The sequence below is a fragment of the Scleropages formosus genome, chromosome 16 (genome assembly GCF_900964775.1).
Source record: "Scleropages formosus chromosome 16, fSclFor1.1, whole genome shotgun sequence".
In the NCBI taxonomy this organism is placed as follows: Eukaryota; Metazoa; Chordata; class Actinopteri; order Osteoglossiformes; family Osteoglossidae; genus Scleropages; species Scleropages formosus.
The window spans coordinates 15,854,399-15,986,445 of record NC_041821.1 but is presented as its reverse complement, the minus strand read 5'-3'; the positions used below and the strand labels follow the sequence as shown (position 1 = coordinate 15,986,445).

Below are 132,047 nucleotides of genomic sequence, written 5' to 3'. Positions count from 1 at the left end.
TGGCCTGCAGTCTGGGTTGGCCTTAGGTTGAGCTTAGGGGGGAATAGAAGGGTGAAGAAAATAGGTTTTATGGCTGGTCCACAAACATCATTTGTAGGACTCTGGTTTATTGTATGAAGACATGGATGTGACTGCTCGTCTGGTTGGACGAACAATTGCTCAACATCTTCTCTGAATCAGCTGGTCCCCAACTTTTCTGGCTGTGAGTAAGTAACTCTGTCCTGATGGAAGCTCCCTATGAAGGAGAAACTGTTTCTGGGACCATCCTTATCCTGATTCCCTTAACATCTCTCCTGGAAGTACAAAACACAATCTAGTCAACAGAGACTGCAAGGGCCAAGCTATGATCCATTTCAGAAATGACTCACGGAGTACAAAGACCCATCTGCAAGAAGTAAATATTGGTGGTAACCATGGTAACCAGTCTCAAGCTTAGACAACCTTATCTCATTGTCCTATATGATTTTTACACTTTCTCCGTCTTCAAACAAATGGCAGATTTAGGAGATGGCGCTCACCTGAACTTAATAAAAGAGTTATCCCTTTAAAAATTAACAACACATTCAAGGCAGTATTTCTTCTCATAACTTATACAGTGATCATCATATTTCTTTAATAAATATGCTGTAACACATTTTGTTGTGTCAGCTGTAACACAGCATAATAATTTCTTTAATAAATATGCTGTAACACAGCATAATTCAGCAAATATGCTGAAACACAATTTAAAATATGAAAATGCACTTCGAGCTCTGACATGTACTGACATGGCTTTTTGATTCTGATTGATTTGAAGACATTTCTGCCTTCTGTTTTTGCTGAATTGATCCCTTAGTTGTGTATCTGCCCAGGAAATGTATATTATTTATAAAGCATATACTATTGTTAGAAAAAGGGTGTTTTTGATAATTAATAAACTGTATTTGAAGGGCTCACAACAGAAAAGGTTTATGTGTATTATCGTATGTGTTTTTGAAATAAAAAATTAAATGTTTCAGAAAATACCCTGGCACACATTGTATTTAATTTCGTACACCTGACGATATATTTATTTTCTCCCGGAATGTGAATCGTTGTCTCTAAATGTTTTGTCTTTCTGGCCTATTGTTTTGTCACTCTGACTCTGACAAGTTGTCAGTGTTAAGCGATACCATTTGGAGGTGTTTCTGAGCTCTGCAATCCATCACGCTCCAGCAGATATGGGACGACATTCTGCAGCCATGTAGAAAAGACAGATGAAGCAATTCGTAGGAAATCCATCCAACGGTATCACGGTTCTCAAAGGTTCTTAAAGTTCTCTTCCAAGATCGGGGCTATAGTCCGCTGCTTCTGCTTGGTCACAGACTGACATGCCCTCCTGCTTGTATAAAGCAAGCCCATCAGTTTTAATTAAACATATTTATGTCAGTCAGCACAGCAGGTTGCACTCATGGCTTTGAGGTGTTTCAACCTGGGTTTCACTCCTGCCTGGGGTGCCTTCTCTGTCGGAATTGCTTGACCTTTTTGTGCTCTTTTATGATTCCTCCTGGTTTGGAAGATTGGTCATGCTAAAGTGCCCATGACACAAATGCCTTGTATGTTCTGGTGTCCCATCCGGCGTTGGTTCCTGTTCTGTCCCCAGTGCTGCTACGAACAGTTTGCTGCCCTCCCAGCACCCCTGTACTAAGCAAGCAGGTTCTAAAGATGAATACATGAATGAACATTTATGCCAATCACTGCCCGATCATAAAAGTAGAACATGGAAACCCACACATATACAAATGAGGACATTACTCTAATTTATGCTCACAGTAAAGCTTGCCATAATAAAAAAGCTCTGCCTCAATAAAGCTGCAAAATTCGAGGAAACTGGCTTTTCAAAAGTACGAATGGAATTAGCAGGGTGCCCCATGTATGTATTTTCACGAAAATTCGTTTGTACTGTTTGTTAGCGTGCCAGCGAGAGAGAGGCTGAAGGAGAACAGATGTGCTGTGATTCATCTGTCGAAACAGCCAAATGTCACTCCCACAAGTCACAGTCTCGGACAAGGGCATGCGAATGCAATGGGCGGCTGTTTTATTGTGCTTAACTAACAACTGACAAGAAGCTGTGTGCTATTAAAGCAGAAAGCAGTTGTTCAAATTTCCTTCTTTCCCATAGTAGTATTAAATTCTAGCACTATACAATGAGAGAACTGCATTTTTTTCATGCTCTGCTTCTCCAGCGCTGTGCAGAAGAAGCATGCCGTCAATTTCTTTGTGTGACACAATGCATTACAGCAGACAATAGCTCAGTTTCACTTAGATGAGACTTTGCAACAATACGACTTGTACGGGATTTTATTATTTTTTTGCCGTCTTATTAGAGTCTCGAAGTTCATGCCAGTTATTACATCCATATTTTGTACAGCTGCTTTCTCTCATCTTTAATGCTATTTGCAGCTCCACTTGTTTTTATCCGTTTTAATCAACCTAGAATTTTTTTCAGCATATGTCTGATGATTAATGACATCAATCATTAAGCTACAGATCATGAACTCCTTTAAAATTGTCTGCAGTTCCCTAAACAGATGGCCTTTTTAGTTTAATAAAACACGCTGAGTTAATTGACCTGAAACTAGTATTCTCAGGGAGTGTATTAACAGTATATTAACAAGCTGGCAACATGTAATCTTACAGCCATCATACATAACGCTTTAGAATTAATATGTCTGTTGAAAAATGCTGGTTTTTGAATGGGCTCCACATTTGGTTTACTCATTGTTCTTATCCACCGTGGATTTCTGGTCCAAAAGAGTTTGCATTAATGAAACATGGATTTGCACTGCTGCACTTTCAATCAGGCATGTTCGCAAAACACAAGTATGCAGATTTGTTCCTCCTCTTCCGGTCCAAGAGGAACAGAAATCAATTTGCATCCTTGCTGCATGCAGTTACCAAAGGGATCTTTGAAAATTAAAATTCAATGAAAACTAATATAACATCCCCAATGTATTTGAGCAGATCGATGTGCCATTTACACCAACAGTCAGCTATTTATTTAGCAAGGTTATTGTGTTATTTGTTGGGGTAAAAAAAAAAAAAACAAGCTTTCAAACTTTTCACATTCTCTTCTCCTGGAGTGTAAGATGGAGGTGACAATATCGATTGCCTTTGTGGCCACCTCAAAGGTTGGCCTGTGTTATTGTTACCAGTAAGGCTCGCAGGACTAGATTTTAATGGATGTAAAATTTAAAACGGCATCACATGTCCCAGATGAATCAAGAGTTAAAATAAAAGGGCAGATCAAAGTTAGAGACCTCGTGATCTTCTTTTGCCTGCAGCTTGAAGTAGAAAATGGATCTCTTTCGTGAAGTCTCAACAAACCACGAGTATCTGTGATAAGCAGGAGAAGAGGAAGAAAAGTGGCACAAAGATTTTTGTCATTCCTACGTAGCACCTCGGGGAAATAACTATCCAGGGTTAAAAAGCGAATTACCTTATTCCTGTCCTTCAACCATCTTAATCACGCACAGGTGGGAAGCCGACTATGGCAGATCTTCCAATACCCAAAATAAAAGGTTGGGAGATCAGGACTGCCAATGGAAAATACCAAGTGTGAGACCGAATCAGTTTGTCCCCTCATCGTTGTCCATGTTTGGTCAATGAGACAGAGAATCCACGTCAGCATCACGGAAACCTGCGGAAGCTGCATTTTGCTTGAGGGGACATTGAGTCAGTGGACACCCTCATGTTTATGCGTCTGCTTGTTTGGCTGGCGCAAAACAGGAGAAAACGTCCCTCAAGGGTAGGGCATTTGGTGGGCTGCCTGGAGTTTGACCTCTTGACTCTGCCTGTGGAAATGTTATTTTCACTAATGCGCGCTTGTCCCTGAAAGGGTAATTGTCCACCGAGGTGACTTGGATGACGATTACAACGACTGCACTATGACAATAACACTAAGTGTTTATTTGGCAGAGATCATCCCCCAGATCCTAACTAAGTTACAGCAGTAATAAAACAAGACAGTTAAAGTTCAAACATTAATGCAAATATATCTACTAATGCAGAAAATTAATGCAAATATTAATCCAAAATGTTAATGTTGTTATGTAACATATATATATAAGTATATATATAAATATATAATATATATATATATATACTAATATGTATATATATATATATATATATATATATATAAGTTATAACTTGCATTTTATTGCAACATTCTTATCATTCTAATCACTCTTATTACAGCACTGGTTCAACTTTTACTGTATAAATTGTAATCACAACTAATCCAAGATAGTCACTGTTGCTTACAACAGTCCTGTCCAAATGTCTCACAGAATAGAATTTATTCAGACATACAGCCTCAGAGTTCCGGGCAAAATTCTGAAGTCAGTGTCTGACAAAAGCATGCAGGCTGTTTGACAACAAAGAGGAGGAGGATATGGGCCCCGGCTAAAGGGTAGGGAAAAAAGGATGCACAGCAGTATGATAAGGCTTCTGGGATCCATAAAATAGGGTATGGAGAAATCAGGGGACTGTGGAGCAATGTAGGGCGAGATCAGAGATCTGTCAACCAATACAGAAAGATCAGGGGACCCTAGAGCCAAAAATTAATATTTTGACCATGACCATCTTGTTTTGTCAGGGATTCTTTTGTCAGGCATATAAACTTTTCCTCATTTTCTCAAAACATTATGTATACAGTGCTTCATGACAACTTATTCTACTAAATAGCATTTGACTGATGGATTCCAAGGGTGGAATGGTGGTGCAATGGGTTTGGCCAGGTCCTGCTCTATGGTGGCTCTGGAGTTCGAGTCCCGCTTGGGGTGCCTTGCGATGGACTGGTGTCCTGTCCTGGGTGTGTTCCCTCCCCCTCCAGCCTTGTGCCATGTGTTGCTGGGTTAGGCTCCAGTTTGCCATGACCTCACTTAGGACGAGTGAGTGATGGATGGATGGATTCCTTTGAGGGCATATCACACAAGGTTTAAAGTCAAAGTCAACTTAATTATCATTCCACCTATAGGTGAGTTACACATACAAGGGAATGAAACTTTATCCCTCTTTGAACCTTTGTGCACATAGAACTGCTCTACAAATGAGACGAGTGAAAATACAGGACAGCGCCGTACACATCATATTCACAGAGCATGAACACTTAAGACAGTAAAACACTACACACTAGAGACAGCAGTGTCAGCTATAAGAGCAGCAGTAAAATAAAATAGAGGAACAGTGCGTGCCATGACAATGTGAATAGTGTTTCTGGGGGGATGGTGCCCCCAAGGAGCAGAGCACACACGGTCTACAGCTGCTTGTCCCAAGCGGGGTTGTGAGAAGCCGGAGCCTAACCTGGCAGGGCCGGGGAGGGGACACACCCCAGACGGGGCGCCAACCACCCCGAGGCACTCCAGACAGGACTCGAACCTCAGACCCACCACAGAGTGGGCCCCAGCCAAACCCACTGCGCTACTGTGCCCCCCCCAGGAGCAGATGATTTGGTTATTTGCATAACATGTGCTGTTTTACTTAAAGTGATATGTGCTTGGTTCAAAGGGACTTGTGCAGTCTTTTCCGTTTGCCTTCTTCAGTCACAGCAAGAAGTGGAGGCGCTGCTGGGCACTTTGGGTGAGGGGTGAGGGGTGCGAGGACCAGGTGAGGTCCTCAACAATGTGCACTCCCAGGGACGTCGAGCTGCTCACTCTCTCCACGGTGGTGTCGTCGATGGTAGGTGGGGGGTGGGAAACGTGAGCCTTTCTGAAGTTGACAATGATCTGCTTTGTTTTTCCTGTGTTTAGAGAAAGGTTATGGATTTTGCACCCGTTTACCAGTTGATTCACTTCCGCTCTGAAAGCTGTTTCATCATTGTTGCTGATGAGAACCACCACTGTCGTGTCATCAGCCAACTTGATGATGCAGGTGGAGGCATGTGTTGCAGTGCAGTCATAGATCAGCAGTGTAGACTGGAGTGGGCTGAGCACACAGCCCTCTGGGGTGCCTGTGTTCAGTATGGCGGTGCTAGAGGTGTGTCTGCCGGTCTGGACCAACTACGGCCTTTCGGTCAGGAAGTCAAGCACCCGGTTACACGGGGAGGTGTTGAGGCCCAGCTGGCTCAGCTTTATTAATAGGTGGTGTAGGATGATTGTGTTAAATGCTGAGCTGAATTCAATGAATAACATTCTCACATAGGTGTGACAATGCAGGGTGGAGGGCTGATGTTATTGTGTCCTCAATGGAGCGATTAGAGCCGTCCGCAAACTGAGCGGGCTCAGCTGTTCAGGGGAGGTTAGACTTGATATGCCGCTAGACTAACCTTTCAAAGCACTTCATGATGATGGGTGTCAGTGCAACAGGTCAGTAGCGATTCAGACAGGACGCATGAGACTGCTTTGGCACTGGGATGATGGTGGTGGTCTTAAAGGGACAAGTGCTTGCGCCAGGGAGATGTTAAAGGTGTCTGAGACGACATCCTCCAGCTGCTCAGCACAGTCTCTAACTGCCCGTCCCGGTGTTCTATTAGGACCCACAGCTTTTCGGCGGTTGACTTGGAATAGGGTCTTCCTCACACTGGCTACTGTCACATGCACAGCCAGGTCATGCAAAGGCCATGAGCAGTGAGACACTTGGATGGAATGGGATAGCAGAGAGCAGCCAAATGCACCTTGACTTCAGGAGTCTGGATAACTTCAAGTTACCGTGGCAGAAGTGAAACGGCAAAATAGGGAAAAGCCGGCTTCCAAATCGAGAGGCTGATTATTTTACCCAGAGCGTAACCTCAGTATTTTTTTTCCAAGGACATGTCACGGTGGTGCTAATTCGCTTTTGGGGAATTGAATCATCACTGGGTTCAATCTGCAAAAGAATAACATCTTGAAAGTGGGGCAGCAAACAGACATTCAACGCCTTTTCTAAATTGTTATTTCATTTAGCCCCCCAGGTGCAACTAAATTAGTCAGATAAAAAATAAAGGGTTCTAAATGTTTTTCAACCTTACCCTCTACCACTACTTCCTCTGTAAAGAAAAAAACTTTGGGAGGTTACCCCCAGCACAGTTTTGTCTAAAGTGACTTACAATGGTAAGCTACTTAGAATGATTTTACTATTTATACAGCCGGGTAATTTTTACTGGAGCAATTCAGTGCGAGTACCTCGTTCGAGAGGATTTCAAACCTGTTCCTTCAAGTGCAAAGCCCAGCACTACGCCACCTGTTCCTGTTGATCCCACTCTCAGATGGAATGGGAAGAACATCACCTTGCCATCATCTTGCCTGTCTGGCATAAGAGGACCATAGCAGTAGCACCAAGAAATTTGCAGTTTATTCAGACTTCGCTAGTATGAATTCTGGGTATTCAGAATGCTTTTTATGCCCCAGCAGAAGTGTTGTTGTTTAACTCTTTAGAAAACTGCTTAACCTAGATTGTTTCAGTAAAATATCCAGATGTATAAAAGTCTAAAAATATTGGTCATTTTGGAGGATGACATCATCATCTCTCTCCTGTCTGGTCTTCTGGCTTCTGCCATCAAGACTCTCCAGCTGATACAGAATGCTGCTGCACAAGTTGTATTTGATTTATCAAAGTGTTGCCATCTATTCCCCCTCTTTGTCTGTGTCCACTAGATTCCTATAGGTGCACACGGTAAATTCTAGATTCCGGTTACAGCCTGTAAAACCATCGACAGTTCTTCTCCCCAATATCTACAAGATCTGATTGCGTGCTACTCCCCAACCAAATTGCTATGCTCACCATCTCTATCCACCTGGTGGTCCCACACACAAGAGGTCACAAAGTACACAACCACAAAGGTTTTTCGTTCTGATTCTGATGTGGTGGAATGGTCTCCCTCTCTCACTCAGAACTGCTGAATTTCTCTCTGTATTTAAGAAAGGTCTTAAAGCTCACTTATTTCAGACTCACTTCTCCCCTGATCTTTAAGTGCTCGATAAACATGTGCTACTATATTAAAAAATGAAAAACTACATGCAGCTACTTGTGTAATGTATACTGGATTATATGGTGGAATTTTACAAATTGGCTGTATTTGAGAATCGCATGATTGGCTCTAGATCTCTCATGTTGATGTAATACACTTTTATATTGTTTTCTGAGATGCACATAACTCTGGGGAGAGGCGTCTCTTAAATGAATAAATGTAAAAGTCTGTGTCTCTGAACCAAAGCTTTTTAACCTTTTCTAGACCTGTTTAAGAAGATGACAAAAGCTAAGGATACATTCTAGAAAAAATATCTATAAATAAATCTGGAGAAAATTCTGCACTGAATTTCTTTCACTAAAACATGATTACTTTCACACAGAATTTTGTCATAGACGGTAATAGGATAGCAATATTTTTATCTCGTTTTCATCTTTTATCTCGTTAGACAACGTTATTTTTAAAGCATGCCTGTGGCTCGAGGACCCCCTGAAGCCCATTCACAGACCTCTTGGGGGCCCATGTATCCCAAATTAACAACCCTCTGATCTAAACTATGAATCAACATTAATAACTCATACCATACCTGTATGTGATAGTAGGCTCTTTTTCAATGGTCATATCCTATGGCACCATCTCAAAGTGACAAGTAACCCATCTCAGTAGTTCATATTCCATAAATATCTTTTGATTTTCCACCCCACCCCACTGGAGCTTTACTGCACCCTCCAGACTCATGGTGAAATACTGCAGCCTAAGATTCATCTAAGCACTTACTGAAAGTTTCATTTTTTCCTTTAATGCACCACCAGCGCAATTTCTGATGACATATGGCACTATTTGTGGAGGATTTGAGCTGAAACAGTTCATGCACTTGTGTTCAGTTGGGCACAGAACCCTCTGGGGCGGAGTATGTCTGGGAACAAGAGGGAGGGGGCTGCGAATGTCAAAAATCTCGACAAAGATCCCTTTCATGTCACATCTTCAGATGGTCCCCAGCATGAAAACACAGGTTCAGTAACAACTTACTTGACAGCTATGCGACTCTCTGGGTCATAACATTAAATATACATAAAAGTATACTAACGAAAAAACAGCTGGCAGATGACAATGTCAGCTGTTGAGGTTTTGGTAAAAAATAAATCACAGATTTAAGACTTTTCAGTGTCAAGCAACATAACTGTCTGCTTTAATAAAGACGTTTCCCTCAGCAGGAAGCCTAATTTCATGTTAAACGTTAGATTTAAATTTGGAATCTACCATGTGTTAACACTCCATGTGTAGTAGTTGGCAGCTATCTAAAGGAAATCAATACGGCCTGTCATATTAAATATTTAAATACTTTATCGTGTCATCACATCACCACTAATAAGCAAAGGCAATCTTGTCCTTGCTTTGTTGGTGAGGTGTGCAGCTTTGGGCTGATGGTTATTTAAGCAGTCGGTTTACGTCAAAAGCACAGTGTAGACAAGGAAAATGAGGAACCCATCCTCTCATCTTTATCCCATCAGCTGCTGCAAGACCGCCGGGTTCAGAAATTATAACCCGTGAAATGTTGCATTTAGTAATTAATTCCAAGCACCTCAATTTCCGCTTGTGAAATTGAAAACGTCCCCTTTTGACACAAATCAAATTTAAATCAGACTTGGTAGCTGGTGCCATCAAGCAGGATCTCTCCCTGGAGGCGATGCATCACCTGTCGCTGGCCAGATGTGCTTTCCTAAAATGCCCTTCTCATTTTTCGCAACTGGTCAAGCAGCTACAGGAGTTTGTCCCTTTCACAGTGCAGAACACCACTTAGCAAGCTCTGTCTTTGTCCATGACAGTTAGAATAGCACAAATGGTCAGGTCGGAGGTTTTGTCTTCCCCTGCCGTGGGTAATGTGCTCCTGAAAAACCCTTTGTGAGGTTAATTCTCATAAACTGAGGATGTAATTACTGTTTGCTTCTAAGGTGAAAAAATGCATGCGTTGCTGAGCCTCAAAGCTGACACCTACGTACACTAAAATGTCACTAAAACCCATTAAAATGAACACAATAACTTCAGTAGCTAACATTATTTGTCACAACGCAACATAACAAGGCAGTTTCCCTTCATTAATTACTCAGTAATACTCCGTGGCTGTCTACCTCCACTTTTTCAGCACTTTTTCAAACGAAACGTGGCACTCACTGTTTACGCATTAATTCAACATTTAATGTCGGAAACAAAATAGAACAGCAACGACTGATGAAATCAATAAAATCAACGCAAATAAATTCACGCAAACCAAAGCAGCTGATTTGACTTGGGGGGGGGGGGTCCGGTCGGGAGTCGTGATTACTGAGGTTATAAAGGGTAGAACTAGCCAAACAAGAGCTAACGGAGGTTGAGAACTTAACACAGCACAAACCGTAGTATGACGGTGAAGAAGACCACCTGATAGCTCTGGTCTCACGCTGCTCAGCTGTTGGAAGGTGCGAAAATCCAATCTGGTCACTCTGTTGTGAGTCCTGTGTCATCAGCCACTCCACAGGAGCATGGCGTCACAGTTGGTCAAGGGGATTTCTCATCACAAACCGAGTCATGGGTCCAGCTGTGGTTCCACCGTTACCTGACCAGTCTTACCACCCACTGGAAGGAGGTTTAAAACATACAGGATAGTGTTAGAGCTCATAGTTAATTCATACATTCATAGATAGTTCATGTGATGGTTATGGTTGCTTGTGCCGGGCGTTGGTATTTTTTGACTGTTAAAGATAAAACGAATCTGAATAGTTCACTAAACAGTTACCTCCTCGCCTGTTCGTTTTCTTGTACTAGCTAACTAGTCAACTGTTTGCGTTTACAATAATTAGGGATTACCAAGGAAAAATCTCTTATATTTGTTGCATTTTGTTGCAAAATTTTTCTCCAACATTTCCTTCTTCTTCACCACACAGCACCTATGCTGTCCACATAAACGCATACAGTTCATACATGTGTAGATAGCCCTGCTTGTAAAGAGAATTTTGCCCCCTAAGAAAAAGTGGGCTGTGTCAGCTTTATTCACAAATTCTCACTTAATTAACAGAATTCCAGGAACAAACTAGATTTGTAAACCGAGGAACCGGTCCATCCATTCAGTCGGTAGCTCTTTTGGCAATTCATGGTCACGGTGGCCCAGAGTCGATCCTAGAAACACAGGACAAAAGAAAGAAGAGACCCGGGAATGGACCCCAGTGCGCATTTATTCGCTCCTACATACACACTACGGGCAATTTAGAGTCACAAATTCACCTGAAACACGTATTTCTGGACTGTAGAAGGAAAGTGGAGCAAATGAGCGAAACCAAAATAAACACGTGGAGAACATCCAGAACTCCACACAGACTGAGCCATATTCAAATCCGCATCTGATAGATCAGCTCAGGAGCTGTGAAGCATCAGCGCTACCTGCTGTGCCACCATGAAATGAAACCAATGAATAGACTCTGCTTTAGTGAAGAGTATCTTTAAGTTGTGGCCATCGTGACTGAGTGGTGGTAATGATCGAACTTATAATGATCAAACCAAGGTGAAATATGGTTACCTTCCAAGGTATCTTACATCTTCCTCATAGTTAGAAAGCGAGGGGAACCTGTGAAATCACCCTGACGACACCTGAAAACACTGCGAAGGGTACCAGGCATGCCCATGTCTCATCGACGCCTTGGCACGCACTGCAGGTGTGAGGCGGCAGAGAAGGCCAAGAGACGGCTCGACTCCATTCCCTCCTGGGAATCCGACCCCCTTTAAACTCCAGCTGGCAGGATGCGCCAGGGCACGGCAGCCGGGCTCCAGATCAATGGCAGGAAATGTGGCGAACAATTTAGAGCCGCTCATTTCTCAACTGTCACATTTCCCACTAATCCCATTGACAGCAGGGGCACAGGAATCCCAGGCAAGGCAGCGAGGAAGAGAGCATACAGCTGTGGAGACAAACGTTTCTGTTTTATTTCACCCCAGGCACGTCCGCTGGAGACTGAGATTTAGACAGAATACTGTCACTCAGCTATGAAATTCAGCAGCACATGGGCGATAATGCATTTTTCATTCTTCTGATGGAAAAGAATTGGCTTGCATATACAGTATGGCTATATCTGGTTGTCCTCTGCCGACGGTAATTTCAGCAGGAATACACAGTTTTGACGATGAATCGTGGAAAAACAAACAATTTCATTTGTCTGGTGGTCAACAAGAAATAACACAAAGTCGCTCCTTGAGTCACTTTCTGTGAATTTTCAAGCTCCGGCACTGTAGCATTTCTATAAGGTGGTGGCACATTTAATTGTGGGGATGCAATTGATGGTTTAAATGTACAAGAAAAGACGAAGAGCCCTTGACACAGATGCAAGATTATGAAAGCTCAATTGTTTGTTTGGTTCCACTATGCTGCCTGTTCGCATCACTCAAGTGGCTGCCTGTCGAAATGACACTAAAACAGCAAATACACAGATAATCATAACAGGTGATGTTGCACTCATTTATATAGCTGTTAGTAGATCAGGAGAGAAATCGGTCTGAAATAAATCGGTTTGAGATCCTTGTTAAATGTTGGGAGGGATTCAGCAGCTCCGAGGAGCAGATCTTCCTTCAGATTGACAACTCAGTCCTAATTTAGTACAGCATAATTGAGTATCTCATTCATTCTTCAGGATGCAGTGGATATGTGCACTTTCATCACCTTACCGTTTAATTTAACTTATTTGGTGTCTCATTGAAATTTCTCCACGCTTCTTTCCCTGTTGAAGGCCAAACAACAGTCACGCTGACGCTGCAGTGCATCACAAGGGGAACCTACCGGGAACACTGGCTTCCATTCCAGCAAGTGTGTGCACCAAACACCCAGGCTGCAGCCGTGGGTCACAACCAGACCGTGTGTCTTACTGCGAGACTATTGGACTCATGCAGTCTCAACCACAAGGTTTTAGTTTCAGTTGAGGAGAGAATCACCTGATTTAATCCGAATGAAATGTTTTAATTTCTTTTCTGAGGTCTTAAACACAGATGGAGCACAGGTTGAAGGTCCTTAAGAAAGCCCTGAATAAACTGTAGCCCACAGAACACATACTGAGAGATTGTGAATAACCGACAGAAATTCAGAAAGTCACTGCTCAAAAATGATATTTCTTCACACTGGGTTTCTATTTAACATATACTTTGTTTAAATAATCCATCCATTGATTAATTTTCAGTACCACTTAGCTTGTGCAGGGTCATGGTGGCCAAGTCCATGTCAGAAAAAGGGTACACCCTGGAGGGGATACCAGTCCATCACAGGGGAGTCGAGTACGTTTCTGAAATAATTGTCACATATATTTCAGACCTTTGATTAATAAGACCCATACTGAAGTTAAAGCAGAGCTCAGGCTGTGCATGTTATGAAGCCGGTCTTCACTCCTGCAGTTGGGGAGTTCAGAAACGATCACAGGACTCGGCAGTTTAATTAGAAAAGAGACTCCATTGTCACGTGACTGAAATGCTCTTGCTGGGGACCAAGCATTTAGATGCTACATTTCCATGCTTTTAGAAGTAGTTCTATCAAGAAAATTATTTTCCCGACGGAAGTGGAGCTTCAAAGCCTTGGTTTCAGGCGAATCGTTGCATTCGTGATGAGCGAAGATCACAGAGCTGACCGAAATAGGTTATGATACAGCACATTACAGAGGCCTTTAGGTAGATCATAGTACGGTCCACTGTTTCATGCAGTGGGATTTTGTTTCGCTGAAGTAATTCAAATCAGTTTGGTAAAGTGCACTGTGTCGTCACCTCTGCCGCAATCGAGCCGGCAAACACCTCAATACGAGTGCAGTTTCTTAATCACACAGCACGTCCCGGGTTCGTAGACCACGGTAACCAGTCACTAGCCACTTCTTTTTGATCTGATAATTATCAGGATGGAGACAAGCTGAACATTTGCATTTATTCCTTTATCTGACACTTTGTGCCAAGGTGACTTAGGGTATGAGGTTTGCACACTAAGGTACTTGCGCCAATGTACCGTTTATACAGCTGGATCATTTTTATTGTATCAGCTCAGTGTAAGTACCATGTTCAAGGCTACTACAGCAGGAGTGGCTATTCAAATCCAGGTCTTTCATTTGCAAAGGAACAGCTCTTATCACTACGCCACCTGCTGGCCCCTTAAATAGTCCTTTAAATTTCCTGAATTGACCAGAGAAAGAGACCTTCAAATTGCAGAAACACCTGACATCCTGATATATCAATGAGGCTACAGATCTAAGTAAACCCCCTGTTCCCGCCCCAGCCTGCAGAAAACACACGTTCCCCGAGCGGCCTTGGACACGTCTTTAATTACACAAATCACATGTCTCACAGCGGCTCTGTTGTCCAACACAAGAGCGCACAATTAGGGGATGTCGGTGCTTGGGAAACGGCTGCCGCAGTGGAGAGCCTCCACGCTATTTGGTAATTACCTGCCCTAAATAAGAGCTGTCCGACACATACTTTCAAAATTGTATTTAACAATCAATACACAGCCACTGCACAAACTCCACAGCTCTGTATTTCTTTTATTATTTTTATGTTTTGTATATTTTTATTTGCCGGCTGCATTCATCCGTGGCAGCTTGCAATGGGCTAAAGGCACAAGGGAGGGAGAAGCACTTATTGAAGCCAGACAGGTGGGTCGGAAACACGAGGCACCGAGGGAGCGTATGACATTAAAGGAGTCAAATTGGTACAAATGGTGTCGGACGTGGGATACAATGGCCAGCAAAGAGCAGCACTCCGCTCCCCACATCCCCAGCCATAAGTATCTGTAACGAACTGTGCCCCCAAGCGATGAGGCTTTCATCGGCACAAATAGTCTCTGTTCCTCTGCTCTCCCTCCACCCAACTTTTCACTGCTCCAAAGCTACGAGGACCCGATGGCCATAAAGAGTGTCGATTCCATTCAACATGCGTATATGGCAGTCCATCAGCCTCATGTTTGTAGTGCTGAGAGCTGTTGCCTCACACTCAACCGACCCGGGTTTGAATCACGGCTCTTGCCGTAGTGCCCTTGAGCAAGGTACTTACCTTGGAGTGGCGCAGTAAAAACTACTCTGTTGCATAAATTTCTGATTTCTGTTACTTGAAAGCTACACAAACTTGACGGTTTTAAATGGACGGAGCATGTTTGCCGACCCACCGGCCTCATATTTGTACGTGATGGCTAGAGCAGTTGTCCTGGACCCGAAGGAGCCGGGTTCAAATCCCGCTTGTGCTGCAGTACTTATGAAGAAGTACTTACCTTGAAACGAGTTACTTAGAGTACAAATTACCCAGCCGCATCACTGGGTAAATCACCTTAATGCACGAACCTGATGTATAAGTCACCTTGGAGAAAAAAGTCACGGAAAAGAACGAATGTAAAAAATGAACCCGGAGCCAGCACGAACCCAGACCTCACAGCCGCAACACAGGAATGCCCAGCGCAACGAAACGAAAGCGCCGCCGCCTTCGTGTCAGAACACCGGAAAGTGCGACGTGATCCGAACTGGTTGATTTCACCGACTGTAATCTGAAGCTCCGAGGGAGCATGAGATGCTGCGGTTTGTTTTAAGTATTAATGGCTGACAGAGAACGCAGAGAGGCGCCAGGGGACGGAGACGCTGTCTGTGGGTGCACTTTGATGTTCCACATTGACACTGAGCTGCGTTCCTTTGAGCATCCGACTGTTTGTTTGCTTTTTTGTGCTAATGTTTGACTTGTTGTTCCAGGGGATTATGGGGAGGTCTGTTTCTCTTCTGTGTCACGCTTCGGTGATCGCCGAGGGGGGAGATTTAAGACCATCTATGCACCGTTGGCTCTGCTGATCGTTGGCATTTCGGAATCCAGTCACCGGTTCCCCTGCAACCACCTGAACGGCCTCGGCAACCGGCGCTCCCTAGGGGACCCGTGTGCGAGTACGGAATGGACCCGTGTCGTGCCTGAGAGGCTTCAGGCAGCAGCAGCTACGCTGACACCCATTATGAATTATGAACGCAATCTAATGTGATTTAAACTCATTTATTAAACATCAGAAACACATTTCTCATAGACTGGGAACAATGTTTATCGCTAATTACGTTCTGCTCCTTTCAAGCCATGCAGCAGTTTTAGGAAAGAGTCACCACGTTTCAAAACAAGGCTTACTGGCTCATTAACTGGTGTTTACAAGAAAAAAAAGCCATACGCTGTAAGTCAGTTTTTCGCGGTTTTGAGGGCAGTGTCTCCATTCTTGCCGATTTTTGTCCGGACAATTTCATGGAGAACAAGGCTGCTTTCAGAGCCCCGACTGCTGCTCAGCTGGTCTAAAGAGCAAAGGGAAATAGGAAATAGAGGAGGTTAAATGGTCCTGCCAGCACTGAATATTTAGTGGCGCTGTGCAGATGGCAACTATTGCTCATTTCAACGTTGTGGATCGCCTGGAGCAAAGAGAGCGAGAGGAGAGTTCATTTCTGACTCTGAATTCATTCTCTGTTACGGAGATGACTCTCCACTGTCTCCTGTCTGCTCTGTTGCTGTCCATCTCTAAGCCCCACTGTCTGACATGCCCCTGGGTCTCCTGACACATTCCCATTGTTCTTCCCTCCTGATTCCAGGAGTTTTCCCAGCATCCCTCCATTAGCCTTCTTCTTTGTTACTGGAGTGACCTCAGAAGGAACTGGACATGTTTTTCCATCAGTAAATAAACAAATGAATAAATAGAAAAATCTATAGATGGTAGCATTATACAACACAAACATGCATATGAAAAAAAGATAATGCAATTATGCACATAAACAAATAAGTAAATAAAAATAAACTGATGAAACAGAGACTTGAAAGCACCATGTACTCTCCATTCTATTCAGTCATTAGGAGATCATTACCCTAACAGTATAAGATTTTCTCTTGGGTGCTCTCGTTTCCTCACACTGTCCGAAGACACATATTTTTAGGTGGATTGACAACTGTAAATTGCCTATAGTGTGCATATGTGGAACAGGGGGTGCGGTGGTGCAGTGGGTTGGACCAGGTCCTGCTCTCCAGTGGGTCTGGGGTTCGAGCCCTGCTTGGGGTGCCTTGAGGCGGACTGGCGTCCTGTCCTGGGTGTGTCCCCTCCAGCCTTACTCCCTGTGTTGCTGGGTAGGCTCTGGTTCCCCGTGACCCCGTATGGGACAAGCGGTTCAGAAAGTGTGCGTGTGTGTGTGTGTGTGTTTCAGTAACTGGCCTATGATGGATTGCCATCTCATACCCTGATAGGCTGTGGACCACTGTGGTTACTGATGACAGAGATTGCATTTGCACCAATGTAAATGGTATACTTTAGGCAACAGAAGGGAAATGTTTCCTGACTGCTCTACATTTAACACAAATTTGCAAAAGGAAAAAAAAAAAAAACAGAAAATTCTGCATTTTTTTCATAATCATTTTCAGATTCAAAACAATTTGTCAATAACCAAACAGAACCTAATACCCGCTGATTTCTCTTTAATGGCTTACCATCTTGCTACTCTAACTGCAGAAAATAAATGACCATAAATATGTTAATTTATTGCAATGCCCTCATTTTTGTTTTCATCTCATGTAACTAAGAACATCAACATCTTTTTCTGGCCCGCATTAAATTATGTATTCTATTTCAGGCAGTTCATTTCCCCTATTAATGGCCCACTGCTTGCAAATGTTTATAAATTCAAACAAATAAATTATTTAGTTAGCAAATACTCTCCTCCAGACTGCCTTACATAGCTAACCAATGTGTGTTTTTTTATTTTTGCTGTTCTGCCCTGTTGCATGTTCATTGAAGCAATTAAATTTGGGTTGCCGTGTACCCCAATGCACCAATGCGTGACGTGTGGAAGCCTTCAAGTGCCATGAATCCCTGATCGATGAACATTACATTTACGTTTACATTTATCCATCTGGCAGATGCTTTTCTCCAAAGTGATGTAGAATTTAGAGTAAACAAAAATGCATTTTACAATAGAAAGCGATGCAGGCATGATTCCAAAGCTATAATCACTTAGTCTGATACCACTGTTTCTGTATGTATATAACCTATAACAAATATAGAGGTGATCGTGACAGATGGTGAGATGTAGATGTATGGAGCAGCTAGATCTGGAAAGACATCGGTTCTGAAGATATGCTTTGAGGCCATTCTTGAATGTTGAAAGGGATTCAGCAGTTCTGGGGTGAAAAGGGGGTCATTCCACCACAAAGGAGCCAAAACCAAGAACCAGCAAGCTTTTTCAAACTGAACCTCTACTCACCTGAGAACAGGGCCTCAGCAGCCAGGACAGAAGCCCGGTCGCCTGAGTCACGACAGCGGTCGGATTAGTTCCCCCAGCTCAGGAGTCCGGCCTTTACGTAAGAAAGCCTGCTGTGTGCTTTGCTCTAAAGCTGTGCAGCCTGTGGGGTTGGAATGCGGGTTCAATATCCGGTCAGGCTAAAGTCCTTATGCCACCTGAGTAATTGCGATTATGGCTCTTTTCTTCTCTCTGGATATAGCAAAGCCTCCCCTTGGATTAAGACCTTCTAAATGTAACGTGATGACATTTCTTTTGTGTGCAGACAAGTGCCACATTTTTTTTTTTTTTTTGTCTTTGGTCCCTGTCATTTCATTGCCACTCACGTCAAATGCCACAGGGACCTCAACTAAATTAGCCCTAATCTAATTGTTTGTTCCCTCACATTGTGCATGCATTAAACATGAATGATGAAATTAGCCAGGAATTTTTTATTAATTATGCTCCAGCGGTCTGCTGAGCTGCTCAACATGGACCGCGCAAGGCTTCAGCACTGTGTTTACTGTCTGTAATTATGTTCTCACAAATGGGACAGAAATTACTTCCCCGACCTGGGTAGTGGGATTTCTTATTCTGCTGCGGGCAAGGGGGTCGTGACCCCTTTCTGATTGGCCGAGACCCCAAGACAGCCTGGTGAATACCCCAAGCGTAGTGTTTAATGGGATTGGTTCAACTCCCAGGGATGACCCTGTTGTAATAATGTTTAACTACATGCTTAACCTGAATTCCTCCCATAAGACACCCAGCTATACAAATGCAAATAATTGTAGGACCTTTGGGATAATAGCATTAACTAAGCCATGAAATAATCATAATAATTAGTATTATCATAATTGTGTGCAATTCAGGATGAGGTCTAACAATGTCACAAATGAAAACAACTAAAGGGAAGCTTTTAAATGCCACAGCTGTCAGTCACTGATGCTGCTGCGATGCTGTCCTAACTCTGCCCATCCCACACTGAGACAGCTATGCCAAAATGTGCTGGAACAGGTGGGACCCTGGACCCTGACTGTCCCTCTCTCACTCCCCAGAGTACTGGATAACCTTTCGAATTTTAGGACGATAATAAATCATATAAGTTAGCTAGTACATCTCTAATTACAACAGATACATCTGCACAGCAGGAACTCTGGAGATGGAAGAAAAGGGTATAATGTACATTTGTTCCCTTAGAAGATGCTGTTCTTCAAAAGAATGTATATTGTTCTTCAGTGTTTAGTTCACATCATTATGCAGGGTAACTTACAATAGTAGGTACAGTGCACTAAACTCCTTCCAATCATTCACCCATCTATGCAGCACTGCAGTATAGCACAGAACCACACACTATGGGCAATTTAAAGTCACCATTATTCAGATGCAGACATTACCATTAAAATCAATCAATACAGCTCAGTTTGCATACTGTATAATAACATTATTAAGGTAACAGAAGACGAACGCAGTCTCAGCAGGCTAAGGTTACAGACCAATGACCTCCCATGACTTGAACATGGCACCAGAGGGGTCCAGTGAGGTGGTGATTCCTCTGAATGACATCCCTGTCACCCACACCTCCTATGTGTCTGAAAAATCCAAAGATGGCAGGGATAAAAGAGTTTAGCACTCCAAGCGTTTAGCAACACACTCCCCTATTCCACTTTTGGTGGACTCCCTCATCGAACACTCAGGGTCAAGTCAGGTCCAGGGTCCAAGCTGTAGTGACCAGCCTGGGCTTTTCCAGGGAGCACTGCACCCTCCTGGTGCAGAGTTGGGTGCAACAAGGCCCTTTCTGAAAGGTCAGGGACGTAGTTGCTTCTGAGGGAAGCCCAGAGGAACACAGGACTGTGGCATTTTGATGGTCATGGGGGAGGAGCATAAACAAATTAGTACTGTTCTTAAGGACACAAAACACAGTGATCCATGTAGCAGGGCCCGTAACGCCACAGTGTACCGCCTACGGTGGCCCTCGAGCACACATAGGCAACCTGCTCTGTTTCCACAGGCTCCGCTGAGTCTAACAAGGCAAAAATCCACAGCGTCTCATAGAAAACTCAGGGGGACCAGGAGCTGCATGTATCTGAAGGGGACTAATGAAAGAAAACAAATACCCAAGTACCAGATTTTAATTTGGCTTCCATTCATAGACATTCACATAATGTGGTGAAAACATGTCAGCTGGAGTATTCCCAAGTTGTCTATGAACCCAGGAACAGCAGATGGTGTCGTGGTTTGAGCTGCTGTCTTTGGACTCAGGTTTGAATCCAACCTCCTGCTGTAGAACTATTAAGCAAGGTACTTACCCTAAACTGACAAAGTAAAAGGTACCGACTTGTACAAATGCGTAAAAAGTTGTAAGTAGCTTAACGTGGTCAGTCAGAAAGGTATCAGCTAAATGAATAAGTGTTATTAACATTCTCTGACTTCAGCCCATTTGATGGAACGTCAGGGCAAAAGTAACACTGTCTTTTGTTGCTCTTCATCAGGGAAGTTTCAATTGCGTACACTTCCAAATTTTTTGTACTGTTGTCAACATGTGAAGGAGCTTACACCGTAGTTAAAGCAACCAAAGTTTTCTTTCTTAACCTGATTTTCATTTCCTAGTGTCATTTAGTTTCAGGATCTGTCTTCAGCAAAAACTCCCGGGCTGCCAGGAAGCAGATGAAAGTAGACCCAGCTTTCTCTGATTCATGTCTCTCCTCATCACATCCTCTTTCATACTGCAGTTCAACCTTGGCACCGTTCACCATCGACCGGCGGAGGGAACCCAAACTTTACTTCTGGCAGCCAGCACCTGAAAGGCATCTGCCAGATTATGGAGTTGCTTTATATGGATGCCTGTCATGGTAGCCTGATCTATGAATCTCCTCACATCATTCCTTACGAGTAGCATGCTACTGTCCTGGGTCTCCTGGTCAGCAAAACAAACCAAATTTGAAAGTGATCAGCGATATAGTGTCTGGATGGGACGTCCTGTGAGCTGTTAGCTAGTGTCAACTTGGAGAAGGGACACCATGAATTATTGACTTTGCTGAGAGACTCGTGAGGAGAGTCTTCGAGGTGGTTATTCTACAGAAAATAAAAAAGAGAGATTTCTTCTGAGCGCCGGCCATCTGTGTAACTCCTACCAGTTGGATATGAGGTCAGTGAGCTGTGAAAGGGTCTGGAGTGTTCAACAAGAAGGGGGTAGCTGTTAGTGGAGTGGTTAGAGCTCAAAGGCCAACCAATGTCAACAACTGCTTGTCCTTATCAGGGTCGTGGTGAGCTGGAGCCTATCCCGGAAACACAAGGAGCAAGGCTGAAGGGGGGGACACCCTGGATGGGATGCCAGTCCATCGCAAGGCATCCCAAGCAGGATTAAAACCCCGGACCTGCCACACAGCAGCCAAACTCGCTGCACCACCACACCCCTTGAGCTCAAAGGCTCCAGGATCAAATCCTAGCTGTAGTTGAGCAATGTACTTACCTTAAATTGCTCCAGTAGAATTACGCAGCTGTATAAATGGATAAATAATCATAAGTTGCTTCAGACAAAAGCATCAGCTAAATGGTAAATGTAAACTGGACAAGCAGATAAGAACACCGGAAATTAGATTCTGTATAGTGTTGCTAATTTTTAAATGGGTATGGGGGTCTGTATCAAACACTAGAAAATTTTTATAGCATAGGTAAATGGCAGAGGCAAAATATGTACGCTTGTCCTCCAGAAATCCAGCCAAAACAGGTTTTGAAAATATATCTATTTTCTGGAATGTTTTCCAAGCCCCACCACCAAACATCCAAACATGTGGTATTTAAAAGCATAGAAAGTCCTCTAGAATATTTGCATCATAACTCAGCATTGTAGCATGTGCAGTTTGGAAAACACTTAAAATACATGTGTCTTCTACAGTGGACAAAAATGAATGGATGAGAAAATATATATATCACGCAGAATCACAAAGCATCAGGACCTGGGAAAAGAGGAACGTCAAGCTAGTCCTTGCCAGCGGTGAACACGACATGCTCCTCAAACCATGGTAGCAGGAGGTTAAGTGGGGCATAACGGAAATAAATAAAACATGAGTCCATCATCAGATTGTGTCCCGCAGCCAGTCTCTGAGAGCTTTCCCACTTTGCCATCAGCCCATAATGCGACGCTGTGTCTCCAGAGCTAAGATTTTCTTTTCAGGAAGACTGAAACGTCAGCGTCAGTCTTTACGGCGCTAACTGTGCATACATAAAAGCATAAATGTGTTTAATCTGAAGAACATGTACGCAGAATGGAAAGCACACGCACATAGCACTGTAATTATTCTCACATTGTAACAATCTAATATTCATAACTCATCATAATGCATCAAACAGTCCCGGAACTGTAAGAAGAGGCAACTTCAGTGAAAGCGGCGCTCTGCTTGTTCAGCTGTGACAGAAAGCATCATGTGCTGAAAGGCTCCAGTTGGAACGGAACTGAAGGCTCTGTTTTCTTCAGGGATTCTTGGATTTTACCTTCCCTGGGTGATAACGTTCAAGTCCCGACCCAGAGGATGTGCTTGGGGGTTACCTGTTCATACCAAACACATTTTTTTTTTTTCTTATGAGAGGAAAGCAGTGAATTGTTCCTTCACTATGCCATCCTCCCAGCAGGGACCCCCAGCTATTTTTTAACCCAAAGAACCTGTATCACGAATATTTGTTTCACACACTACTCTATTGTCTTGTGTTTTAGCGGTTTTAGTAAACTGCTGTATTCTGACGGCATATTGAATGATCACCATTCTAAAATGGCACGAGGACACAGTGGGTAGCGCCTCTGTGTGTCTATGAGTAAGTGAAGGTGTGTGGGTGACCTGTTACACACTAGCCTCCCATCTAGGGTGTATTCTACCTCACACAGTATGCTTCTGAGATCGGCTCCAGCCACTACGATTTTCCATCGGCCAAGCGGTTACTGCGGATGAATCGATGGATTGGATTATCTTAGCTGATGACTTTGTGGGTTTAAAGGATAGCAGGTAAATGTGCGATAAAGGTAGACAGACTGCTGGCAGCCTGACAGAGAGAACAGTAACAACTTCTAGAACATCAAAGAAAATAGGTGGAATAGGTAATAATTTTGCTCTTGGCAAAGAATTAAATTAATGAGGAAAAGAGCAGACAGATAATATAAAGGCATTTGTCAACCATACCTACTAAGTACAATAAGGAGCCAGACATAAGATTCAAACCTATGACCTTTGGGTCAAAAGACAGCAACTTGAACCACTATACTACCAGATGGGTCCAACCCTTTTTCCGTCACCCTGGGATAATCCACCCAACTCAACTTGTACACTGCTATGCAGTCTAAGGAATAACCATGTCTCCAGCTCCTCTTGCACAAACATATACACACATTTCCACATCAGCCAATGGAACAAATTGAATTCAGTATGGACTGGATTCCTGTCCAACTGCCAAGCATCGCCTTCAGCTTTGCTTGATGCACAATTTAATGCCATTTACTTTATGCTATTATTAGTTTAACGCCAGTATTTATTTATTTATCTTTACTGTCTTTACATTAATATTTCCTGCACTTTATTTGGGATTGGATGGAAGTCAGCTCCCCTAATCATGCTTGCTCAAAGTTTGCTTTATGTTTCCGGGATATGGTTATGTAGTAGTTAGGAATAAGGCCAAGCATACGTGTCAAAATTCAAGCAGCTAACAGATTTTGGCCCTGCACAGTGAAATTGCTTTGCACATTCATAAATATGAGAAGGTTGTGAGTTGGGATGAACCAACACCTGAATGCACCAACATCAAGCCCTTCATATTTACAGACCCTGAGCAGATTCCATGAGGTCTTGAACATCCTTCAGAACTCCACAAATCTGAGAATATAATTGATGTTTTCAGAGAAAAAAAATTTTTTTGGTCCACACAACCTGTCTTTTTACATTTAGAAAAACAGGTATTTCCTATGATTTTTCTTGTGACACTTTGCCAGAAAGAGCAAGTCTACGTTCTCAGCCTTCTTATCAGCACCAGAGATTTCAGTCCTAATGGACCTTTTGCTTTTGAAGTTAATTACTGCTTATTTCTAGGAAAGTGGATTTATCTGAGTCATGATTCCCCAGCAGCCATGACAAGCTAAGCAGAAACAGATACCATAATCAGGAGGAAGTAAATCACTTTTTGAGCAAGGTAAACACTTCTCTGCAGCCCAGTCACACCCTCCCCAACTGCAGCCCACCTGGACATCCCTTCACCTTGTAGGTTTAACCTCAGGAAACTGCTTCTTTATTAGAAAGTAAGAAAAGAGAAATGCAGTTCCCCACTTTTTTGACAGGGCGAACTGATCCTGGGGAAGCACTGATATGGGACAGGGACCTGAGCTAACTATTGGACCTGGACGTTTGCTAGAACAGCAAGATCATGTGACAATACACCTGAGGTCATGTAAAAACACACCTGTAGTAATTTGACAGTACACAGGGGTCATGTGACTGTACATCTGGGGTCATGTGACCACTAACACCCCACTTAGATTCTGAGACTTTATTTCAGACAGATGCTATGGAATTAGCCTATAAACTCGTTAGCCTTTAGGAAGGAAGCATGCAGAGAGACGACAGCACGATGTTCATTTCGGTGCCGCAGGCTGGCCAAGCAGGTGTTCATACTGGCATAAAGGAGTGGGAAGATGATGTCATACAAGCTAATGCGGCTCTATGATCAATGTCTTTCGTTAACTCTATTATGCAAATGATACGCAATTCAGTCGGCTGCTCAGTCAAAACAAAAAGCAGACGGTGGCTGGGCTGCGCGAAGCTTGGAGGGAGCGTTAATTACACAGGGAGACGCATCACCTGGCCAAGCGAACGGAGCGCGGGACATCGAGACACCTGCGTGTTCTCACTCCTACGCCGGCTCCCAGCCTTCCTCCGGCAGAGAGCACGAAGTTAAGGCCAAACTGGAACGAGCCCCTGCTGTCGGGACGCAGCTCCCGTGTTCCCAGGACTGCAGCACACGTTTCACGCCTGTGCGGGGCAAGCGAATGACGCAAGGCGCGCGCAACCATCTGCACAGACAGCCTTCTATGGCACGTGCCAACATGAGCCTGGAGTCGATGCTTTTGTTGCGCTCAAACATTAATTTGCCTGTTACGAAGAGATGGCCGTACTGCCAGGCCACATAGAGTACCCCCCAAAAAAACTGTTAATATCGTCTCTGCAGATTGGTTGTCATCGCATCCATCTCGCGTTTTATAAAACATCCAGAAACATCTGTGCTGAACATCCCCTCCCACCCCAGAATCTCGCAGTCGTTCAAGATAATTAATCTAATGTAACACCCCTGAGGGCAACACTTCACTCTGCAAAATCCCATAATTGTTAAAATAAACTAACTGCTTTTAAATGAAGTCCATTTATTCATTATCGATAACAATGCAGAGTCACGGTGGTCCAGAATCTACCCCAGAGGCACACGGCATGAGGCAAAGTACACGCTGGATGGGACACCTGTCCATTAAAGGGCAATCACGGAGTCATTCATTCAGAGAGACACACACTAAGGACAATTTAGTGACACCAGTTCATCTGAACCATATCTTTGGATTGTGGGAGGAAGCCAGAGATCCTAGAGGAAACCCACGTGAACAGAGAGGATATGCAAATTCCACACAGACCGAGCAAGTTTAGAGCTCATACACAAATGTATAGCCCATGCCAAGCCACCACGTGCCCTTGAAATAAAGTGTTACTGTCTATTCTTGCTGCAAGTCAAGGCAAAAGAACGCCGGACACCGCAAGTGCGTGAGCCAAACCAGCAGAGGAACGAGCAGGCAAATCAACTGGCCGTCATTGCTCTGAAGCGATGGGGCTTTGGCCGCCTTCAGCAGGGATCCTGTTGCTTTAACCAGAATTCTCCCACATCCAAGAGGACTGTTATCAGGTTCTGACCAGGCTTTGTCTCTCTTCTGAGGTGGAAATAACTGCTGTCGTCATTCACAAACACTTTACACAGGCACCAGGGGAGTCGGCACCACCTCGGCACAGTCGTAGGCACCAGAACCATTGCCGCTTGCAATGTCAGGTGCGATCTGCGCAGGTCCTGGGCGTCGGCTGATGCTGTGCTATTTATAACCACTTTTTCAGCGAAACCCGCACGTTCAGGTGGATTAGGGAGGATCTGCCGAGTCCTTGGCTGCCGCGCTCATGACGAATCAGTGTAACGGCGCGCCAGAAACTCCCCACCAGTCTGCCATTTATATCTACCGGCTCTGTCAAAGGGCTTTATAGCAGATCTGTACAACTGAAGCAACAAATTCAATCCAATTATATGAATACTTTGACCATTTGCTTCACCGTTACCTGTGGTTAAGATGGCGAAGGCCATAAAGACATGGGAAATAAGAAGAATTAACCACTGCTACCAGCTGTATAATGGATGCACAATCTGATGACATAAGATTCAAGATTCAAGAGTTTATTGTCATGTGTACAGTAAACAGTTTGTTACACCGTACAATGAGATTCTTACTCTATGAATCCTCTCAGCAGCCTACGACATAAATTATAAGGACATAAGGAAAGAAAAACACAAAAAAAACACAAGGAGAACAAAGGGTGTAAAAATGGACTTTTTAACAAGGTAAAGTGATTAACAGTGTGAGGTATGTACATAACACATACCTTGTTAAAAAGTCATCTCAATTTTGCAGTTACTGCCACGGCTGTAAATAGAATGTATTTTTATGATTTTTTTTTTTTGGAATATGAAGGAGGCCAGGGAGCACGGTACTGGACCTGACAATGATAGAGGATGGAGCATGGATGATGGGTGGGTGTCCCTGAGATGTTCACACTGGAGAGCAGCAGCTGGTACAGAGTCCCTTCCTGTTCCCAATGTTTCTTTGTTTTTTTTTCAAGGGATTATATAAACAGCTGACGGGATGATTGATGCATTCCCCTAGCTCCGCCGTCTCGTCGGCCAGGGTACTGCGAGGATGACGATAAGAGCTGCTGACACTCACAGTGGCCCAGAGGCCTTTGGGCATGTCAGCTAGTACCCGCCAAGTGTCCGCACCCCCGCATGACCTGGCATGACTTGGGCGTGTACTCTCTCGCCACTTACGAGACAAATGCTGTGATTTGAGAAGAAAAGCAAACTTATTTTTATTCTTCATTTAGCTGTCACCTTTACACCAGATGACTTAAATGGTCAGGATATTACAATAGCTTAGTGCTATTGATACTAAACACACAATGCTAATTATATTTAACTTTATTTTTCTTAATTTTACTTTTTAATTGACAACAAAACCAAATGAAAACGACCTCAAGAGAGAATCAGTATATTGAGATGCAAAAGCAAGTATATACAAATTCATATAAGTACAGCCCAAGGGCAAACTGTTACATTGCTTAGCAAGGTGATCATGTACCACTGTCTAACTTCCAAAACAATGACATATCCCAAAATTTCTTAGAATTTTCCCAGATGTTGAATATTAAGTTTCTAGTCATAGAAAATTAACATTTACACTTCCAGCCATTCATTTTTTGAATGGGCTTGTGGTGCAGACCATAGAAATTACACATTTTCTCACTAGATATGCAAAAATATGAAACAAGTTGATTATTTTAATAAAAATGAAGTTCAGTTTTGGATTTAATACATATGTTAAGATATACAATATATGAATATAACCTATGAATAGAGACAATTTATGAAAATCCAAATGCATTAAATATATTATAAATTATTAGCAGAGTGAGACAGACATGCTGGGTCAAAGTCACAGTAAAGAAAAGCCTAAAGAGCCCCAAGGTGTTCTGGGAAGAGGTTACACACCGTACTCCAGAGGTTTTCACATTTTCGTAGAGTTGAGGATACACAGGTGGTCCTGCTTTAAATGCATCGTGCCGAGAATAGTGCACTCCTCTGTTGAGCATTTGCTGTGTGTCATGAAAATGAAAAGACTTACAATTCTGTCACCACCAGCCTACAGAGCCAAAACACAAAATCCTCCTCTCCGGGGTAATAAAAGTGCTCTGTTATCTTGCACTCTGCTAAATTCCATTTCATTCCCTTATAATGCAATCTTTTTTATTATATTCTAGAATTTTCTCTGGAACAAGGAGGAAGGCAAATGATTTGCCTTGGCATAGCAGCTTAAACAAGAAAACAAAGCCTCTTCTGAAACATGTTCTGTCGGCATCTGTTGTTATAATGAATTCTTTTAATCAATAAGTAATTCGATCCAAGTAATTAGTGCTGGTAGTTCAGCTTCCACAGCCTCTGCATATGCAGAGAAAAAGAATTTTGTCATTCATTTAAAAGGCATAAATATAATGCAACGACCTGCATTACTGCGAATTCAAGCGGGGAATACATTTATTGTGAATGGTTGCATTATGGGAAAGATGTGAATAGTGTGCAACCACCGGCCATAGTACTAGAGCAGTTCTTTCAGAGACAGTGTTGTGATGTAGCATCATGGGCACAACTCATAAGCATATCTTTCAAAAATATAAACAAACCTCTTTTATTCTTATTCACAGAATAACAAAGAACTGTTGAGAAATCAAAAAAAAAAAAAATGTGTTTTGTATGCAGTAGAAGCATCGTGACTGTATTTTTGCCAGATAATCAAATCTTACCAAAACTTTAGAGCCTTAATAAACAGCACTGGAGATCAGCTGTGACAGAACTGTGACTCCTTCGAAAGATATGATATAGTAAATGGCAGGACCAGTTTGCTTTGATTTGTTTAATAAATGAGAGCCTCTAGAGGGGCAGTGCTTGGCTGGGGTGGGGGGTAAGCCAGAGGGGGTCCAGTCTTTGAAATGTTGCTGAAGACTGAAGAACCTCTGGGGCGTCATATTGTAGCAGGTCTCGTCGCATGGTGTGAAGAGCGACAGATGGAGATGGAGGAGCTGCAGGGAGAAGCACAACACGCCTGGGTATTTCAGCAGAAAGGCAGCGAAATGTGTGTTTTGTCCAACTACCTGGATGCTCTGGGGGTGGGAGGTGCGGTGGTCAGTGTGGGGGTGAGTGTCACGTGCCAAGTGAGAGGGAAAGTTATGACAGGAAGAACAAAACTGTTTCCCTCCAAAATGACACAGATGCACACACAGACAGACCGACACAAATACAGACAATCACACACACACACACACAGACACACACAGCTCTCAATGTCATAAATTTTTCATCTCGCACTTCTGAAAAGCATTCCTCTTCCTCTCTGCACTGCATGTTAACTAGGACGCGCTCCCCTTTGGAAAAACAGGCTTCTGTGAAGTTAATGGATTCTGCGGAAGAAAAAAAGGGAAGAAAAGTTTGAAGCGAGGGGACTCCAGCTGAAGCTGCGGTTGCTCCAGCAAAGCTGTTGTGTTTCAGTAGATTATAAGGCTTCCCAACAAAGGCCACATCCAGATGGACACTGTCATCTGTTACTGTGTGCCACGTGTAGGACACAGTAACATTAAACTGTAGTGCTGTTACATCTATTTGACACTTTCATACATGGTGCCTCACAATGTTAAACTACTTACAGTCATTTACTCTTTTATACAGCAAGGCAGTTTTTACTGGAGCAATTCAGGGTAAGGACATTGCTAAAGAGATACTGTAGCAAGAGGTGGGATTTGAAGTGGCAATCACTGAGCCCAGAGGCAGCAGCACTGTCCCCTACACTAGGTGTTGCCACAGGTAGACATGCACTAGTCTTCAGGCTGTAGGACGATGCAATGAAATGATGATGCTCAATGATGAGTTTGTGTCAGCTTTTCATGGGTTAATAGTTTTTATTGCAAGCCCTTTTGTACACTCTGGTCCCTGTAGAACAGAGGTTCTGAGCTTTTCTTTGACTATGGACCCCTTTATGAATCTCATGAAAACCAAGGACTCTCCCCTTCAAAAGTCTCAAATTTTTACTAGAAAAAAGCAAATTTTGAGATAATGTTGGACTGAATGTATTTGATTGAAACTTGACTACCTTTATAGAGAATTACATATATCATAGATTATAACAATACAGAAATTTTCAGGTTTTCTTTACTTAAACGGTGTTATTTCCAAAGCAACCAAAGGGGTCAGTAGACCTCAGGTTAAGAACTGCTTTAAGGTACGAGTCAGACACCTTTCTAGATTATCTAAGAAACTGATGTAGAGAATTTAACTTTTAATTAACGTTCCTTAACCAGTCACATCAGCCATTAGTAGGTTTTTTTAACCAGTCCCATCCATTCATCTCATCAAATACTTCACTCCACCAACGTTTTAAACCATTTGACTGAACTTCTCCCATTTCACCACATACTCCACACACTTTCCATTGCATCCACTACCACAAAAAGCAAAAGTTCTGAGTAATCACACTTTCTCATTTACATAACCTCCTCCACATGCTGTAGAATCACCCATTATTCATCTGGTCTTCCTTGGATGTTCACTGAGCATGCTCCACCTTCTTGATTAATGAACTCAGCAGTCAGGATGATGAATAACAATAGGCCCTTGAACCAGTTGTGCACAGCACAAAACAAGCATTGGTAGACAATGCAGAAGAATGGATCACATCACCTGCAGTGGCACACCGCTAGGGTCGTGAGATTTGCTGACTCGTTAAAATGAGTGCTATGCCCCTTCCAATTTACAAGTAAATGAAAATCCCTTCTTTATGTAAAAATGTAACCCAATAGTCATATCTGTCTATGCAGTCTAATCTGTCTGAGTAGATGCTGTGTACTGGCTTATGCATGCACCTCCTGTAACTTTTTTTGTGAGTCGCTGAAGACCACCTTGATCTCTTCTGAGGAAAGAAAGCTCAAATGCCGCTGTTTAATCTTGAAGAGATCATGAATGTGCTTTTCTGTTTCTCTGGCCTGGCCCTGCAAAGCAAGCCATACCACAGAATGAGCAGAAACCACAGGCTCCAGCCCAGCAGTCCACATCTTTAATAACTCAGAGCCACGGGAGGTGCAAGATTAATAAAAGTGAGGGAGGCAGATGCAGTCCTTGGCAGGACCATATCAGCACCTTCTGTGTACATTAGTGAAGGGCAAATGCAACTCAATGCTTTGTTCAAGGGTTTCGGATCAACTGCATGTGGCAGTGAAGCAGCACACAACACATCATATTGATTTTTTATAACTGCGAATGCGTTCACCGATGAAACATCAAAGGCTTTGATTTGAAACTCAAAGCTGAACGACATTTTATGAAAGGCAATTATCTTGAAAGATGCCTTTCCATTTCAACAGCACTTTTTTGGGGGAATCAATCAACGGCCTTTGGGTGACAAATTCTTCAAAAGAACCAATGAAGTCAATAAAGGGCTGATAAGGGACTGGAGTGTGCAGTAATTTCCAACGAGTTTAGGGTAACAAATCCTTCAAAAGAGAATAGTCGATAAAGGACCAATTAGGGACTGGTGGGAAGGAGTTTTGAGCTTTAGCAACTATCAGCAGCCCGGGTTCCACGTAGGGAGGAATAAGTAAAGAAGAGGTTGTCTTAGTCCTGAGTAGCTCTATGTGATAGGAGGTAAGGATTTTAGGCCAAGCCACTACGTGGGATATTCCAGGCTAATGTAACCTTCACAGAGGCTGCCTTGTGCTCAATGGACCAGTGTTGAATCCCACTTCCTCCTGTAGTACCCTTGATCAAGGTACTTGACACAGTAAAACTGATGAGTAAATGAGTGTAAGTAGCTTAACACTAGAAATCACGGTGGGGAAAAGTATCGGCTAAATAAGTAGATGTAAATACACTACTTTGATAATAGCAGTAGGGCTTTGATCTGCAAAGTGGCCAAGTGTTTGCTCTTGTTTTGTTAAAATAGAATGGCCACCATAATCAGACCTGATGTAAAGAAACTACGCCAACCAACAACAGTCAAACGCACGCCTCAACTCCCTTGCTGCAGAATGCGCCCTCTTAAGTGGCACTGCTCAGTTGTTTCCCCCTTAATGGAGTCGTTCACCTTCATTACTGCGGCCATTAATCAAGTGATGGCCCCGACGGATGGAATTAGTCGACATGTATGTTTTATTCACTGCGCACTGCCGTGCTCCACAATTTCCTCCAAGAAAGGCTTTGGGGGCATCCCGACCCTCATCTGTCAGCGCCAGCAGATGACTAACAACTGTGTTTACTGTTTGTGCTGAGAAATATTGCATTTGCATTTTGTGGCATGAGACAAATTTGAGTTTTTGCACGCAGCCCAGCCGCTGCAGCGCGTAAAAATAATCTTAAATCGCAAGTTGGATGTCAGAAACAACTGTGTTCGACACCCTGGTGCAGTGGGGTGTCTTCACAGCAGCACTTTGCAGACTGCAACAACACAGATGTCCCTGTTAGTAATTAAATGCACCAGTGATCTCTCCAATCTCGCCATCTCTCCTCATGTGCGACTGTACAGGGAATATACTTGGACTTCCAGAGGGGACGGCAGGCAGAGGGCACTAGTGGTGGGACGAGGGACATGAGCTTCTTGGTTCAGCAAAAATTTTTGTCTGTTGAGGGTGTCCAGAGCAAAGAATTCTGCACATAGCTTGGATATGACCTATGCATACAGGCATGAGAATGCTTGCTCTACAGCCAACACCAGGCTAACTCAGAGCAGTGGTTAAGTGCAGTTGAACTGGAAAAAAAAAAAAAGTCGTATTGAACAAACTAGCTGTGCTTTGACACGTCCGGATCCAAAATTCTGTAACAGTTTGTACAAGGCACTTCTGTTTACTTTGAATTCTGTCACTTTAGAGAAAAGCATCTGCTTGAATAAATGTAAATGAATAACGCAAATGTAACTAAATCTCATATCCTTGAACGGGGCACGTGAAGTAGAACAGCTTGAGCTCTGCTCCAAATCAATATAAAGGTAGCAACTGGAAAATAAGAGCAACTGTTGACGAAAACATCAGCCAAGCAGAGTAATAACAGTGATATGAGGAACAGGTCGAAGGCCTGGGGCGCTCTTCTAGCTAAAGGTCAGGGTGTTTTTGACGGTGCTCCTAGTTGGCAAGTTTATAGATTGTTCATGGTTGGTTGAGGGTCTGTGGCTTCTGTGGCCCATGTGGGAACAATAATGAGGAAAGTGAGGAATGGAGAGTCAGGGGGTGCAGAGTTTTATAGCAAGAACAACAAATTGCAACACTGGCCAAACATTACACCACAACCGCATACGTTTGGAATTTCCGGGACAAAACCGGTTGCATTTTTGTTGTAGATTGAAGCAAATGCCAAAAATAATCCCAAAATATCGACATCAGAGACTAGCCTGCGTCACGCCTTCCACAGCACGTGCCACACCGGAAAGTCACAAGGCGTTTTCCAACAGCTTCGGCATCACGCCACGCTGTTCTTAAATAGATCACATTGCTCCTCGATGACAAGGACATTTAGACACTGCAGCTCAGTGCAGACACCCACGGCAGGCCTGCCGAGAAGGAACTTCAAACGCTAAAGCCATAAAATAGGACAGCTGCCGACAGAGTCGACGCACGTGACGGAGGACATGGATTAGTGTTAGTAGACCACTTTGAACTGAGCGAAGTCGCAGCACTGGGGAGCTGGGGGTTTGGTTCTGCAGTCTTAAACACTCAGAAAAGGGAGAAATGCTCAGATCCAAATCCACTCTTCCAGACTCCCACTCTTACAGAGCAGTTTTCACACTGTCTTTCAAAGTCCTCACGTGCAACATCAGTGACATGATTCTCTGTTTTCAGCATGAATCACACAACAAAGCTGTACAAAAGTGCAGGCATGATTCTTCTCCCCCGTCTAAACCAAGAATACTGAGCATAGGTTTGGTGTAACTCCTTGTTACAAGGCCATAGTAAATAGGAGGTTGTTTTCCAGCAGGACAGGAGTTGCCTGGGTTACATAATTATTTAGCTTGCTCCTTTGTCAACTCATCTTACAGTGGTAAATGAACCTTACAGTGATTTACCCATTTACACCATAGGTAGGTTTTACTGTATTAATTCAGAGTACCTACCTTGATCAAGGGTAACACAGCAGGAGGTGAGATCTGGACAAAGGGCAACAACTAACTGCTCAGTCATCTGCTGACTGGGTCTTAATTCGCCATAACAAAAATCCATATTTGTAAAATGTTTGCATATGTCTGGTTCTAATACAACTAACAAATAGCAATTTTGTGTTTGCTTAATCTGAGGGTTGTCTGTAACTTGAAAACCTACACTTGATCAAAGGTACTACTGCAAGAGTGGGCTTGAAACAAGGCTACAACCCTAACCACTGCACTACCTGGGTACCAATAAGCATCCATTTACTTACCAAAAACAATTCCATGGGTCAGAACTGATAACTTGATCCCCACGGAACTCCCACAGGGCTAACAAATGAGGACCATTCCCGATGAGTAAATATCCAACTGACACAACAGCAGGTATCATCTCAGTCTCCTAAAATGAAAAACAAATAATGGAGTATTATAGAAGGACATAAAATCTGTGGAACTCAAATTCTCATCAGCCATTAACCATATAAATTCCAACAAGGAGAACTCATTTTTAGCAATAAGTGAACCCACAACCTGTTTCCAAGCCATATCACCTCTGGGGAAGGCTTAAGATCAAATGAGGTGACAGCTGGTAGTATAGTTGTTAGTGGTGTTGCCTTTGGACTCAAAGGTCACAGATTTGATCCCCACCTTTGGCTGTAGTACCCTTGAGCAATGTACTTACCCTACAGTTGCTCCAGTAAAATTACCCACCTGTATAAATGGGTAAATAATTGTAGGTAGACTAACATTGTAAGTCACTTTGGAGAAAAAAGTCAGCTAAATGAAAAAATGTAAATGACAATTCCTTCAGAACAAATGAGCACCAGGTGCAGCCAGTTACTCTTAATGAAAACTTTTAAAATACTGACAAAGTCTGTGGTTGTTCCAGTAAGCCCATCGGGCTTTTCTTTGTATTTTAGGCATCTGAGGCTAACAAACATTTTATTCCATTAGTCTATTGGATATTGTTAATTTGCATTTGGAGGTTTTGATACTACAGGCAGGAAAACAAATTTTAAAAAACGCAAGTCGCCGCATTATGTTTTCAAGCCTGATCACTGCCTGTACCAAATACGACCCTTTAAGCTAAAATAAAGCAAAATGTCAACTGAAACTGATTAGATCAGCAATAAGAAAAAAAACTGCTGAGTATAAAAAAAACCAATGACAATGAAGCCAACAATACCAATTATGTAAGAATGAAATGTACAAAGGTTTTATTTTGCTGTTTTGCCTCTTTACCAGAGGAAGAGAAAGTTTTCTGCACCACCTTTCCACCTACAAAGTTTTACAGAGTGTCAGTGGTTTGATTTATGTCCTTTCCTCTGCCCTCCCCAGTAAGGGTTTGTGCGGAGGAGGTCCGAATGCCCCGGTTCCCCCCAGGCTACCAATTGCTCCTGCGGAGCTCCTGCGGCCCTAACAGGGAATGGCTTTGGTGGTCCCTCTGGGCTCTTCTCTGTCAGTAAATGTCATGGAAAGATACCAGGCCCCACAGTGGCAGCCTTCATTCGAAAGAGCTCTAATTTCCTCCAAACCGCAAACAAACATCCCTTCTTTAACTCCAGTCAGCAATTGAAAATAGACAAAGGTGAGGGTGCAAATGGAACTATTAGGCTTTTCAGAATGAAAACCACTTTGGGTGCATTTAATCAGCCATCAATTTGTTAAGAGCATGTTCTGCTCTCCTTGCCAGGCAGGTTCCTGGGGAATTAGATTAAAATAAAAATAATCTGGGTTATTTTCCAATGGACCCATTGTGACAAGCAGAGGGGGAGGAGGAAGAAAACAGGGTCTGTCTTCCGCTGTGAAAAACAATTTTGGACGTCTTCTGCGGTGCAGGAATTCAGTGACCTTTAGGGTGTCTGAGTCGGGGGCACCAGGGGAGACATGAGGAGGTGATGAGGGGAGGTTGTGTCCGTCGTACCACGTGCTTAGAGTACATAAAGGGCACCGGACTTGAGAATAGCAAAAAAATGCCAATGAGATGGTGATGCTCCGAGGTCCTGTCCATCAGTGACTGTCTTGTTGGGTGTGATCTATATCCACCGGAGCCGGCAGGGTTGACTTAATGATGTGAACCAATAATGCGGACGGACGGGAAATTGTTTTAGTGAATCACTGCTGCTTGTTAGACCTGGAACTCAAGATAAGACCCCCCTAGGGTTGTGTGGAGTGGGGGGCTTGATGAGACTGTGCTCCTCTAGAGCCTGTTATCTCTTCCTCTTCCTGCTGATCATAATATATGTGGCTGTCAAGCCCAATGCAGGGAGATATCCTTCCTCCACTGTGAGCAGGCTGGCCCATCTCTCCTGCCAGAGTGGCATTCGATTGCTGAAGGGCGACGAGCTCATTGCTCCTGGCTGCCCTAACAGCCCTGGCATTTCCCCGGGTGTCGATGCAACTGGTCAAAACAGCAGTTCTCACCTCTGTCCTGTTTGGCCTTCAGAGAAACGGATCATCTTTTCTGCTGTCCTTCCAAATCTTGCTGCTGATATGGATACAGTGGGACCTTGGTATGAATCACTGCTCCTGCTGAAGTATCTTTAGTCACGTTACTTACCCTGAATCGATACAGTAAAAATTACCCAGGTGTATAAATGGGTAAATGACTGTAAGTAGCTAAGCATACACACTTAAGATTTGTAAACCGGACAAAGTCGTCAACTAAAAATTAATGAATAATGACATTCGCCAACAAGTTTCATTTGACAGTACAGGCTGCAAGAACTTTATCATTCATTACAGCAGTGTAACTCAGTAAACAGATTCATATTTATTTATGCAATGCTTTTTTTCAAAGAAACTTACAGTGGTAAGCTACTTTACAATTTACCTATTAATACAACTGGGCCATTTTTACTGTGTCAGTTCAGGGTAAATACATCGATTAAGGGTACTGCTCCAGCAATGGGATTCAAATCAGGGTCCTCTGAATCCAAAGGCAACATCTAACCGCTATGACACCTACTTCCACATACACACAGTAAATAAAAATGGCTCTTAAACAGCTATAGTCACACAGTACTGCTATAGCTTTCTCTTGATGCTGGTTCTGTGCCATCCCAACACACAGAAATCCGTTATAATTTAATACTATTTTCATGGTTGCTCTGTTTGAATGCGTGTTAAGACAAAGCCTAAAAAACAGACCGATGCTTAATGCTTTCACAGGCACTTCTTGCATTGTCAGCGTTGAATAGGAGTCACGTTGTCAGTTTTGAAATCATCGCCTACGCAAGGTACAAATCATAAAAAGCAAAAATAATCTTGTTTGAATCCTAAAATGGCAACATTTCCTTGCTGTGTGTCATAAATGAAAATCACTTTGAATTAGAGTATTCAGAAAAGTCTTGTAAATGTGCTAATTTAGAGAGAAAGTAAAATGTAAAACAATCCTATGTAAGATGTTACCCAATAGCTCATTTTGAAAGGCCTGTCCTCTAGGCACCAAAATTTATCTGCTGGGCATTCAAGAGGATGCTTACAGCTGCATGAATTAACCTTGATTTTTTTTTTATCCTGCTTGTCACTAGCTGTTGTAATGCCCTTTTTCCAGCCTGGGTTTATCATGGAATGGACCTGTGGTCAACTGGATGGAATCCAAGACTGACGGTGGTGTGCGGAACCCGTGTCCCTGTAGCATTTCTCTTTCAGTTAAAGGGAGCAAGGACATGCATTGAAGATTCAGACTGGGCATCACCCCACCCAGGTCAAGCTCCTTTGTTCTGCAAGAAAGCGAGGCACAAGCAGTGTTTGAGTGCATTCTGGGTGGAGGTGGCTGCCAATGTGGCTCTTAACTCAGCCAATGCATAGAAATGACACTCAGACTGTGAACATCAAGAGTCTCCATTAACATTAATATTCATAAATGTTTATCCCTCCCCTGCTTGTCCCCAGTGCACATGCAATCTCGGGTTCCCACATAAAACCTGGTGAACATGAAGTGGCCTAGGCGTTGACCTAGGCATGAGAACACAGAAGTAATTTGGGTGTGCTTGGATCTGTGCCATGGCCCCATGTAGCTTTCCAGTAATTCTCCGTGACTTGTTCTGATTCACTCCCAGTAAGGTGGGGTCACAACCTAGAAGAAAGAAAAACATCGCAATCATTTCTCTCTGTGTAGTTCACCTCTATGTCCACGAGCGCAAACACACACGGATGCACACACACTCCATGTTCTGCTTTGCAGGGAGCGATCCATTTCGAGCAGGCTTTCGAAAAATATATCCAGCAGAAAACTGAAGGTCATTTGTCAATGTCTTGTAGTTGCTGCGGTCAACTAATTTGCAGACATTCAGCAAAAATCGTTTCCCCACTGAGACAACTTATGCTTCCAAGCATCACCGTCTGTTCAGCTACAGCTCTTTGGTTTAGTCAGTGCTCCAAAGTTTGGAAAAGTTCACTTTTTTGCGTCTACTTCTGCAGAGACTCATCCATGTGCATTCAGATATAGAGTGCCTTGGGACATTTGGGGAAAATGCCCACGGAATGAATAGGGTGGAGGAACAAGGAGGAGGCGGAGTCTTCTGTCACCGTCTCTGCGGGAACAGCTGTCAGTCCTCACCGGCAACGTCCATCCCAGCCGTGAAGATCACCGAGACACAAGGTAAATCCGTCCTAAAGGTGGCATTAGCTGCTAAGGCCGCCGTTTGAAGACGCGCTGCTGAGGTTGCTCACTGACGCTCCTGCAGCACTTTCACACTTCTCGAAGTCAGCCAGGAGGCAGTGTGACGGGTAATTCCACACCCTGCGCGTCTCCTCCGGAGCATCATTCGCCATTTCACGCGTATCACATAGCCTAAGCGAATAACGCATTCGTGGGCGGAAATGCTGCACGGGAGATTTGGAAGACTTGCCAAGGCCTTTCACATGTAAAGAGATCGCCGCTGATGTCGGAGGCCTAAATAATTTAGGGGAAGCAGGATTTATGAGAAAGAATGCATTAAATCTCTTCTGGCAGCCGGCATTAAAAACTGAAACAGTGCCTCTAATTATCGTGTGTTCTACTCATTGCAAGAGGAGGAGGCTGAAGAGGGGGCACGTATCAAGAGTGCTCATCTGTTTTGGAAGAAGGCGGAGAGATTAACAAAGTTTTTATGAAGGTCGTGGAAAGTTCCTCAGCTGCTTAACTACCAAATATCACCAGTGTTTTCCGGGCTCACGGCCCTAAAAATGCCCAGAAACACCGGAAAGTTTCTCCTCGCTCGGAGTTGCATCTGAGAAACTCAGAATTACTTTTTAAGAAAAATAGAAGCTTGACCTCACCCTTCATTGCGGTGGGATGCCGGGAAGAGCTGCACTGTTCATCAGAGTTTAATAAAAGGTGCAGGTAGCCAGAGGGCTGCAGGTCCAGATCCCAGGGAGTACCCTATGGTACAACATGCAGGCATCATTCCATTGCTCTCAGTTTCAGATGTTTCATAGTACAATCTGTAGTGTCAGTGGCTTCATGGTTCTCAATATTTCTGACTTGATGATAACAATGACACTTGAGTGGCCAAGTATGTTTGTATGTAAAAAGGAAATGACATGGTAGAAGCTCATACTGACCCATTTGACGCAAAATAGCAACAGACATTACACAACGTTAATGTAACATAGGAAGTATAAAGTAAGAAAGTTTGAAGAAAATACAGTTAATCCAATTATTTATAGAGATGTGTATGTGCATGTCTCAGCGGTATGCGAAAAGAAGTGGAAACAGCAGTGAGACAATGTATGAACAGGTGTTATTGATGACATTTCAATAAATATATTACTTTAGGATATCCATATATTTCCATTACAAGTACAAAGCCTTAACTGTGTTCAGATAGATTAGCAGCTGGACCAACCAACCGAATTTTAATGTCTATTCAAGCATGAAAATGGATTGTAATGTGTATCTCACACGTTGGAAAGGGATACTGCTTGAGAAGGAAAGCTGTTTTGTGCCTTGTTGTTTGAGTCCTGACTGCTGTGTATTGCTTCCCAGAAGAAAGGACTTGGAACATGGGATGCCCTGGGTGTAAAAGATCTGCAATGATCTTGCCTGCATGCTTTCTGGTCCTGGAGTTGCAGAGGTCCTGGCATTTGTGCAGGAGTTTGACAGTACTCAGCTTCAATGACTGAATGGTACTTAACATAAGAGGCTTCATGGTTCTTAGCGATACCTGCTTAACCCAACAGGTTTCCATTTGTTCAGAGAGACCGGGCTGTCATATCACACTTGTAGCTTGTTGTCGTCTGCTTTGAGTCCACCTTACTTGGCCAAGACTCCTTTCTGCATTGTGTAGTATCCAAAAAACTTCAGAGTGAAACTGGTAGTGTAACTGGGTTTTAGAAACGTAAAATGGTAAGAAATCAACTTTCTTCTGCCATCCAAACCTGTCCTTTCCCCAGAATACACACATCACATTTAGTGACATGCTGTTACTTCCCTCTAACTTCACATTGCACCCACTGCCTGGTCTTCCATGCATCCTAAGAGCGAGGCTCCCTCTGAAGTCCATCAAATATAGAGATTAATTAGTACAAAAAGAAAAACCTTGGTACTATTACTCACATTGACAGGATAGACTAATTAACTGAGGGATCACATGAATGCCTGGAACCATCACCCTTTCCCACCCCCCCAAGGTCATGGGATGAGTCAGGAACCCCTGAAAGACAGACACCACAGGGGCCTTAAGCTAAGCATGTCCAGGGACCTCACTAATTGCATTGTGGTCACATTTTAAAATGACCAACCATAATTTGCTCTGCAGATGGGCTCATTCAGGCAGAATTACATAGCTTTTGGTCATTTCAGTCTGGATATTCACCAAAGCAGGTCATGTTCAACATTTTGATCAGCGCTATACTGAAAGTGGGCATCCTGGGGGTTTTGAACTTGCAGCGTTCTGGTCCTTCCCTATGAGAATACAGGATTTTTACATGTGAAAAAATCTAGAGTAAAAAAGCCACCAAATGAGGAACTCGGGAGGTGAAAAATGTCCGGAGAGTCTCCAGTGACTGACATGTTTTTCATTTTCCCTGTCACATGCCATTAGAGGCGCAGCGAGCGGCACTAACAAACCCCGATGTATGAAATTCAGAGGGAGCGAGGGAAAGAGGCATGCATGGGGGAGATGTGAGAGGTGGAGCAACACCATGGCTGTGCCTCACCCCCCACCTCCAAACTGTTACTGTAATCAGTGACATTTCAGAGCAGCTCACTGCCTTTAATAAATACACAGGGACCTGAATACGAGGCTTAGTGATGCAGGACTGAGCTTCATCCCTCTCGTGAAGACTTCTACGGTGGATCAACATGACACAACTGCCTTTTATTTCGCACTACACTCTCATTCGGCTTGTGTATTCAACCATTGCAGTAGAACAACAGCATTAATTACTTAAGAAAACGTGCATATGGTCTTTTTAAGACCTTGAGATGGCTGTTTTATTTTTTTTTCCAGAGTACAGAACACGGCTGGATCACAGCAACATAATTAGTACATAGAGAAAATTACAATAATGTACAACCACAGATAAATAAAGTGTGTGGGGAAAGGTTACAGTATTTAGCAGGGATTATTATGTATCACTATCTAAGTTCCAGGAAGGTGACCAAGTCATTCAAAATTCATTAGAATTATGATGCAATCAAATCACTCTAATGGACAAAAGGCACTTAAGTCAATCATGACAATAACAGTAAGATGGACAATTTCTAGACAATTATGCAAGAATCATCAACATATATTCTGCACCTTTATTAAAAACATCATTTGGGTATATGAAAACATCGTTTGGTGATGGCTGATACAGTAATGGTTAGAGCTACTGCCTATGAACCAAAAGGTCACAGGTTCATATTCCACCTCCATCTGTGGTACCCTTCAGCGACGTACTTACCCTGAATTGTTCCAGCAAAATTACGCCACTGTATAAATGGGTAAATAATTGCCGGTAGCTCAACATTGTCAGTTGCTTTGGAGAGCATCATCAGCTATGCATATAATTTGTATAGGAAAGGCAGTCATGTGGCTAAAATGCCTTGCAGTGTGTGTCTGGTGAGCTGAGAGGTTCGTTTGGAGAGGAGGGAGGTGCGTCGGATAAAGGGCACCTTTAACACCACACCACCATATCACTTCTGAGAAAGCAACTTTTAAAAGATCCACATTAAAGGCAGTGTAGCTCTGCCTTTGTTCCCTGGATCCTGAAGATGTATTTGTGTCACAGCCAAGAATGAGAAATAAAGCATTTTGTCTCAGTTTCTGTACTTGGCGAAATATTCAGATTAGGGGATCCTTTTAGGAATTGGTGGTTCTTTCCTACAGCTTGAATAAAGCATTGAAAGAATAATGGCATGTGCCCTATTCATTGCTAACTGTCAGTTTCAGGATTTTGTTTTTTTATTTTGTTTTTCATACTTTTTCCTTCCAAAAATTTTTAAATGGAGATAGAGCAGTGCGTAACGGAGCAATGCCATGGTGCAGAACTATTGTCCTGCAGCTTGAGGTGGAAAAAAAACACTCCTGGGATGCAGCACTCTGGGTATACAATTGATCCTGCCCCACGTGGTTTTTTTTCATCCTGTTCCCAAAAACCAAAATTAAGACAAAATGAAGGAGGTTTCAGGACAACTGAACCATCCATAACTATGTGAAGACAGAACTTAGGCACTTTTGAAGACTTGTTCCATAGCTTCCAAAAGCAACACGGGATCAATCGCGTATCATCTGGGGGAGATTTCTTTGAAGAGGACCCCATGTAAAATGAAGGATCAACACTATTCTTTGAAATAATATTAGGTCTTCGAACTTTTTCATTGCACCTAGGACTGCAGCAGATACGGTTCTCAAAAATCTCAAGGTATTGTTGCGCTTACAAAATATCCCACTCCTGCCTCTTTGAAAATTCAACAAAGCAGCATCTATCCTTTCTTGAGGGAATTGTGCAAAATAAATGTGAAAAGACATAATCCTTCCTTCTTCACCTGATTGCTTGGAGCAGTCTGCTGTTTTTCACATATTCAGTATGTTTCCTTTTAAAAGCTGTTTGGTTCCTAGTCAGATGCAGCAGCTCACTCACTGTATTTTTTTCCATTACATATTTAAACATTAATGTTCTTCTCTAATGATCTTATGTATGGATACGTTATAACACTGGTAATCTTTGAGATAGAGCTCATGCAGTACGAATGAGGCCTCAGGGTTATTTTGTAATTGAGATTTCTGATGAATAGGACATATCTGGCACTGTTACATGACATAGAAAATGAAAAGAAATGTTCGGATGCACTCTAACAAATTTTATGAATTCAGTCAGGGCTTCCTCATCTTTTGCTTCATTCAGGAATAATAAAGGCAAACATTGCGATGTATTTAATTAGAAAAGGAAAGTGTTCATTTGGAAAATAAATAGTATCTACATGTCAGGCCAGAAAGATTAATCAGGCTACGAAGGTATTTTAAACACTCATGAAGGTATTTCATTTGCGCTCCCATCATTCCCAGATTACATTCCACTCCTGCGTTCTTGCTTTGGCCAGAAGGACTTTCCGTATTGAAGAGGGCCAAGATGCTCAGTTTCCACCGTTCCCTAGTCTATCCGCTTCTCCCAGATGCAAGTGCAGGGTCTAAGAGTTTTACCATGCTTAGTTGGCTTGTCTTCATGCTAGATCACAAATTGGGATGTGATACTAACATTTGTGTCTCTTTTAGACCTGACAAATCTGGCTGGTGTACAAGGATTAAACAACTTTCCAGTGTTGGAGCAGGTTCCAAATCAAAATATATCAGGGCAACAAGCTATAGCTCACATTATATCTGATTTATAAATAGTATAGAGCAAGACAGGTCATTTCTCAATCTGAAGGTTGTTTGGTTGAATCCCCCCCACTGTAATGCTCTTGAGCAAGGCCCTTACATTTATGCAGTTAGCTGGCTCTTTTTTCTAAAGCAACTTACAGTGTTAATTTACCAGCAATTACTTGCCCATTTATACAGATGGGTAATTTTACTGGAGCAATTCGGAGTAAACACCTTCCTCGAGGGTACTATAGCCAGAGGAGAGAGTCAAACCTGCAACCTCTGGGCCTAAAAGGCAGCAGCTATAACTGCTACGCTACCAGCTGTCCCGCTTGACACTCACCTCATACAATAAAATTATACAGCTGTATAAATGTGTAAATCAGTGTAAAGTTGTTTATCTGTCACTGCAAGTTGCATTGGACAAAGGCGTCAGCTATTTAAAGGATAATAATTTCATATAGGTTATTCTCAGGTTCATAAAACAGAAGAGATTTATTTTCCTTCGCCCTGTTTGTTGGCTGATTTTGCAAACTTAAGGGTTTTTTCCATCTGAAAAAGCTGAATATATTCTTATCTGTGACAAAAAAAGTGATAAAAGCTGAATATATTCTTATTGGCAACTCCTGAGTAATGGGTTTCCTAGTCAGTTCTAAGGCTCGGGGCTCATTTTTCACACATGTTTCCGACACTTCAGCCCTCTCTGCTCAGGTTTCTGTAACATTGAAGGTACTTCTCTTTAATGTTGCTAACAGGGGGTCCCTGACTATGTGACTCCCGCTGTCATCTTCACTCATCACCGTCATTCTTCATGCAGGGAGTCAAACTGATTTTTATAGCAATAAAGTCACCTCCCTTATATTCACTCAGAATACTTAATTTCATTATTTTTAGCAAATTTATGTTTTTTTATGTTGTAAAGTTCATATTTAGTGCTAGTTCTGTGCAGTAATATTCACATTTCCATTGTGATTAAAGCTGCCACCTTACATTTTGAAGGACCTGCATTCAAATCCTCCTTCTAGCAGCAGTACCCTTGATCAAGGTACATGCCCTGAATCGTTCCAGTAAAAATTACCCTGCTGTCCAAATGGGTAAATCAGTGTAATTAGCTCAGTGTACAAACTTAACAATATACATCACTTTGGAAAAAAGTGTGAGATCAATGAATAAATATGTGCTAATAAACACTATCATGTCATTTTGTCATAATGGTTTAATATTGTACAATACTGGGGGAGGGGGGATAGGGGCACAGTGGTGCAGTGGGTTGGACCAGGTCCTCCTCTCCGGGGGATCTGGGGTTCAAGTCCTGCTTGGGGTGCCTTGCAATGGACTGGCATGCCATCCTGGGTGTGTCCTCTCCTCCTCCAGCCTTTCACCCTGTGCTGCTGGGTTAGGCTCTGGCTCCCCATGACTCTTTAGGGGACAGGTGGTTGAGACTCTGTGTGTGTGTGTGTGTGTGTGTAATATTAGTTGGGAGGAGTGTGTAGCCAGTTGGAGGTTTCAGCTTCAGGAGTTTTGTTTCTTCTCCTCTGTTTTTCTTACAGCTTTTCTCCCACACTAATCTTTAAAGGTGCATCTTGGCTCCTCTTACTTGTGTTATTTGTAGTTATTTGTCAAACGTCTCTGCACTTTCTGTATTTGTGTATGTATTCTGTGTCAGGTGCCCTCGGGCGACTTCCTGGGAAGGGAGCTATACACAAATAAATTGGACTGAGCTGAATTAAGAGCGCACAAAATAACAGCATGGCTATCTTTTAATAACCCTCTGTGGCCCAAGGGAGACATCCATCTGCTGTCACTGCAGAAGTCATCCGTCATTCCATCTTTGACCTCACACTCAACAGCAGCAACAGAAGGCACTCCAACCACATCCAGCCGTTAAGAATCGTACAGTCCCTCCACGTTCCTCCGTCGTTTTCACCTACTTGAATGTGCTCCCCTTGATTAACAACCTCCCCAGTTCATTATTTTGAACATTTTTTTCCTTTTGTTTGCTTTTTGTTTCTGGACTAGCATCAAGGCAGGATTCTGATACCACTGGTATGGCTTGCATACTTCTGCACCGATAACAATTTTTTTTTTTTTAAAACTCCCCCAGATCTGCAGAGAAAAAAAAAACGTATTACTATGTTTGTATTGAACAGGCTAGGCTGACTGTTTTGATACTTCAAAGTGTGTTTCCTAGTTCCTTTAGTTTGTTGCAATCACAGGAACATTTCTATATTAAGGAATGACCCCACCTCCCACCTCCCACCTCCTGGCACACACACTCTCCTACGAGCACACAGACAAGGTAGAAAAAAACTGAGTTCTGACAAAAGGGGTTTGATCATTATTATTCCCTACAGAATAAGTTCTCTTGCTCTTTTATAAAGCAGCTCAGCCTGTTTTAATTCTGAAACTGAATGCAAAATCAGGATCATTTCATGCCCTCAAGACTCTTCTGTCCAAAATGTCTCACCCAACTTTTAGGTGAACTTACTTGGTCTCGATTTGGATTGAAACTGGCTGCCTTGGAGGTCAGAGATTTGCAGCTGCAGACTTTAGTATCTGAATTACACCAGGTGGGCATGAGGTAAGATGATTTGTCTTCAAAACAATGACTTTAATAGCTCTAGTGATCACTGAGACTGAACAACATCCACCACACCTTGCGATCTTAGAGGACCACAGTCACCCATGACTCTTATGCCTAAGCTGACCCCCTTGATCTTTAGTGCCTCCTGCCACTACACAATAAATAGTGCACCCTCCTCTATCTCTACCACAGTGCAGTTTTACTGATTCCCCCTCTGCCTCCCACCTTCTTTAAGTGCTTCATCTGATTGGGGCCAAACGCCGCATCAACACCAGGTGGGAAACCCGTCTCACAGCCAGCAAGAGGCTCACTGGTGTTAATTAGTCCTGATTTCAAGGGGGCAATTTTGCTAATCAGGGCGAGATGAATCCAGGGGGGTCGACCAGAGCTACCCAGGGGTGGAGTCGGTTGCAGTTTGTCTGCGGATGGGGGAGATTACGTGGGGTAATGCATCTGCGGCCACGGCGCTGCCTTGCTAATTGGATCGGGAGCGAGGGAGGCGGTGAGAGGACGGCACTCCGTTCAAGTGCGAGGCTGTAATTTAGGGAAAGTACACAGTGCGGCAACACAAGGTGTACTATCATTAATTACTTTTTCAGTTTGCAATTATAACTCATTTAAGACTGTACATCCAGTGCCTGCTCGCCATCGGATTACCATTAACACTAATGTTTTCACTCTCGGAAACTCACAGGAGGTCCTAGAGAACCTGGGTGGAGTTTCGCATCAGTTGACTCATTCTGGATAAGGCTATCGAATGCATCATAACAACAAATATGAAGTCTGCATCATTATCGCATTGCATTTCTCCTGGGGACGGGAGATAGTCAACGTTTAACCGATCGTATCTGTGGATTTTACCTGACAGGTATAACCAGTGCATTTAGCCACCACAACCAGCACAAATTAAGGCAAACCTAAATAATGAAAATGTAGGATCCTTAAAGTGATGTTATCACCATAGTGGACTGTTATTGGCTCCATCAATTTTACTATGCGGAGAGAAATTTATGGCTGTATTATTATTATTATTATTATTGTTATTATTACTACTACTACTACTACTTAATTTTGTTGATGTTTTACTCACAGTGATTTACGCTGTTACCTTTCGTACTGTTAGTTTCTGTTGGGTATTTTTTTTGTAGCAAAGCAAACTTTTTTGGATATCACACTTAATAGTGCCTATACTGTACAAGTACAAGAATAAATAACTGGAAAGAGGGTTTTATTTTAATTTTATACAACCAGAAATGCAGTCCATAAATGCATATTAAATAAAGGGGCACACAGAGAATAATGTTATAATGTTTTTTTTATAATCTCTGGAGCTTCTGTAATCAATTGATAATCGTAAGTCAACTCAGGTTCTTCTTCACAATTCAGCCATTTCCTGTGGAGGGCCATATTCAAAGAGACATATGTCCTTTCTGAGCAGGACCCATTCTGCTCATTTTATTTCTGTGTTTTGCGTCATACATCAGATGAAAGTAAGAAAAAGATCTCATGAACTGCAGACACTGTTCAGACAATCAGTGAGAGTCACTCTCTATATAGAACTACTGTTTGGCAAAAACCATTGGTTGTTCAGTGTTGGCAAACACCAGAAACCACTCAGATCCCTTTGCACTCTCAAGCAGTTGTTCACTCATCACCTGTGGAACGTCCGCTGCAATGTTTTTTCACCAAAATCGATGAGGCCCGATGTCCTCAATGGAATTACTCTCTGTTAAAAGGAAGAGCAAATGTTGAAACGGTCCCCTTGTCCGGCACAAAGTGATTTTCATTTTGCTGCTGAGGTGTCTCTGTCAGTGAGGTGAAGTGTTGATGTGCTCTGGCACGCTCGGGTAACAAAGGAGACGATGATAAGGAAGTAATTAAGACGGAGAAAGACTGCGGGAAGCTGTAATGGTCGAGGGGCCCTCTTCAAGAACATGGGTTCAACATTTAACTGGATGCAAAAAAAATCCTTATGGTGTCCAAGGGTTGGGAGTGAGGTTGTGGTGTCTCAATACATCCCATAGAGTTGTCATGTATGAAAACACTTATTCTTGGCACAAGAGAAGCCCCTCCTGATGCAAAAGAGTAGACAACGACCTGTTATTTGACACACATTAGAGCTACAAATTTTCAAAGATATATTTTTCACTTTTTAGCATTTTCATCACTTACCACACACATTGACTGAAACCGCTTGCCCCAGTGAAGCAGAGCCTAACCCTGCAACACAAGGCATAAGACCAGAGGGGGAGGGGACACACCCAGGATGGGACGCCCGTCCGTCGCAAGGCACCCCCAGCAGGACTCGAATCCCAGACCCACTGGAGAGCAGGACCCGGTCAAGCCTGCTGTCCCACCGTGCCTCCTGTCCTCACTTATCAATTTTTTTTTTTTTATTTCTCTCTCTGGTGGAATAAATGTGGTCTCAGTTTGTGCACCCAGCTGACAGTAAAGAGCTCCCAAACAGTGTGGCTCTACATTAATTCAACTCCCTTCTGCAGTGTTTACAGCATGTGTCTGGTGTTCCTGTGTGCTGATGATCAGTAAGATGAGGAATGCTGCACATTTTATGAGATGAATCAGTCATCAATCTGCGTTAAATAGGGGTGTGTGGATAGAATGTATTTTCTCTTGTGTCATTTAAATTTAGTTCCAACTATAATGTAGCCTAAAGTTACAGTAATAAAAAATATTTGAAAAAGTACTTGCAAGAATTTTTTTTATTTCTACTATAGCAACATCCAAGATTTTTGTCAAACCTAATCCAGAAATAAATCAAGGGAAGTTAACCTTTTGCTGACTGTGACGAGTTGTGAACACACTCCTGTTCCCAGTTGTGTTTGTAGTTGTGAAGCCAGTGTGGAACAGCATTTTATGGGAGATTCTTACAAACCGGTCACAAAAAGTGCTAAATTGACGTCACGTAAGAAATGGTGTGAAATCTTCTCTAATGTCAGCACGTTGAAAGGAAGGCCAAGTTCTACTCGTACTGTACCTCACGGGTATCACAAATTTGACATTTGAAACATGACTGCATAAAATATTGGTAAACTGCGAAACTGTGCAGTGGGTGTGTTGATCTGCTGTAGTAACTTGCTGTGCTTTGCCAGAAGTGAGCACCTCAGTTATGGTGCCCAAGTAGTAAATTACAGCCGTAGATGGCAGAGAGCCAGAGCCCCCTTACACAGTGGAGTACTGAGATTTTGTCGGATTAGCCGTCCTTCACGTTTTTCAGCAATAATGTGCGTGTATCATGTTTAATCCTGACCCCGGTGCTGATAATGAAAGAAATAAGTATCAGTTGGCTAAAAAAGAGATTTCGGAGGCAGTAAAGCGGCCCCTTGTTTGTCGATAATGAAACGATGATTGAGGGATAATTAAAAGCCACCAACCCAGCAGGAATAAAAGTTATTAACACAACAGAGAGTGAACTCCAGGCCTACTGAAAAAATCCTGCTCTCCAATTGTATGAAAAAGATCCTTTATGTATGTTATATTATGGAGTACAATTACTATGCAACATACGGGCAGCAAGTGGCCTAGTGGATAGGGCTGACCTCTCGCAGTCTGAAGGTCTTGGGTTCGAACACTCCTTCTGTAGTACCCTTGATTAAGGTATTTCCTCTGAATTGATGCGTGAAGAATAACTTGCTGTACAGAAGGCTAAGCCATTGTTAATTGGATTGTGTAACATTATAAGTTGCTTCAAGAAAGGTGTTAATAATATAACAGGTACTTTGAACAGATGGCTATTTCCCAAACATATGAATTAAGCATTTTTAACTCAACAGGATCGCATAGACATAAGTTGCATTCCCAAACCCTGCCTATTTTAATTTGCTCATTTAGATGTGGCACGTCATCATATTCCATATCTTCAAAGAGAAACTGATTAAGTCTTTAGATGACTGATCCTGAAATTCTGCATGAAAAATATTACTTTCTAGAGCCAGAGTAAAGCCAGCGCAGAGCTCAGCTATGTGACTTCAGAGAGCAGCCGGGGCAGAGATGTATTAGTGTCTGAAAGCTGCTTTCTGCTTCGTGACACTAAGCAGGAGAGATCCACAGCTCTTGAGAAGTGAACAGTTGGGTTTATTAGAATAAATGTCTACCATTTGTGCTCTTCTGTGCACTGATGCTGCCATGGGACAGCAAAGGTAGTATTGGCAGCAGGTTGATGTTATATCCTTGAGTGAGCTGCTTAAACATTTATGCATCAGTTAAAATATGAGTTATTATTATGAGTCAAATTTTTATTCTGTTAAGTAAATCAGTAATGATAAAACCGCATAGTCCTGCAGCGTTTACCCTTTCTATATGTGAGCGCTCTCAAAAGGCATCTGGACTAGAACATTCCAGACATTCTTCATGGAACCGTCTTCACACCTTGAAACCTCTCAGGCTGTGCTTGACCTTTGCTCGTATTTTTCTTCGCCGCAGTCAGCAAATCGTAGCTGAGCACATTTTCATTTAATTTCCCCCTAGACACCAGTCACTGATCCCAGACAATGCAGCGAGACTGGAGGAGGTTTGTGCAGGAAATGCGCTCACGTCTGCACAATAAACCTGACATGAGGCATGTGGGATGTCAGGAAATATAGTTGCAAAGATGAACAGGAGACATGACATTGCTGAGAGATCACCATGACAGTCATCACTTAAACATCGTGATATCTGTTCTATTATACTCTGCTCCTGGTTGCTTCTTTGCTCTTCCTGACCACCTTCTGTGAAGGCCCAGTGGGTCAGTGCTGGAAGGGATCATACTAAAATCATCCTTACCCTCAACAGGCTTGAGATTTTCAACTTCCAACCCAAACCAGAAAGTATGTTTATATGCCCACACTATGTTTATAAAGTAAATTAAGAGTCATGGATTATGGTTATTAAGTTTTATTGGTCTTATTTTGAACTTAAAGTGTTCCAACAGCACTTGCTGAGTTACACTAATGACTTTTATGATTTTGCCATTCTGAGTCCATTCGCTGTCATGAAATACGGGTTTTCAGCCCCTCATTCTACCGCATTACAGCCTCTGTCTCTGTGCTGCACCTGACATCTTTTATCATAAGCAGCCAGTAATTTTTAGTAGTGCTTATTGGTACTTTCTTTTCTGCAAAGACATGCTGACATCTGCTGGAATAACCAGAGTCCTGTTCCCACACCAAGAAACACATGGAAAGTAGCACAATCGTGATAAACCTTCCTGATTTTTCTATTAAATTATATAAGTGCCTGTAAAATGAATCACAGTGTAACTTTTAACTAAATAATAAATGAATGTTGTGCTGATTTGTGAATTGTGTACTGAATTTTACTTATCTAGCTCTCGTATTCATCTTGATGATTTGCTGATGATGGTTTCAATAGTTGTCAGATCTACCCCTCTGTACATAAACTTGCATATTTATGACGGGTTATATGTCCACATATAATAATTTCGCATAAGTGTGACATGCTGAGTCGTGTCAGGTCTGGGCAGCAGCCAGGTTTGGCACCATACCTGGTCGACCTCTCGTAGACTTTATTTTCACAATCCATATTTACAACTCAAGAAAACAGCCTATGAGAAAATTAAGTGACTAATTGGAGTGCACTGCTGCCTCACAGCTCCTAGCCTGCGGGTTTGGGTATGAGCTGAAATCTAGCTCTTTCTGTGTGGAGTTGACCTTGTGTTTGTGTGGGTTTTCCTGCCACAGTCCAAAGATTAATGTTTCAGGTGATCTGGTCCCTCTAAATTGCCCATAATGTGTGTCTGTGTATATGCTACACTTCTCTGGGTAAATGACTGTACATACTTTAGTGCAGTGTATTTATCACTGCAGGTCACTTTGAACAAAGCTGTCAGCTAAATACTAGTTAATAATCATTTTGCATAACTTCAGTTCCCTACTAAATATATAATTGGAATTAAAATACAGGAAAATGAAATATCAGGCAAAACACACACACACACACACACACACACACACACACACACACACACACACACACACACACACACACTTTCAGAACCGCTTGTCCCATACAGGGTCACAGGGAACCGGAGCCTACCCAGTAACACAGGGCGTAAGGCCGGAGGGGGAGGGGACACACCCAGGACGGGACGCCAGCCCGTCGCAAGGCACCCCAAGCGGGACTCGAACCCCAGACCCACCGGAGAGCAGGACTGTGATCCAACCCACTGCACCACCTCACCCCCCTCAGGCAAAACGCTCAAATTCATCTCTTCCTCTTAATAAAGCAAAACTGTGAAATCCGCATCTCTCAGAACTAGAGCCATCTTCTAGAAGATCCTAGATCAAAATCCTGTTCCTGCTGCAGCAACCTTGATCAAGGTATTTACTTCGCATTGATGCAGTAAGAATTACTCTGCTGGTAAATGGGTAAATCATTGTAAATCTGCTTAACATTGTATATCACCTTGGATGAAGCTGAATAAAGGTAAAAAATAATTGAATATTTTTGTTTAATTATAAGTCATTTGGTGATACATTATCATCTTGTTTTAGCCAGAATTCCCTGCTTCAAGTCCCAACTGATTCATCTCTTGCAACTCCTGGGTGGATTTGTGCAATTTAGCAAAAGTTGCCTAACTGCAATGGCAAAAATCTAGACTAAAGTTAAAGTTCAATGCCATTCTACTCTTTAGGACAACAGAGGTATTCACATTCAACAGCATTTCAATATTTTCCAAAGGTATCTCATAATATCCTCGTGAACACATTCTACGAGTGGCTTTTTGCCAAGGATTACATAAGTGTGGGAGCGTTTGCTGTTTTTTTAAGGAAATGTGAAAATGTGAGATCAATATTTCTCTGAGCTGCGTCCCAGTTATAAAACATTCATTTTTGTAAATTTGTGATTTACACCTTGTGTTTTTCCTTCCTTGTGTTTTTTTTTCCTTATGTCCTTACAATTTATGTCATAGGCTGCTGAGAGGATTCACAGAGTAAGAATTTCACTGTATGGTGTAACAAACTATTTACTGTACACATGACAATAAACTCTTGAATCTTGAATCTTGAATTCTCCCGAAACTCTCTGAAGAGCTCAGTTCTTGAGTTACTTATCACCAGGTTAGTTTCTAATGTTGTAACCCAAGCCGGCAGTTGTGTTCATGATAACCAAGGTGTGCAAACAGACTGACATCTGTCCTGAAACAAATGGGTTTGGATAAGGCTTGCTTTGACTACAGCTGACCTTTTACCCAGGAAACCTGCACATTCCCATAGTTATTACCACATATTTACCATCTCTAGGTCACTGGCTGACAACAGAATTCTAAAAATAATCATTTGTTACAGGAAAAGACATTTACTGGAATGGAGAATCATTTTGGACTCATTTGGACAGTATTTCATGTGACTTCTCCTTAGCCTTTTTTTCACAGTGCTCCAGTAAGTCACATTTGCTTTTTTCAAAATCTGAAAGCGGAACACTTCCCAGCTGGGATCTATTTGCAATGCCAGTAAAGTATATAGATTTACAGGCAGGAAATATCTTCTAAAGAGAGTTTTATTGAATGCATACCATACGTGTTCCCTTGGCAGCTTGACCCACTAGAGTAAAACTTGATATTTTTCAGGTAGCACTCTGGGCGAACATCTCTGACTGTTATGATGCAAGTCAAGGTCAGTGTGAATGAAAAATTTCTTCTGATTCATTGATGGTAAGTGAGATAAACAGCACTGACACATGAAACCATTGCTTTAGGGAGTCAGTATTCACTGTGGGTCGGGGAAAGGTCTGGAAGTGGGTCGATATCACTGGGTCAATAGGGACCGATGACACCCTATATGGCCCGTGTGCACAGACGCAGGTCGGTGAGCAATTAAGGTGATTGTGAAACAGAGCAGCAGCCAGACCAACCCACAACCAGGCTCAACTTTCCACATTAAATCAGAAAGTGGACTGCAGTGCTCTTGAGGCAGTGGCTGGAAAGACGTGATGGGAATGAGAAGGACCTGGGATGAGGAGGACCTCAGCTCCAGGGATGAAGTCACAGACAAGCTGAGATAAACGTGACGCACTGCGTGTCACGCGGACCGAGTCACTGGCCCTCAGCGCTGTCAGTCGGCTGCTGAAATGCGGTCGAGGCATGTTGCAAATCAACCACAGCAAGAACAGGGAAGGGCCTTTCTTTCTGTATTCTGTGCGAACCACATCCATCTCCAGAACAGAATCCTTGGATTGTAACTCCTCTTCCCCAAATCTCTTCAGAAAAACAAGACTTTAAACGAAAAATAGTCAGAAATAGTGCACCTGTCTAATTTGCTCATCCCACTCAAAAAAACTTTCAGTACCACTGCTGGGTCTTTCTGTCCACAGTTCCCTCTATGTGTTTGTCCTGCATTGACCCATCAATGGGAATTACTGACTTATGTCATATTCAACATGTCTTCAGTGTTCTGTTAAACATGCAAAAATGTTTGCTTTTGAACCTCAGGTTCTGGAATCACATGTGCTACTGTAATTATGAGGAGTTCCATTACAATCTCATCAGATATTATGATTTTGTCTTGATCAGCCTGGCAAATATTCTATCATGGCTTTCACTGGCTGTGCAGTTTCCACTTACAAGAAGAATAACACACAATTCCTTTTATGAAAAGTTAAACCAACTCACTTCTCTATAATAACTAACTCACTGCAGTTTGTTTTTTTTTTTGTGAGTGCCTGCTAAAGGGTATCCCAAGACGTTGGATTACATTGTACTTGTTCTGGACTTTGGAAAAAGGACTTTGTATAACAATGTTGACTGAACACAGAGCTAAGCGCAGTTAATATATTGTCAGCTGTCTGCAGATTTATGCGCTGGGAAAGACAAACATCCAAATACAAAAAAACTGGCAACGAAACCAGAATTCGGATCAAAGGTTTATCCAGGGAATTTTTGCATGTGACACATTCCAAGCACCGACACACATCTGCGAGATCATGCCCAATAACATTTTTCATAATTCTCTGAAATTCTGTGATGCTTTGTAGACTGTTGAAATGTGCAGTCATATTCTGCAGTGAACAATCTTTCTTCATGTGAAACGTATTTCATATTTTCGCCATATGTTGTATTTTGCTGTGAAAATACACCATCAGGGTCCTGCTCATGGATCAATTTGAATCTGGAGCCAAGATGACATACTAACATATATTTCTGCCCTTTTAGTGTATGTCCTGAACATAGTTGAACATAGTGTCCAGCACTGATTTGCAGTTTCATCAGTGATGATGTGACTGTCTATGTGCACACGTTTGTGTGCACTTTTGTGCAACCTTGTGTGAGTCACACAGGACTCAGCAAAATATTGGTTGCAGGCAGAGGACGGCTGGCTGTCATGGGGGATGTGGGAAGGCATTAAAGAGTGCAATGGTGAGAAGTATACACAGGACCCCTGTGTCCCCCACCCAGGACTCCAATAAAGCATACTATCCGTCTGCCAGTTGTTCGGATCACTGAAAATCTCCTTTAAAAAAAGCTCAGTGGTATGACTGAGAAAGACTAGTGGTCAGACAGCATCAAACACAATAAGCCATGGTTTAGACTCCATGGTTATCCAGGGTTATTGCATTTTTAGAGTATTTTTCTTATCGGCAGATTATCCAAAACAACATGGATAACTCATACTTTTTTTAATCAGGTGTGTTCTATGTGGGTGTTCACACACAACAGCAGATCCACCCCTGGGAACTCAACATGCTGTTTCTGGGACTCAAGTTCACATCACAATCACTACATCACCCACTGCCATAATTCATTTCTTTTTCACTTAAATCAGAAAAAATGTTGCATGTTCGATGAACTAAGCACCCATCTGGCACCATTCCTATGTCCACCTCTGAAGTATTTCCGATAGCATAACTTCACTAGGATCATTACTGAAATATTCATAAGTTAAATTCTCATTTAAAACACTAATATAACAATATTTAGCAGCAAAAAAAAAGTTTTGCTATTAGTTTCTTAAAAGTTTGACTATTGTAAGTTAAAGAAGCTTGTTCTGGAACATTCCAAACTTTTTTCATTTCCTCGTTCTTCCTGAAGTTCAGACAAGACCTCTTTTGTTTATTCATCGTGCTGTAGGACCAGATTTCACTCAGGTCAACATGTTTTGCTCCCTTTGTTAGCAAGAGAAATGAATGATCCCCAGATTGCAGCTCATTTCTTAAAAACCCAAACAGTAGAAATTAATTAACTCTAAAACTGGGTCCACTGATCTTAAGCTTACGTTGATAATCCTTCCAGCGGGACCTTTTCCTTGAACCAGTAATTGCTAACTGATACTAAAAATTTAGGTGACAAATGGTATGCTGCAAGTTCATAGAGCAGTTAGGAGATCCGGAGAGAAGAGGGTTCAAAGGAGATGTGTTTTGAGACCCTTCTTAAATATTAAAAGGAATTCAGTAGCTCTGAGGGACAGAGGGAGCTCATTCCACCACATCAGAGCCAAAACGTGCAGCAGCCTGCATCTCCATAAAATACTGTGCAAAGGATGACAACACCAAGCTTTGAAAGAACAAAAAGGCTGCACATTCCTATTGTGCTCAGTGACATTTATTCGACAGTCTTTGTTTTAGTTGTACATTTTTATGTGTGCATGGAGAAAATTATCTTGATGTTACAACATTGTAATTTTCAAAACGGGAGACTGTCTCTACTCTCACATCAGCGTTGCTCCTTTCTAGTGCTGTAATCACAGAATCACAGAACCACACAGGCCTAGATGACACTGAACATGCCTTGGAAACAAATGCTTTTTTGCATCCTCCAGCTTTATAATTCATAGTCATAACTCTGACAGTGCTGTTTGATAATAACTCTGACCTTATAAACTCTACATGCAGCTTAACATAGTTTAAAAATACACACACAGCCAAACACCCATACGTATCAAATAAAACTGTGGCAAGTTGGTAACGTGAAACGTTATGTTACTGAAATATCAAGAAACCTTATGGAAAGAAATGGCAAGTTACAAAAGTTTCTATTTCAAAGAGATCAGAAAAATGTCTCTGAACATCAACTGCGTTTTGCCATTGCTGTTTCCCGTATGTCTCTGCATGTGTGAAGTTCTTATGATGCATCACTGTGTCCCCCAACACCCTTGTTTTTCAGAGCTTCCCCGGAAGCTGTCAAAATACCGTCTGCTCACCCCGGCACTTTCTGCAGGAGCCATAAACGGCGGAGAGGAAGTAGGCGCTAGCGCAGAGGCAGGAGAAGGTTGAGGCTGCGAGGTATGCCTTGTATGGACACGGGTGTTTGTAGTGCTCCACGTTGCAGTAGGCGCTCCGCTCCGTTTTGTAGGCCATAACGCCGATGGCCGGCAGGTAGAGCAGCGCCGCCACCAGGTCGTGCGCTGCATTGGTGGTCAGCCAGCGGTCTCCACCCACCAACGGCACCAGATCCTGCTTTCCCAGGAGTGTGATGAAGAAGAGCGCCAACGTGAGGAGCCAGAAGAGCACGGCGACAAACAGGACGAAATGGACTGGCCCGTCATACTTGTTGGCAGCGATGATGGCCCAAAGTCCAGCCCCCAGAAGGATTTGCAGGATCCTCGCCACCCCAATGATGCTCCTGAGGAACTGCTGGTAATTGGTGCTGGCCTGCAGCTGGGGTGGCATCTCTGTGGGGACAAACAACTGTCTTAGGAAAGGGGCAGGGGGCGAGCTCAGAGCAGATCTGCAGAATGATGAAGTGGAAGGATTCAAAATGAAAGGAGAAGGAAGGGAGATGAAGAGAGGAAGCCTGCACCAGCGCTGTGATTTTCCAAAAACACGTCCCCTGCGTTGCGTCCCCTTCCGTTTCCTCCCCTCCAGCTGTGCTGCTCCTCTGCCCTCCTTCTCTTCCAGAGGTTTGTGAGGAGGGAGTTTTGGGCGGAAGACAAGGGGCCGGCTTGAAATCTGAGCCTTTCCCCACCTCCTGGCCATCCATCATCTGGCGAGGGAACAGTGTCCAGGCTTCAGCAAACAGGGAGTAGGGGGAGGGGTGCCTGCAGTGCATGGGCCTATGTAATCAGTGGGATTCATGTTCCTTTCCTAGTGCGATTTACTGGCTGCTTTTCGAAAAACTTTTCTTTCCCCTTTAAGTGCCACTGCGGATCATCCGCAACCTTATTTTGCAGACTATGAAACTGACATTTTTGTCTCCATCAAACACTTCCATAGCCAGCCTTCAAATTTTGAAAGAATGGAGTTTTTCATTTTCAGTATATTTAGCTGATTCATTTCCAGAAAGCAACTTACAATGTTAATGCTATTTAGAATGATTTACCCATTCATACGTCAGGGCAATTTTTACTTGCACAATTAAGGTTAAGTCCTCAGTGTAAGAGGTAGGATTTGAACCTGGGGCCTTCAAGTACAAGGCTACGGCTCTAAACACTATGCCACCTGCTACTTTCTCAACAGATGCACACTAATTTGAAAGGTTTGTTCTGAGGTTTTCTTGCCAAGCACAAAGTGCCCACAATCTGCCTTTAACTGAAACTGAGAAAAACAAAGCATTGAAAAGACATTTCTCTCTCTTTTTCTCCGCTGTCATTGAGAATCCTCTATTGATCTGAATGCAAGTTGGCACTGATATTGAGGGCTGAGGAGCACGATGAGAATCTCAAAATCAATAACAAAACATGTGTGCGCAGTCTGCCCAGCAGCACATTAAAAAGTGGTTTTGGTTTCAGGCGTTTCCATGGCATCCGTAGGCGGTGTTCTCACGTGCAGATTATAGCATCTCTCCTCACACTCAGGCTTGAGCATGGTGCTTCTTCTGCAGTGACGCCTCGGTGGCAGAGCACACTCATACCGCAACAGCGTCATTGCCACTAGGAGCTTTGCAATAACGTTTTGAAAGTGTGTGTGTGTGTGTGTCCTCATCGCACAAGAAAAATTGGGGCAACTCTGCACCAGAAAGGAGCTCCTAGCTTCTGCCTAGTGGGTTGTTAGGTGTGACACCTGAGATTTTTATCAGGGCTTTGCATATGTCTAAGCTTTGACATTCTCTGATACATAGTCAAAAATTCCTAAAAATAAACATTTAAGAATAGAGGGCAGATTAAGATTAAACATATACATTTATCCATCTGGTCAACACTTTACTCCAAAGTGAATAACTTGTAGTCAGCAAAAGTTCATCACCACAGACAAAGAGCTTTACATACAAACACAGGATTGTCAAAGCACAGTGTGTCTAATACCACCATGTTAACGGTTTGCATCACTCAAGTAGCTGCTTATAGAAGTGACATTGAAATAGCACAAACATAGATATTCATTGAAGATGGTGTTGGATTCATTTATGTAGCTGCCAGGAGAGAAATGGTTCTGATAGAGATGGATTTCAGACCCTTCTCAGAATGCTGAACGGGATTCAGCAGCTCTGTGGGACACGGGGAGTTTGTTCTACTGAACTGGGGCCAAAACAAAGTGTCTGAAAGTCAGCATGGAACGTGTTGCACAATCAGCAAACCGTGCAGACTTAAAGATCCTGCAGAACACGGTAGTGTTGTGGACCATGACTCGCTTCCCCTACTTTAGAGCTGTTGGCTTTCTGTACGTAGCATCAGAACTTCTCATTTGTAGAATCTAGTGATTTAACCCTGTTAATTTTCTATCTGATACGTACTTGTCATTCTTAGTCAGAGGGTGTCACGAGCTGTACAAACGAACACGGCACAAAAACCAATGCAGAAGGTCAAAGCTAGAGCCATGCTCATGATCTGGTCTTCTAGTTGACGGGAAAAGATGAAAGCGATCAATGTTAAGAAAGGATATGAATTTGTCTTTAGCTTAACTTCTGAATAATAACGCAAGATCCTAGGATAATATGAGAAGTCACCAGTTTCAAGATTTATCAAATTTATGTCAATCAAAAGGTAGGTTTGCATTCCTCTCAAACGTTAAAGGCCTACGAGTTTCTGACTTGCATTTCACCTGAATCGAAGCAAGAGAAGCCCCACGAAATGACAACAAAAGTAGCGCCGTTGTGGGAAACAGAACAGGAAATGCAGCTGCCGGATAAACACTTCTGTGCCCTTGTTCAGCTGGCATTTCCTGTGAACGTATCATGTGTAAATAACACATAGGAAGTTCATAGCATTACAACACAAACCTGGCCTTATATCATTAATCTAACTGTAAAAAAAACACTTTAGCTCTGTGACTGAGATCATCTAATGCAAGCACTGGATAATACCTGATTAAGCTGCCACAGTATTAAAGCAAACACTGTTCTAATCTGCAAAGAACAAGGGAAAATGAAAACATGTGTAATGAAATTCATGCCAGACTCAGGTGGCTGAACTTTTGAAGATGGATTTACTCAAGACAAGTTCTTCTTTTTTCCAAATTTCAAATATGTTCTGATAGCAGGTGAATGCAAATATTGCGTTTTGAGGTTTGCCCACAATTTGCTTTCGTATCATCGTAAACTGCTCCACCCTCATTTTTTTTCATTTTCTTTTCGTTTTTTCCTTATTGACTTGATCACAATCTCCTGCCACTGAGCTCAACGACACAGCCATTTACGTCAATAGAGGATTACACACCTTTCACAGGACGTAGACTCGCGGTCACGCCCTCCAGGTTTGTGATTGGTTGGACAGCTGACACGCTCAGAGTTGTGGGCGGGCTTTGCCTTCAGCCCGTATCTCTGATTGGCCGCTGAGGAAACGCTACGCTCCCTTTATAACAAAACTTTGGGCGCTCGGCTCTGCCACTTTGGTGAGAGCTACTACGTGTAATGAAGGTTAAGAAGGTGCAAGAGAAAGGTGGATGAAGATGCTGGTGAAGCTCTGATGCAACAGGGTTTGCGGAGGATTTAGAAATTCACCTGACGGTGCACCGAGCTGCCTGCTCCCCACACTAGCCTAGGTAAGAGCGTGCATTAACAAAATAATTTTTAAAAAAGCATTCAAAAATAATATATAGCGAGACGTTTGCCGTACGGGAAGGTCGTTTCAACATAACTGTCCGTATCGCAGTACATAGCGGCGCCTTTGATCTCCATGTCTAACCTCACGTGACGGGCGTCCTTGTCGTGACGTCACTTGTGACATCATTGGGGACCGGTTCGATCGGCGCTGCGCCGCAGGATGTGCGTGATCGTGACCCTAATGCTGCAGTCGGGGCTTGATGAAAACATGCCCTTCGTCTGCCCGTCCGCGCGTCTTAATAATTGTGCCTGGAATGTATACATTTGGAACAGCACGTGCATGCGTTGTTCCGAAAACCTCTCTGAACATTCTACGCGCGGCTAAGGAGCCACGACTGAGCTTTGCAGGTTATTTAAATTACCTACCTACCCCTATAGTATTTGTAATATACTGTAACATACGTAGTTTTATTTTAAAATATTTTAATTTTGTGTGACTTGGTTTCCAGTTCAATCAATGGAAGCTGAAGCTAATTTGTAACTAAAATAAATGGACAGTAAGGCTTTGAATTGGTTTTCATTACTTCTTTTATCTGATGCTTTTCTCAAAAGTGACTTATTTGGTTTGCACACTAATACTTCACTACCATGAGTCAGTGATTTATACCGCTGGGCAATGCGAGTTGTTCTGTATGAATTCAGGGTAAGTTACTTGATAGGGTACTACAGGAGTAAGGATTTGAATCTGGGACTTTTGACAATTATAATCACTACAGCACCAGCTGTCCTTATCTTTAGATTTTTTTTTTTTTTTTTTTAAACACAATCCTTGCGATGTATTTCACAATATTAAACTTGCTGAGACAAATTCTAGGTAAAGGCTGGAGTGTTACTATCGTGTGATGGGCCTTACAGTTCTTTCGGTGTTCAGCGTAAATCAGTCATTGCTGTGTGTTTCCAGGTCCTGCTGCGGAGGGGCGAGTCCTCCCGCTTGACAGGTGGGATGGGGGACCCAGTTCCCTCATCTGCGGTGGCGCCATCGCCCCAGTTCTGGCAGCTGACGGAGTGTCGCGGGCGCCGGTGTGGCTCGCCCAACATCTTCCAAGGCGTGGGCGTGCGCCAGCTGCGGCGCCTCTTCCGGCTGTCAGGGGATGGCAAGGCCTCACGGCGGGCGCAGCTTGTGTGGAGCCACAGCGACGGGAAGCAGCTGGCACGAGCTTTGGTTACGCTGAGGGCGCAGAGCCGCAGGGGTCACCCCCGCCCACCCAAGTGGCTCAGAGCTTTCAATCATCTCAGGTGAGGTTCGTCCCCCATCCGCAGGTCTGTCAGGTGAATCATTTATCTCCACCCCCTGTTGATAGGTCTGATACCCTATTTAGAGTAACAGACGAAGCCCTGGAACCCGTGCTCTGACCGCTCTCTTGTGACAGCCTGCCATTGTTTTGCACCATTGAACGGTGTTGCTTCAGAGTACAGAACAGACCATGTGCTGTGTGAGGGACCGTGAGCTCATCCCATGTGACCGAGACGCAAACACATGCCTTCATTGATGCTCAGGGTGACTCAGGGGTTATCAACGTGGGACTGTCTCATTTGGTCAGTTTTAAGTATGCGCACATGTGGAGAAACAAACAGCCGTGGTTAATTAATATAGCTGGACTTATTTGACCTGCTGGTTTGTGCGGAGGGTGATAGGGTGGCACAGCAGGTAGCGCTGGTGCCTCAGTGCCCAGTTCAGTCTGTGTGTAGTTTTCCTACATGTGCTCCGGTTGCCTCCTACACTCCAAAGATATGTTTTAGGGAGACTGGTAACTCCGCATTCAACTGTGTGGGTGTAATTGTACTTAGCCTATCTTGGAAACAGAGGCTCAGGCAATGACCCTGCACTGGACATGCATTGTCTGATAACTGATGGATTGATTTCGGTTTGCAGTTTGTTAGCACGCTGCTCAGGTGATGGGCCCCCTCATCTTTCCATTTGTGACTGTGTCCTTCAGGATTGGAGAGGTGTGTGCTGGGGCCCCTTCAGAGGACAGCAAGGTGCATTTGGAGAAAGAACCCCTGCAAGATGATGGGCCAGAGCTCACCTCATCAGGGCCATCTGAAGGTGAGCAAGGCATAGCAGCAGATGACACGCAAGCAGATACTGGACAGCCCCAGGAGGCCTTGCTTCGCTCGACAAGGAATCGGCCCGGGGTCTCACGGGGAGCTGAGGAAGACAGGGACCCAGAAAGATACCTCCACCATGTCTTGCACTAAGTGGACCGAATCACAACTGGCTGAGGGTGCTGATGTCCCATGTCGGCTACTACCTTACAGAATAGGATAGAGCTTCATGTTCTGAACACGTTCAAAGCCTCATCGTTCCTACAGCCACCTCATACTGGCCATCAGGTTCTTTCTCAGGTCCCATTTTTCACATGCAGCATTTCTATGCTGCCTTGTGTACATGTGCCAGAGCATTAACCGTCTGAGTCGCGTGGGGTCTTTCTAGAGAAGTTGGAACCAGTCACCACCAACAAGGCAGAACTTCTCCATACTGCAAGACAACCCATGAGGAAACTTGATTGTCAACCTCACACCGCATTTCTGAAGAATTCAACACAGACTATCTCACTGCATTACCAAGTTTTGTACAGTCCTTGTGAAATGCTAAGTTGCTACACCTCCTGGCAAGGGGGAGGATGGTAAACATGGATTAGTGCTGAAGATGTTACCATGCTGTAGGCTAAGAGGTATACACTAAGATCTGAGGCCTAGAGTAATGGTCTGAGATGAGAAGTAGTTTAAGAATCCATTTGAGAAGTGATTGCTAGCAGAAGGTTTTTACAGAGCTAAAAAGTTGAGGACTATGTGAGAACCTCAGGGAGCTTTCACAAGTTCTGGTGTTGAATTCGGAAACCTCACATGACAAACCTTATAGGGTGACATCTCTGCTGTAGAACATTACTCCACACTAACACTTCATATCAAAAAAGTACTGTGACAAAAGATCATGGCAGAGTGTGACAGCTGAGTTCTACAACCATTCTCATGTTGGCCAAGCATCTTTAGGCCACCCTCCCATTTTTCACAACAGGCTTAACTCTGAGGAGTTGGAGTGTATCTGAGGAAAGCAGATCTGCATCCTCTTTCCATGTAGCTGCAGGCAGGCTCAGGTCTAGATTCACACTCATGAGCTCCTGCATCACTCCTACTACACTAAATGGCAATGGCCTTCCTTCATATCAGAGGCTGCCAGTGTTCCTACAGAGAAGCACATGTGGGAGTTGGTACAGTGCTCTACTGCTCACCTCTTGGTTTGATGTGGTCATAGCTTGTTAACGTGATAGAACTTAAACCTATGATTGAAAAAAAACCAAGATAAAAATGGACACTACTTCATAAACTAACTCATGGTAGCTACCGAAACTGAGCTGATTGTGTATTTTGTTTTACATTTTAAATAAATTTTGTTTTACAAAATTTAAAAATTGCTTTCTGAAAAGCTCCATTCCGTAAAGATGAAATCATATTCAGCCACATGGCAATCCATTAATCACACGGATAACATATAAACATTAACTCTTTTGTGATGCTTAACCTATTATTCAGGTAAATCTATTACCCGGTTAATCACATCAAATTGCATTTACATGTAACTTGGTAATTCTATTACCAACCCCCATTTGTTGTGAAAATAAGGTGTAAATCCAAAGACAACCACATGAATTCAGCTTTTTCATGTTCCTGCTCCTTTTAAATATTTTAGATCATCTATCCAATTTCTGTAACTACTTGTCCTGAGTAGTGTTATGGTGAGCAGGAGCCTAACCCAGAATCACTGGGCCCAAGGTTGACGAGGGGGTACAGCCCAGGTAGGACACTAGTCCGTCACAGGGTAGTGTCACAGACAGACTCACTCACTCACCCACCCATCCATTCACACACTGGGGGCAATTTAGCATCACCAATAAACTTGAACTGCATATCTTTGGACTGTGGGAGGAAACCAGGGCACCCAGAGGAAATCTGCACAAACATGGTGAGAACAAACAGACTGCACACAAAATGAATAGGGATCAAACCCAGGTGCTGTGAGGCAGCAGCTCTGCTTGCTGCACCATCGTCCCGTATGTTTCAAAACAACTGCAGCTATATACTTGTGCATAAGCTGTAATTATTAAAGGCCAAGGAACCGCATCATCTCTTCGGGTTATTGCTTTTACCTGAACTGACAATGTAAGAAAATCCATCTACTTTTCCAGGAATAATCCTTGAGATAAACACCGTGCTGTTAAAAACAAAGGCGGGGTTATTGTTACCGGCCAAAACTCGGCTTTGTCACGTTAGCTGCTTAGCGACTCCCCTCCCCCACCTGATGCGGTTCACGCCGCTCTGCACACAGTACACGCTGTGTGACGTCTCCTTGAGCTCTTTCACGGGCTGATGAAACTCCTACCAGCTGCATTACACTATCCAGCCCCCTGCCGGATACAAGAGGAAATGACAGCAGCGCTCCCGTTACACAGCGTTGGGTCTCCTCACCGGGGACGTCATCGAAGGGTTTCGCACACACAGCCATCTCTTTTTGGTGAGGGAGACGTGACGATTTGCAGCGTTAACGCCCTTTATGGCTAACACTGTGTGGTTTCATCTATTCAGTGCAGCAGTTAAAGTGGACAAGGAGACAACAGCAGTCCAAACTTATTAAATCCTCATTTATAAATATGTTACAGTGTTCACAGAGCATTGTCAGAACACATTTCTAGTCAATGTCAGTAGATTAGTTACATATCCACCCCCACTACCTCTGAGGGGAAAAAAAATAAAGGGAATGGCGCCGAGACAAAATAAGAGGCTGACACCCGAGGTCCCTGACGAGTGGACGTTTCCAGTGTTCTTTTCAGTAATGCAAGTGTAGCAGGTGTGACCTTTAACCTCCCCACCCCGGAGCAGTTCACGCAAATAGTGTGCAAACATTAAGCAAATGCACAACTAGATGGTGGCCTTGCTTCACCGCAATAGCAGAAAACAGCACTTCTCTTTACAGTTTAAACTGATTTCTGTGGCACCGCGGGAGCAAGTGCAGCTAGAGTCCAGGGTCTCCAGGGGAAGGGGGGGGAAGAGAAAAAGAACTATTTAATGGGTAATACTAAGGGGGTGGGGGGTGATCCCAGCTCCCAGCCACACATTGCTTGCTGAACTGTTGTGCGTGTGGAAGTCAAGGAGATGAGTCTTATACAATTTTCCTATTTGTATTATGAATATGACACATGCTTTGTGGGATAGTACAGAAGAGCGTGTGGGTCCGTCTCTGTGGGGGTGCGTTCATGGCCTGCTCACTGATTCTCATGTGTGAGAAACACAAACTTCATTCACTCATCATCAGCTGATTAACTGACAATCATATTTGGCACCTTTACTGCTAACAGAACCAGCAGACCCCTGCAGCTTTAAAAGCCAATTGGAACAAAGGACCTGCAGAGTTCTACATTAGTTCCAGTTGCTGTTTTTTTTTTTTAAGTTGCATTTTATCTTGAACAATATTTACCATACATCAAAATGAAATCAAAACCAGTGTTGTCTACCCAAAACTTAATTTCCCAAACCAGTGACGGAACATATAACAGAGATTACCTGTGGTTTAATGAACCAGTGAGGCAGGAGAAGGTCCATTCGGAGTTGGTGGACTATCAAAGCTGGAAGCCCCCGCAGAGAAGCCATGCTTAGCGCATCATGCTTTACTGCAATGCCCATCGCACCAAGGGAGACAGTCCAGTTCCTTTTGGCGGTTCCTCAAATCAAGAGTCCTGGTCTTCCACGTCTCCACTTGGCAGTATAATCTTCATCACACCTGGCTCAGTGGAGCGAGATCCACCAGAAACTGTCCCTGGTACCCCACACAGCCAGCAGACTTTGAACATCAGTGGGTAAAATGGAGCTGTATTGCTGAGATACTGGAAGGTGTGGGGTAGTGTGGCGTAGTGCGGGGTAGTGTGGGGCAGGGCGTAAGTGCAAGAGGGCAGGCGGGGCCTGACCATTAAGCCATTTCTGTCACTTAATCTATCTGAAGGCACTAAAACTGGCCAGCAGGCATTCTTGGAAAAATGCAGATGGAAGGAATGGCAATTTCCCCCCACTAGTCCCACCTTCTTTCTTTGCCTTTGTCGCTCATCTTCGACGATATAATGAAGGGTAGTAAACCCACCCGGCAAATGCTCTACCACCAGGTGAAGAAGGGTCGGCGGCTCTGGAAGCTCTGTGTGTACGACTCGCTGTTGGAGCGCTGTGGAGCTCGTGCTGTCTCCACCAGCACAGGGGGCATTTGGACCAGCTCCAGGGGTGTCTTCCTGTACTTTAGGGCCTGGCTGAGGTTCAGGATCTGAAAACAGGAGACCCACAGTAGTAAGAAAGAGGAGAGTACTTAGTCCGAAAGAGAGTGTGCTTAAGGACATGACCCGAGGGTAAAAAGTTTAATTTTTTTTTATTAAAAAAAAGGAAAAAAAAAAAAAACCCAAAAACACACACAACACAGGAGTTCTAGTCCCAGGGGGGAGGCTACTTCACATTTTCTCATTTGAAAATCATAATACTGGATTATATACAGATATATACATGAAGAAGGGCCCTTGAGCCAGCATACCTGTCCTCTCAGTACAGCCACCTGTTTGTGGAATTGTCCTCTGTCAAACCCTGGGTCCCTCTGGGAGTGTGGGATTTCAAGTATATGGACATTTTGATTAATTCCAACAGCACTGAACAAACAGGATGTCATAGCAACTAATAAACCCAAACACTAAAGTGAAGATAAACACGAATGAAGAATCACGTGAAGTTGCCAAAGCTAGGAAATAAAGACAATACAGTCACTGTAAACTGACACCTAAAATAAGAGGTTGTGGTCTCTTGTACCTTGAAGAGCTCATAGAGATCCTCCTCAAGGTCCTTGACAAACTTGGGGTTGGAGATCTTCGGCAAGACCAAATCCTTGATTTCCTGGGAGAATGGCAGCTTAGCCTGAGGGAGCCATGCCCAGTAAAACGGATCTGTAAGTGAAATCACAGCATTCGTGTCGGAGAGGGAGACCATAAGAGCAGTCACCCTTACGAAGAAACAAATCACAGCATAAACATCGGCTGCAAGCCGTGTAATAGTCACGGTCCAGCACCTAGCGGAGGTATTGAGGTTGAGCGTTTAAGACTGCTCTGTGAATACCCAGTTGTATGCATGTAAACAGTCAAAAGATGATCCATGACTCACTTTGATAGCAAAGCCACAACAGAAAGAGCCCCTTGTGTCCTACAGAGACAGACTAGTAGAGTATGGACACTGGCACAGATCAAAAGGAGACAATACAGTTAATTCCTGAATTGCATGGGCCCAACTGTAAGACCTGTGGAACCCCAAGCGGAGTAAATGCAGTACTCACAAGCCCTCCAGGAATCTGGGTGTTTGAGGGGGAAGGCCAGACCATTGTCTATGGCTGCCAGCTTAATGACCGGCTCCTTCACCATCACCCAATCCACATCCTTTGTGGAGAGAGGAAAAAAGGGTAGGGACAAGGGGAAGGACAAGAGGCAAAAGTAGCACAGCTTTTCCATTACAAAAAAAAAAAAAAAGGCACCATTCTTAAAATGTTTATTTATTCATGCATTGAATTGAAAGTTTCAGTAGACTGTCCAGGTATATGTCACAGTAGCTCACCCTGTTTGCCCTTGTGTCTGTAGGACAGTCGTATTTTATAAGCCAGTTGTCATTCCCTCGATCTGTGAGTACAGTCAGAAGAGGTGGTTATAAAAAATTTCCTTAGTCTGTGCATGTGCCAAATGCAAAAAAATACTTTGCTGAACTACGCAAGACATGTTTTTCCCTTCAAGTCCATATTACAAAATGCATAATGCTTCCGGTTTTGGTTTCTCACAGTTCAGAAGATAATACACATAATTAAATGTGCTGGATATTAATCAAATGAATTTTGCCCTTGGGACAAAAGTGCTTTTTTTTAAAGCCCCAGCAGAAGGCGCTACTGAGCAAACCTGTGTTTCTGATGATGTAATCCAGGACCACAAGCCTCTCGAACTGAAACTGCAGTTGCCTGTTGGTGTTCTCAGGTAGAGGCTCAGCTTCAAAGCGACGCAGCCAGAAATCTGCATCTTTGTACCCTTCTACAAATAGCTGAAAGGAACCCACCTGTACGAGGGTGGAGAAAAGCTCTAAATCGACCAATAACAGTCAGAAACCTCAGCGTCAATGACTTCTGACTGAAAATACAGCAGGAAAAAAAATTGCTCTTCAGTCAATGCAAAAAGAGAAAGGTCTATGTGTTCAACTACGATGAAGATACAATCAGCATGATCTCACAAGGTTTCTGGATGGGGACGCACGCAGGGCCCCCACCTTAGGAGGCAGCCCTATTCTGTGAAAGCGCTGGCCAACTTTTGGCACTTTCTCCAGGGCCAGCTTCTTGCCCCTAGACTTGACACGGTCGATGGCGCTGTAGTTGAACGTCTCGCTGGCCAGATAGACGACCTGTGGGAGAAAGCGGGTAGTAGTGCGGTCAGAGAAACAATGACAATTTTCTCCAAAGCTCAGCGTAAACAAAAGTGCATTTCACTAACAGACAGAGATACAGAGACATGATTCTCGAAATACACTCACTGAGCCCAATAGCACTGTTTTTGCATGCGCTCATTACACGTGTAGCTGTATACAGAACTGATCACAAGCCCTTGGCTTCCAAGTCAAATTCGACTGAAACGTCTCAGGTAAGGAACCAACCCTTGATCCCAATTAAGTTCGTAAGTCAAGGACAATGTGTAATAAAATTCAAGGTAAGTACCTTGATCAGGAGTACTACAGCAGGAGGAGGGATTCAAATCTGGGTCCTTTGATTTGCTCTAACCATGAGGTCACCAACATCAGCTCAGTACCTTGGTCTTAGGGACGATGTTGAGCTCCAATGACTGGTCCACCAGGCTTGCTCCAGCCTCTGAAAGGTATCCTTGGTTCAGCACCAAGCAGTCCCGACCAAAGCAGCAAGGGCAGCACAAATTTTGAAGCCACTTGGTCCACTTGGGGTTCAGCTGGCCATAGGGCTCCTCATTTTTGGGCTTGAAAACACCGATGATCTTCTGTGGAGTGACAGAAAGCTTAGTGTTCAACCAAAAAAAAATAAATAAATAAAAAAACTGTTGGGACTCACATTTAAGTGACCTGAGCTCCAATAGTACCCAAACTCCTACAGCACCAAGCTTAAAGTGTTCCCCCCCCGCCCACTCTCTACACAGCCATCCAAACACAGTACAAACTAATTTGTTTGTAAATGCAACTGATCTGCATTTACTTTTCATGATTTTTTTGTTTTTCTTTTTAAATTGAAACAGGAAGTGCTGGATATCTGGTTGGAAATCAAGGCAAAATGAATCCTGAAAGCAGAGGCCCCAGACAGTGCCTTAACCACATACGCTAAGGAAGGGAGAAATGGAAACGGCCTGCAGCTCATTATGTCAATAAGATTACCCTGGACTCCACCACATGACCAGAGACACAATCTAGTTTGTGATTTATGCATAACAAGGTCCATAAAGATCTGTATGCTTGATCCCCCCCCCCCCCACAGAAATCCCAAGCACAGAAAGAGAATATAAAACACTGCTCCTTTAGCACCCTACCATAAATACACATACACACATCTTCTTATTGAAAATAAAGCTCATTAGTCAAAAGCACTCAGTAAAAGTTTGAGTAGCTAAGACTGCATCACATGACAGTTCTGCAGCAAATATCCACATTCTTTGGAAACATATACTTTGGGATTTGCCTAGAAAAATGGAAAATGAGTCCAAATCGACAGTGGACCAGGAATACGTGGGACAAGCAAGGGGACAGACCTCGATCACCATCTGAGCTGAAGGCGTAAAAATAAATCACCCTTACACTCCTTACCCAGGGACACAAGGGAACATATAATTTACTGGTATAATTCTCTGTTTAGAATACAAACTGCATGAAGTGTGAATTTGACAAGGCAAATTTCACCGTGGAAGAGCGACACACTTCACTTTTAGGGAACTGGTCTCATAGTGGCTTTATCAGCACTGTAGCACTGTGTGGAAAGACTTTCGGTTTTCATCATGACTTTGGGGTACTGGGTGCGATTAAAGCGTGGCATTTCGATGGAAAGGGGGGCGGGGTCCTAGTCAAGAAAATGAACCAGCTGTCCTGCGGAAGGGATTCCAAAAGCAGCATCGGCGGCACCTTCCCCAAGTGTAGCTCAAGCAGGAAAAAATGAGGATCTGCACCTGAACGTGGAATTCTAGTCCTCGGACCATAACCTGCCTGGTGGCACGGCGGTACAGCGAGTAGCGCTGCTGTCTCGCAGCGGCTGGGCGGTGCGGAGGGCGTGGGTTCGATCGCCACTCAGTCTGTGTGGAGTTTGCATATTCTCCCTGTGTCTGTGTGCGTTTCCTCCGGGTGCTCCGGTTTCCACCCACAGTCCAAAGGCATGCTGTTCAGGTTCCCTCGTAGTGTGTGAGTGACAGAGAGAGAGTGCGTTCCACTGATTTATGGATGAGTGACCCAGTGTAAGTAGTGCATCTAGCAGTGTAAGTCACTGCGGTGAATAAGGTGTGTGGGTTCATAACACTACATAGAGATTGGAAGTCGTTTTGGAAAAAAGTGTCTGCTATATAAATGAACGTATTACGTGTGAGGCTGCAAAGCAGACCCTGGACCCGGGATAATAAACCGCAGAGCCCTGGCTGCAGAATAAACGACGTGGTGGCCAAAGCACGGAAATGAGTGACAGTTAACTTAAGTGTTACAAACTGACACAAGACCACGGTTTACACTGTATAATGTGTATTCTCTCGTCTCGGACGAATCCTGAGTCACGTCACGTCACGTGCAGTCCCCCCCCTCCTCAGGTCCCGTGGAACGCCGTGTCGCTACCCCATACAGCCCAGGGTTATGTTAATAAGCGCGTCTTAATTAAATAACGCCCGTCTTCTCACCCCCTGCGAGTCTTTCACGAAGTAGCTGCCGCTGGATCCCTGGTAAATCCTCTCGGGAAAGATGCCCTCCTCGATGGCGCGCTCCGCACGGCGGACGATGTCCCTGAACTCGGGGTCCTCGGGGAACTCGTTGCCATGGTGGGTGTCTCGCGAGGGGGGCTCTCGCGGAGGAGGAGGAGAGTCGCGCGCCGGAGGGGCATCTCGCGGGGGGCTGTCCGGTCCCGGACCTGTCGTGGACCCCGGCGCCTCTACCTCTACCTCTACCTCTGCCTCTGCCTCTGCCTCTGCCTCTGCCCCCGCCCCCCGGGGACTCGCAGCAGGGTGGTCCGTGGGGCCGAAGCCGTAGGTGGGGGAGTCGCGTAGCGGGGAGAGCAGCGGGCTCGTCTCGTCCATACCGGACCGAACCGAACCCCTGACAAACGGACTGCGCGGGGTCAACGCGCAGTACGATCCCCTAATGACGGTTTGGTCCCTGTGGTGAAGCCTGAACGCGCGACCTGGGGGACGGACTTCCGGGTAAGGCCCCGCCCATTGCTGAATCCACCAATTAATGATCAGCGTGTGTCGCACGCTAGCAGCGCAGTCCTTCACGCTGCTGACCAAGCAATTGACAAAAAAATTATTGAATGAAAAATAAAATAAAAAGGATAGCAGTTTAAACCAGTTTATATTTTACTTGACTGCTTTTACATTGTACCCCGTTGAATTATTCAGGAGAAGATTCGACAAGTATGAGCGTAAAGGGCATATAAATTGAAAAACGTGCTGACGACGCAAAAAGACCCATGAGGTGGAGAAGTGGTTGAGGACACGAATTTACACTTAGAAGGCTGTCAGCTCAAGCGGTTGTAACGTTGTACACTGCTGTCATGTCCTTGAGCCCTTTAAAACAGTTAAAAAAGGCTCATAGTCCGTCCATTTTCAATAACAACTTGTCCTGATCAGGAAAATGGTTACATTTATGTGGGGGGTGCGGTGGCGTAGCAGGTTTGGCCTGTGCCTGCTCTCCGGTGGGTCTGGGGTTCGAGTCCCGCTTGGGGTGCCTTGTGATGGACTGGCGTCCTGTCCTGGGTGTGTCCCCTCCAGCCTTGCGCCCTGTGTTGCCGGGTTAGGCTCCGGCTCGCTGTCCAAACGTTCGCTTAAATACTGTCACGTAGATGCGTGGCAAGGAATTCCAAATAGCAAATGGTACTAATAGTAGCTGTCATTTATATAAGCAAACTGTTCTGCAGTTAAGAAGGTAAAATGCATAAGAATTTGGGAAAATGTAGCTCTTGTTTACCACACAAGGGCACGGGGACCGTGTTGCTGTGGTAACTGCTTCATCGCCGTGTCCCATGGACGCCACCGACACGAAGCCCTTTCACTGACAGCCCTCCCTTATGGTTGCATGTTGTATCACACTGGTGTTGCCAAAGCGGCGGTGACAAGGGCCACGATGCCCCCCCCCCCAGCTTGTTGCAGCAACAGCGGTTTCCAGGGGGTGGATTTTAGTGGAGAGACAGAGTGGATGGAGGAAAGAAGTGGAGGACATCACAGCACATCCACCACATCATCATCGTCATCATTATTATCACCTTCATCCTTCGTTGCAGGTAAGGCTGCTCATCGCACCTGTCTTTTGTCCTGTAATTCTGTCACGATTTGCTTTTCGCATTGTTGTTTTCCGTACAATTAATTGTACCTTATAGCACAGCGAAAGCAAGCAAAGGCACACTGAAATAGTTTTAAAAATGACTCTTTACTATTTCTATTAGTATAGGACTTTATGATTATGCACAGCCATTTTGAATGTGCTCAGATTTACCTTTACAGTTATTTAGTTTTTCTCTAAAATGAATTTCAGTTTAAGGTTTGTATACTTAACAACTAATGATGATGTATCTGTTTACACAGTATGGTCATTTTTATTGTATTACTTCAGAGTAAGTACCTTGATCAGGTGTACTACAGTCAAAACCAAGTACAAAGCAGTAGCTCTAAGCATTATGCCACCTGTTGTCCCACTAAAATTACACATATGATGAAATATTAATGTTTTTTGATCAGATATGCAGTGTGTTGTGCTGTAGAAAACCGCAGGTTTGTGTGGCCCAGGAAGCTGGATGGAGGATAGTAGGAGCTCCTCTGAAGATGAGACTTCACAATCCTGTTCCATGTGGAGCTGGTCTCCATCACCACTTTCTGAGCTCTCCTTGGACCTGGGGAACCTTCACTGCTCTGACAGGTATCTGCAGGTTCACAGCCAGCTGTACCTTCGGGTTTGTCATGCAGAATGAGTTAAATATCCAGGAACCTGTTACATTTCCAAGCAGGTCCAGCCAGATTAACTGGGTAAGTACAATACATTATTGTTTCGTTTTTTTGCTGATAGCTGTCTTTTCCTGGATGTTCCGTAGCGGCACCCCCAGGAGAAGCCCCAGCCCGTTGGTGAACAGAAGGGTTTCCATAGAGACGAGGACGCCAGCAGGTCAGGGCTTGTACTCCCAGGGTTTTTAATTAACCGCTATTTAATTTGCAGGTTTCTTCAGATGGGTGACGCACTGGGATTAACAACAATTACTCAGTGTTCACCTTTATGGCATCAAAGAGAACATTTCATGCAGTTTTACAGATGTATATTATTTTTTGGTTTCAATTATTGAAATATTTAATATTAACTGCTCTTTCATTTTACAAAAAAGGTTGCCATTAATTGCGTATTGTTTTTTTTTTTTTTTTTTTTACAACAGCCAAGAGGAAGGGAGAAAGGTAAGAGGAAGTGAAGTCCCATGATAACAGTCACGAAATTTCTGGTCTGTAATGTTGAAATGTTGAATTGGCAGAAACTTTGCACAAACTGCCCTGTGATGGATTGCATCTTTCCAACATGTATCATGCCTCATATTCTTCCACGAATGACTACCGTGACCTTGCACTGGACAAGCGCTTATTGATAATAAACTAATTAATTTACACAAACTGAACTGCACGTTTAATGAAATTTAATGACTGTACTATGCATTAACAACCTCTTGTTTTGTTTTACAGTAACTGTCTTGCAGAAGTTGAGCTGTATATCAATATGTAAGAGCTACAAACTATATTTATTGTATTATTTGCTCTATTTTAGATTTGCCTCCCCAAAATGCTGTCTTTCCAAAATGGTAAGATTTACAGTTCTGCTTGTTCCTTCTTACAGATGCATAGAGAAATCAGTGCAGTAGCTGAACATTTATCCAAAATGAGTTTACAATGAGGAGGGGGGTGCGGTGGCGCAGTGGGTTGGACCGCAGTCCTACTCTCCGGTGGGTCTGGGGTTCAAGTCCCGCTTGGGGTGCCTTGCGGCGGACTGGCGTCCCGTCCTGGGTGTGTCCCCTTCCCCTCCGGCCTAACGCCCTGTGTTGCCGGGTTGGCTCCGGTTCCCCGTAACCCCGTCAGGGACAAGCGGTTCTGAAAATGTGTGTGTGTGTGTGTGTGAGTTTACAATGATCAGCAACAATGATGTTTAATCAGTATTATTATGGGTAGAGGTGCAAAAACAGCACTGACAAGTTCAATTTTTGGGTGGTGTTTCGCAGAGACAGTCATCAGGGACAGTTAAATGATGTACAGTAGGAAAGAGAAGTTATTGTATATCTGATAGTGTACATTAGAACTGCACACTAAAACGCACACACAATGTGTGCAACCGCTTCTCCCGAGCAGGGGACTTGGCGAGCCGGAGCCTAGCCCAGCGGGGCTGGGGGGGGGCACGCCCCAGACGGGACACCAGGCTGCCGCAGGGCACCCCAAGCAGGGCTCGAACCCTGACCTGCCACAGAGCAGGCCCCGGCCAAGCCCCCTGCACCACCATGCCCCAATCTAAAACATAATTTATAATTTTAGTAGCTCTTAATGTGTGAGCGGTCTAGCACATAACCTGTCACGTCCCTTTATGTCACTGAAGTGAAAGAAGGTGTTACCCAACAATAATTTACCTGATTTACTTCAAAGGACAGAGGGCCTGCTGACAGTGATGGGAGATGTGTTATTTTTAAAGCGTTATTACCGCATAGAGAGGTTGTAAAAACTCCTGACTGTCAGATAAGGGCGACCGCGTCTTGTTTGTCACCCAGAAACGACTGCGTGTGAGGCTGGCAAATCGTTTTCCCAGTTCTGTACCAATCAAGGAGCCAGATCCTTCAGGGGAAAGACGGAGCTGGACACCCCAGGCGAGGAGCGATGACTGTCCAGGTTACAAGGACCAAACACAGCCAGGGGTGAGGTGAACATCACCTCTACACACATGTCACTGTGTCCATACTGTTTCAATAGGAACATATTTCACTGATGTTTTTGGCTTCAGTGTCAGTATGACTGAAATGGCACTAACTGATAGGCTACAACACTATAACAAACACTATTCATTTTAGTCTTACTGCTTTATTTAAGTTTTATTCCTAGGTGCTGTCCGTCTCATAACACATAAAAGATCCAAGACATATGCAACATGTTTACTTCAGCTGCTGTAGGCATTTTATTCTAAGGAGCACATTTCTGCCTGACTTAGGCTCTGAATGATTTTTCCCAACAGCCCTTGCTGCCCCTTTGGCAGGTTCGGTCCAGACAAAGGCTTTCCCCATCCCAACTCTCAGATACTGTTGTTGAAGACAGAAGTCTGATTGGAGACTTCAGCAAGGTGAGACAATGAGTCATGTGTAGATGAGGACAGCAATGTAAAACAGAGTCCAGAGGTGGAACTAAAACAGAGTGTTTAACCCACTATAATTAGAGGCATCGTCCTCTCTAATTTAAACATTTATTTTCAGTCTGTTTTTTGCAGTCTGCCAAATACAGCAACCGTTCTATTTAACATTAGAATAGGCAAGCTTTCAGTTTCAAATCCACTTCCTTAACCACTGAAAGCAGCTCAAACTGGATTTGTCTTTATCTGTCATATCACCTGAAATTCTCAGTTTTTTCTGACCGCTGTTCCTGGTGAGGGTCACAGTTGTATTATATTATTTAATTTGTATCCCTGTGAACTTAATTCATATACTGTATCAATGCAAAATAAATACATGACCCAAAACAGGTGAGTACGCTTGGAAAGGAGAAACGTTAATTTTAAACAATGTCGAACAGATGGTCTTTATTAAGTGTTCGTATTTTCCTACAGCCCCATCTGTTCCCTGTGGCGAGAGGAGACCACTGTGACCTACAGGGCGTATCAGTGCAGACAGTGAGTAACGTTCTCCTCAGACAGCAGAGGCTCCGTTAATAACCCTGTATCTCCTATGTACCCACAGGCAAGGTGACCATTTAGTCTAGATCTCTAGACACATTCATAGGCAGTTATTCATCAGGAAGTCAACATAAATTGGGAACAGTCTTTGCACTTGAAAAGTAAAAATGCCACTTAAGGATAAAGTTTTTCTTTGCAATGCTGGTACACTTATCCCCCTTTGGTCCTAATTTATTCCGGAAAAGGATGAAGTATTGAAAAACAAAGTAATTAAATGACTTATTACATTATTTTCTGATGGGGAAAAATTCCAGTGCCTAATATTGTGAAGAAAAAATTTGTGTTTAACACGTTAAAATAGTAAGAATAGCAATTTATAACATTATATATAACAAATTGCACACACACGCTGTCTGAGCCGCTTGTCCCATACGGGGTTGCGGGGAGCCACAGCCTAGGCTGGCAACACAGGGCGCAGAGCTGGAGGGGGAGGGGACACACCCAGGACGGGACGCCAGTCCCTCGCAAGGCACTCCAAGCGGGACTCGAACCCCAGACCCACCAGAGAGCAGGACCCAGTCCAACCCACTGTGCCACCGCCCCCCCCCTTATAACAAATTATTTTTTTTTAATTATTTCACAAAGGAAAATTACCATGATATCATGCATGGACTGACCTGAGTGAGACAAAAGCTATATGTTGTATTTTAATAATTAAAAATTACAAAATGAAAGCGCAATAATACAACAAAGAGGACACAGACACAAACATGTGAGTTGACTGAGAGACTGTAGAGTGCCAGAACATAACTGATAGTGTGGGTATACAGTTCCCTCAGTACAGTATGTCCCAGTCTCTCTCACACAGCTGCTTGATACTACTGTATTTTCAAATTTTCAAATAGTCTCAGACCACATAATGGGATAAACTGTAATGAGAAATTTTATTTTGTCCTGTAGGTGGCATCTCTCCTCCAAGGAAAATACTGCAACGCTGTGGAGAGCTTCCTCATTATAGACTGCAGATACCCTTATGAGTATCAAGGGGGACACATAATGGTAAAACTTGTTTTGTGTTAATGCAACAATCAGCAGGTTCATTTTTTTTTACTGCCACCGGTGACAGGTGTGAGTGGTGACATTAGGCAGCTGATGTACGGTCCTGTTAGTGTCACCCAAATCTACACAGCTCAAGATCTGCAGCGCAGCACACTGCATGTGGTCAGCAGATGGTGGGAGAAACGGAGGTGTGTTGATCTGAGTGCGAGTTGTCCACACAGGGGGCTGTAAATCTTCATTCTGAAGCTCAGCTGCAGGAGGCGCTCTTCTGGAACCCTCGTTCGGTCCTGAAGCAGCTGCCCAGGGAGGCGGCCCCTCTTTGTTCTGCAGCGACGGCCCCTCTCCCAGATACGCATAGGTCACCTGGCCAAGGCAGCTCCACAAAACTCACCACACCGGACAGCCCTCCACGAGTCCAATCATCTCCGCAGAGCTCCTCACCCCACAAACTCATCGTCTTTCACTGCGAGTTCTCCTCCCAGCGAGGCCCTCAGCTGTACGTGTGTCTGATGTAAACGGTGCAAGCACAAACATTGACGCTCTCGAAGTTCGTATCCAGCCTTGCCAACAGCAACCTGTGTCTGAAACGCAAGGCTCAAATAAATCTATAACACGGATTAAAATTATTTTTAAAATTTAACTAATAAACTTGAAGGGACAGTAGGTCGCACTGCTGCTGTTGAACTCAAAGAACCTAGGCTGAAATCCAGCTGTACTACCTTTAATTAAGGTACTTATGCTGAAATAGTACAATAAAAATTACCCAGTTGTACAAATGGATAAATCACTGTAAGTACCCTAACACCGTTTGTTGCTTTTGAGAAAAGTGTCAGCAAAGTAAATTTATGACTTAAGGCTGCATAACAGTAGAATTTTAAATGCGAATCAATCAACTGTCAGCGAGAGAGATGAAGTGCTTGGTTGTAGGTACATATAAGGATTTCTGTCCTCTTTTGCTCCAGCTGTCGATATTTGCGGAAGCTGGACAGAAGTCTCAATGTCTACCCTCAGCTGTTTTACCCCGAGCTCTACATCCTAGAGGGGGGTTACAGGGAATTCTATTCGCACTTTCCGGTAATACGCTCCTCCTTTAATGATCCAATGAAGAGGGAACACTTCAGTGCAAGAGACTGACGCTTGGGTCCTTTTTTCTTCCACAGGACCTGTGTGACCCTCACGGATATGTGCCGATGATCCACAGAGATTTCATGGAGCAGCTCCGCACATTCCGAAAGAAACGGAGACCGAAAGTGAGGAGGTTCAGACCGGAAACTGTTTCTGAATTGCACTCCTAGCAGCACTGGAATGGGATTCACTTCCACCCCAGGAGTTAAGCGTATTTGTTACATACTGGCCCTTAGAAGTAATGGGAGCTGAATAATGAAACAGTATAAATAACGTAGCTGTCATGCTACCACACACCAATCAGATAGGATATTTCTCATGAAAGATTAAACAATAATGCATAAAAAGAAAAATTTACACATACTGTTACATACCATTCTCATCAGGACAAGCAGAAGGACACTGACTGAAATTAAGAATTAAATGAAAAATAAAATCTAAAGCATATTTAATTACTTAATTACTGTAAATAACAATCTGAAGTTACAGCAGAGACTCACTATCATTTTCTGAAGAAATTGTTGACAAAGAGTGGTTCACGTTAAGATATGTCTCCACCGCAGGCCACTGATCTCTGCCAACTTGTCACCTCATCAGTGTCTAAGGACATATGAATGTCTCTCTTTTTCTCTTTGCTGACAGGAGCCTGAATGCTGAGTGACAGCTCTTTATGTCTGTGTTTTTTTTTTTTTTTTTTTTTACAAACTTGAATGTAGAAAATTATTTAAAGTACTCCTACACAAATCCAGATGTAGCTGGAACACAAGAAAAAAGCTTGGCTTCTCTGAGAATATCTGACTCCAGTTGTGTTTTTACATTATGAAAAGAGGTCTTTCCATGTATTGATCAATATTTTATTTCCATTTTTGGGGGGCACGGGAGCGCAGCGGGTTTGGCCGGGTCCCCCTCACTGGCGGGTCTGGGGTTCGAGTCCTGCTCAGGGTGCCTTGCGATGGACTGGCCTCCGGTCCTGGGTGTGTCCCCTCCACTGTGTTGCCCGGTTAGGTTTCGGTTCGCCGCGACCCTGTTCGGGACAGGCAATTTCAGATAGTGTGTTACTTCCATTTTGCACTTTTAATAACTATGCATACCTTCTGTAACGTAATTCTGAAACACTTCAGACTTCACATGCATGGCTATGTGTCAAGTAACTGCATCCTGCGCTGTTTTTCCATGAATTTACTGTGCAGTGTCACATCTGATTGGATGGACTGCCTCCGGAGAGCAATAGCAACAACACCGCTGCGTTTATTATAAGAGCTACATCGCCCCGCAGCTGAATCCGACTTACAGCGACCACCTGCGTGTTTTCATGGCATAGGAGGGTATGGAGGTGCTTTACCACAGCTTTTTTCTGGACGTCTTTGGATTGCGAACACAGGGGGAACATGCAAACCTCACACAGTGAGCCTGATTTGAACCCATGGCCAAACGAGCAGGCTGGATGCTGTGGGACACCAGTGTTGTTACCCACTGCTGTGTCCCACCTGTTCAGCAATTAGTTGGTAGAGAAACGCAATCAAAAAAATGAATAAATAAAAAACAAAATCACGCTATGAAAAACACTGCACACACACTGTCTGAACCGCTTGTCCCATACAGGGTTGCAGGGAGCCAGAGCCCAACCTAGCAACACAGGGTGTAAGGCTGGAGGGGGAGGGGACCCACCCAGGACGGGATGCCAGTCCATCGCAAGGCACCCCAAGCAGGACTCGAACCCCAGGCCCACTGGAGAGCAAGACCTGATCCAACCCACTGTGCCACTGCACTCCCCCAACACTGGACACCTTATGGAGTTAATGAAAAACTGGCATTCAACTGGGCTTTATGAAGAGTGAAGTTTCGTTCAGTCATTTTAAAATTTGCTTCAATTGTAATGTAGCTTAAAGTCAATAAAAATGATGACCCTGACAAACATTACATTCACATTTATTCATTTTGCAAACGCTTTTCTCCAAAGCGACCTCCAATGAACACTGTAGTAGTGTTTACACCTTTTCACGCAAGGTGGCTTACAGCACTAGGTACATTACATCCTCGTACCTCATCTACACACCAGTGAAACATTCTTTCTTCCTCTCAGACTCTCTCTCTCTCTCACATACACACAACGGACAATTCAGCCACCAATCCCCTTGTAAGCTTCTCTTTGCACTGTGTGAGGAAACCGGAGCGCCCGCGAGAATCCCATGCAAACTAACAGCAGGTGTCATTACTGCGTCATTCAAGCTACGGTATGCGAAGTCCAACCACTGCGGCACGTTTCTATATTAGAATGTGACTGATTCACACAGCTACGCTCTTCAGTCTTGTTTGAACATTCGGACAGTACTCTGCCCGCTTGTTCAAGTGTAGTGAAGAAAAAATCATCATCATGTATGTTTGTTCGTTCTTTTTTTACATTACATTACTCTAGTATTATAATAAGTTATTATATCAGGGTCCGATGAAGCCTTTTGGGTCATACTTCAATTGAATCTTCTACAGAAATAGCTAGTCTTATTTGTCCGGTCCGTAGCGCTTATATTCAATAACAATGAAAGTACAGTAAACAGCGGAGCGATCTTTTCCGCCCCTTCGGGTGGCGCCAAACCACGTGACCCTGCAGCCTGATCGGACCCCCTCCCATCTCCGCGCGCAGGTTGCGTCACGATCACAGCGCGTCGCGTCGCGTCTTCTGCGGGTACGTAAGCTACTCTTCCTCGCTTCACCCGTGTGTTTACTGGTCCGGGCGCGTGCTGTGCCGCGCTGAGTCTCGAGGCGGGCGGCGGCGGCGGCGGCGGCGGCGAGAGCGCGATTCCGACCGTGCTGTGTGCGTGTGTGTTCGCGCGTGCGCGCTCTCCGCAGCCGTGCTTCCAGGTACGCGCTACTCCTGCCGACTGCCGGCGTGCCGCAAAACGGCGCGACTGAGGCACCAACACCGTCGCCTTCCATTCGCGTACGCTACTTACTACCCACCCAGGCAGACGCTGCAAATTAGCATCAGCTGCTAATTATTTTTCTTGCTGCCAGTAGACAGTTATGTGGCCCTGCGAGGGTTCGCGAGCGAGTCGAGTGTCGAAAATTGTTCAATTTTTTTTTGTCGAGTCGTTGTGTTCGTGCGGAAGCGGCGGCCCGTAGACATGTCATATATGTTGGTAATGTTGGTTGCAGTCTGGCCTCGCTGTGTGACTCTATTTATTCGTGTGTGTGTGTGTGGCCTACTTTTGCCTGATCCGCAGTGGCTGGACTGTGTATTTGTTTACATTGTTTGCGGACGGGGGTTGGCTCCGCGCGAACTGCGCGCTCGCGCACACACACACACACACACACACACACACGCGCACTCACTCGTACTCACGCTTCTAAGTAACACTGCTGTTCGACACTCTGGAGTCTGGCTGCGTTGTTCCTCTAATTTTTCACCGTGCTAAAGTAGACAGGTTCAGTGACGACTTGCGGGAAAGGGCCTTTAATGATGATGGTAGTGACGTCACGCAGACTCACTGTCCGTCCGCCTGAGTGACTGCGGCACTGCTTAAATTAACGATTTTAAAATACAGTGTGTGACCGCACTGACTCTGTGTGACTGTACCGTACGCATTATCATGTCCCAGGACTCCTGGAAAATGAAACAATGTGTCACAATAGTTAGCGTAAAGACTAACAAAATGCGAACAAACACCGATCATGTTCATTTGTGTAACACGTGGCATAAATGTTCCCATCAATCGTATAATACGTTGCCAAGGGTAATCGATACAGTCTATAGAGTCTAGGGCCCGGGTTCGAGTCGCCGTCATTTGGACTCGAGGGACGCAGGTTTGAATCCCACCCCTGATGAAGATACTTACCCTGAATCGATACAGTACAATTGACCCAGCTCTTTAAATTGACAAATCGGTATAACAGCTTATGTTGTACATCACTTTGGAGAAAAGTGTCAGATAAATGAATAGATGTAAATGTTAAGGGAATATTATTTGTATCGGCACATAAGGATACTGTTAGTTTTGATGTTGGATCTGTAGTTAGACCTAGTGTCCTTGTCAATAAATGTAATTGTAATTGGATGCTTTGATCTCCTCTAATTAGGTTTGCCTTTGCCTTTAAGATTTGTCAGTGAAAAGCAGAGATTAGCTCTGGGTGTGTAAGACGCCATGCAAATGCGCTGCTGGGAAATAATAAATGTGAAAATATTTAGTAATAAGTAATTTTGAAACATTAAAAATGCAGGAATTTCTATTCCATGGAAAGCTTTATTTCCTGGATATTACATTTTTTCCCATTAAAAGCACCAATTTTCAGATGTCATTTTGGTGGATTTTTACTGGACTTAGAACTGTAGTGGCTGAGAATACCACTTAGATAAATTACAATCAAGCTACAGAACTAAATGCTTTTAGTTATTTTTAACATATTGCTAATGCATGTCTATCTCTGCAGGTTAATTTGTTGGAGGTAGACATTTCAAGCAGTTGTACATAATGGTTCATGCATAATTTCCAAATTGCTTCAGTTGTTCCTTCTTCTGCCTGTTAATCTGCCACTGGACCATTTTCTTTCATGCAGAACATTTTCTTTTCATGCATTCATATCAGCAACACTTTCTGTCCAAGTAAGTTAATGGAAAAATCAGTGTGGCCAAATAAATCACTAACTGGCGAGCAGCAGTGGCAGTTCGGTTTTTGCTTTAAGTTAAATCACTGTCTCATTGATATGCAAGTTTCATCTGTAACCTGACATTATTCAAATAAGTAACTTCACCATTAAGGAAGCTACAGTGAACGATTGTCTTATCTCTGGGTTACAAAGAATCTGGAAGGGTTGAAACCAGCTTTTCCAGCAGAGCAGGTACAATTACACAGAGTAATGCTGTTGGTCTGTTGTGTGATCACCAGTCAGATTTTTTTTTTTTTTTTTTTTTTTTTTTTTTTAAGTTTATCGTGTGTGTGTGTGTGTGTGTGAGTGTGAGAGAGAAAGAGGTCCGAAGGTTCTCATATTTGGCCCATATTTTTATGTGATGAAATTAACTTTATCTGGCCCTCACAACTGCTGAATCCCTACCAGAATTGAAGAGTCTTGAGGTTTTTTTTTTTCTTTTCTAATTTCTCTTCTGATCTAACAGCTACATATATTTGCATCACATCACAAGTCACAATCAACTATCTCCCACTCAGTTCTATAAGCAACAATATCTATTTAGCCACTTCTTGAAACTAAAGCATCTCAAGAATGTGTAAGGCGATGTATATTTGAGAGTGTGCTTGAACAAGTAGTCCATCTTCATAAGTCAATAAAAAATGAGGTGAGTATTTTTTTTTTCCCCCCTCTGCTAGGATGAATATATAAATTTTCCTGATAAAGCCACGGCAAGCACCAACACACTATAGGAAATGGAGTGACTCATGGAGAAATCCAGTAAGGTGCCAGATGTAGCAGTGAGAGCTACAGATGCATTGGCTGTTTGTGCTTTCTGGTGGGATAGGCTTCTTATGATTATGGCAGATCTTGAGAGATATTTACACTAACTTTCACAAGCTTTTTAAGTATGATATATATTTTACAGTTTCTATGACATGATCTGCAGGGACAAATTCAATTTAAATAGGCTTACCATGCTATTTAAGAAAATACTAATTTTGATCAAAAGAGAAAATCAGTGTAAACTATTTCTGTAGGAACATATTTGTGCCTCCATCAATACTACAGCCAGTAATTGTAGTAATCTCCTATTTTCAAGTAGTGTCAAGAGGTGCTTAGTGGCTAAAGCATTGGGCATTTACAGAGAGAAAAAAAATGACTGTTTTTCAATAGAAAGTAAAGGGACTGAAGAATTGGCTAAAAATGTGCACTAACATCAGGGAGGGCACTGGACACCTGTTGAACACGGTTCAAATGTTTGCTGGCCAATGCTGTGGGGACCTTCTGTGCTGCTAATTGCTTTGGTTAAGGAGATGGAAGCCCGTGAGCTCAACCTCAACCTCATCTCCATAACTGGCCACTTGTAGCTTCAACATGTCTGTCGACTGACGTAAGACAGATGGTCTGCCTTGCTGTGGTTGTTTGGATGGATTAGCTGGCTGCAGTAGAGGTGTTACACAAGAAGAGGCAATAAACTGCTCCTTTTTCCGCTCACCCAAGGAGCAAGACAAAATGTAAAGCCATGCCAGTTGAACAGGTCCATCGCTGACCATGTACTCCAGCCAAAGTGGAGTTGTGTTGTCTGAGAGAGACAAAAATGAACTTGTGTGAAGAAAACAGATCTGGTTTAATGTGTTTTAATTGTGTTGATCACTGCAACTTGATAATATTTATTGAAGCCGTAATTAGTTTAGAAAATTATTTACACAGTTGTTGGTGCAATGCTTTAAACATAGTAGGCTGAGAAGGACCCAAGACTTGATGAGAGGAGCTCTCCTTGCAACTTCCCACAAAGTACAGTGTGGCACAACAGAGGTGCCGTGTTTGAGAAGGGACAGTGGCCTTTTTATTAAAAATATGATGCAAACGGTGCAACCACAAAATAAGAGCTCCTGGGCGTTGACTCCTATCCTTGATCGGTCACTTCGATACCGTGGCCACAATTGACCCTCGTCTCTTAATCCGGTGCAGCCAATAATCCGGGACGTGGGCATGGCCACGATCCTCTTTGCCACACGCGCATAACATTGAAGTAAAAGTTTGGAACCCACAGGAGGGCAGTTGGATTTATCGAAAGGGCTCTGTTCTTGTACTATAAACGGGATCATAAGTACAGTACGTTAAAATTGCCAAGTCTAAGGACAGAATGTTTTGGAGGCACTTTTAATGTTGTCCCCGTTATTCGATGTTCGACTCGATGGCGCCGTACCGCCATAGCGTGTTGGAATCAAGATGAGGGCGGAGAGCCGAGTATTGTAATAGGTCAACTCTTGCTGAAGTACCCTTGATGTTCTAGGATGGGACCTTTTGTAAGGGTGACAAAGCTGAGCGGAACACGTTGAGCTTTCTGTGCTGGGAAAGGAACCTTTATTGTGTTTCTTAGTCTTGGACTTCTTGGCTCCAGTTTGGTCCCGGTGCAGGTGCTCAGGATGGCGCTCATCTCCATCGAAGACCTCGCGGAGTTAGACGACGAGCAGCTGGAGGATGACATGACGGACGGCTCTGAACCAATGGAAGACAACAGCGAGGAGAGGCTGTACGCCCACTGGCAGGCTGTGGCCAGCACGCACCAGGTCTCCGTCCCGCGAGGTATGTGACGTGTCAGCCGTACCGCAATAAAATGACACAGTTGACCAATGTAGTGTGACTTGTTTTCCTTGAAATTGCCCAACTACTTCACTGGAACTGTTCCGCTGAAAATGTGTGTGTGTGTTCCGCTGCAATATTTCCCGAAATACAAGTTGCTTGTTGGCTAGACCTGAACAGTCATCGTTGAATGGGCGGCCGTAGCTGAGTAACAATTTTGGCTAATTGGTGGACTCCCCTCCCTTTAGGACGTGTTGAACCCGTCCACCCCCAGCTCAGTTACGGTACAAAAGTACAACGCCATGGCGCTACTTAAAGGCACCGTCCCTTTCTTCTTCCGTGCCGCTCCTAACAAGCAGCGCCACAATGCGATCAGTGTGACGGAAATGATGTGGCAGCCCGAGAGGGGAGAGTGAAGTGCCAGCGTGAGGCTTTCGTGCAGAAGGAGGCGTCGCTTCAGCCGAGGGCACCGATGTGTAAAGTCTGGGCGCCGGAGCGCCCCTCGGTTTAAAGAAGCATCGGATGGCAGAAATCTGAAATTTCCATATGGTTTAATTGTCCCACATGGAAAAATCTTCTTGCAGTTTGGTCATGTTTGTGCGCAGGCTTGTGTGAGCAGGTCTCTGGGCCCGTGGGCGTTAAGTGAGAACAAGTAAATGTCCAAGTATCTTGCTAACTTCGAGTAATGATATAACTTAAATATTGCGTTTTGTAAAGGTAGGAAAGAAATGTTTGGGAAAGGAGCTGGGAAATGAAAATATAAGATATGAGAAAATTTAAGAAGAATGTAATGTTTGGATGCATTAGGTCTAATTATTGATTTATTCTTAATGTGAACTTTTAGATCAGATGAATGCAGATAAATATATTTTGTAAACATTTTATTAATTTAACAATTACCCTGTGGTGTCCTTCAGCCGTACTTTAACTGGTTGTACTTTTCCTGGCACCGCTACACTTGGCACTCACTAATTTGCCATGTCATACATATTAATAATGTGTTACACATAATTTATGATGATAATATATCTATGACAAATGCTGTAAATGCACTTGAATTACACAATAATACACTTGTAGTTAGACTCACGCTGCACTGAAATAAAATACAAAAAAATTCAATTGAGATTTAGTGTGTCAGTATGATTTTTACATGTGTGCATCTCAAACCAATTCACAATTACAGTTGTGGTCCTTTGCCAAAAAAAAGTTGGACACCCCTCTTCTGAAAGGAGCTGGAAGGAAAGTAGGGATTTTTAACGGTGCCCTGCCCAGGTGAACACTTTTACCACGTTAGTTGCTCCAATCTCAATCAAAGAATGGACGGCAGAATACTGCGGTGGTAGAACAGTGGTGAAGCTTCCACACAAAAACTGAGGTTTTTTTTCTTCCGTCCACTTATGTATTGTGGTTCAACAGAAATGACAGGTCCAATTCAGGAGATGACGAGAAGGAACCAGGAGCGGGAACAAGTGCCATTCGTTCCTGTGTCTCGGCATGAGAAGGTATTGCAAAAAGCATTAATGCTGCTCAGCTCATCGGTGAGGGTATAAACGGTGGAGAAGCCAAGGTTGGCGACGCAGGAGCTTTAGCTGTTGCGTGGATGTCTGTTCAGATAGCTGTGTGTGTGTGTGTGTGTCATGTCAGCTGGGAGAGACAGTATATGAGGAGAGGGTGTACCCGCCAGGCAAGTGGGCCTGCGTCACCAGGGCGGAGAAGCTGTACGAGCAGAGCATCTCCATGGGCTTCATGAAACTCATGCGCTACATCTGCAAGGAGAACTCTCTGGGTAAGAGGGCATAATCTGCTTGCTCTTTGCTTATTCATTTGATCACTTTACATTTTTTTTTTTATTTAGCCCATTCTTGTCTCATTACCAACTCACAAATTACTGATTTATAGATTTTTTTTTATTTTTTTTTTTTAACTGGAAAAATGTAGGGAAAGTGCTTTGCTCAGGGTATGACAGCAGGAGGTGAGGTTCAAACCTTGCTTCTTTAAGTCTAAACGTGGTAGCTCTAACCACTGTAGTACCCAATCAGTTAGGCTCTACAGCCAGTTAGCACAGTTGGTTAAAGCGTAGTGCTGATATTCAGGTCAGTGTCGTGTACTTTTCATTTATTTGTAGGTGGCGGCAGGTGACATAGTGGTTATAGCTGCCACCTCTGGACACTGTGGTCGAAGGTTTGAATCCCACATCCCACGTTTGTACCCTTGATCAAGACCCAGCTGCATAAATGACTCGATAATTATAACTAGCTTAATATAAAAACCTCGCAAGTTGCTTCAGAGAAAACGTTGGTTGAATGAATAATTGTAAGTAAAATTTTTTTTGTGCGCTGCACTCAAAACATTCGGATACACTCATCTTAAGTAAAGTGCATTACAACATCGTAGATCAGTCACACATGTATGTCAATTACATTACAGGTGGTCCCTGATTACGATGGTTCGACTTGCATTTTTTTAGACTCTACGATGGTGAGCTGGTGATAGACATTCAGTAGAAACTGTACTTCGAATTTTGAATATTTATTTATTTTCCCGGGCAAGCGATATGCGGTACGATGCTGGACAGCGACAGCGATCCGCGTCTCCTGTTCTGTTACGCAGAGGTGTGTATTAGGTGTATTAAATGCATTTTCAGCTTATGCGATTTTCGACTTACAATGGGTTTCGTGGAACGTAACCCCATCGTACGTCGGGGACCACCTGTATTATAAGTGCCAAATATTAACTCTTAAGTTATATGATGTGTCATGGACCTGCGAGTCTCATGTTATTGTGCACATTAACCACATTTGTACAGTACTTGTACAGTACCATACGGGTATCAGAAAATCAGTGTCCTTGAGTGAGATGAGTGTCATGCCCAGCGTGTTTACCCCTCAGTCTAGTGTTGGACCAGTGTGGAACTTGCTTTCTCGGTCATCCATTGCAGGCCGCTACCTGGGTATGACCGTGCCCGTTGTGACCGAGATTCAGATGCTCGAGGATGGCAGTGGATTTGTCAAGGATGTGATGACTGCATACTACCTGCCGGCGGCGTTCCAGGACAATCCACCTGAACCCATGGACCCCGACATTTACATTGTCCAGCGAGAGTCGCTGCGAGTCACCACCAGGTGAGCTTGCTGTGCGCTCAGCTTTTCCGTAGCCCTTGGACTTCCGGGTCCCAACTCCTATTACATATTACTCATGGCTTGAGGTATTGCCATTCAGGTAATGAGAATTCAATCTGTAACCATGGCCCCATTTGAACTGTCCAAACATTGTCTACTTGTTTGGTTAGTGTCAATTGTTTCATTATGTTTATTGATTTTTGTATTTACTGTGCTTTTTTTGTATTAAAGGTTCGGTTAATACATATCAATTTTGCAGCACTGGAATACATAAGAATTTTTAAATGTGAAACTAATGGTATTTGTCTGATTTATGAGAATTCACCCTGCAAAATGTTTTCAGGAAGTAATTGCCTTTGTAAGGTGAGAGAATATTAGCTTTGGGTTACTAAATACAAAGGTTTGGTGAGAACTTCAGTGATAAGTGCTGCTATTTTTCCTGTTTTAGCTATTATTTGTGAAGTATGTCGGAACCTGAAACATCTCCAAATGTAATCTTAACCTTAATGGAGGCAGCAGATGTCATGGGGGGCTTTGGGCACAGACTTGTAACCTGAAGGTTTATATTTATTCATTTACCTGATGCTTTTCTGCACAGCAGTGTACAATGTTAAGGTAATGACAGTTTTTAGCTATTTATACAGCTAGGTAATTTTACGGGAGCAATTTTTAGGGGAAGTGCCATGGTCAAGAGTACTAAAGCTGGAAGTAGGATTTGAACCTGCAACCTCTAGATCCAAAGGCATCAGCTCTAGCCACTACACCACCAGTGGCCCCTGGTTTCTTCAAGTCCCACGGGGGTCTCTGCTGTTGAACTTGAAACACTGTCTTACACCGTTGGAACAATTTCCTAATGTGATTTCATACAGTAGAATGTCAAGCTGTGAAAATGAGTAAAATAGTGTCTTATGTAACAGCCTCAGCGAAGACAAGTGTAAATGTAGAAGAAACAGAACAAGCCTTGCCGGCATGGAGTGGTGTCCAGGTGCTCACGTGCTTTCTGTCTCTCCAGGGTGTTCCGCGGCACCACCACGGAGGAGACCATCATGAACCAGGTCGGCCAGCTCTGGGAGCTACTGGGCAACACTGACACGCTGCGCCGTGACGCCTACATAGTGGCAGTGTTCGAGAACCCGGGTGTGTCCTGCCGCAGGAATGAGATTTGGTTCCTCCATCGTGATCCCTAGGACCTGATCCAGCCATAGCAGTTACTACTGATGTTCCCACCATCACAGGTCACCGCTGCCAACACCTCTACCCCCACTGCTTCCCATAATCCACAGCATGATGCCTCCAGTAACACAGAGTTGTACAATGTATAGGTTCAAACAGCCAGTGTGTCTGCTTAGACTCTTAAAAGGTGTTGTCCTGGCTCAGTCTCTCTATAACGGAGCAGGAAATAAGACAACAGTTTGCTTCTGCCTGACTTCTGTTTTTCACACGATACATATTTGGGGAAATAACTCTCATATGTAGGGAATTTGATGACCCTGTGATCTTGCATGTTACTAATCCTCTGCTGTAATTTTTTTTTTTTTTTTTTTGTATAACCAAGCAATCTTAACAGTACTCAGCGCCCAAATTTGATTGAATAAATGCTTCGTTAAGCAAACAAACAATGGTAAACGAAGGATGAAGTAGCTGCAGTTACAATGTATAGCAAGCATGTGGGGCCCAAGTTTGACTACTGGATTCCACTGGTTTTTGTCCTACCTCAGCTTTAAACTTTATTCTGTTTCATCTTTATTGTAGAGGATGTCCGTTTCAAATGGAAAAAGTAGAGTCTTGAGGACTTTCTGCTCCGATACTTTGTCATTCCTACGATCGTGAGACATGGAAAGGGCTGAAGCAGATTTACAGTACAGTTGCACACTACTACAAACCCTGTCCATTCCTTTGGAAGAAACAGGCAGGAAATTACAGTATAACATGTAAGCTGTCTCACCTATCAGGCAAAAGTTGAGTATAAACTGCAGATACTGTGTCTCAAGAGATTAACGTTGAGGTGTATTGGAAGTGTTCATGTCTTAATTCATATCAGTACCCCCCCCAACTTCTTACTAGCATTGTAGGTGGATTCATTTGAAAAGTAAATCTTTTTTTTGCACAATGCTACTTTCCCTCAGTTCCAGAAGGTTCTTTTTACTGCCTACTTTCACTGCTGAAGTGGCTCTGTAAAGGTTTTGAACGAGTGATCCATTAAATGCCGTTTCCGTTGTTAACCTCATATAAAATAATTTTCCACGGCAAATAATACTTTAGTTAACCTTTTCTAACGTTTGTGTATGAGAAGGAACAACCTTATAAATGGTAATCCTATAATTTGTAAATATTTAATGATTGTATTTAATATAGCTTTTTTCAATGAGTAATGAAAGAAAGATGTGTATTTAACAAGATTACAGCTCGTCTTTAACACAACTTTATGAGAAGGGCATTTAGTAGAATTTGTATTATTTATCTTTGGTCATGGGACATAGACCATTCCATTTGCATTCATTGTCCTATGAAAGAATATTAGACATAAGTCCAACGTTTATACTGTGCCAGTAATTGAGAGCCAAGACTTCTATTATTTCTTTAAAACTGGACCGTGAACGTGGCATTTACAGTGACCTGCTCCATGCACTTGAGTACATTAAGATGACTCACTTTATAATGACAAAATAACACTTTGGATAGTAACTGGCATTAAAGTATTTTTGACATTCATTTACTCACAGTGCTTTGTGTTGTGAAAATTTTATATGGAATGAACAAAGGGTTAAACAATTTAATTTGTACAATCATACCTACAGCAAGGTGCAGAAAGTGACAATCCTTTTTACAATCGCAGTTAAACTGAAATGGTTCAGGAGCCTTTTGTGAAATTAAATATTTATTACACATTAAAAATTTTGTGTTCTTAAAAAGGAAATATTATTGCTTTTATGATGCATGTGGATTTGCAAAATGTGTTGATGTACATTATTACAGTGGGCGTTGTGTGTGTGTGTGTTTAGTTTTTAATAGAGAAAGGAAAATAATTGCACTTTTAATTTGACGGTATATTGTCACCAACCAGCAGAATCTGCCTTGTTTTTCCTTTTCATAATTGTTCCTGAATTGTATTTCAAAAAAGTGGCACCATTGGAAAGTGTGGTATTGTTTTCAGTCCATTTTTTGATACTGCTGCAAAATTCTGTGCAGTAATTTTTTCAACCTTTTAGTTTTGGTACAAATGTTTTGTGTTCAATAAAATTTTAATCCTTTGTGCTTGTTTTTTCCCCCTCATTCTGTCATAGATTCCTATTGTATAAAGGTAGTTTGAAATTTCATTTTACTTTACTGTGCAAAAAGCACATTGTAGTGAGCTAAAATCCTTTCTTTGACATTATATACTCACATTGACAATACTTCCAGTAAATTAATATTGATACGGCCCTCTTGCAGCTGACCACAGTTTTAAATCACAGCAAACTGCCATTTAAAAGTTTTCAGCATTTTATGAAAAATCATCACTGGGTTTATTATCAGGGTTTGATTCTCTTTAATAAGACTCCATTAACAGTTTTACCGACAGTAACATATCTATTTCATGAAAAGATTTTTAATGTGTGCTTTATGTGCAATTGTAACCTTTTTTTTTTCAAAGAAAAACTTATAATAGTTTGAAACAGCAGTTGCCAGACTACTAGTGTTCTTGTACAAGGACATGCTATTGATTTTACCGCAATATATTTTGATTTATCAAGGGGCCTTGTTACCATGATTCATGTTCAGCTTGCCATAAACATATTTAAGGCATACACCACACATATAGCCATTTAGAAGGAATACACAAAACGCTGGCTTTGAACACAAGAAATGTCATATTACTACTGAAGTGTTTTCATTATGAAGATCAAAATGAACATCTTTTAGCTGAGAGAGTTTGATATCAGAGGCAGAGATACTTATAGATTGTTCAAGCCTAGACTTGCATCTCACTAAATGTTCAAATTCAGGGATCTCAGAGCCTTACAGTGCAGGAATGGTATTACTGCCCTTATTTCTGGTAGAAAAGGGCCAAACTGACTGCTGTCCAGTTGTTAACCAGGTCTGAGACGATAAACTACAGCACACAGTTTGTCACAGAGCAGTTTGCTTTGTGATGAAAAGGTGCATGTAGGTCATAAACTCATGACATGGCATGCATGTGACAGGTTGGATCTGCCAGACTGGCTACATTACCACAGCACACATGCTGGCCCACAGCAGATGGGTGTGACATCGAAAGCTGCAACTTGGTGCTTAACAGAAAACTGACACCTTTTTATATCACTTCAAGTCCCAGACTTCCTGTTAGGTTAGTTTAAAACACTTTGTAGGAATTTTATGCTCACAAGAACAGATCCAGCAACTTCATTGCTCAGTCAAGAGACTTGACACCAACAATCTCTGCGAGCCTATGGTGGATCCTGTTCCTCACCCAAATTACCCAAGTCCCTTGTGCACATTTTTAGTTAAATTCTTCAGAACTCCTGTAGTTACCCTCACAATAACCTTAACCCTAGTCATAACCCTATTTCAGCTCAAGAACTTCTGTACAATCCCAAATCCTGACCATAATAATTTCTCAGAGCCTAACTTTGGCCCTTTACCCATTCCTAGTCTTACCTCTAGTTTCTATAGTCAGTGTAAGTCTTTTTGGAACCCTAACTGGAATCCTAACCCTAACTGTAGGCCTCGTTGCAGCACTAGCCTGGCTCATCTGTAATGAAGCTGGAGCTCAGTAGTTCTCTGACCCTTTGGCTTATCCAAATCATATTTCCAGTACAAAACAGAGTTAAATCAGTTTCAGAATCAGAACAGTTAAGGGTATGCAGCTATTGTACTTGCTGAAATTGTGCCCCACCGGTAGTGCTGTCTTGAAGTTTAAATTTTGGATATGAAGAGCAGAAAAATAAACATTATTCTTCATTACTTAATGCATTCATCAATGCCACTTTCAACGTCATTTTTGTGCACAGGGACATTATTTTCTCATTTATTATTTTCCCACTTATTTAGTAAGGGTGGATTCCTTACTTAAGGGAACTGCAGGAAGAGCATGATATGAAGGAGGAATCTTTACATTGCAAAGTAAGGGCACTAACCTGTACACTGCCCCCTGCCCCAATACAAATCTATGGGCAGGACTTAAAAACAAGTTTTTGGCACCTGCTACAAGGTGTAAATGGGACATGACCTGTGTGAAGGGATGAATTCTAACAGAGTAGCCAAGGTTATGTGCGTTCCGCTTATCTTACACTAGTGCCAAGACCCGGTCTCATGTGACTGGGAACATGGTATTACCCTGTGGACCTGTGAAATTAAAAATCATTAATCTTTGGAAAACAAGATCAGTAAGCAATGCTTTTTTAAAATGTTGCAATTATTACTGAATAAATAAATGTTAAAAAAACCTGTCTTCACTCTTTCATGATGCTCTGCGTTCATAAATAAGTTATTTCTCTTTTTTATTACTAGAAAAGCCTTTTTGTTGAGTTTTCTGGCTAGGTCACTGACAGTAATGTCCCATTTCCTTTCCACTGGAGAATGGCTCCATATAGTGTCATGTTATGTCGTCACGTATTCTGCCATGGGAACAGGGCCTAAAGAAGGCTTATTTAATTCAATTAGTCTTAGAACAGCTTAAAGAATTTGCGCATTGGGCATTTTGACTGTCTTCTCACCGTAGCCATTCACAAGTGTTCTGGCTTGATGTTGTTGTCATAAATGTCCTTAGTCTCAGCTGTTTCCTGTAAAAGAAACCAGCGACTATTAACCAAAGTGTCCATGCAAAGTAAGGGAAAAAAACTGAAAAGAGATCTGTCACAAACTGTCATTTTGGAGATGCAGTTATTGTACTGTCTGTCTGTACATCTGTCACTACATCATTTATCATGAATAGTACTTATGTGCTGGTTACTGGGTAAGTATGTGGCCCAGGGAATGTTCTTGCAGAAACAGTAAAAATTCCAGGAGTAAAGCCACTCCTTTGTACACCAGACAAGTACTATACCTAAAATGAAATGCTTCAGAAAATATTTAGATCTTAAATATAAAATGACAAGATATGTTAATGCATGTTTAAAAGATTGTAGAAAGACAGCAGCGATCAGCAAAATAGCAGTGAATAACAAGATTAACTGTAAAAATTAATGAAAGATGCCTGTAATCTGTACACATTAATAACCATTTTGAAGTGGAAAGTAAAGAATTATTGTGTGAGCCGATCTGCACGGATGTCGTGGATAGGCTGGTGTGCTTTAGGCAGTGAGATTTGCCCCACAGTTTACTGTGGGTCTGGGCACACACTTCCATCCCGGATGGCATTGCAGAAGAAACGCAAGAGACACATCAGAATGGCAAAAGAAAGAACTTGGAAAAAGCTCATTCTAGATGGGGAAAAATGCCAGGATCTGGACCTCAAGAGGTTGGTGGCAAACGGTTGGAGTGCTGAATAGGTATTCAGGAACATGGTAAAATGAAACTGATGTGAAGATTAACATAGGGCAACAGAGAGGACCAGAAATTAAATATGTGTGTGTGAGAGAGACAGAGAGGGAGGTGAAGAGAGAGCGGTAGGATGGCAGGGAGGTGTGACAGTTCTGAGAATTACCTTATAGTGGTGAGCTCCTGTGTTCACCTCTTGTTGTGGCCCTTCTCTGCTGCCCCTGTGACTCCAGCAAAGCATCTGGGGGTCCTCTGTAAGAGACACAAGGCAGCTACCCTGGTACAAACATACAGTAACACAACACAGTGCAGCTTTATCAAATAATGACTGTTAGAGGTCACCTCGGTCTTCTCAGAAGACAACAGCTACAGTATTTCCAAATAATCTTCTCTCAGAATCCACAGGTGATGAGCTATTTTGGGTAATTGTGGGGTGGACAGACTATCACTGGGCTGAGTGACTTTATTTTTTATTTCAAGGCTTTTATTGCCTTGGCAACATAAGCAAATGTTTTGAGAGACATGTAACCAAGCATAATTATGACAAAGTGGTCAACTTCTCAAAGGACAAGATACCCAAACCAATATGAGACATATGAACATGACAACACAGAACCAAAAAAAAAAAAAAAAAAAAAAAAAAATCAAGGAGAGCTAAGTGCAGTTATCACAAGGGATTCACTGACCTCTTAATTAGGCTCTATAACAAGTCCTCATGGTGATGGGGTTGTGCCCTTTTAATGAATGAGCAATACCGAGCTTCCTGTGTACTACCTTCTTTTGCCTCCCCTTTTGGTGATCAAATATGCAGGTTTATATATTTCCTTCATGCTTGATGTCAGTGCCTCCAGTCTTTGCCTAGTGCATTTTCCCTCTAAGACCACTAAAGTTTTCATTCATTCACTCATTCACTGTGGGAAAGGTATACAGTGATTATATGGTTGTACTCCCCTTGCTGGAGCATGATAAATTTTCAATAAAGTTTTGAAACAAACACCAGAGACATAACTTGCTACTAAATATTTCAACAGAACTGGCTCTGAAGTGGCTCCAGCACTACTTGTGTTACGTTTAACTGACCTGATGGTTCTTGCCATTCACCTTTGCAGAAAAGGCTGTTTACCCCAACCTCCCACTCATAGGTAAACCTGCAATCGGAACATCTACAGTCATTATGTCCCCTTACTAGTTGTTCTAGTTGAGATGTTTAAGCTCTGAAACTTTCTCACACACACACACACACACACACACACACACACACACACACACACATTTTCAGAACCGCTTGTCCCATACGGGGTCACGGGGAACCGGAGCCTAACCCGGCAACTCAGGGCGCAAGGCTGGAGGGGGAGGGGACACACCCAGGACAGGACGCCAGTCCGTCACAAGGCACCCCAAGCGGGACTCGAACCCCAGACCCACCGAAGAGCAGGACTGTGGTCCAACCCACTGCGCCACCGCACCCCCCTCAAAACTTTCATTCTTTATTTATTAATTAATGAAAGTTATTTCTTGACCACACATGTAAAGCATGGTAGGGTAGCACTGCTGCCTCATAGTGTTGGGACTCTTGCTTGACTCCTGATTTAAGAAATTGTCATAGTCTACCTATATTTACAGGGTATCTTTCAGAAGCTCCTGTTTCCACTCACATTATAAAGAAATGCAGGTTAGGCAGCTCGGTCATGCTAAGTGACCCACAAAAAGGGTGTGAAGGTCCCCTGCAATAGTCTCGCACCTGACCACTACTGATAATGTCTTGTGCTTCATGTAGTTGGCCTTGGCCCTGTACTGGATCAACGTGGTTAGAGAATAAAGGAATAATTCTGCTAAAGATATTCATGCTACTCAGTCTACCTGACAAACATAGGATATATCCACAGGGCTGTAGAAACATAATGACCCACAGAACTTACAGTCTGCAATTGTTATTGGAGCTGGTGTTGGCCTTGTTTGGCATTGTGGGAAAGAACTCTGTGCTGTGGAGAAAGATGGAGCCAGGAGATTGCTCTGCATCCTCTGTACGGCTCTCGGACACTTGCAAGGGCCGATGGCTGGTCACCTGAGTCGGCAAGGTGGTGTTTCGTTCCATGCTGAACGGATCCACATGGTTCCCAAACAGGCCCCCTGATCGCTGCAAAGTGCCAGACAAGACCAATCCATTAACAGACATACTGGTAAAGAGCTGGTTATGTACCCTCCCAGCACCCATCTTACCACCAGATTCTCCAGCAGGTTCGACACGGCAGGGCAGCTGGGTCTTGGACAATCAGAGGTCTAAGAGCACAGAACCCTAGTACGCCAGGAACACATTTGGACCCAAAGCAGGTTCAAAGCCCTCAGCACTACATCAGTAAATGAAGTACGTGTCAGTTCCTTAGTTGGGAATATTAAAACATGGAAGCCTATCCTCAGCTGTGCCTATAAATTGCCTCCCAAGAGGGAAGATTTCCGATATCGTGCCACAAAGGTACTTACTACCTAGCAATGAAGTCTCCCTCTTGACTGTCCATGCTAACACTAATAATTTTAGGCAATGATAATCAGACATGTTATAGAGCTATAACTGCATTATAGATCTCTCCCTCAATGCTGAAAATTTAAGGTTTTGCTTTATGTGAAATATCTAACAACACACAGCTTAAGTCAGAGGGCCTAAACAAGTTTTGTTACACCTTCTAAAAATCTTGGTGTTATTTTTAACTCCAACTTATCTTATTGAGTCTATAAGACTTGTTTCTCACAGTTAAATACCTTTTCAATTTTATTTTCTGTAAATCCAACACTATGAATTTCAAACACACCTTAGCCTCTTGCAGAGTTGATTACCGCAACAATCCAACATGCATCATCTTCCCCTTCGACTCTACTAATATATGGCACCTCAGATTATCACGGACACTAAAAATTACTCACTCCTCTTGCTTGGTCTTTCCACTGGCAACAGACCAGTTACAGCTGTGGTTTTAAAATACTTCTAAGAACTTATTCTGCATGCTCTCTGCTGCTTTGGGCTTTATCCACAAACCATTCTTTTCTCCCATCCTCTTCCACACACCCTGTAGATGCCCTCTTCCACAGCCCTGTCTATCTCCTCTCCTGTCGGAAGGTCTCCAGAGATAGCCCGCTGGAGCTCGGGGAGAGGCTCCTCCTCCATGCTGCGCAGCCCTGCCTATGAAGGGGACAAGGCAGTACAAGTTGGCACATTGGGCTGAGCAGCTGGTCCAAATATCAAAGTCCAAATCTCCAGAAAAAAAAGACTGGAGAGAGAGGTCCAGGACTCAGAAAGAGGGAGAAGAGACAAGGAGGGCATATTAGGGATAGAAAAAGAGGAAGAAGTGAATGAGGTCACAGGTCAAGTCCACTGGTAACCTGTATCTCTGTGGCGTTCTTCTTTGTGGGCCGGTACCCATAGTACTCTTCCCGCCGCTTCATTATCTTACGGAAGTGGTCTTGGATAAGAAAGGTGGCATAGAACTTGCCCACAGTTACTTCGTCATCTGAAAGAAGCAAACACAGTAAGGCAGAGACAAGACACAGATATAAACACAAGATCAAAAACCAGGGAAATCAACAGAACTCTGTTATTACTACTAAAAGTTGTACTAACATCAGGGTTGGGGACCAAAGTGGTGCCAGTAACCGCACTTATTCACAAACCACATGACTGGGACATACACCTGCTTCTATGAGATCCTGTGACTGGTACGCTGCTGTAAAATTGCACTCGCCTTGACTGCAGTTCCATGTAAATGGTGAACTAAATTATTACTACTAGCTCAGATACAGCTGACACTTTTGTCCAAGGCACTTTACAATGACGCTATAAACACTACGTATGAAACGCTACACACCAGGTCCTGCGTTACAAACATTCCCGTTATGAATTTTCAGAGACGCAAAAATGCATTTTCTTCACAGTGATGTTTGCTGAAATTTATGATTTGTGGCATGAAAACAACATGCATTTCTGCCTCCAGGTGTTGCACGGGGGCAGAAGAGACAAACAATAGGAGTGTGGAACTGCCTTCATTGGACAGGCTTCTACAGTGTTCACAGTGTCTGTCTGGTGTTCCTGAGTGCTGGTGATTAATAAAAAGATGAATATTACGCATGTTTATGGTATGAATCTGTCAACACACTGTCATGGCTGGCTCCGGAAGGAAGCGGCCGACCCAGGTATAGAGTGAACGTTGTGGTTTATTCAGGGGAATCCAAGAGGCGAGGTCACAGGACAGGCAATTGGTCTTCAAGACGCGAATGTCGTAACAAGGACAATCCAAAAGGCAAGGTCGGTAAACAGGCAAGTGGTCGATGATCAAAATGAGGCACGAGGAATAAGGACACGGGATAGGAAAAGGACTAAGGGATCAGGAAGGAGTAGCGCAATGGCAAGAAGGTCAAACAACAAGGCTGAACAAGGTTCCGCATCAGCTCTTGCTCTGACGCAGCCTTTTATGCCCCAGTCTGCGCCGCACCCCAGGTGTTCCGCATTGCCTCAACGGTGTGGGCGTGGCACACTCACCAGAACAGGAGTTTGTGGAGAACGTGTATGTGTATTTTCAGTCATTTTAAAATTAGTTTTTATTTCAATGTAGCATGAAATTTTAAAAAAAATGTTGAAATGAAAAGTCTTTGAAAGTATTTTTATTTAGTATAGATTTATGCAAAATTTTTACATAATGTCAGCAGAAAATATTGAACTTTTAGTAACTGTGGATACTAAAAAATTTAAATGGGTTATAGCTGCCACTTTCGGACTCAGAAATCAGAGGTCTGAATCCCTCCTCCAGTTGTAATACTCTTCGTCAAGGTATTTACCCTAACTTGCTCCACTAAATTGAGGAATTAATGTATACTGGGGGGGTGTGGTGGTGCAGCGGGTTTGGTTGGGTCCCGCTCTCTGGCGGGTCTGGGGTTCGCGTCCCGCTTGGGGTGCCTTGCAGCAGACTGGCATCCCATCCTGAGTGTGTCCCCTCCCTCTCCAGCCTTGCCGGGTTAGGCTCCGGTTCTCCATGACCCCGCTTGGGATAAGCGGTTTCAGACTGCGTGCGTGCGTGCGTGCGTATTGGCAATTATTATGGAAAATTTGATACTGAGTAGTGACATCTGCAGGCTGATTGCTGTAAAGTACCTGCACAGTGTACATGTATGCAACAGTTTCTTAGAATGGGGTCCTGGTGGGCTTCAGGGGGCCTGGGAAGTGCAAGCTTGCTTTGAAAGTTACACAGTGTATAAAAAAGCTCAAAATAAAATTAAAATATTACTATTATTATGTATAACATAATTTTATGTGAAGGTGATTAATTTTCATTGCAGTGAAATGAGTGCAGTACACACACACACACACTTTCAGAACCGCTTGTCCCTTACGGGGTCACGGAGCCTACCCGGCAACACAGGGCGTAAGGCCGGAGGGGGAAGGGGACACACCCAGGACGGGACGCCAGTCCGCCACAAGGCACCCCAAGCGGGACTTGAACCCCAGACCCACCGGAGAGCAGGACTGCGGTCCAACCCACTGCGCCACTGCGCCACCGCACCCCCTATGAGTGCAGTATTTTGTCTAAATTTATTTCTGGACAATTTTTTTAAAAAAAAAGAAAAAAAAGGGTGCCAATATAGGCAAAGATGCATCACATATGGAGACAAACAATAACAACCCAGAAAGAAAGACAGATACACAGAGACACCAAAATAGTTGTGGTTAAGAATATTAACTTAGGGTCACTAACTGCAGAAGAGACGATACCAGGGACTTATTGAACATAGATGGTACTGCAGTGGAAAACAACCACACATGTCGGCTACAGCTCCTCTTCAACAGTAACAGCCTCAACTCACCTCCTATAGGGGGAATGACCTGGTCCAGCAGTTTCATACTGGTTCGTTTCCATATCTTCTTGATAATGGCTCGAAGTTCTTCGTTGGCCTGCTGAAAGTTTCCTATCCCATCCACCACAAGTGGGGGAAGAAGCCACATCTTTACATATATTACGTACAGGAGTACACACGTACACAGCAAAATAGAGGCGGTGTACCCACCTTCAGTTTTGATTTTGAGGGCTGTTCTCACCAGAGCAAATAATGTGGCATTAAAGGTGACGGTGCCATCGCTGTTGAGGGGCATGTTCATGGACACAAGCCGCTGGAGGCCCATGTGACAACAGAGCAGGAGTTTACTAGTCTTTGCTGAATCTATACAAAACTACTGGAATGCACTGACAATAAGGACCAGGATGAAAGCAGCTGTATTTTGGTATATAAACTTTGCTACAACTGCATGAACAAAAGAGCAGATACAAAAGAAGGGTCACCCTCAGCTGAACTCACCTTGCATGCTACACGGTGAGGGCAGAACTTCCCAAAGCCCAGTGGAGGCTGAATCCTGCGCAGAAGAGTCACCACATCCAGGTGTTTGATTCGCCCCCTGCAAGACAGGAGGACAAATTGCAATTTTTGGACTTTCCCTGAATTACTATTCCAACCTTAGGCTCAGAAGGATGGAATGACTCGTATACAATGCTTTACTAATTTCTGCACCATCTGTTTTTGACCTAGTTTAAAAAAGTCAAGTTTCCAGTCATGTAATTTCTACGCTATTCTATACTGCACTGATCCAGCTACCAGCATGTATTAAATCATAGAATACCAATTAGAACCAGGAACCCAAATAAACAGAGGCTCACGTGGCTTCAGGGTCATACTCTGCCCAGATTTTCTTAAACTCGTCCAGATGATGAGGACCAAGTATTGACCAATCGCGTGTTAGATAGTCAAAATTATCCATGATAACCGCCACAAACAAGTTGATGATCTAGGGTAAAAAAGAATAGGAATTTTTTTGTGTTTGTGAAAAAGGTAACAATGTTTGAGTTATTGCTATAACAATCAGAAAGTTGCTTAACCATATGTTTCCTGTAGACCATCCACAAATGTAAAGAGTCTTTAATAGTTATTTAAGTGGTTTTGGATGTAGCGTCATGTTGACTCACCAGGAAAGCACAGAGCATGTAGAAGCTCATGAAGTAGAGAACGGCAAAATTGGAACCACATGTGTACTCCTCTCCCGGCAAGAAGTCTGACTTTGGGTCGCACATCTGTCCATACATGCAAGCCAGCATGATCTCCTGCCATGCCTCACCTGTGGCACAGCTGGACACACACACAAAGGCACCCTGACCAAACATCAGCGACATCTCTGACACACAAAAACTGACTGGTCAAGTAAGCGACAAAGCTGATCCTACATGAAACCAATGTAAATGGCAAAGGCAAAACCTTGGATTGGAGACTGTTATGTCCCGAGTGTAAAACAGAATCACATTTATTTAGCAGATGTATTTCTCCAAAGTAACTTCTAATGAACTCTACTTATTGTTACCAGCCCGCAAACCTTATTCACCAAGGTGACTTACACTGCTGGGATACACTACTTACAATGGGTCACTCATCCATACATCAGTGGAACACACTTGCACACTCGCATGGGTCACTCACACACTATGGGTGAACCTGAACAGCAGGTCTTTGAACTGTGGGAGGAAACCAGAGCACCCAGAAGAAACCCACACAGAAACGGGGAGAACATGCAAACTCCACACAGACTGAGTGGGGATCGAGCCCACGTCCTCTTACACCACCCAGGTGCTGAGAGACAGCAGCGCTACTCGCTGTGCCACCGTGCTGCTAAACTTACGCTTAATACCTGGAGCCCTGCATTGGGCTGACAGCAGTGGAGTCTGCTGGAACTCACCGGAATAGCAGCAGGACGGCTTGGGGGAATGTCTGAAAGTTGTTGTTGCGGTTGATCTGCGTGCCATCCACTAGTGCAATCTTACCAAATACCTACAGGACAAGAAGCGGCTAAATCTACACTTACATTTATTCATGTAGCCAATGCTTTTCTCCAAAGTGGCCCAGATTTACCCATTTATACAGCTGGACAATTTTTACTGCAAACATTCTAGGTTCAGTATCAGTGTAAGAGTACTACAGCAGGTGGTAAGGTTAAAACCTGTGTGGTTCACATACAAACACACCAGGTCTAACCACTATACCATCTGTTGCCCCATTATAGCTTGTACATCTGTATTCAATGGCATTGAGACAGCAGGACCAAGAGCACTGACTTGCATCCCGATGACAGCATAGATGAAGAACAGCATGACAATAAGTAGAGCTACATATGGCAGGGCCTGCAGAAAGAAGCAAAAAGATGGAAGATCAGAAGCTTGGCATACAGACAATTAGCATTATTACAACCTCTGTCCTTCCTAGTAATCCCCTTAATGGATAACGCATCAGTCAGCATTCAGCAGAAATTGTAGCGCATATGGGAATGGTGTATAAGTCATAAGAAGTAAACAATTTGTAGTTAATTCATTATTATTTCTTAGGAGTCAGTTGTATCCAAAGCATCTTAGAAATTTTATCCATTTATACAGAATTGAGCAATTTAGAGTAATATCTATTTTATGAAAACAATAGTGGGTATGGGATTCAAACTACCAACCTTCATCTCCTATATCCTACATTGCTGCAGCACACGCTTTCCTCAGGCACAACCTAATGTTTACTAAATACAAACTAGTCCTCTAGTCCAAATGAAACTGAAATAAAGTGGCGTACAGCAGTATCTCTATCGGTGCTTTGCTACAAATAAGGGGGTTGCCAATGAAAACCGTTTCCATTTATTGCCACTGACCTGGAATGACTTGATAAAGGTCCAGAGCAGGTTGCGGATACCCTCTGACCGATTCAACAGCTTCACTAGACGCATCACGCGGAAGAGGCGAAAAAAGGTGATTGACACCCGTGCATTTTCTGAGTCCTGTACAGGAACAGAACCCACTATTCAGTCATACTCATGTAAAGGAACATACTAGAAATTCAGTTCTGCCTATGAAAACATTTCATGGCTAGTGCTCTTGCAGCTGAACTATTACCCATTGTGCCAAAATACACCACAGTAAAATTAATTGTTTATAAAGAATCATGGTACTCACAGCTATAGCCTGCATTGGATTTACCTCCTAAAAATAAATAAAAGCACAATTAGTTAATGCTTTCAGAAATTTTTCAGTATCACATTCCCGCACAAATTACTACAAGTAAAGGAAAACTTCACTGTGTGGCAGACAGGAGAAAACCCCACACCCTCTCTGATAGACTGAAACAGCAGTTCTCCACACCAGCAGATGTTCATCATGAAGAGGGCAATGAGAATGAAAATTGGTCACCGTGTAAAACTTCAACAGGCCAAATGTTTTTCCAAAATTCCCAGCCAACTACACAGCTAGCAATTTGATTTCATTCAAATAAACAAGAAACCAGCTGATCTGTTTTTACCAAACACTTCCCAAGAGGATTCTTCCTGGATGTATTTACATTTATGTACATTGCATATATTCATTAAGCTGATGCTTTTCTCCAAAGAAACTTACAACATTAAGATGTCTACGGTTATTTACCCATTTATAGTGCAAGCTTTTTTTTATTATTATTTATTTAACTATTTTTGGGTAATTACCTTACTCAAGTGTACTATAGCCAGAGGGGGGGATGCATTTGGACCCAGAGCCAGCTGTTGTAACTACTACACTCCACTACTATTTGAAGAACTTCCTACAATTGCCCTTTTCCTTTTTGTCCATCATGCTGCCGCTTTACATCCAGGTGCAGTGTCAGTTTCCCTTTCTGTAACATTTCTATGAACATATGTACTGGTATTATTTAAATACTCCCATAAATAGTATATACAGTACATTAAGCTTTATACAAGCGTTGACTGTCACTACGTAAAAAAAAATCTTACAGACAATACATCCATTTATATGTGTGGAGTACCTGCTGGCTTAAGAAATTATACAGCAAGTTCTATGGAAACTGAAGCAGTACTTACCGCGCAACCGTAGAGACAATACAGTCCACCGCTGGAGGCAAGGGCAGCCTGTGGCAGAGAGAGAGAGCAGAAAAGAGGGAGAAGTAGTTAAAGAACTGGATGGCATGCATGGAGGGGGGAAAGGAAGGCTATAAGAGGTGATAAGTTTGAGGACTGCAGTGTTACAAATGTAGGAACATCTATAGGCAACAGCCTCTGTTAGTCAGTAATATGTACAACGCATGCAAAGAGAATCTGTTTTGTGCTTTATTGTTTTTATTTAGGAAGAGAAGGTACTGGTACTCTCCTGTGAGCTGTTAGAGTTAAGCATGGCAGTTTTATGGGAAACAGGTTATGAACTGGCACTCAAGGTGGTACATTATCATCTGTAAAAGACAGATTGATAGGTATTTTAGAGTAATATTTCAAAGCTGGCAGGCACGTAACACTCACATCAATCTCACTGAGGATGACGTCCACAACACTTCCAACAACGATGAGAAAATCAAATACGTTCCATGGGTCTCCAAAGTAACCCTGTGTGGAAGATTATATTAGATGCCTTCACACTAACGCAAATAGCTCTCATTCTCACACACACCACAGCGAGTTTATCCCCTTTGTGCAAATACTAAATGATGTGTCCTCTTACTTCTAGCTCAGCAGAGATGGGCTGCAAGCAAGCAAGACTGATCACAATACCATAATAGTGATCTTTATTTTATCCAGAGCTTTTAAAAGCAATTGAGAAGAAAAAAATATAAGAGCCACGTGTCAAAAGCAATTTAAAATATACACCAAGACTTAAAAAGCACAACAATAGAGAGCTGCGGAATAAAACAAAAAACCCAGAAGAGAAAATAATAGCAAGATAAATGATGAGGTAACAGCGATAGGAAAAAGAAGCACACAAATGTGTTATTTCAGTTCAGTTTCTTTCTGCTTGTCCTGGTACAAACAGGTAATGTACAAGTAGCTTTGAACATCGATTACAAGCTTGGATTTGAAGGTGTTCAGAGCAGTTATGATATTCTAAAATTTCATTTTGAATTAGATTTTCCCTGTATTTAAAAGATAAAACACAAATTTTTCATTTTTCCTTAAAAATGGATGAAAGGATTCTTTGGCTCAGTAATAGATTTATTTTTCTTTTTTAAATTAACGGTAATGGCAATGAAAAGTTCCCCCACGAGAATTCACTTCATGAGCAGATCTCCGGTAACGCATTATGCCCATTATGCATTACGTGCCATCCAGCCCAATGGTAATAGCATAGCATAGCATACACATCTTCCCAAACTATTTTACAGCCCAGCTCTCACTCTCACCTTGGCCTTGAACGCCAGTAGTTTGAGGATCATTTCCACGGTGAAGAGTACAGTGAAGATCACGTTGAGTGTGTCTGACAGATGGGTGATGTGATCCGATTGGTCACAGTGCTGTGGGTGGGACACAATGTCAGTGAATTAGCCATCTCTGCAGGCTGCATGAATAATCAGCACTTTGGGGCTTACCTGCATACCCAGACAGAGGGTATTAAGCATGATGAGCAGGAACATGAGGTACTCAAAATAGCACGATGTCACGATGTACCAAACTCGGTACTGGTAGGGGTTCTTTGGGATGTAACACCGCAGAGGCCGGGCTTTGAGAGCATACTGGACACACTGGCGCTAACAGAAAATAAAAAAAAAATAAAGTCACAAATCATTTCAGTCTCATTTACTCTTTGTTCTATGCTTGAATGGTAATCTGTTTATAAACATCTGTGCCACACTACAAAAGGAGCATGGAGCCCACCTCAACCTCGATGATAATCCATACCTGGTTTTTGTCCAGCTCACAGTTCTTGTACTCCTGTTCACCCTGCTCCTGGAAGGTGACGATGACAAAGCCCACAAAGATGTTCATCATGAAGAAGGCAATGAGAATTATGTAGACAATAAAGAAGATGGCGATCTCCACACGGTTGTTATAGATGGGGCCCATGTTCTCAGTGTGGGAGTCGATGGCGATGTACAGAAGCCTGAAACATGCGCAGACACAGCACACATGGATGGAGTCAGGGATGATCTACAAGATTCACTTTTCTTGAATATTATTCTCTAAGATTTCATTTTTTCTTTACCTTAATGCTATTTAACGACAGATTAATAAATACGAAAACAAAGCTAAAATGAAGCAGAATATTGTCCTAGTCTTATTTATACAGACAATGTGAAGCAAACCTTATGAGTGCTTTTCGTAAATGTTTTTCAGCTTTCCCATCAACATCACCATCAGAGTTATTAATGTTATTTGATCCCTTTATTATAAGTAAGCCTACTTCTTTTAGTGAACAGAAGCATTTGAAACACTTGATTTATTATTTCACTGATTGAAAGATTCTTTCATGCAACACATGCACAATATGTTACTCAAATAGGCAAATTTAAGATGAGCCCAATGTTGAATTTACAACAGTTCCTCTCCCGACACTTTAACATGAAACCTATTGGCCCAGTTTATTAGTTTCCACAAGATCAGTTCCAACTATCATCGACATTGACATGATCTTTGCCTCAGAGATTCAGGAATGGAAGCTGACTGTCACTAGGGTAAGGAAAACACTCACTGCAGTTCATCTGTGTGCAGTTGCATCAGTGAAGGAAAAATTTTATGGCACAATGTTTTCGCAACTAAAATAGCAGACAAGTAACTGTGCCATTACGACTAAGAACCTACAAGAAACTGATCCTGAACACAAAAGCTGGAGAAAGTCACACACACACATTTTTAATTATATATCATACATAATATTACATATTATGTATAATACACACACACACACACATTTTCAGAACCGCTTGTCCCATACAGGGTCATTATATATAGTGGTTATTAAAATTATTATTTATAATTGTTGTGTATATAATATATATATGTAATAATAATTAGAGTATATATTTTGGCAAATCTGAGCCTTCCCTTTGATTTTACAGTGCCGAAGAAGGCATCTGAAAAGACAAACATTTACATTACAAACACTGCCAAACAATGGAGAATCTCTTCATGGCTACACAGAGCTGGCCAGAAAGGGGAAGAGCTACTTTTCACTACTATCCACTACCCCTCATTACCCTTCTTCACCATTCATTACCATCCACTACCCTCCTTTACCCTTCTTTACCATTCATTACCATCCACTACCCTCCTTTACCATCCACTACCCTCCTTTACCCTTCTTTACCATTCATTACCATCCACTACCCTTCTTTACCATTCATTACCATTCATTACCATCCACTACCCTTCATTACCCTTCTTTACCATTCATTACCATCCACTACCCTTCTTTACCCTTCTTTACCATTCATTACCATTCATTACCATCCACTACCCTTCTTTACCATTCATTACCATTCATTACCATCCACTACCCTTCTTTACCCTTCTTTACCATTCATTACCATCCACTACCCTCCTTTACCATCCACTACCCTTCATTACCATCTACTACCCTTCATTACCCTTCTTTACCATTCATTACCATCCACTACCCTTCTTTACCATTCATTACCATCCACTCTCCTTCATTACCCTTCTTTACCATTCATTACCATCCACTACCCTTCATTACCCTTCTTTACCATTCATTACCATCCACTACCCTTCTTTACCCTTCTTTACCATTCATTACCATCCACTACCCTTCTTTACCCTTCTTTACCATTCATTACCATCCACTACCCTTCTTTACCATTCATTACTATCAACTACCTTTCTTCACCATTCATTACCATCCACTACCCTTCATTACCCTTCTTTACCATTCATTACCATCCACTACCCTTCATTACCCTTCTTCACCATTCATTACCATCCACTACCCTCCTTTACCATCCACTACCCTTCATTACCATTCATTACCATCCACTACCCTCCTTTACCATCCACTACCCTTCATTACCATTCATTACCATCCACTCCCCTTCATTACCCTTCTTTACCATTCATTACCATCCACTACCCTTCATTACCCTTCTTTACCATTCATTACCATCCACTACCCTTCAATACCCTTCTTTACCATCCACTACCATCCACGTGAGCTGGGCCGACACTCACTGCGGCCAGCCCTCAAACGTTGACACGGTGAAGAGTGCCAGCATGCCATTCAGCACGTTGTCGAAGTTCAAGTCGCTGTTCATCCACTCACGCCTGTGGACCTCCATCTCATGGAGAGCATTCTCTTGGTACTTGATGTAGGACCCCCTGGGCAACGAACGCAGGAGGAGCCGTGTGAGTGTGGAGAAGGAAGAAGGTCCGCGAGCACCACCATAAGTGACAGCACAAACAGTAGTAACAAAGTACAACTGTACCTTGTGTTACGAACAACCAAGTTGCGGATATTTCGAGACATGAGGAGCATTCCCCAGTTTGCTTATTGTAACGACCCGCGTTACTGTGTTTTAGCGGGAAATTTGTTTATTGTAATTGGATGGATTTGGGTGACGTACGGGGAATAAGGGGGTGATTGCGCCTGTTAGGGAGAGAAAGGAGAGAGAGTCTGGGGCCGCTAAGCAGGCTGGGAAAGCTGGTTTGAGGCGCAGGTCCTTGAGGAAACCGGGTCCTCGGACCGAGAGCTTTACTTCCTAGTGTTCAAATAAAACGTTCGGGATGAACGCTGCCTGTGCGTATTTCTTCGCCCCATCCAAACACACGGCGCTGCGCGCCACATTACTTTTAATACATTTTGTCCTCAGTTTTCTTTTCTAAAATGTCTCAGGTGTCGGGCGAAAATGACCCGCATTTCTGCTTTCCGCCATTAGAGGGCAAGAGGCACCTAGATAGAATATAAAATGAAATGGCGCTGGGGGGGGCGGGCGCGCAACCCCTGAAAGTCGTTCAGGAGCAATTTCACTAAGCACATTTTTTATTCATTATAGATATATCCGAGACTATTACAGAAACTACTTAGTGAATAAATAGGGGGGGATCTGTCTATCATCATGCTTTTCTAATTGGAAACTGAAAATAACCACAGCCAGGGTAAATTCACCTCAATCACCAGATTTCAGAAATGTTCCCGCCTGATCAGCTGCGTCTCTCGTTTGCTTCGTACTTTCACACAATGATGTTAATATTCCCAGTAAACAGATGTAAGGCTGAAATTTTGTACACTGTTTACTGGGAATAATAACATTATTGTGTGAAAGTACGAAGCAAATGACAGATGGTCAGTCGGGAGGCCCTCGGTGATTTCACATGGACTGACGCCACATACTCATACTGCCAAATGTTTATGACATTGGTTTTCTTCATGGCCAGTTTAGTTGAAGTTTACCATTAAACGCGCGTTGACATTTATCAAGGTGAAATTTTCTAACTCATTCTCCCCACAGGACAACGCAACCTCCTTTGTTTACACTTGCATGATGCCTGATACACAAGAAACAACATCATAATGATCCACTTGTATAAAGCAGAAGAACACACTGAATGGGAGACTGTAGATGTTATGTATTTTTTGTTTTCAGAAATTTAAAATTACACATTAATGTTGTTTCATGTTAATAAGGGCTGATAAAATGAACTGGCATCCGGTCCACCTTGTCTTTTCTCACAGTTTCCAGGATAGACTGACAATGAGACCCTGCACTGATTGAGCTGTTGTTGAAAATAGAATAAAGTCTTACAGTGAATTTTTAATTCATTATAGCTTTCTCAAATGTTTTTAATAGAACCTAACATTTGAATAAATCAAGGGATTAATCAGTATTATTTAGATTTTTTGATTGTGACATAGTGGGTGGATTTACAAAGAATTCCAATTTTCACACAGACTTCTGGTCCCAAATGTGTTCGTAAGATAAGGTACAAATGTATAATTAAACCATGCAAAAAATCACTATTATAATGCAGTGCATATAAATGATAATGATGCTTAATCTAAATGAATAAATATATAAAATGCATAATATCATTAAGTTAAATGCAAATGAATATGTCAAAATCAGTATAAAGAAAAGAAGATTTTACATACAAATCAATGAGTAGATATAAAACAATAAGCTATCATTAGAATAGGACAAACACACAAGGCTTGGCTTACCTGCACTCCTGCTCAGTCATTTTAGAAGGGTCTGTGCACATGTAAAATGTGCCCTGTGTGAAGTGGAGACAATGCTTAGAGATGACATGTAGGATATTACATGTTCTACAATATGGAATATTTACTGTCACCATAACAACACTGTTTCTGTGTTGTACACACACCTTAAAAAGCTGGACACCGATACAGGCGAACATGAAGTCTAGCAGCATGGTGACCAAGACGATGTTGCCAATGGTCTTGATGGCCACAAATACACATTGGACCACATGCTGCTCGACAGCACAAAGATACACAAACAGAAAAGCTGATGAGGTTCCGGAATGGTCAAAAAAATTATGCTGCAACTGAAGATACTGATAATGAGAATCCCTACCTTGAGCCCCTTGGCACGATTGATTGCTCTCAGAGGCCTTAGTACTCTGAGCACCCTCAGGATCTTCACCACAGATATGGCACTTGACCTGTGTGGGATAGATCACCATTGTGGATCAAAGTGGACGGAGTACAAAGCAGCAATCACTGGCACTTGACTGTGTCATTGAATGAGTGAACTTGGTAAGCAAGCTTGGAAGATTTCTGCCTAAGAGTCTAGTCTTAAAACACTCACTCCATTCCCATGGACAGCAAAGACACGCCTACAACAATCAAGTCCAGGATATTGAAGGAGTTTCTGCAGAAAGATCCTTTATGCAGAATGGCTCCATAGGTGGTCATCTAAAAGGGGGTGAGAAGAGCTATTGCACACCCTGAAACCAGACACCAGATACCAGTGGAGCTGAGGTATTACCTGCACAGATAAACCTCACCTTGAGTACGATTTCCGCTGTGAACACTGAAGTGAAGACAATGTCAGCATGGGCCAAGACCTAGATCAATGAACATGGGGTAGGTCCATCATTCATACACAGAGTCACTCAGAATAACTCAAAAAAAGTCTACATATTGTTGTAAAGATTACGCAAAAACTTTGTAGTCCACTTCTTAGAACTGCCATGGCCATTTAAGAAACTTATTGAAAAGGATTAAAAATTGTGATAGGCAGGCAAAACTATGGTAACACCTCAACCTTCCCAGTCTATGCATTTCTCCTCAGTGTGCCTTCTACAGTTCGGTAACTGCTAATGAAACTATTGTTCACTTAAAATCTACAGAACATTTTTCTACGTGGACTTGTGGACATGTCATCGTTGATACCTGGTTTCTAAAGGACAGTGGATCAATGGGGTCCTCAGCTGCAAGGGAAATACTGCTGAGCAAGATGAAGAGGAGGATGATATTGGTGAAGGTGGTGGCATTGATTATGCGATGGCAGAGTTTCCGGAACCTGCAGGGAAGGGAATTTAGTTTGGGTGATAAAATCTTACAATTTAATTCTAGCCAGAGATGAGAATCAAGCACACATGGAGAATGTAGTAATAACACACACATTTTCTGAACCGCTTGTCCCATACAGGGTCGCGGGGAACCGGAGCCTACCCGGCAACACAGGGTGTAAGGTCAGAGGGGGAGGGGATACACCTAGGACGGGACGCCAGTCCGCCGCAAGGCACCCCAAGCGGGACTCGAACCCCAGACCCACCAGAGAGCAGGACCCGGTCCAACCCACTGCGCCCCCGTAGTAATAACAATGGATATTAAATGGATAGTGAATAACATACCCCTTAAGAAGTTAGGTATACTTCAATCTACTATTACTTGTTTATCTCCTGTAGTGGAGTGTAGATGTAATTTGGGGGAAATAAACACCACAGTTTAAGAAGAATGTCAGGTAAACCACCAGTGTACAATGGTGAGATATCATATATCAGGGCAACTATCTCTAAAAAAGGAAAGTAGATAACTTGTAGCTTAACAACAGTAAGCCTTCTTGTTCTTGGTTTTCTTATTATTATTATTATCATTATCATTATTGTTTTCACAGTATTTTTGGTTTTAGTATGTGATAGTGACAAAAGTTTTAATTTGTTTTAAAGATGCCTTAGTAAATTGTGTATCTTTGTGTTACCAGCGTGACACAGCATAACAACACTTATATCTTCTTGTTTTGGTTTAATTCCAAGTGGCAAATCACTTAAACTGAACATTTCTATGCGAATCAGCATATGGACTGGACATAATCGTAAGAGTGTTTGATAGTTCTGCCAGATAGAATGCACTTATATCATACTATTTAGCAAATCTTGAAGGAACAATGATGTATTTATCAAGCAACAACTTGGTGGTGGTACCATTAACCAGTTGTATAGCAACCCAAATATCACTTAGTAGAAATATGCTAGAACATTTCAAGGAAACCACTAAACTTTATTTCAGTATGGTATTAGTATTTTCATTACCTGGAAGAGCAACAAAATTGGGGGAATTTAGCTAGTTTAGGAGTGGTGTTCCTAATTTCCAAGACAGAGGTCATCCACTGCTATCTACAGCAACAACCATGTTCTGCCATGCAATATTAGGAACCCACTTGTTCTGTGGTCCAAAAATAAAGAAAGAGCTGGCCTCAGGCATAGGCACAGCTTTCTCCTTCAGCTGTAGATCTGCCATAGGTCGAGGCCTGGGGCTAAGTGGAATCTCTGGGTCCTCCTCCTCATCATCGCCTAAGAAATGGGGTCAGAGGTAGGCAGTGATTACATATGCTCTGCTTGCCATATACCAACATATATTTGCACTAAAACCATCACACTAAGACCATTTGTTGCATATGTGCATTGATTAGACCAAAGTCATTCTGTCAGTCAGTTCCCTTCAACTTGCCCTGGAGAGGATCACCGTGGTAGCAGACCGAGCAGATAGACCAAAACCTCTTTTTATCAGTCCCTAACACCTCTTGTCAGGTTCCCAAGCATTTCCAGGCCAACCAAGATATAAAATCTCTCCAATGTGTCCTGGGTCTGCCCTCAGGTTTTCTTCAAATCGGACAAGCCCAGTATAGTTCCAGTGGGAAAAAACAAGGGAGCATTCTTGTAACATGACTCAACTAACTCCAGATCCTCCAGATTGACAGTCCACAAAACACATGTAACCTGGATTAGCATATAGTCCTGTGTTCTGTCACACTGTGCCAAGGGATAGAGCCAGTCCACTGTCCTATGACTGGAAGAAAATCCATATTGTTCCACCTGAATCAGAGGCAAAACTGTTTGGCAGAGTTTCCAGGAACCTGGTGTATGCTTTACCATATATTCTGAGCAGTGTTATCTGCAGTAGAGAATGCACCCTTCCTTTTCTTAAATACAGGGACCACCACAGCAATCTGCAAATGCAGAGGTATTTGCCTTCCATGCAACACGGAAGAGGTACATGAACTATAATATCCCAACACTTGCCAGTTATTTTAACATCTCCAGCAAAATTTCATCAACCTCTGCTACCTTACCACCACAGAAACCTAACACCAGCATAGTGACTTCAGGAACAGTGATCACTTTTAATAAACCAGAGAAGTAAAACACTGCCCGTTGGAAGGAGGGTTTGTCTACTGGGTTGAGTATTTCCTCAAGTGCTCCTGCCACCACTCAACAATCTCCCCGGTGGTAGTCGACACTTCCCCACCCTTGCTTAGCACTTCCTGGATAGAGTCATGCCTTCCCCTTCTAAGGCACCTGAATCATTTGCCAGAACAATTTTTACACCACCTGAACAGTCTTTCTCCATAGTGTCTCCAAACTCCTCCCATGTCTGACTTTTCTCTTCAACCACTGCCCATAGTGCAGCCTTTGTGGCTTGCTTGATCCCTTCATCCAATTCAAGAGAGCCCCCAAAAACACTATCCAGAAGGTCTCCTTCTTCATCTTTACAGATTTACTCACTGATTATGTCCACCAAGTAGGTTCTAGGCTTGTCCTAGATGCACCAGTTGCCTTCAGATAACAGTTTTCAGCAACTGTGTCCATGACAGAAATCTTGAACATGATACATTCTGACTCTACGTCCACAGTCGTATTTGGAACAAAGGGAAGTTCCCTCAAAAGGTGGGAGTTGAATTGCTCTCGCATGAAGTTGTCCATGAGTCCTTTCCATAAAGCCCTAACTTTTGAGTCTCCTGGTTCTGCCTGGCCAACACCCTGTACAGTGATATACCTCATCCAAATGTTCCAAACAGCTGACAGCTGTGGGAACCACAAAAATCTGGATCTCACAAACCTCCTATATTATTTTCCTTTGATCCTTACTTCTATATACACCTTTTCCAATTTCACATGTACAATATGTTACACAGTTTTGCTTTTTTTATATCCTTTACTTACGGTAAATGTACTGGAAGTTGTGACAAAACCTTGAGTGAAAATATGCAGGGGGGGTGAATGAGTTGTTTTTTGGGGAATAGGCAGGAACTGCTGATGGTTTGGGTGTGTGTCTGCAAGGACAAATCTCACCAAGGCTGCACGGAGCCTGTGAGACAGAATAATGTAAATAGTGTGCTGTGGTTGCAGCCTAAAAGACTTGTGTGATTCAAAATTGGAAAGATAACATTTGCTATGAAGTACAATAAACCTCTTGAACCCAAGTCTCCACATCTTATCATTGTCTGGCTCCAAAGAGCCAGGATTCACCACCATGAACAGACACCTGCATCTGACACAGCCACAAGTAAGAGGGCACAACCACAGATTTGATCATCAACTTTCTGGTCAAATGTGGTCTGGAGCCTGGTGTACTTACGGGCCTCCATGTGTTTAAACATGGTGTTTGTTAAGGACAGTTCATGGCTGGCACCAAAGCCGTTTAAAGGTTCAGATTCAGCAAGCCATTCCTTACAGTCATGCACCTCCAGGTATCTCCAAGTATCTTTGTGGCTCATTCTCTGTCTAACCTCTCTCCTCAGACCTGTTCGCAAAGGGAGACCTTACCAAGAAGGCAAGTCTCTAAGACCATATAGCTCTGAGATTGTTTTAGATAAACAAGACCTGCCACAACATTATGGTGATGGTCCCTTGGCGGAATGAATCTAAATGAAAAGTTTAATTTTGAAACCATGCTATGTTCCTAAAGCTTTCTAAGAAAACAATATAAACGGTACTTTACCAGGGAAATCTGCTGGAGGGAATGGATCCTTTATTTCATTGACATTTGACTCAAATTCATCTACTTTAAGCTGTAACAAAACAAATATGTAGAGGAAAATAGGAGTGTCAGAAGGACGTTTGTTTTGCCTTTGTACTACATTTACTCATGCAACTCATCGTCATTGGGGATGGTACATAACTGACCTTAGCTGTGGTAGGGATTCCTTCCATCTTGGCTCTCTGATCTGCCAGTTTTTTGGCCATGAGTGTCTTCTCCTCCTCTACCTTATCAGGGTTGCTCGCTCTGATGGTGTCAAGTTGAACTTTTTAATCACAGCACATTCTGTGGATAACCTGTGGTTCTGATTACAAAACCAGCTAGGTGAAGGATAATAGGACTGCTCACCTGAGCAGCTTTCTGCGCTTCTTCTCCTCTGCCTTTTCTTTCTGGGCCAATGTCAGGCTCTCTGCTTCCGCCAGGTTGTCCACAGCAATTGCCAGAAACACGTTCAGCAGGATGTCTGAGTGCGACGGCTCAAGGAGAATGCAGGACTTTGGCCACAATACTCACTCTGGCACACTTACACACTCTCGCATCATCACTGTAAGACTTACACCAACACACACATTCAAGCAGGAATACTAGCAGTCTCACTAATACTTAATCTCTAAGAAATGTTACTTAAAAATCTACTCAGGCATATGGGATACAATTTCCACACACAAAGAGGATGATGAAGTAGATGCTAACTAGAATCTCAGGAAAAACAGGCCCTCCATAAGCCATGATGCCATCGTACATTACAGAGTTCCAGTCCTCCCCTGTGAGGATCTGGAAAGAGGAAGGCAAAGAGGAATTTTGTTTTTTTTCCTTCATATTTATTTAATTACAGATTTTATATACTTAGTTAACTTCTCAGTCTGCATCTGTCTTAGTCTATAAGTTACAAGTGGTCAGTCTAGTCATGGTTTCATGTTATGAGAGCTCACTATACTTTGACGAAGGAACGAACAGGAGCATACCACCTAGGATGTACATCTGCAGCCATTTTGTCATAAGCAAAGTGACGTAACTGCTAGAGTACAGGATCACAGACGGAAGAAAACTTATAGGGTGGTTTTGAATCACAGTGCATTTCTGCTTATTCTGACTGGATCCGTCAAACTGGCTGCACATCAGCTGATTATTGCTGGAAGAAGGAACAGCCTATCTTCATGTCTGATGTTGAGTCAACCTTGGTATGATCCTATGTACAGAAGACTGTTTCTATTACGAACACATTCGGTGTTTCAGGGAATACTATACAGGGCTACAGTTTTGAGGTACAGTGGCGGTAGCTCACCTGGAAGACACTGATGAGTGCCTGAGGGAAGTTGTCAAACGTACTACGCCTCACCTCCTGGTCAGGGAAATTGAACTTGCCCCCAAAGACCTGCATGCCTAGCAGGGAGAAGATGACGATGAAGAGGAAGAGCAGCAGTAGGAGTGAGGCAATGGAACGCACGGAGTTGAGCAGGGAAGCCACCAGGTTGCTGAGGCCTGTCCAGTATCTGGGGGGTAGAGTCAGAAGGTCGCCTGAATATTTATTTATGTATACATTTAAGATCTATGCATTCCTGCCTGTTAACATGTTACATTTAAAATAATATATTTGTAGCTCAGGGCTTGGTTGATGGCAGTTACATGGCAGTTACATTTCTGGCAAAACGCAAGTGCTGACAGCCATCAGCCCGTCAAAATAAGGGTTAATAAGACCAACGTTCAATGCATCTGAAGTCAAGGAGACCACCACTGTGCACTTCCTGCTGACTTGTCCTTGCCTATAATAATCTGTTATCCATTACATTCCAGGATGCCCCACATGCGAAAAAAACCTTAGTCACAATATCCTGCTTACTTTGTGACTTTCAGCAGACGAAGCAGACGGATGCAGCGTAGGACTGAAATTCCGAGTGCCGACAACACTTCCATCCGCACTAGCACCAGCTCCACAATTCCCACAGTCACCACAAAGCAGTCAAATCGGTTGAACAACGACATGAAGTAGGAAGGCAGACCCAGCGCATACATCTTCAAGAACATCTCAGCCGCAAACAGAGACAGCAGCACCTTGTTGGCATTGTCTGCAGCCAGTTAAAAAAAAAAGCAATAGAATACAAACATTTCAATTTGAGGATAAGGGACTGCTCAAAACAGAACTAATTTTGTATACAATACAATCCACAAGCTGTGACAATAATATATGTGTAAAAAATGTAACTGATCATGTTTATATGTATCTCAAAAAAATAAATAAATACTAGGAAGGTGATTAGGAATCAGTGATATTCTAGTAGTCCTATGGAGCTACTTGCATGATGAACGTCGGTGCATATGGTGAAGGAAACAAATTGTACTTAAGAATCACACATTTTACATTTACATTTATTCATTTAGCAGAAGCTTTTGTCTAAAGCGACGTACATCTCAGCAAAAGTACAATTTATGCATTACATATGCATTACACATCTGCAGCTATGTCTCTTTCTCCCAATTTAATGCACAAATGGTATTTTATATGTGGTGTACATTGCTTTGGAGAAAGCATCTGCTAAATGAATAAATGTAAATAAATAACACGACAGTGTTTGCCCATCATACTTCATGCAAGCATGACTGCAGTAACTCTTAATGACAGAAGTCTTTATAACTGGTTGAAGAACACACACACACACATTTTCAGAACCGCTTGTCCCATACGGGGTCGCGGGGAACCGGAGCCTACCCGGCAACACAGGGCGTAGGGCCAGAGGGGGAGGGGGACACACCAAGGGCAGGACGCCAGTCCACCGCAAGGCACCCCAAGTGGGACTCGAACCCCAGACCCACTGGAAAGCAGGACCTGGTCCAACCCACTGCGCCACCGCAACCCCCCACTGGTTGAAGAACGTTAGGCGGAAATAATTTTTTTTTGCAGATTAGGTACTAACAGCTTCATTCCCTGGACAAGCAGAAGCTTTTCATCTCCCTTGGTGTATATTGAGATAAAAACATCTGTGTGGCCAGAACAAACCTTGCAGGTTAGTGAGTGCTTCAGGTTGCTGATGGTGCTCTGTTGCAATAGCTAGTGTATTAAGGAACACCAGTAGGATCACCAGCCAGTAGAAGAGTTGGGACTTCACCCAGACACGGCATTTCCTCCGAAAGAAGCGGTTCCATCGCCGCCAGCGTCGACTGGAAAGAGAGAAAGGAGGCATATTACAAGTTATGTCATGTCCTTTAAAGCACCTGGCTGAATCTGAATGGCAAAGAATCAACCTCTATACTCACAAGTAGTAGATGATGCGGTTCATGCCCTCAATATTGTACAGGCTCTCGGTGTCTGAACCACCTTCCTCCAGAGGCAGGAGTCCTGCAGAGCGTTTAAAGTGAGTTAGTGTTAGTGGAACATCACATTGGGCATATGATCTCTGGGGTGTAGTAACAGCTGAACTTGTGGTTAGCTTGAGAAACTGTGGGTTGGTTAGAATGAGTGAAGTGTGGGACGAGCATAAGGAACTGATGAGGTGTGGGCAGAATGATCATTTCAGTTTGGATTTATTTTTGGATCATGCCCACCCACCAAGTTTTCACAGGAGTACATCGCTGAGACATGCAAAAATTAACATGATTAATATAAAGATGTGTGACTGTTTACATTTGTCCTAGGATGCATGGACACCCTTCATAGCTGCTTACGCCATAACTCCTAACACATTTACACTTAAGAGTACAACATAAGTCTAACTGCATAGATGTAAACTGCCACATTATGCTAACTTATCTACTGTGCTACGTATAAGATCTTCTGATGTCATAGGGCTAAAGATCTGACTTAGTGGTGGTGACAATATAGTAAGTGTTACATGCAGTTGGCAGAAGAAGCACAGAGCAACCTTGTCCCTCCTGGTCATTGTCCATGACTTCAGCCTGGGTGATCCATTCCATGTAACCTTTGAGGTCTTCATCTAACTGTTGCCGTTCCCGCAGCTTCTGAAACTCGCCTCGTGACCTTGCCTTCTCTCGCTCCTTTGTGAACTCCCTTTGTAGGGGGTGAGAGGCAGAACAATTATTATTACATATACAGTGTACCTTAATCAATGATTTTAAGGTAAAAGCTTCTAAAGTGTGTGAGCAATTAAACGATAAACAAAAAGTAAGAAAAAAACTCATTCTAAAACTTGAATGTCTGCAAGTTGCACATTTTCCCAAAATTAATTGCTGTTCACTGTCCATCACTGTTTTTTTTTTCAAAAGTTCCTATAATCAAAATACCAAGACTAAAAAATCAGCAACATTTCTGAGGAATATGACAAATGGCCAGCTGAGGCCCAGTAGGTGTGCTGTTCTTATATTCTAATGAAAAATAAGCCTTTATTTCCACACCAAGCAAGGGAGGTGTTCTGACCCACTGAGAACGCCAAGAACCAGGTTGAGTATGAAGAAAGAGCCCAGTAAGATTAGAGTGACAAAGTACATCCAGGGCCACTCGTTGCCAATTGCGTCGTTCACCTGCGGGACACAGGGCCAAGGAGGGACGGGAGTGAAGGAGAGGGAGAGTTATGAGCTAGTTGAGATTCACTGGAGTGATGAAAAAACACAGCAATATGTTGCAGGAGAGAGCCTAAGAAACACTTCTGAAACACTTCTACCTGAACAGAGGACACAGACAGGTAAAGGAATCATCATTTATACAAATGAAAAACCCCAACCAAGTTTTGACTGGACACCTCAAGCACTGTGTGAGCATAATGTGGGGGTCAGTTACCCAGTATAGTACTTCTGTCCAGCCCTCCATGGTGATGCACTGGTAGACAGTGAGCATGGCAAAGCCCAGGTTGTCAAAGTGGGTGATGCCATGGTTGGGTCCAGGCCATCCGGCCTTGCACTCTGTGCCGTTGATGGTGCAACGACGTCCGTTGCCAGCCTGAGCACAGGGTGAAGCCTGTTCATTCTCCACCATAGCGATGATATCTGGTGAAACATGGTTCAGGGGTTATGCAAAGCAACGGACTAGCAGTTTACATCCTGGGGATATCCAACCCGAATGCATCAGAAAAAAACAACTGTAAAAGTGGGATAAAAAACATGTGATGTAGATTGTTTTTAACAATTTTGGATAGCAGATGTGTATCTGCAGAAGTAGGAAATGGGTTATGTTCTTAATACTTTTTGTTGTAACGGACTATAGAGTTCTCGTTTTACTTTCTGCACATATACACACACACACACTTTCTGAACCGCTTGTCCCATATGGGGTCGTGGGGAACTGGAGCCTAACCCGGCAACTCAGGGCGTAAGGCTGGAGGGGGAGGGGTCTGCACATATACTGCCTTCTAAAATAAGTTGTATGCCATTCTGTGGATCAGCGTGTGTGTATATTTGGATGCCCTCAACTCACACTATCATTCCTTCCTCCACCCTACCCACCAGTGCCAGTGTAGTAGCAGGTCTTATGCATCTTGCACTTGAAGAGCTCGAGCCCCACAATGGCATATATGGTGACCATAAAGAACACCAGCAGGGCGATGTGCATCAACGGAAGCATCGACTTGAGAATGGAGTTCATCACCACCTGCAGGCCTGGTGCACAATAACATATTTGTTTCAGAAGTGGCAGAAAATGTGTTCCAAAACCCACCTGTTTGCTCAACTAATAAATATTTAAATCATGTGCTGATATAAATTTAATTATTAAATATAATTATGTAAGACATCTATTTAAACTGTGTAATCAAAATCAATGCATTAAGTATAGTTAAATAACAGATCCCAGTAAAAGCAAGGGTGCTCTACAATTTTTTCCCTCTGACCTTCCAGGACCATTATATAATTGATAATTTTATGATATATTACAAGGCTACGCTGACAGGTTCTTGTGAGTGGTAACTGTAGCTTTATCTATGACTTTGTGGTTAATGTGGTTAAGAAGTGAGTGTGGAGCCTATCAATGCTGTTGTTTAAGATGACTGTTATTTGGTGCACTTTGTGCACTTAATCACTTGTACCTGTTTGTATGTCCAGAACCCCTGTTCCAGACATAATAGGACATAGCCAGAAAAAAGACAATTTACAGATTCTTTTCTTTTTTAATAATTCCATTATCTTTTGCCCATTATTTCCATTTCACAGAGCAAGAGGAGAACACTTTGGTTTAGATGTATTTGGGAAGTAGCTATTAAGAGTATGAGTGAGACTGAACACCACTACATTAGAGGTCTATCCAGGGACAGGAGACCATACATGGGATGTTTTAGCTTGAATTAGATTGGGAGCGTGGGGTCTTACTGGGGACGCCGGAGACGAGACGGAGTGGACGTAGGACACGGAATGCCCTCAGGGCCTTCATATCAAAGCCACCACCCTTCTCCCCCACAGGTGCCTCAACGCCGCTGATGTGGTTGATGGTGTCCAGGACAATAGTGAAGAGCCTGTAGGTAGTGGAGAGAAAGTCAGTGATACGGAATCGTAGTTTATGAAATAACCATATTACAATTTGTGAAAAGTCTTCAAAAACTTTCCAATCTACAGAAATTTTGAAAAATTCCTTTAGTATCAAGAAAGTTCTCATTCATTCATCTGTTCATTCAGTGTTTGTTGATTCATTTGTTTTTTGTTCATTCAATCTTTTGTTCTTTAGCTGGCAAGTTCTGTGCCAGCAAAAAAAAAAAAAAAAGTCAAAACCAACGGCTCCCACCCATTAACCCCATGACCCATGGAAGCTCACCCCATGAATACAATAACAAAGTCCAGGATGTTCCAGCAGTTTCGCAGGTACGCGTCAGCATGAAACAAAAAGCCATACGCCACAATCTTCAGGAAGCACTCCATGGTGAAAATCACCAGAAAGATGTACTCCAGGCTCTCCTGAAATTCCAAGACAGCAATTTTTATCACAATGACTTCTGTTTACAAAATGTTAACTTTACCACTTTCACAGTCATGTTCGCAGTAGGGCTTTCATTACAAAATCACTTTATCTGGATTGTTAAATTTACCTATACGTGTGTTGAGGTGAATTAATGATTTCAATAAAATCAGTCTTTCATATTTCTCTTGGAATTAATGGGCAAAAATCCTATATGGTACATTTGCATGTATGTGCGGGAAAAAGTAGGTGGTTAAATGCAGTCATTTTAAATCACTGAACAAGGACATTACTGGGCTGTTACAGTCAGTTTCGGGGTCTATGTTCTTGATGTCGTGATGTGCTCGGAGGGGCTGAACACCAGCTTGTAATGAGGATACCTAGGAGTGAGAATAGGAACAGTGGTACATGGCCATCATGCAACAAAGTAAAAATTATTGCAATTTTTATTGTTATAGACAATTATCAAGCCTCAGTTAGCCATGCACTAGATTCTCAGCAAATAGCACCTTGAGCCGCATGGCTGGGAACCACATCATCGGCATGCTAATTCTACAGGATAGACCAGATTTATTCCTCACAATCCAGAACCACAGGTGTCTGTGCTGCTACCTCTTAGAATTACAGGGTCCACTCTGAAACAAGTAGAGGTGTGAGAAATCGGTTTGTTTTCACAGCTTATTTGATTCTTACCTTTACTTCAAGCATGTGGATCTGTGACAATGAACCATTCTTGTGACAACATACTACTGTACAACAGGGGCAGGGTCGCAGCGGTTTGGTGCCTATCCTGAAAGCGCAGGGCACGAGGCTAGCCAGGGCGCACCTAGGATGGGCCCCGGTTCATCGCAGGGTAGCCGCACACAGCGAAGCACTACGGACAATTTAGAGTCACCATGTCTTTGGACTCTGGGATAGGGTGAAACCAGAAAACCTGGAGGAAGCCCACATCAACATGGGGAGAAAGGGCAAACTTCACACAAACGGGGCAAGGATTGAGCACGCAGCCCTGCTGCTGTTCCTTGTTGCATGCTAAGCAAATCAGCAATAGAGCGGTGAATTGGGGAAAGCCGAACAGTCTGACAGATTCTAATTGTGTGCTGCATACTGCTGAGGGTAGGGTGTGCGCTATATGACAGCTCTTTCTGGAAAGTGGCTCTGATTGTCAGTGGTGGACAGTGAGGACATCAGTACACAATGAGGGAACTTTGTGTTCTGCCCTCTGTTCTCTAAAGTTTGATGGACATTAACAGCAGGTGGCATTGTGGTTAGAGGACCTGCTTCAAATCCCACCTCCTGCTGTCTTACTCCAGATCAAGGCAATTACCCTAAACTACATACACCCACACATTATCTGAAGCCGCTTGTCCACAGCAGGGTCGCAGCAAGCTGGAGCCTAACCCAGCAACACAGAGCACAAGGCTGGGGGGGTGGGGGTACACACCCAGGATGGGATGCCAGTCCATCACAAGGCACCCCAAGCGGAACTCAAACCCCAGACCCACCAGAGAATAGACCCTGGCCAAACCTGCTGCACCACCACACCCCCTCTATCCTAAACTGATCCAGTAAAAATTACCTAAAGCTCTACACTGGCTAAAGTGTAAGTAGCTTGACATTCTAAGTCAAATTGGAGAAGAGTGTCAAATAAATACGTTACATAAACAAACAATAAACATTAATAGTATCGACAACAACAAAGGAAAGGCTGATGGCGAAACCGCCATCGAGTACTCTCCCAAATCTCTGAAAGGGTATATGTAAATTAGTTAAAAGGTCAAAGGCTGCGTGTGAGCAGAAAACTACCAGAGCGCTATAATAACAGGTCACAGAGCCGCAGGTTTACCGTTCATGAGCACATAAGGTGCACGTTCACTTGACCCAAGAGAGCAAATATGTGCTCAGTAATACTGAAGCCTACACAATGACAAATCATGTGTTTTGCAAGCCATGTGCTTCTGGCATTGGGCTAAATATAAAGCGTGAGGCACTCAGTGATGCAGCCCGCAGTACACACCTGTCGTGTGGGTCAAGGGCACAGCAGAGCCACAGTGGCACAGCTGGCATTACAGAGGGTGTCGCCTACCTCGACACACAAACCAGGCAGCAAAGTCATCATCCTTCCACCTCCAGAAACGTGGCTGATACTAATTCACCTGCCAGCAAAGCTGTTTATAAACTGGTGAAATTAAATGAGCCACCAGTGATAAAGTACAGTTATAATGGGCGGAGCAGCTGGCATAGTGATTAATGCTTCAGCCTCTAGACTTTACGGATGCGGGTTCAAATCCCATTTCCTGCTGTAGTGCACTTGAGCAAGGTACTTACCCTTAGTTTATACAGTAAAACTGATCATGCTTCAAAACTTGGTGAATCATTGTTAGTGGAGAAAATTATTTGTTAATGAATAAACAATAATAGTGGTAATGCACACAACAACACACCAATTTCATCACTGAGGCCATGTACAGCACTGCTGTTATGTGACAACCAAAAAAATTGAAATGAATTTTCTCATTTACCATCTTACTGCACTGTAGCTGAAAGCAGATCAGCTAATTTGGGAATAATGTGGGAAAAAAAGTTTTCAAAAATTGAAAAAATTTGGTTGGTAATGGGGGAGTGGGTAATGTGTGCCCCCCCCCCCCCCCCCCCCCCGGCCTAGGCCCTGAGTTGCTGGGTTAGGCTCCAGCTCCCCGCGACCCTGTATGGGACAAGCGGTTCAGAAAACGTGTGTGTGTGTGGTAATGATGGTATTAACTATATTTTATTATTTGCAGCTGTACTTAATGGAAATCTATGGAAAAAGTAATTTACATTAACATTTATTCATTTAGCTGTCACTTTTCTCCAAAGCAACTTCTAATGGTATTTTACTTCTATTCTACTTACAATTATTTACCCATTTATACAGATAGGTAATTTTAAAGGCTGGGTCATTATTGAATATCAACAGCGGACAGATCCCGGCAGGAGCTGCATGTAGCATAATGGTCAGGACCATCGATTTATAGTCTGGAGATTCAGAGTTCTGATCCAACTCCTACAGCAGTGGCTTTGGGCAAAGTTCTTACCCTGATTGTTTCAGAAGGACTACCTTCCAGTGTAAAAGGGTAAATAACTTATTAGAATTGTATAAAAACCTTTTGTTGTGACTCTTTAAGCAAGGGCATCACCTAAATAAAGACTAAGTACAATTACTGCAGCAAAATTACTAACATTGTTCTTGTATGATCAGTTAAATAAATGTTGTTTTCAATGAAGTTGTTTTAACCCATAAGAAACTTCATCTTTTAATCCCTTTAAAACCACATTTTCAATCACATTTGAATTTTGCTTTCATTTTTGAGCTAATTAATCAGGTACCATCTGCTATGTAATATGTTTTTATTCTAGAATTCTTGTTCTAGAAATAAAACCGAGGTACAGATGTTGTATATGAGTGGGGAATTATTCAGCATTGTGCAGGTTTCAGCAATGGAGATTCAGAATTTCATGAAAAAATGCTGTCACACGAATGGTTGAATGTCACAGATCCACATGCTTGAAATAAAGATAAGAATCAAATAAACTGTGACACTTAACAGTCCAATGTCTCACACCTATACTTGTTTGAGTGAACCCTGTAATTCTAAGAGGTAGCAGCACAGACACCAGATTACATAGAGTCTGTGATTTCGTCTGAGGATGAACTAGTCTTTGTTTTCCTGTCTCCGCTCCTCAGAAGTGGTACAGTGCATTGCTCGCGGAACTACTGAGGACGAAACATGAGCAGCTGCCTGTCCTCTAAAGTCGGCCGTGACGCCACCAGAACCTGCTGCAGTGGGTCATCTGTGCCACGGTGTTCATCCGCTCAACGGGGACACTACGCAGGCCTTGACATTTATCCATGGGCATGGCAACGGGCTGAGAGAAAGCAAAGCCTGTGAGACGTGAGCCGCAGAGCACTTGGCTGACAATGTTTATATATAGTGAGATACGGGATAAAGGCCAAGATCATTGCCTCACGAACAGAAAAAGGGACTTTGATTTGCCATTTGGCTTAACTTGCCTGCGAAAGCAGTGCCAACAGGTCCTGCCATGGGATTTGGGCTTGAACCCTTCTGGTCACAATACCTAAAACTGAAACACTACACAACCCATTTGACCTTAGATCTCGGAGAATCAGGTTAGTTCAGCTCATTTAACATAGTGGTCGGTTTAATCAAAAGTGCTGTAAACTCGTGTTCCTTTCGTCAGATTATAGATCTCACAAGGTATGCTTTGGTCTTGTCAGTGGTCATTGGGAACTCAGAAAGTTGGTGTTGTTATTGTTGGTAGTTCAGGGATCTCATATGATTGGTGTTGGTGTTATTGACAGTTTAAGGTTCTCCTCAGGTCGGTGTTGGTGTGGTTGGTAACCAGAACGATGTCACCAGCCTGGTGTTGGCGGGGTTTGTAGCTGTAAGGAGGTCACCAGGTTAGCGCCGATATTGTTAGCGGCAGTTGTATCTCATGAGCTAGGTGTTGATGCTGTCGACAGCTGGGAATTTCTCAAGGTCAGTGTGGCTGATAGCTGGAGTAAACTCACCAGATTGGTGTTGGTGTTGTTCGTGTCCTCCTCTGGCATGGGCAGAAAGACGGCCAACGCCACGCAGTTCGCGAAAATTGTCAACAGAATGATGATCTCAAAGGGCCTGGTGAGGGTCGCTTAGGAAAATATGGGTCCGCAACCAGCGGGGCAGCAACAGTGTGATACGTGCCAAATTATTTAGGAAAATGGGGTAGACAAAATACCCCGGCAGAAACTGAAACAGAGTAAGCATTTTCGGTACAATACACAGTTTGGTAAGTCTGCATGGGCTCTTGATGAGGTTAGTTAATGTATTATGTTACCGACTCATGTACTCAACAGGGGTTTTACCTTGGAACGGGCAGGTCGCGTTTGTACAAAATAAGCGTAAACTTAAGTGCACTGGGGTCTCCATGAAACGAAGCTAAAGGAGCTGTCTTAAAGCCTTTCCTTGCTGCAACTTCATCCACTTAAGTATAGGTTCTGGAAAGCCATAACACAGAAAACAGTCACAGCTATTATTAAATGTCATCGACGTGTCTCACAAGAAAAACAGAACAACACACAACTTCCTACAGCTACCACTACCTTCCCTATTAATAAAGTTCTGCACAGTCCCTCCCCAGTGGGGGTGTTTCTGCTGCCAGGAAGTTGTTGTGACTGCTTGTCTTATTAGTGGACCTGACAATGGCATCTTTGATGGTTCATTACTGAACACCTCAGCCAGTCAGTAAATTACAGAGGTAAATGACAAATGTCTAAGTCTGTACATTATTACAGCGTTTTCTATCTATCTATCTATCTATCTATCTATCTATCTATCTATCTATCTATCTATCTATCTATCTATCTACTTCATGTTTTTGGCCAGATATTGTGAACGTGATCAATCACTTCCCCTTATTCCAATTAGATTTTTAATTTCTGCAGTTTGTAGTACCTATAAACTTCTTAAGAAGTTAAACTCTTTATTTAGATGGGATATACCTGCTGGTGGTGTAATGGTTATAGCTGTCAATTGGCAATCAAAAGGTTCAGGTTTGAATGCCACATCTTGCAGTTATAGCCTTGAGAAAAGTTCTTGGGCTAAATTGCTCTGGAATAAAAAGAAATGCACAAATAATTTTAAGTAGATTAATAAACAGATTAAGAATATTTTCAGGGGTGTGGTGGCACAGTGGGTTGGCCCGAGTCCTGTTCTCCAGTGGGTCTGGGGTTCAAGTCCCCCTTGGGGTGCCTTGTGACAGACTGGCATCCTGTTCTGGGTGTGTCCCCTCCCCCTCCAGCCTTGTGCCCTGTGTTGCTGGGTTAGGCTCCCACGACCCCACATAGGACAAGCGGTTCAAACGATGTATGTATGTATGTATGTATGTATGTATTTTCAAGAGAGAGATTATATAGAGTGGTTTTAGTGAACCAGATTTCACAGACATTGCTGGAGCTGGAAAGGAGGGGACCATCACACCGAGCTGAAGACAAGGACACACTCAGCCGTGTGTGAAGTGCACCTACATATGGAATCCTGGACTGCGCTACAGTCATGTTCGTTCCCATGTCTTCCACCAGGTAGCTCTAGTGAGAAGCCTGCGGCAGCTTAGCAGGTCTGTTTTTAGAACATTGCATGTAATGACAGCTGCAAAGCCTGAGAATATCTGTGCTTTCATTGTACACACAGATTTATATGAAACGGCACTCTGGCTTATGTTGGTTCTCTTTGGTTTTTCTGAGCAAAGAAGGTGCAAAAGTTATCATCAAGTATGTCTTCCGGTTGTATACTACGATTTTTTCGAGATGCTCACTAAAACTTCAAAGGATGCTGCGCAGTCATCTGATCAACAGCAGGAAGTAATGAGCATTACAGTTCTATCCGGTTCTAAACCATTTATCTTTTTGTAAAATCCTTGAAAGAAGTTACAGCAATGGACACAAGTAGAGATTGTTGTCAATTATGTCCTTAATTCTTTCCTTTCTCAGAATTTCTAATGAATTCTCACAAATTGATTTTGAGCCTCATATACTCAGAATAATAATAATACATTTTTAAATATATATATGGATGGGCATAACTATTGCTATTACGTGCCAACGGATATTTCCTTTTAATACAAGTAAACTGAAAATGGGCACGATGACACTTGAGAAATAAACTGAAAACTTTGAAATCATTACAGCCACAAATTAAAAGTAATGTATGCATGTATTACAAAAAGAAAAGCACAGCATCCACCGTACCTCAAAGCAGTCTTTGCATTCTGCACTCATATTTCAAGTCTGGAGTTCTAAAAAGAAACTGGCTGTCAGTGCACTAAGTAAAAGAATATTCTCCATAATTAGTATATGAATTCTTGAGCTGCAACCATAAAGAAGACATTCCTTTTCGAAGCTTTTACTTGTCTTTTTCGGATATGACATTGCTAACAATAAAACAGTGTCGTGGCGGTTGTGTGAAAGACCTGTCTGCACTGTTCAGTAGAGCATACGCCACCCTGTGAGCATGGAAATGTTGTAGTCTCTGCATGCAACCGTGTAATATTTGAGCACGGAATCATGTATGAGCACATGCTATGGACTGTACGCACATCCGTGTGAGCTTGGACACACTGGTGTTGCACAGACCAAAGAGCAGTAAGGATACTTCCACTCCACAATGCTGATGCAGGCCTTGCGGAAGGGGTTCTTCAGAGTGAGGAAGAAGAGCGAACGGGTGGGTCGTGGATTCCCACCTGTGGCCTGGAGCTTCTTCAGCTTCTCTCGCTGCTTCCTCTTCAGTGTCTCCTCATCCATGATGAAGGAGGACAGGGGCACCTCATTTCCAGCTTCCATGTTGAGTGTTCTGCTCAAGCTCTAAATCAACACCAGACTTTTCACCTCTTTCCACCTGATTTTTCTCCTTCAGCCAAAGGCTGCCCTGCTGGGAGCACGTGTGCCACCCTCTCCCTGTCCTTTGTTTGTCGTTCTGTGCCTCTGCTGGAGAAGAAAGTTCTATGTCCTTCTGAGAGGGTGACGCTACATCAATAGCACTAAAACAGTGAGCAGGAGGTGGAG

General features: G+C 43.1%; 6 protein-coding genes across 13 annotated transcripts; 3 read left to right on the top strand and 3 right to left on the bottom strand.

Annotated features, from left to right (window-relative positions):
* Positions 1 to 57,078: 57,078 nt before the first annotated feature.
* LOC108933677 (MARVEL domain-containing protein 1) lies at positions 57,079 to 58,401 on the bottom strand. The gene is made up of 2 exons (XM_018750876.2): positions 58,284 to 58,401; positions 57,079 to 58,155 (listed from the first exon to the last, which is right to left on the bottom strand). Exon 2 carries the CDS (start codon positions 58,151 to 58,153, stop codon positions 57,665 to 57,667), a length of 489 nt encoding a protein of 162 aa, XP_018606392.1. The 5' UTR covers positions 58,154 to 58,155; positions 58,284 to 58,401; the 3' UTR covers positions 57,079 to 57,664.
* Positions 58,402 to 61,223: 2,822 nt separating this feature from the next.
* Positions 61,224 to 64,948, top strand: avpi1 (arginine vasopressin induced 1). 2 transcript variants are annotated; one of them, XM_029258806.1, is made up of 3 exons: positions 61,224 to 61,394; positions 62,362 to 62,696; positions 63,398 to 64,948. In XM_029258806.1, exons 2-3 carry the CDS (start codon positions 62,404 to 62,406, stop codon positions 63,657 to 63,659), a joined length of 555 nt encoding a protein of 184 aa, XP_029114639.1. In that variant the 5' UTR covers positions 61,224 to 61,394; positions 62,362 to 62,403; the 3' UTR covers positions 63,660 to 64,948. The 2 variants fall into 2 exon arrangements, with proteins under 2 accessions (XP_029114639.1, XP_029114638.1); XM_029258805.1 differs by having other exon boundaries at positions 61,224 to 61,399.
* Positions 64,949 to 66,089: 1,141 nt separating this feature from the next.
* pi4k2a (phosphatidylinositol 4-kinase type 2 alpha) lies at positions 66,090 to 72,876 on the bottom strand. 2 transcript variants are annotated; one of them, XM_018750688.2, is made up of 9 exons: positions 72,395 to 72,876; positions 70,313 to 70,513; positions 69,744 to 69,911; positions 69,419 to 69,572; positions 69,087 to 69,148; positions 68,812 to 68,911; positions 68,295 to 68,428; positions 68,026 to 68,085; positions 66,090 to 67,764 (listed from the first exon to the last, which is right to left on the bottom strand). In XM_018750688.2, exons 1-9 carry the CDS (start codon positions 72,785 to 72,787, stop codon positions 67,603 to 67,605), a joined length of 1,434 nt encoding a protein of 477 aa, XP_018606204.2. In that variant the 5' UTR covers positions 72,788 to 72,876; the 3' UTR covers positions 66,090 to 67,602. The 2 variants fall into 2 exon arrangements, with proteins under 2 accessions (XP_018606204.2, XP_018606205.2); XM_018750689.2 differs by having other exon boundaries at positions 69,780 to 69,911; positions 72,395 to 72,875.
* cdc25d (cell division cycle 25 homolog d) lies at positions 72,832 to 80,669 on the top strand. 4 transcript variants are annotated; one of them, XM_018750691.2, is made up of 13 exons: positions 72,832 to 72,910; positions 73,849 to 73,989; positions 74,492 to 74,621; positions 74,794 to 74,864; positions 75,127 to 75,145; positions 75,507 to 75,540; positions 76,492 to 76,635; positions 76,950 to 77,054; positions 77,535 to 77,597; positions 78,561 to 78,659; positions 78,881 to 79,155; positions 79,622 to 79,733; positions 79,820 to 80,669. In XM_018750691.2, the coding sequence occupies exons 2-13, from the start codon at positions 73,905 to 73,907 to the stop codon at positions 79,952 to 79,954; spliced, it is 1,272 nt and encodes a 423-aa protein (XP_018606207.2). In that variant the 5' UTR covers positions 72,832 to 72,910; positions 73,849 to 73,904; the 3' UTR covers positions 79,955 to 80,669. The 4 variants fall into 4 exon arrangements, with proteins under 4 accessions (XP_018606207.2, XP_018606208.2, XP_018606206.2 ...); XM_018750692.2 differs by lacking the exon at positions 72,832 to 72,910 and adding an exon at positions 72,966 to 73,184 and having other exon boundaries at positions 76,971 to 77,054; XM_018750690.2 differs by lacking the exon at positions 72,832 to 72,910 and adding an exon at positions 72,966 to 73,184.
* Positions 80,670 to 82,004: 1,335 nt separating this feature from the next.
* Positions 82,005 to 93,366, top strand: soul4 (heme-binding protein soul4). 3 transcript variants are annotated; one of them, XM_018751057.2, is made up of 6 exons: positions 82,005 to 82,467; positions 86,812 to 86,996; positions 88,413 to 88,498; positions 88,641 to 88,782; positions 89,935 to 90,118; positions 91,128 to 93,366. In XM_018751057.2, exons 2-6 carry the CDS (start codon positions 86,837 to 86,839, stop codon positions 91,300 to 91,302), a joined length of 747 nt encoding a protein of 248 aa, XP_018606573.2. In that variant the 5' UTR covers positions 82,005 to 82,467; positions 86,812 to 86,836; the 3' UTR covers positions 91,303 to 93,366. The 3 variants fall into 3 exon arrangements, with proteins under 3 accessions (XP_018606573.2, XP_018606574.2, XP_018606575.2); XM_018751058.2 differs by lacking the exon at positions 82,005 to 82,467 and adding an exon at positions 82,478 to 82,643; XM_018751059.2 differs by lacking the exon at positions 82,005 to 82,467 and adding an exon at positions 82,653 to 82,722.
* A 2,421-nt stretch (positions 93,367 to 95,787) lies between these two features.
* LOC108933625 (dihydropyridine-sensitive L-type skeletal muscle calcium channel subunit alpha-1-like) lies at positions 95,788 to 131,825 on the bottom strand. The gene is made up of 43 exons (XM_018750803.2): positions 131,638 to 131,825; positions 129,021 to 129,126; positions 124,310 to 124,449; positions 123,871 to 124,013; positions 123,013 to 123,165; positions 122,351 to 122,556; positions 121,991 to 122,094; positions 121,479 to 121,624; positions 120,874 to 120,955; positions 120,617 to 120,777; positions 119,462 to 119,687; positions 118,907 to 119,114; positions 118,275 to 118,395; positions 117,970 to 118,084; positions 117,768 to 117,867; positions 117,583 to 117,652; positions 115,022 to 115,154; positions 113,752 to 113,881; positions 113,364 to 113,423; positions 113,165 to 113,271; positions 112,931 to 113,018; positions 112,719 to 112,826; positions 112,555 to 112,607; positions 110,568 to 110,714; positions 108,285 to 108,486; positions 107,975 to 108,133; positions 107,789 to 107,899; positions 106,914 to 106,997; positions 106,482 to 106,529; positions 105,586 to 105,612; positions 105,285 to 105,410; positions 104,710 to 104,775; positions 104,334 to 104,425; positions 103,573 to 103,732; positions 103,267 to 103,394; positions 102,911 to 103,007; positions 102,623 to 102,725; positions 102,422 to 102,523; positions 99,950 to 100,077; positions 99,636 to 99,749; positions 98,494 to 98,711; positions 96,741 to 96,826; positions 95,788 to 95,877 (listed from the first exon to the last, which is right to left on the bottom strand). Exons 1-42 carry the CDS (start codon positions 131,823 to 131,825, stop codon positions 96,742 to 96,744), a joined length of 5,145 nt encoding a protein of 1,714 aa, XP_018606319.2. The 3' UTR covers positions 95,788 to 95,877; position 96,741.
* Positions 131,826 to 132,047: the final 222 nt, after the last annotated feature.

What these genes read in the sequence shown, in the direction of transcription:
- avpi1 (XM_029258806.1), top strand. Translation starts at nt 62,404, where the DNA reads ATGGGGGACCCAGTTCCCTCATCTGCGGTGGCGCCATCGCCCCAGTTC. An exon ending in AGAGCTTTCAATCATCTCAG is followed by an intron (nt 62,697 to 63,397) that starts GTGAGGTTCGTC and finishes TGTGTCCTTCAG; the next exon opens with GATTGGAGAGGTGTGTGCTG.
- soul4 (XM_018751057.2), top strand. Translation starts at nt 86,837, where the DNA reads ATGGCGCTCATCTCCATCGAAGACCTCGCGGAGTTAGACGACGAGCAG. An exon ending in CTGTGTCTCGGCATGAGAAG is followed by an intron (nt 88,499 to 88,640) that starts GTATTGCAAAAA and finishes GTGTCATGTCAG; the next exon opens with CTGGGAGAGACAGTATATGA. An exon ending in CTGCAAGGAGAACTCTCTGG is followed by an intron (nt 88,783 to 89,934) that starts GTAAGAGGGCAT and finishes CATCCATTGCAG; the next exon opens with GCCGCTACCTGGGTATGACC.
- pi4k2a (XM_018750688.2), bottom strand. Translation starts at nt 72,787, where the DNA reads ATGGACGAGACGAGCCCGCTGCTCTCCCCGCTACGCGACTCCCCCACC. An exon ending in CAGACACAAGGGCAAACAGG is followed by an intron (nt 68,912 to 69,086) that starts GTGAGCTACTGT and finishes CTCTCCACAAAG; the next exon opens with GATGTGGATTGGGTGATGGT. An exon ending in TGGCTGTACTGAGAGGACAG is followed by an intron (nt 67,765 to 68,025) that starts GTATGCTGGCTC and finishes TCCTGTTTTCAG; the next exon opens with ATCCTGAACCTCAGCCAGGC.
- LOC108933625 (XM_018750803.2), bottom strand. Translation starts at nt 131,825, where the DNA reads ATGGAAGCTGGAAATGAGGTGCCCCTGTCCTCCTTCATCATGGATGAG. An exon ending in GAATCCCTACCACAGCTAAG is followed by an intron (nt 117,653 to 117,767) that starts GTCAGTTATGTA and finishes GTTTTGTTACAG; the next exon opens with CTTAAAGTAGATGAATTTGA. An exon ending in ATTGTCTCTACGGTTGCGCG is followed by an intron (nt 105,613 to 106,481) that starts GTAAGTACTGCT and finishes ATTTATTTTTAG; the next exon opens with GAGGTAAATCCAATGCAGGC.
- LOC108933677 (XM_018750876.2), bottom strand. Translation starts at nt 58,153, where the DNA reads ATGCCACCCCAGCTGCAGGCCAGCACCAATTACCAGCAGTTCCTCAGG.
- cdc25d (XM_018750691.2), top strand. Translation starts at nt 73,905, where the DNA reads ATGGAGGAAAGAAGTGGAGGACATCACAGCACATCCACCACATCATCA. An exon ending in AATGCTGTCTTTCCAAAATG is followed by an intron (nt 75,541 to 76,491) that starts GTAAGATTTACA and finishes TTTGTCACCCAG; the next exon opens with AAACGACTGCGTGTGAGGCT. An exon ending in TCCCAGCGAGGCCCTCAGCT is followed by an intron (nt 79,156 to 79,621) that starts GTACGTGTGTCT and finishes CTTTTGCTCCAG; the next exon opens with CTGTCGATATTTGCGGAAGC.